At 35.4% G+C, this 136,973-nt stretch overlaps 22 protein-coding genes, 3 long non-coding RNA genes, 1 other non-coding gene and 1 pseudogene across 42 annotated transcripts in view; 14 read left to right on the top strand and 13 right to left on the bottom strand.

The window, feature by feature from the left end:
- Positions 1-573, top strand: part of LOC103845605 (protein argonaute 9) — a 6,129-nt gene extending 5,556 nt beyond the window's left edge. For all 3 annotated transcript variants that reach the window (XM_033282629.1, XM_033282630.1, XM_033282628.1), the window contains one exon: positions 1-573. This exon is cut by the window's left edge and continues 154 nt beyond it. In XM_033282629.1, the coding sequence (XP_033138520.1) occupies positions 1-28 (28 nt within the window). In that variant the 3' untranslated portion in view covers positions 29-573.
- LOC103845604 (la-related protein 1A) lies at positions 494-5,560 on the bottom strand. Of its 2 annotated transcripts, none has more exons than XM_009122471.3 (15): positions 5,176-5,560; positions 4,485-4,956; positions 4,215-4,371; positions 3,949-4,042; positions 3,761-3,832; positions 3,504-3,680; positions 3,238-3,419; positions 2,601-2,676; positions 2,413-2,517; positions 2,038-2,330; positions 1,800-1,943; positions 1,619-1,682; positions 1,386-1,531; positions 1,172-1,276; positions 494-1,028 (listed from the first exon to the last, which is right to left on the bottom strand). In XM_009122471.3, the coding sequence occupies exons 1-15, from the start codon at positions 5,407-5,409 to the stop codon at positions 884-886; spliced, it is 2,466 nt and encodes an 821-aa protein (XP_009120719.1). In that variant the 5' UTR covers positions 5,410-5,560; the 3' UTR covers positions 494-883. The 2 variants fall into 2 exon arrangements, with proteins under 2 accessions (XP_009120719.1, XP_009120720.1); XM_009122472.3 differs by having other exon boundaries at positions 3,238-3,413.
- A 1,619-nt stretch (positions 5,561-7,179) lies between these two features.
- LOC103846192 lies at positions 7,180-10,634 on the top strand. Its single transcript, XM_033282917.1, has 7 exons — positions 7,180-8,094; positions 8,203-8,772; positions 8,904-9,038; positions 9,245-9,370; positions 9,431-9,741; positions 9,853-9,934; positions 10,017-10,634. The coding sequence occupies exons 1-7, from the start codon at positions 7,180-7,182 to the stop codon at positions 10,632-10,634; spliced, it is 2,757 nt and encodes a 918-aa protein (XP_033138808.1).
- A 9,308-nt stretch (positions 10,635-19,942) lies between these two features.
- Positions 19,943-23,600, bottom strand: LOC103846190. Its single transcript, XM_033282916.1, has 7 exons — positions 22,686-23,600; positions 21,869-22,603; positions 21,698-21,772; positions 21,382-21,486; positions 20,792-21,093; positions 20,625-20,706; positions 19,943-20,557 (listed from the first exon to the last, which is right to left on the bottom strand). Exons 1-7 carry the CDS (start codon positions 23,598-23,600, stop codon positions 19,943-19,945), a joined length of 2,829 nt encoding a protein of 942 aa, XP_033138807.1.
- A 6,297-nt stretch (positions 23,601-29,897) lies between these two features.
- Positions 29,898-31,065, top strand: LOC103845603. The gene is made up of 2 exons (XR_628556.3): positions 29,898-30,247; positions 30,659-31,065. It is a non-coding gene; the product is annotated as an uncharacterized LOC103845603 (long non-coding RNA).
- A 1,811-nt stretch (positions 31,066-32,876) lies between these two features.
- On the top strand, positions 32,877-35,680 carry LOC103845602 (SNF1-related protein kinase regulatory subunit beta-1). 2 transcript variants are annotated; one of them, XM_009122469.3, is made up of 5 exons: positions 32,877-33,172; positions 34,405-34,515; positions 34,598-34,776; positions 34,875-35,037; positions 35,118-35,680. In XM_009122469.3, the coding sequence occupies exons 1-5, from the start codon at positions 32,972-32,974 to the stop codon at positions 35,430-35,432; spliced, it is 969 nt and encodes a 322-aa protein (XP_009120717.1). In that variant the 5' UTR covers positions 32,877-32,971; the 3' UTR covers positions 35,433-35,680. The 2 variants fall into 2 exon arrangements, with proteins under 2 accessions (XP_009120717.1, XP_009120718.1); XM_009122470.3 differs by lacking the exon at positions 34,405-34,515 and having other exon boundaries at positions 32,889-33,172.
- Positions 35,681-35,917: 237 nt separating this feature from the next.
- Positions 35,918-40,907, top strand: LOC103845601 (pentatricopeptide repeat-containing protein At5g21222). Of its 3 annotated transcripts, none has more exons than XM_033282623.1 (11): positions 35,918-36,231; positions 36,527-36,725; positions 36,875-36,937; positions 37,023-37,094; positions 37,224-37,358; positions 37,464-37,544; positions 37,723-37,776; positions 37,854-37,979; positions 38,051-38,140; positions 38,643-38,765; positions 39,042-40,907. In XM_033282623.1, exons 2-11 carry the CDS (start codon positions 36,552-36,554, stop codon positions 40,665-40,667), a joined length of 2,544 nt encoding a protein of 847 aa, XP_033138514.1. In that variant the 5' UTR covers positions 35,918-36,231; positions 36,527-36,551; the 3' UTR covers positions 40,668-40,907. The 3 variants fall into 3 exon arrangements, with proteins under 3 accessions (XP_033138514.1, XP_033138513.1, XP_009120716.2); XM_033282622.1 differs by having other exon boundaries at positions 37,194-37,358; XM_009122468.3 differs by having other exon boundaries at positions 35,919-36,231; positions 37,251-37,358.
- A 113-nt stretch (positions 40,908-41,020) lies between these two features.
- LOC103845600 (calmodulin) lies at positions 41,021-42,252 on the bottom strand. The gene is made up of 2 exons (XM_009122467.3): positions 42,023-42,252; positions 41,021-41,619 (listed from the first exon to the last, which is right to left on the bottom strand). Exons 1-2 carry the CDS (start codon positions 42,096-42,098, stop codon positions 41,246-41,248), a joined length of 450 nt encoding a protein of 149 aa, XP_009120715.2. The 5' UTR covers positions 42,099-42,252; the 3' UTR covers positions 41,021-41,245.
- Positions 42,253-42,685: 433 nt separating this feature from the next.
- On the top strand, positions 42,686-46,562 carry LOC103845599 (CBL-interacting serine/threonine-protein kinase 26). 2 transcript variants are annotated; one of them, XM_009122465.3, is made up of 15 exons: positions 42,686-42,937; positions 43,278-43,464; positions 43,589-43,651; positions 43,743-43,814; positions 43,927-44,034; positions 44,117-44,191; positions 44,485-44,538; positions 44,624-44,749; positions 44,836-44,925; positions 45,123-45,245; positions 45,327-45,440; positions 45,557-45,670; positions 45,955-46,011; positions 46,120-46,194; positions 46,266-46,562. In XM_009122465.3, the coding sequence occupies exons 2-15, from the start codon at positions 43,294-43,296 to the stop codon at positions 46,341-46,343; spliced, it is 1,320 nt and encodes a 439-aa protein (XP_009120713.1). In that variant the 5' UTR covers positions 42,686-42,937; positions 43,278-43,293; the 3' UTR covers positions 46,344-46,562. The 2 variants fall into 2 exon arrangements, with proteins under 2 accessions (XP_009120713.1, XP_009120712.1); XM_009122464.3 differs by having other exon boundaries at positions 44,117-44,197.
- A 109-nt stretch (positions 46,563-46,671) lies between these two features.
- On the bottom strand, positions 46,672-46,743 carry TRNAD-GUC. The gene has a single exon. It is a non-coding gene; the product is annotated as a tRNA-Asp (tRNA).
- Positions 46,744-46,827: 84 nt separating this feature from the next.
- On the top strand, positions 46,828-48,200 carry LOC103845598 (NAD(P)H-quinone oxidoreductase subunit U, chloroplastic). Its single transcript, XM_009122463.3, has 5 exons — positions 46,828-47,162; positions 47,247-47,308; positions 47,490-47,579; positions 47,670-47,810; positions 47,900-48,200. Exons 1-5 carry the CDS (start codon positions 46,859-46,861, stop codon positions 47,993-47,995), a joined length of 693 nt encoding a protein of 230 aa, XP_009120711.1. The 5' UTR covers positions 46,828-46,858; the 3' UTR covers positions 47,996-48,200.
- Positions 48,201-49,937: 1,737 nt separating this feature from the next.
- On the bottom strand, positions 49,938-53,156 carry LOC117129212. The gene is made up of 2 exons (XR_004452851.1): positions 51,078-53,156; positions 49,938-50,992 (listed from the first exon to the last, which is right to left on the bottom strand). It is a non-coding gene; the product is annotated as an uncharacterized LOC117129212 (long non-coding RNA).
- Positions 53,157-53,717: 561 nt separating this feature from the next.
- LOC117129198 lies at positions 53,718-60,071 on the bottom strand. Its single transcript, XR_004452823.1, has 2 exons — positions 58,558-60,071; positions 53,718-57,616 (listed from the first exon to the last, which is right to left on the bottom strand). It is a non-coding gene; the product is annotated as an uncharacterized LOC117129198 (long non-coding RNA).
- Positions 60,072-62,894: 2,823 nt separating this feature from the next.
- On the top strand, positions 62,895-67,223 carry CKX (cytokinin dehydrogenase 7). Its single transcript, XM_009122462.3, has 4 exons — positions 62,895-64,710; positions 64,850-65,125; positions 65,819-66,081; positions 66,732-67,223. The coding sequence occupies exons 1-4, from the start codon at positions 63,982-63,984 to the stop codon at positions 67,039-67,041; spliced, it is 1,578 nt and encodes a 525-aa protein (XP_009120710.1). The 5' UTR covers positions 62,895-63,981; the 3' UTR covers positions 67,042-67,223.
- A 241-nt stretch (positions 67,224-67,464) lies between these two features.
- Positions 67,465-79,523, top strand: LOC103845595. Its single transcript, XM_033282765.1, has one exon. It carries the CDS (start codon positions 78,947-78,949, stop codon positions 79,271-79,273), a length of 327 nt encoding a protein of 108 aa, XP_033138656.1. The 5' UTR covers positions 67,465-78,946; the 3' UTR covers positions 79,274-79,523.
- LOC103845594 (ylmG homolog protein 2, chloroplastic) lies at positions 79,341-80,820 on the bottom strand. The gene is made up of 3 exons (XM_009122460.3): positions 80,292-80,820; positions 79,976-80,178; positions 79,341-79,761 (listed from the first exon to the last, which is right to left on the bottom strand). Exons 1-3 carry the CDS (start codon positions 80,586-80,588, stop codon positions 79,524-79,526), a joined length of 738 nt encoding a protein of 245 aa, XP_009120708.1. The 5' UTR covers positions 80,589-80,820; the 3' UTR covers positions 79,341-79,523.
- A 138-nt stretch (positions 80,821-80,958) lies between these two features.
- LOC103845593 (copper-transporting ATPase PAA2, chloroplastic) lies at positions 80,959-87,154 on the top strand. Its single transcript, XM_009122459.3, has 17 exons — positions 80,959-81,762; positions 81,893-81,970; positions 82,365-82,462; positions 82,550-82,603; positions 82,729-82,815; positions 82,904-83,068; positions 83,415-83,525; positions 83,620-83,688; positions 84,104-84,213; positions 84,386-84,491; positions 84,703-84,769; positions 85,170-85,249; positions 85,386-85,840; positions 86,028-86,202; positions 86,308-86,439; positions 86,594-86,744; positions 86,878-87,154. The coding sequence occupies exons 1-17, from the start codon at positions 81,132-81,134 to the stop codon at positions 86,964-86,966; spliced, it is 2,658 nt and encodes an 885-aa protein (XP_009120707.1). The 5' UTR covers positions 80,959-81,131; the 3' UTR covers positions 86,967-87,154.
- A 511-nt stretch (positions 87,155-87,665) lies between these two features.
- On the bottom strand, positions 87,666-88,762 carry LOC103845592 (putative protein TPRXL). The gene is made up of 2 exons (XM_009122458.2): positions 88,432-88,762; positions 87,666-88,333 (listed from the first exon to the last, which is right to left on the bottom strand). The coding sequence occupies exons 1-2, from the start codon at positions 88,644-88,646 to the stop codon at positions 87,799-87,801; spliced, it is 750 nt and encodes a 249-aa protein (XP_009120706.1). The 5' UTR covers positions 88,647-88,762; the 3' UTR covers positions 87,666-87,798.
- A 238-nt stretch (positions 88,763-89,000) lies between these two features.
- On the bottom strand, positions 89,001-106,653 carry LOC103845591 (2-hydroxy-6-oxononadienedioate/2-hydroxy-6-oxononatrienedioate hydrolase 1). 7 transcript variants are annotated; one of them, XR_001956569.2, is made up of 6 exons: positions 104,016-106,158; positions 103,117-103,212; positions 102,377-102,450; positions 102,197-102,289; positions 101,511-101,578; positions 89,001-91,055 (listed from the first exon to the last, which is right to left on the bottom strand). XR_001956569.2 is itself a non-coding variant. In XM_018655294.2 (5 exons), exons 1-5 carry the CDS (start codon positions 104,652-104,654, stop codon positions 100,766-100,768), a joined length of 819 nt encoding a protein of 272 aa, XP_018510810.1. In that variant the 5' UTR covers positions 104,655-106,164; the 3' UTR covers positions 100,684-100,765. The 7 variants fall into 7 exon arrangements, 3 of the variants coding, with proteins under 3 accessions (XP_018510810.1, XP_009120703.1, XP_018510809.1); XR_004452928.1 differs by lacking the exon at positions 89,001-91,055 and adding an exon at positions 100,725-100,892; XM_018655294.2 differs by lacking the exons at positions 89,001-91,055; positions 102,197-102,289; positions 102,377-102,450 and adding an exon at positions 100,684-100,892 and having other exon boundaries at positions 104,016-104,330; positions 104,442-106,164.
- LOC108868996 (glutathione S-transferase T3-like) lies at positions 95,404-96,171 on the top strand. The gene has a single exon (XM_033282915.1). It carries the CDS (start codon positions 95,404-95,406, stop codon positions 96,169-96,171), a length of 768 nt encoding a protein of 255 aa, XP_033138806.1.
- On the top strand, positions 97,513-99,231 carry LOC117129269 (annotated as a pseudogene).
- Positions 106,654-108,246: 1,593 nt separating the features above from the next.
- On the bottom strand, positions 108,247-110,154 carry LOC103845589 (ethylene-responsive transcription factor ERF016). Its single transcript, XM_009122454.3, has one exon. The coding sequence runs from the start codon at positions 109,918-109,920 to the stop codon at positions 109,234-109,236; it is 687 nt and encodes a 228-aa protein (XP_009120702.1). The 5' UTR covers positions 109,921-110,154; the 3' UTR covers positions 108,247-109,233.
- Positions 110,155-110,303: 149 nt separating this feature from the next.
- On the top strand, positions 110,304-115,627 carry LOC103845587. Of its 2 annotated transcripts, none has more exons than XM_033282761.1 (9): positions 110,304-111,458; positions 111,560-112,192; positions 112,425-112,550; positions 112,615-112,668; positions 112,867-112,992; positions 113,090-113,424; positions 113,529-113,610; positions 113,697-115,095; positions 115,228-115,627. In XM_033282761.1, exons 1-8 carry the CDS (start codon positions 110,544-110,546, stop codon positions 114,312-114,314), a joined length of 2,889 nt encoding a protein of 962 aa, XP_033138652.1. In that variant the 5' UTR covers positions 110,304-110,543; the 3' UTR covers positions 114,315-115,095; positions 115,228-115,627. The 2 variants fall into 2 exon arrangements, with proteins under 2 accessions (XP_033138652.1, XP_009120701.1); XM_009122453.3 differs by having other exon boundaries at positions 113,054-113,424.
- A 336-nt stretch (positions 115,628-115,963) lies between these two features.
- LOC117129268 lies at positions 115,964-118,288 on the bottom strand. Its single transcript, XM_033282762.1, has 3 exons — positions 117,422-118,288; positions 116,487-117,302; positions 115,964-116,416 (listed from the first exon to the last, which is right to left on the bottom strand). Exons 1-3 carry the CDS (start codon positions 118,235-118,237, stop codon positions 116,336-116,338), a joined length of 1,713 nt encoding a protein of 570 aa, XP_033138653.1. The 5' UTR covers positions 118,238-118,288; the 3' UTR covers positions 115,964-116,335.
- A 333-nt stretch (positions 118,289-118,621) lies between these two features.
- LOC103845585 lies at positions 118,622-122,220 on the bottom strand. 2 transcript variants are annotated; one of them, XM_033282764.1, is made up of 5 exons: positions 120,551-122,218; positions 119,901-120,339; positions 119,542-119,784; positions 119,076-119,423; positions 118,622-118,891 (listed from the first exon to the last, which is right to left on the bottom strand). In XM_033282764.1, the coding sequence occupies exons 2-5, from the start codon at positions 120,337-120,339 to the stop codon at positions 118,668-118,670; spliced, it is 1,254 nt and encodes a 417-aa protein (XP_033138655.1). In that variant the 5' UTR covers positions 120,551-122,218; the 3' UTR covers positions 118,622-118,667. The 2 variants fall into 2 exon arrangements, with proteins under 2 accessions (XP_033138655.1, XP_033138654.1); XM_033282763.1 differs by having other exon boundaries at positions 119,901-122,220.
- A 2,552-nt stretch (positions 122,221-124,772) lies between these two features.
- LOC103845583 (protein WHAT'S THIS FACTOR 1 homolog, chloroplastic) lies at positions 124,773-126,559 on the top strand. Of its 2 annotated transcripts, none has more exons than XM_009122449.3 (2): positions 124,773-124,988; positions 125,120-126,559. In XM_009122449.3, the coding sequence occupies exon 2, from the start codon at positions 125,141-125,143 to the stop codon at positions 126,452-126,454; it is 1,314 nt and encodes a 437-aa protein (XP_009120697.1). In that variant the 5' UTR covers positions 124,773-124,988; positions 125,120-125,140; the 3' UTR covers positions 126,455-126,559. The 2 variants fall into 2 exon arrangements, with proteins under 2 accessions (XP_009120697.1, XP_009120698.1); XM_009122450.3 differs by having other exon boundaries at positions 124,793-124,988; positions 125,112-126,559.
- On the bottom strand, positions 126,478-129,871 carry LOC103845584 (ras guanine nucleotide exchange factor Y). Its single transcript, XM_009122451.3, has 2 exons — positions 127,260-129,871; positions 126,478-126,727 (listed from the first exon to the last, which is right to left on the bottom strand). The coding sequence occupies exons 1-2, from the start codon at positions 128,066-128,068 to the stop codon at positions 126,658-126,660; spliced, it is 879 nt and encodes a 292-aa protein (XP_009120699.1). The 5' UTR covers positions 128,069-129,871; the 3' UTR covers positions 126,478-126,657.
- Positions 129,872-136,973: the final 7,102 nt, after the last annotated feature.

The raw sequence follows: 136,973 nt of genomic DNA, 5'->3' as shown, positions 1-136,973 counted from the left end.
TGTTGCAAGCTCCATGTTCTTCTGCTAAAGGAAACGTCAAGCCCAAGGCATTTTAGTTTATTTTGGTTATGACTGACAAAACTTTTAAATGCCCTTAAGAGTCGATACCTCATCTGTGTTTTTTTTTTCATCAACCCTTTTATCTCTGATACTCTTGGCGTTGTTGGTGTATATATTTTATCTATGTTATAATCAAATCGGTATTTTCTGGACTAATTCAATTATATACAAGAAAGATGTTTGGGAACGTCTAAAACTAGTACTACTAATGTTTCAGTGAATTAAAACCATCAACAGAAAGTATTAAACTGTTCATTGTAAAACGTTAAAAATCTACAATCATACATTCATACTAAAGTGTTGACGAAAAAAAATATACTTCAGGTTTGAGCTACTTTCACGATGCATTGGAATTTACTCAAACGTATCGCTCTAAAACCAATAAAATTAGTTAACCACTTATTTGGATTCATTTTGAGATGTAGTCAACAGATGAAATAATGCAGGAGTATACTGTATACATATGCCAACAATAATAAGCTACAAGAAAACAAAATTTACAAAAACAAAAAATGTACCATAATCTCAAGTAAAACAAACATCTCTTATTGTTTCTACAGACTACAACCACCTCTCTTTTTTCTTGTTCTTTTTTTTTCAAAATTGAGCAATTAGAAAATGAAATCCCTATATGTACAAAAAAGAGATTACACCAACAAGGAAAAATATCCTTGAAAACTCAAGAGTTATGGCTTCACTTGGTTGGTCTCTTCCCCCAGAAGAAGAGATGCACAAAAATTGTAGGTCAAGGTTTAAGGATCATTTGCTTAGTGATAAGCAGTAGCCTATGATATGTCTCTGCTTTTCTGTCTCTTTCAAGTCATCAGTGAGACTTGTTTTCTTTTTGGCTGGTGGCTGAATCCTTGGCTCGGAAATCATCTAAGCTGCGGTATTCTTCCTTCAGTAGCTTCTCTAGCTCAGGGTGCTTCTTTATCGGTTCTTTTTGCCCTCGGTAATGGTGGAAAGCCCTGCACAAGAGAGGAACATGGTCTTTAGAGACACCACCAAGAATCAACCAAGCGTTTTCTATAAATTAAAACGAGTATTTAATCTTTAGAGACGTCAACAGGAATCGCATTATATTTATCTCAGAGGAGGGAAGAGCCCTTACCAATATTTCTCCAAGCCATATAGGTTTCCCTTGTGGTAGAAGTCAAGTGTTAGCTGCTCAAAGTCCTTGTAAAGGTCTTCATCGAATTGCTTCTCCAGGCCATAGCTGTAGACATTGTACAGAGCAAAATATTGGTGGCCTGAGTTTCAACTAGAAAGCTTATCCGCAGTGAAATAGACAGAAGAGAGATTCAATTCAAAGATGCAGATATTACCTATAGAACCTAAAGAGACACTCCAACCCATAGTAGTAATTGCCAGCTGCATCCTCAAGAGCAAACTTCTGGAAATCTTCATACATAGACGGAACAAACGTTTCTCTGAGGAAATACGACCAGAATCGGTACAAATGATTCATTTCCTGAAGACAGAACATCCAGGATTCAGACGCATTTCCAGAAAACAGGTTTCGGATATCTAATCGATAGGAGGTTGACATAAAATTTACCTCACTGCATCCGCAGCCCAGCTTCTTTCTTTCGTTTAAGCACCGCTTGCGATACTTCAAGTACCTATGGGCAGCATCAAAAAGGAGTGAGATTAGAAGAACTCAAGCTACAAACTTATCCTTCCAAAAGTAATGCTCCATACAATAAAGTCAGGTTGCATAACCAAATAAATATACTCACTTTTCTTGCTTAAACCCATTCTCTTCAAGCAGTTGGTGGCTCGGATGTTGAAAATGTGGAAATGATTTTGGTAAAGACCCCACAGGTGGACTGCTGCCAGAGAGAGAGTACTGTGGTGATGAACTCAATTTTGAAAGCCTGTGGCTGCGAAACGTCAGACAAACACAATTATTAAAAACATGAAAGGCAAAAAAATTAGAATGAGTTGGGAATATCATGGAACTGCTAGGATACTGACCCATGACTGTCTGGTGGTGTAGAACCAAAGAAAAATCCAATGGAGCTACTAGGCGGACTTTCAGAAACAGCCCCATGGTTCCTTGTGTTGCCGGAAAAGAACCTCCGTACATGGGCCATTTGATTTTTGTGGGTTCCCTTATTTTGCTTCCTCCTAATACTATGCTCTTCACCTCCATTCGCTGCGGAATTTTCACCTAGTTTAATGTTCAGTCCTCCGCCTTTCACTTTTCCATCTCTGCTATCTAAATGGGAATTGTTCTTCTTACGACCAGGTCGATTCTTTTTCAGCTCCTGTTTCACCACGTTGGTGTATAGATATCAGACTCCATAAAGGGTAGAATCATATGATTCTGTCGGGGAAAAAAAACCTAACCTGCTCAAAGTAGTAAAGACCGTCGTTTATAGTGGAGGCAAGCTCCTTAGGAATGTTTTTTGCTTTTGTCCCACTGATTCCAGTGCCATCACTTCTCCCACTATTCTGTCCAGCATACAACGTAATATGAATACTTAACTCCACCAAGAAAGAGTTTAAGCAAATATATAACAAGTTCCATGTAATACCTGGGTGACAATTACAAGTTTCTGAATATCATGATCATGATCATCAACAGCAATATCATCGTCTTCATCCTCAATTCTACAGAATTTCAAATTAACAAAGCGTCAACTCCAATCTGTGTTTAATTAGCACAAGACCTCATAAGCGAAGAAGTTTATGTATATTTAAAAAGAGTCAGTTTTTGGAGTTTCTCGGAAAACATTCTCAAAGGAGATGTCAATGAGTGGAATGAAATACTATGTATATGAGCGAAGATAATCTCAGTAATCGAGGCCCTAAGTGGGAACTTAGAAGATAGAATTAGATTAGTTGTTTCATGATTCTAAGTTTTTATAAGTTATAAAAGAAAAGTTTCGAAGAGTTTGTTAGGGTTTCGAAGAGTTCATCAAAGTCTCAATAAAAAGGAAACAAACCCTCGCCATAAGGTCTAAAGGGCTTTGTGGATTGCACCACACCTTAGAGACTAAGGCGTTCTAGGCTGCGCCACAAACGCCTGCGCCACAAGGCGCTTAAATAGAGCGCTCTTTAAAACACATACTCCAATACTTTATATGCAGTTTAAGGTTCATATCCAAAATGGAATAATGAAAAAAAAAGAGGGATGAAACCGATATCAAGAGTAATCAACTCGTGCACTACCTTTTGCACACGGAAAGTCCACTCCTTCTAGGGCTTTTATGCTCCAGATCTATTTCCTCATCAAGCAAGAAAGTATTTGAAAAATCGGTTGACAAGTCATCCATATTTCTTTGTTCGCTTGATGATGATTTCAGGATATCACTTCCATTAGCATCGGTTCTTGATGGCTGAGCTCCCTGTACCTTAGCACAAAAAAAAGCTATAAACTGGAACAAAATTTGGCAGTTTTACAGAATCTCTCTACTCAAAAGGAAACAAGCCTCTACCTCTGAAGAGCACGCAGTAGGCTTTGAAGTATCATTTGACTGTTTTTCAGAGTTATCTCTGCTTGTTGTACTCTCTGGGGAATCTCCGTCATTGTCTCCAACTTTTTCCTCAGAGTCTGACCTTTTAGATGCAGGAACCCACTTAGCCCACTCGTCTCGCCTGCGTATCTTCTCACCCTATAAAAGTACCAGAACTTCATGTTATGATCAATAAGATAAGTGAGAACAAAGAAACAAGGTGGTTATGGTAGTCTTACCTGCACTTCAACAGAACTAGAATATCCCAACGCATAGACAATAAACTCTACATCCATCGTCATCATCTTAACCTGTAGTTCAAGAGTAAAAACAAATAAATTAAAAGTAGCACATTAGGGTAAAACGCAGATGAAAAAAACAGACTAATGCAAAAGAAAGCAAGTCAAGCTCATGATATGAGTTTTACCCTTTTGAAGTCAGCTATAATTTTTATGGGAACCCATCCTTCTTGTTTATCCATCAAGGATATGAGGTACTTATCATTCTGAAGGTTTTCATCACTGAAAAAAGGAAGAAATACACATATGGTGAGCATGGCAAGATGAGGTGCCACCCAATTAACTAGCAAAGATGGACTCAACGCAGAGAAATATTCCAAGAAATTCCCAGAGGAGTCAGCTGAACATAAAAGCACAAAATATATATATGACTTGATGTAGAAGCAAAACTTGCCTGAAATAGTATTCAATTTGTTTTATGACTCTATCCTTCAAGTCGAGTTTTTCTGGAGACTGTCCTGGAGGACCCTGGTTAACAGGGTATGGAGCATAACGTAGAGGATAACCTCTAATAGCTCCAGGGGGTGGAACCGGCAAATAGTATACAGGCCCTGTGTCAGAACAAGGAACAAAAAACAGCAATCATGTTAAATCAAGAATAAGAAAATTGAATTCTATCAGCCAACTCTTTCCAAAACACTTTGACAAAGAATCAACATCTTACCGGGAAATCCTGAACCTGGACCAACCATGAACCCAGGAGCTTGTCCCATAAACGGAGGTCTCACGAAATTCCTCGGTCCAGCAGCGCCATGTGGCATGTTCCTGGGGCCAAACCCCCTCTGATCCTGCCAAGGCTGTCCAGGGTGGTCTCCCTGAGGAGCTGGCAAAACAGGTGGAAGAGGGGAAGCTTGAGCTTTCTTCTCATTGCCAGACTCTGCAACAGGAGCTCCGGGAACCGGGTAAGGAGGATAAGGAGCATACGGAAAATCTGGACCAGTAGCATGCGGGGGAGGCACCATTGGTGGAAAAGGAGAGGGATGATAAGGTACACCGTGCATCACGTAAGGAGGAGGGGGAGGAGGAGGACCACTTTGGTTGCTCTTCGGGCCTGGCTTTGAATGACGGCCAGATAGATTCTTGTGCGCAGGGTTGCCCTTTCCACCACCCTTAGACTTCCCTTGACCAGCTACACCCTAAACAACAAACATAGAAACTCCTCAGTGGCAAATTATATGCTACAAATCTAATTCCAAAGAGAACTCACATAAACAGCTACATGTCATAACCATCATCAGTCTAATTCGATCAAGAATCAAAGCTAAGAAGTAGCGTAATCTACCAATTCAACGCACCACTAACACTCAGTAAACACACAATCTAATGACATTAGCAGTAATAGGTTATTGACTAACCTGAGCAGGAGCTGGGATTGAGGTCGGAATGACTTTAGAAGGCGGAGCCGCCGTCGGAAGATTCTTAGGACGCGGTTGCTGCGCGTCGGCGAGGGCAGGCCACGAGTGAGCACCCATTACCGGAGCGTCGACGGTTTCCACAGGAGAAGCAGTTGTTTTCCATGGAGACTTAGTCTCGAAACCGCCGATCACTTCTCGATCATCGGCCAATGATCCCTCAGTCTCCGCCATCATCAATTGAAAGGGATCAGAAGCAGAGAAGAGATTGCAGGATCGGGAGGAGGAGAAGACGCAATGTGATTAAAAGTATGGAAAAGGAAGAGCAAGGAGAAGTGTGTGTGTATTGGTGGCGGTTTTTAAGTGCAAGCGATGAACACTTAACAAAAACCCTAGTTCTACCTTCTTCTTTTTTTAATTAATATTTATTTTTCCTTTTTTTCGGAGACATACAATTTAATTTCTCCTTTTATGAGAAGGAGACCAATTTAATTGTGTATTTAAAATCGGAAATTTTGTATATCTCGATCTTAATTTTTTGTTGGACATGAAAATTTATGGGCAATTCTCTCAAAATGTCTTAAACATTTAAAAAAAAAACAAAATAGTTTACAAGGAAAAAAAATGACCAAAACAGGTCTAATTAAGAGAAAAAATCATTTTACTCTTACTTTATAAATATTTAAATACCCATAGTTATTTAAATAAATAATTAAAAATCAAATTTTTGAATAATTCATTTTTTGTATTCAAAAGTTTTGTTTTTCAATTTTTTCTTTAGTTTTATTCAAATTTTTATTTTGAACTCCAAAAATTCTTTTTTAAACTAATTTAAAATTTTTTATTTTTTTTTAAAAAAGTCACAAATCACAAAGTTTTAGTTAACTTTTTTGGTAAAAGTTTAAGTTAACTTTGGGGGTATAAATGCATGTTTATCTTTTAAATGAGACATTCTGGTCATTTTGACCTTTGAATGACTATATTTGTAAAAAAAACATTTTTAAGATTATTTTAAGAAATTTCTCAAAATTTGTTGCGTTGTAAAAAAATTGCTTATTTTATTTATTTCTATTTAAAAGTTAATTGTTTATTGGCGAACCATGACAATTTTAAATAATTGGCGAACCATGACAATTTAGACATGAGTTCCCAATTCTCTCCTTCAGCCCCACAATCGTGGTTACCTGCTACCCGGGTTGCTCCCAAATAATTCAAGTTGTACAGAAAACGCATAATACTTGGAGAAACCGGATACATTCTTTTAAAACTATGATATTATATATTGCATCCGGAGGTAGATGTCCAAAATAAAGAGAGGAGAATTTTGATAATTAAATTTATCAAATGGGTAGGACGGATGCTAAAGGTAAAGAGTTTATTGGGCATAAAAATCTAAACAGTTCTCGGTGAACACTATTTTGCCATCTCGGATTCACAATGATTTTGCCGGACCTCCCATTTCATCTGCATTGTTAATCTGGTTCTGGGTCTTCCGTTCTGTTCACCCGGTGTTGCTACGTAAAGTGCTAATATTTTTGGATCTTGACGTTCTTTGCAACCGTAAAAACCTTCAATAATTGGAGGTAGAAGAGATGTGAGATATTTTAGAAGTTGATGTGACGGGCGCCACAGTGTTATGATATTTTGAGTAGAACCTGACACCTTTGGGTTCATATATGGGCCGAGTAATTAGCTTGTTTATTTATAAACTTTATTCTGGCCCGTTATTACAAACATAATTGGGCTTTTTGGTGTTGATTTCAATTCCTAATGTACATCGATAATAACCGGGAAACAACTGTAACCCTATTGCACCGTCTCCGAGAGTCTGAAAGACGTCCTGTCAGTTTTGACATGCACGCTTCGTCAAAAATAAAGACGGTCTGGTTTTCCAAACTTGAAATATTATTAAAATTTTTCATTAAAACTATACTACTTCACCGACCCTGTTCATTTCTCTTCTCCCCTCTGATTTTTTTTGACTAAAAGCTTAGAAACTCTGGGAAAATGGACGCTTCGCCACTACCGGGTCATCCAGAACCCATATTTGGCGACGATATGTTACCTCTACCGGAGATGATGTTTGCGGCGGGTGAAGAACCGGTTGGAGTTAGAGTTCTTACTTACCAGTCCTCCAGATCCATTAATCACATCCTTGAATCGCTGGAAGAAGATGAGATCCAGACATTAAGGATGTCCCCCTTTTGGAAGATTGTGGAGATAAGCGAGAAACCAAGTTTCTCTGGAAGATTTGCTCGATTCATGCTTTCACGGCAGCTAAAAGTGGAGAAGAAACACGAGGCTTGGTTCCGTTTTGCTGGGAAACCAATAAGGTTTTCGATTCGGGAGTTTGCAATTGTTACGGGTCTAAACTGCGGGGAATATCCAAAAAATTCCAAAAGGAATGCGAAGGTGAAGAGAAAGGCAAAACCATATTGGCCGGAGTTATTTGGCAGAAGCGATGAGCTTCGGGTAACAACAGCTTTGAAAAATCTCCGGAGAAAAACGATAACAGATAAAGAAGTGAGGATTAAGTTGGCATGTCTGGCGATCGTGTCTTCGGTCCTACTAGCTACGAACTTGAAGATGAAGATGATTAAGGAACATGCAGATACAATGGTTGACTTGGAAGAGTTCTTTTCCTTTCCATGGGGTCGCCTAGCATTTGAAATGCTTATGGGGAGTATAAAACAACGAAACGAGGTCTCGTTATCAACCGATACAATTGCTGTAAAAGGTTTTGCCTTGGCTCTGCAACTGGTTATGGTCGAGGCTGTACCAGCTCTTACCGAAGTGGTTCTGGAAAGTTACTCATCTTCTGACTCAGACAGCTCCGGCGATGGAGATGATTTCTTTCAGAAGAAGAACAGACAGAAAACACTGAGCCCCGGGCATGCGCGAGACCTAGACAAAACTAAAGATGTATGTCTCTTGTTTGCACTCCGCTGTGGTTTTACTTGGAATATAAATGTCAATTTCATTTTACAAATTATGTTTTCCCGAATAATGTTGTTTATATGGTTACTACAGGTTGTAGTAAGAAGCATAATCCCTGAGGATCCGGATAGACCCATAATCGCTGAATATCTACAATGGGAAGACGAGGTGATGGACGTGAAAGTCGATAATCTGTTAAAGCTTATAGCTGAAGGGTATTCTTTCACCGCTGAGATGTTCAAAGGAGGCGCAACAAAAGCTGACGTCCAAAGAATGCGTGAGATACAGGCTGAGGGGGGGAAGCGGAAGAGGAAGAGTATACCAGTGAAAGAAAAAGAAACGGACGAGGAGAAGCGTATCGCTTCAATTGTTTCGTCGATGCTGCAAAGTGAGTTTGAGAGAGTCGATGCAAGTGTAGCCAACGCCGTTTCCTTGTCCGATAAAACAGCAAAGGAAGTGGAAGCCTTAGAGAGAAGGATAATGGTATCCATTCAAAATGAGCTTCAAAACTTCAAAGAAGATGTCATCCGCTCTGTCATGGAAGTCCACAACAAAGCAAACGGGAGAACAGTTACGACGGGCCCCAACGTGAATAGTGCGAACAATGAAGTTCGAGAAGGTGATAACGCCGTGCCTCAACGTGACCCTTACGCGGCTGACCGAGTAAGTCCTAAAACTTATGACATCAATAACCGGAACTAAGTCTTAATAACCGGATTCTTGATAGTTAGGAAATTATATATTTCCAGTTCTATATTCTAAATCTTTGTCAATTTCTCTATCAAATATTGCAGGGAGTAGATGCGAGGACATATACAGCGGCACATGCGGCTTCGCCTATCCCTTTTGTTGTGCAGCCAAACGTCCCACGCTCGCATGATCCCCCTTTATCAGCTACTAGTGAAAACAATGGATCTACCAAAATAGCGGTAGTCGTTCTCCCATACTTTATTGATTTACCTCTTACCAAATATATGTTGTATATTAATTTTAAATTGCCTCGTTAATTTGGTGAAATCTTATCTCTTCCACAAAATGCCTATTTAAATATAGTATTTTATTAGTTTCCTTATATGGACAGTGAAAAACAATTGTTAGACTCTGATATGTGCATGCTTCTATAATTACATTTCAGTCAGGAGGCGTTCAGATTGGGAACACAGTTCATCAACCGATAAGCAGAGATATGTCTGGAGGGTCAAATCACGATATGCCCACTCGGTCGTATAATAGTCACGCTATTAACCCTCCCCCACCTGTGGTATGGTAGACTTATGTACATTTGTAGTGATGAATGCGTTTTGACGTCCTCTATTTACAGGTGGCCTCTTCATCTTGTGGTTTGAGAGAAGCGCAGAACCCCCTCCCCTCTGCGACTGGATTCGTACAAAGTATGGACACCCGGCCGGAGCATGGAGACCAAGATTCAAATGAGGAGGCACTTCTACCTCCGTCATCGCCCAAAACCAAGCGCCATAAGACTCTCCCTTCGGATGCCGTGATAGAAACCAACCCTCGGAGAGAGAATCTTACCGTTAATCAACCTGCTGCTAATCCTTTCAATGCGTACTCCGACATTGACGTAGTAATGTCTAAATATACGAAGCTCTGTCAAAAATTAAGCCAGTCATTGTAAGTTTCAGAAAATTAACCTTATTTAAAAGTACATTACAAAATTAAATTGGAAAAAACTTGATTTCTAAAACTGATTACGGTTTTATTTGTGTCCGTTTGTTATTACAGTGTTATAAACGTCGCCGGTCTGGCTGTGACGTCGACGTACTTAACAGCAATTGCAGAACTTAAGCGGTCGCTGCCAGCTAGGGTGAGTATTTGGTCACATTTTTTTTTTCCGGTACGGTCACAATTTGAAATAACTTTAATATCGAAACGTATTTTATACGTAGGTTATTGACATCTTGGTGAGGTTTGTTCGTACGACATACAAGAGGGGAGTAAATTCCAGATCAGAGAGAAACCCACTCTTCCTGGACACTAGATATGTTGCGTTGATGTGCAAACATTATGAGAAGTTCGAGAGGTCTAAAACACCAGATTCCTACAATTTCCCGAAAGATCTACTTCAGTTTCTTTGTAGTGACGACACAACGACGCCACCATTCACGCATTACTATTTCCCCTTTGATCTTGGGAACAAACAATGGATCGGTGTCTGTTTTGACTGCGCGGCTTGGAAGATTACAGTTCTAGATTGTAATGTAACGGTCGTCTCTGATTCTGAGATGGCGATTAAGCTACAACCGTTTACTCAGATGATCCCGGCACTTCTGAAACGGAACGGACGGGAACCGACGATTGCTTGTGAATTTGGGGCGGTGTTCGAAAGGCCGACAGGGATACATCAAAACAGAATCCACGCACACTCCGGGGTAACAGCAATCTTGATGATGCAGTCACATGCGATGTTTGGGATTGACGGCTGCAGGTCTATCACGCCTACTCATGTTAAAGCCGAAGCAAAACGTATTGTGGTGATGTTGTATGAATTACACCAGAAGCTTTAGGAAGTCTGGGTTTGCAAAACTAATGTCCTTATTGTATCGCTTGGGGTTTTAGATTGTCTACTTTATGTATGTTTTATTACTCTTGACTTATCTTCCTCTACTGAAACTCAGTTATGATGTTCTCATGAATGTGAGTTGTTGAAGTGAACTTCTATTTTTCGTTTTGTTACTGCGTAACCGGTAATTAAATTAACTTTATTATCCCCCTGAAAATTACGAATCGGATATCCCGTTGGCAGAAGTTAGTTAATTGGTTTCATTTCTCATAATGTAGGGAAACCAGATTATGGAAATTTAAAACATTTAAAGGGTAATGGTATATTAGTTGTGGTGTAAATATTGGTTTATGCAACCCGGTACTTATAAAAATAAAACCGGTTTTTAATCCATAAGAAAAGAAATTTCTCATGTTTAGAAAATCAGATTATTCTGGTCATGATGTTGGAAAGGTTATTAAGTCCGTTAATGTAATTATTTTTAACATCCACTGCAATGTAAATACTTTAATTCACTACATAGCCGAAATTAGATTTCCATCTAGATTCTTAAGACCTACCGTCCTGGTTAAACCAACATTATACCAATGGTTTCGTTTTAAATGTTTGATACTTGTTTTTTAAACTGGGGAAAACCAGTTAGAGGCGAATAATGTAGATACTAGATATTTGAAGTTAGGTTGTGGACGATATTTTTTTCGCATATTATTCCGTATATAAAACAGTTTGTGTCAGAACAACTGTCAAGAATGTAGGGAACATATAGGTGCCTTCGGTGTATTTAAATAATTAACAGTAAAACCGGGTTAAATCGGTAGGCAATGGCGGAAATTAGGTTAAATCTGATTATCCCATCGGCGGAAGTAAATAAATTCAAATAATTTGTAATCAAGTACGGAAACCGGAGAACTGAAATTTATACAATTGTAAGGATATTCGTAAATTAGGTGTGGGTTAAATATGGGTTTATGCACCCGGTTTTTAATCCATATGAAAAGGAAAATTCCCAGGTTAACAAAATCTTATTGTTATGGTAATGATGTGGTAAAGGTTTGTAAGTGCGTAAATGAACTTTTTTTAACATGCACTCCAATGTAAATACTTATATTCCCAACATAGCAGAAATTATATTTCCGGGTAGATTTTAACGGCCTACCGTATTTGGTTAACCGACATTATACCAATGGTTTCGTTTTTAAAAGTGTGGAACTCATATTTTAAACTGGGCTACACCGGTTTGACGCCAATAATGTAGATTGTAGATATTTGAAGTTACGTTGTCGACGCTATATTTTTCTACTATTATTACGTATTTATAACATTTTGTGTGAGAACAACTGTCCGGAATGTACGGAACGTATAGGTACCTTAGCTGTATTTAATTAAGTAACAGTAAAACCCAACCGGGTTAAATCGGTACGCCATGACACTCAATTTCATACCCGGTTACCTGATAATAATTGGGGGTGTAGATATTTCTACCCCGTCTGTGGACGGAAATGTTTTGGACTTATTAAACAATTATTTAAGACCTAAAATATAGCTACCTGTTAGGTAGGCTAGGTGTAATAATTGCGACGTCTCTATCAATATATGGATGTATATCGTTGTGAATGTATCATTGGTGCATATCCTAAATCTCTATATATAGTCCTCAACTCCACCTTCGTAGAACCCACACATCTTCACTTACTCCCAATAAAAGCGTCTTTCATTTACCTACTGTTTTGCCGAGGTTTGACAAACAAACCGACCTTGAGGGAGATAACCCTGGTAATAATTGTCATTCAATAAAATAATTTTCGTTGACTTCTATCATCAACAGTTGCTAATTTTGATAAACCCCCTCTATGTTTATGGCAGATGGGTCAACTAATCCGTGTTAGTAGTGGTGATTGGACAAAAGGACCGGATGGGATATGGCGATTCGAAGTTGCTCCATCCGAGGAGGAACATTATATATTAGCCAACAGAAACGACAAAATTTCGGGTGTAATGTCTCTAGTAAGGGAAGAGCTTGGGATTGGAAAGAACACACCTATGATTTTGTCGTACCATCTTCCACGTTCTCTACGGCCACCAGTTGGATGTACAGCTCCACCCAACTACGTACTTACTACCCAGGACCTTCGGTTCCTTTTGACTTTACAAGAGTGGACCAAGGAAGTCGAATTATGTGTGACGTTTGGAGCGCTAAATGTAGCCCATTATCAATTTCTAAGAAGAGAATCCTTCACAATTGGTGATAGAACTTTTCTAAGTGATGGAATGACAGAGGAAGACACGGTAGCGGCTATTCTTGGTGAGAAATGTAAAGGACTAACAAGTTTATATTTGGTTAAAACAAAATATTTATTGTCCAAATCGGTTGTTCTGCAGAAATGGTGGGGGAGGACGAGTTTGACTTCAGTGAACCCGGACTTGCTGAGCTGTTCAACCAGGAAAACCTCGTACTTGTCTATCGATTTTCATTAGAGATTGAAAAGGCAAGATCGATGTTCGGTGGACACAACAATGGTAGTTATGAAGGTCGTGAAAAGCCAGATGATGAGGACGTCGAGGGAAACAACATCTACGAAAGTCATGAAACACCAATGGCGACGGAGGTTCGAAAAGAACAAGGTTGGGAGTTACCTTAGTGTTTATTTCATATATGTGTTCTTATAACCAGTTATTAAATATCATAGCTGGGGTTTTTTATATATTTACCTTTCATAATGAATTGAGGCGAATCAGTAATACATGCAGATTGTCCTATATCTCCGGACGGATATCATCGAGCAGGTACTCCACATCACTCATACGTAGAGAGCGAAAGTGACGATGGCCGTCAAAACAGCGATTATGACCGTCGACAAACCGGAGGTGATGAAGATTGTAATGATTTCATCAACCTTGATTTAGAAGGTAGAAAGGAGCAAATGTTTTAATAAACGTGGACATGAAAATATACTCACCCTATAAATTGATTTACTCGTAGATGATCATATTACCCCTATAAACCAACCTCCTGTTGTTGACGTTGGAGAATCATCTACGGGTTCCACCCCAAATTCGTTTACGAATAATTACTTTCACATGCATAACGACGTTTATAATGAGAACCGTCTGGATAACGATCATCGGTGGTACCAAAGATGCAGCAGCCTCGGTACTCTTACTTACAACATATCATCCGTATATTCTTAAAGCATACATAATATAAACATACAATATCTGTTTTGTTAACATAACGACCTAGATATAATATTGAAAAGTAAATATGTTAATGATTTCTCCCCGCAGAGACTGATCCGGGTGCAGAAAGTTTTGTACTCAGAGCAACAGAAACTAATTCAATCAACATTGATCTCACGGTGGAAGAAAATTCGGTCCAACCGGAGGAATCCAATGGTGGGTAGCAGATGACATGTTGATGAAAATACTAATGTTTGCCATGATTTTGAAGATATATACTGAAGATACTAATTAAGTTAAATGGGTTACCATATCTATTACCCCTAATGGTCGTAACTACTTGTAAATGTTTAGAATAACCCTATATATATATACTAAAGTTAACTGTTACAGACGAATTTGCAGGAAATGCAAAATATACGGCGGATGAATTATATGTTGGAATGGTCTTCAAAGATAGGGAAGAGTTCAAGCAACATATGGCTTTGTACGCAATAAGGAAAAAATTCCGATTTCGAAACACTAGGTCCTCACCTACCGGAATGATCCTCAGATGCTTTTGTAGCACATGCAACTGGCGGGTGTATGCAGTGCTTCTGAGGAATACAGACATGTTTGAAGTTAGGACAGTTGAACTCCATCATTCTTGTACAGTTGACGACCGTAGTGGATACCAGTCACAAGCAACACATACGGTTATTGGAGGAATGATGAAAGCAAGGTTCGCTGGAAATGGGGGGGGTCCACGACCAAATGACATAAGACAGGCCATGGAAGGGGATCACGACGTTCACATTTCATACTGGAAAGCATGGAGGTCCAGAGAAATTGCGTTGGACCAGTCGAAGGGTTCTTGTGGAGCATCTTACAATCTTCTCCCACGGTACTTGGACAAACTTGTTATTTCAAATCCCGGAAGTATAACAGACGTCCATACCGAATATGCCGAGGGGTTTGGTACGCGTTTCAAGTACATGTTCATGGCTTTATCTGCCAGCATCGATGGATATAAACATATGAGAAAGGTTGTGATAGTGGATGGAACACACTTGCGGGGAAAGTACGCCGGGTGTTTGCTGTCTGCTTCCGCCCAAGATGGAAATTATCAAGTTTTTCCTCTGGCTGTAGCGGTTGTAGATGGAGAAAATGATAAAGCTTGGGAATGGTTTTTTCAAAAACTGACTTCCTTCATACCGGACACAACCGAGCTAGTTTTTGTTTCAGACCGACATCCATCTATATACTATGGAATCGCAAAGGTGAACTTTTAATTTACTAACACTAATACCGGTAAACGATAACAATGAAATATTAAGCGGAGCAGTTTTATATTAGGGAATATATATGTAATATAACCGGTTTTATTTTCAAAAAACGTTACTGTTGTTTTTTTACCCTTGTTAACATTCGTATGTTGCGAGAATTTATATGTAACGCGTTACAATATATCTCATCACCTCAGGTTTATCCCCATGCTCGGCACTGCGCATGCATCCTCCATCTGAAGCGAAACGTTAGAACATACTTTAAGGAAAAGCATCTTGGATACCTTGTTGGCAAAGCTGCACGTGCGTATAAACTTTCAGAGTTTTACACCAGTTTCAACGAAATAAAGAGGGTCAATGCATCTTGTGCGGAGTACCTCATTGGTATTGGTTTCGAGCACTGGGCAAGATCACATTTCGAAGGGAATCGATACAACATTATGGCAAGCAACGTTGCTGAGACATGGAATTCAGTTTTGCGTGAAGCCCGTGAATATCCCATTCTTTCTCTCATTGAATACATTCGTGCAAAACTTATGGACTGGTTTGCGACCAGACGAGAAATAGATGGCGAAGGCTCTCATTTTCTAACTCCTCGGGTTCAGGAGATCGTCACTTCAAATTTTGAAAGAAGTGGAGTGTTTGGGGTGACATGCATCCGAAACGGTGAATATGAAGTGAGAGACAAAGGGGGCGAAAGTTTCCACGTCAATCTCAACGATAAGTGTTGCACATGCCATGAATTCCAAGCGCTAATGATTCCTTGCACCCACGCCATTGCCGCTGCAACTCGTGTCAAGGTCCGAATTGATTCTTTGGTAGGGGACTGTTACAGTTTGGAAACGTACAAGACAGCTTATGCGAGCATCATATACCCGGTTGGGGAAGAAGAAAGAATTGAGATCCTTTCTAACGAAAGTACAAACGAGTTGGATGATATAAATCCGCCTTCAAGCAGGAGACCCCCTGGTAGACCCAAAAAAACCAGGATTTTATCTAGAGGGGAATATCAGGTAATTTTATGTTCATATTACTATAATTTCTACGACCCGCACTTATCGTGCAAATGGTTAAATGCAGACAAGAGGCCCTAGGAAGCGCACTGTATGCGGTAGATGCAAACGACCGGGACATAACCGGGCGACGTGCAAAATGGCTATATAAGCTCCCACTTGTTATAATAGGAAAGTTTGAGACTCGGATGATGAAGGTGTATGTAAGTGACGGGGAGGAGTGGATGTTTGATGTATAAACCATCCATGTTATGGGTTGGGGCAGGATTATGTATTAATATTCCCGAGTGTGTAATATAAATAAAATCTTCTTTCCAATATCAGGATGTGTTATGCTGAGACAGCATGAGCATTTATCGGTACATTATTTAAATCCTGATAGACTATTCCATCCATAGCTAAGAGAACCTGCAACAGCAAAATATAACCGGTTATGTGGTGGTGGAAACCTGGTTTTGTTAACAATAGAAAATACATGATGTGTATTCCGCATAAACAAATGATTGTTTACCAAATAGGAGGAAACCCAGATAGGTAAACTAAATTAGCGAAAGCGGTATGAAAATGAGGTTAAAGTTAAGAAAATATTCCATATGGAATAATAAATCACCGGTTATAAGTTAAAAGGGTGTATAGTTTACATCGATAAATCTCCTAAGGGGAGAGAATATTATGCAATACACTGTCCAAGTGAGTTCAAAACCTACGAAAATATCCAGGTACTAGAAATAGCTAACCGAAATTACTAATTCAATTACCCATGAATCTCACTTTACATTATAAAAATGTACATAACGCGTTAATATAAAGTACTATAAATGCTGTTTACTACGGATATAAATGGTACTCCTTATTAATGGGATTATTACCGGAATAAATAACATGTAATATGGATATAAAAGGTACTCACAGTCATATCTATATTCTCACTAAACACATACAATACCTAATAATATAGCGTAACACTAGGTACAAGTTAATCCCATCATACAACTGCTCTACCCGCAAAAGTAAACAAGGAAATATCGTTACATTTATGGGCGGGGAACTTTAATTCCCACTCCGGTTACATCCTATTATGGCGGTTTAACCAGTTTGATAAACCGATGAGGAAGAATAAAATATCATTATTTCCAAAAGCAGCCACGTTTATACAACGTGCCAACGTTGCTGCACCCGTAACAGTGGACACTCTTGTTACGGTGGGTATTAAGCCACGTTTTTACTTACATGAGAAGATTAACATTGAGAGTGTTTCGATAATGATGAAATATAATATATATCTAAATGTTAAATCTGTTTTGTCATGTCAGCCGGCGTAATAATGACGCCCTACTAGTAGACTGCCTGCAAGCATTAAATGTAGGGAAATTGACAGATTTTCTGGTTTTGTGTTGAACCAAAACTAATACCGGTTTGCATATCCTGTGTTTTGCTATAAATAGATGCATCCTCTTCATTGTATTACAACACATCTTTAACAATCGATACCAGAAAAAAGTTAAAGCAACCGGAGAAAAGTCTGACAATACTGTAAGTCTGTATATAGTTAGGTTTTTTTAAAAATAAAAGGGATTCTCCACCTAAGGAAAAATGGTTGAGATATAGGGTTCTTATAACAACCAGTTCTTTAGCAGCTTCTTCCCAATAAGTATAAATTCTAACTCTCGTTTTTATTCTGTAATGGCAGATGGCACGTCTAGTTCGTCTCTCAAAAGGGGAGTGGTCGAAAACGCAGCACAGTGTGTGGCGATTTGATGAAGATAATACGGTTAGGTCTCACTCCATTCTTCTCAGGCGAAATGAAGAATATGGTTCGCTAGACCTAAAAGTCCGTGGGCTCTTCAATATCCAACGAGACACTCCCCTACTAGTCACCTTCCAGCTACCGCCATGGATGGTGGAACCACATGGGGACACAACTCCACCCCACACAATTCGCACAACCCCTGACATCGACATGCTTATGAGCGTCCACGAGTGGCATACGGAGCCCAAACTGTGTATAATGTTTGGTCCCGAAGAAGTTGCAAAGTACCACTACCTATGTCGGAGTCCTTTTACAATTGGGCGCCGCAGTTTTCTTGGAGCAGGTGTAACCGAGGAACAACACCTTGCAACGATAAATGGTACGAATATGAAACAGTTATGTATTTTTTAATTTTACGGCTAAACTTGGTGAAATATATACTTAAAAATCTAAAACTTGCAGAAATAATGACTCGGGGACGCCTCCTGTGCAGCGAAGAAGTGGTGAGAGAATTTAATGACCCGGAAAAACTGATGCTTATGTATCGGTTTTCCATGGAAGCTGAGAAAGCGAGACAGTCGCTAGACCTGAATGTTGACGTCCACCCTCGAATTGTTGAACAAGTCGTCCCCACTGCGGACAATAATGTGGTCGTTACCGACCCAATACCAGTTCCAACTCAACTAAATTTGAATGGTGGGTTCACTAGGGATTCATAACACCATTAAATAGGGGAAAGTATAACAACATATTCAGCGTTTATTTTTTTTGGGTTATTTCGATATAACAAGTTTTAAAAATATAATTTATTTTACATAATATTCATGTACCCTGCAGAAGCAACTTCTCCAATTTCTGTCTTGCATAATACGTATGCAACATCACCGTACGGTGGAGTTAGGGTTGGATATGGTGGCTACGACGATGCTCGGTACTGGGAGATGAGACATGGGTATTACGAAAGCTTAATGGCATCTACTTACGCTGTGGAGCTTCAAAGGATTTATGGGGTTCCTGGGTCTGAATTTACTGGCTATCAACCTACCAATCTAAACATACAACAATCTGGCGACCAGGAAATTCCTCAGTACCAACTTCCTCTCGAAGTTTCTCCAACCGCCTCTTCCACTGAGATTAACACCAGCGGTACGGTTATTGCACAGATTAACAACTCTACACTCGGGACAGGGTACATGCATAGTGAAGGCATATCTGACGTTGGTATGTAATATTCAACTTTATAACCAGGCTACTAATTTTTCTATGAAAACCTAGACATACTATTTCTAACACATATTGTACATTTGCATCCGAATTTATATTCTGATCGCACCATTTCAGCATATTTTAAACGCAATACTTCACAGGTGAATCCTCGACAAGGGTTAAGGGTGACGATGACCTATATGTTGAAGGCCCGGGAACGACCGATGTTGCGGGAAAGGGTGGGCATATCGATGCAGCAGATTTGGTTGATGGAAAGCGGGCTGTTGAACAGGGAGGCAAGTAATGGCTAGACCTTCGGAATGCTGAAGAAAAGTGTGATGGTTTATCAATAAATATAACATCGGAATCGGAATGAAAGTTGGTCTTTGAATTTAAATCACGCGTACGGTTGTAAGATATACTAGATGGACTATCTGTAAGGGTGTAAGATTACCGCTTTTTTTTTTGGGGCCTTTGTAACAAACTAAAGCTTGTGTAATATTAGCTATGAATGTTGAAATGCAATGTAAAATATTTTGGTTTTTGTTCTGCTATAAATAACCTGTTATAATTCTTATACTAACGTCATTATGAAACCGTAACCGGATTTCCTATATACGACTATAACGACGTTATGTACAGAAATAATAACATATCTACAAGTTCTCCTCCGACACTTCAAACTTATTCAAAAAATAAACAAAGCGTACCGGTGTGAAGAATTTAACTCATAACCGGTTCAACAAAAGGTAATAGTAATAGGATTGATAAAGTCTCATTGATTAGACTAACGCTTCAATAAAATACACGACTTCATTACTGAGAAGAGAGGGTTTTAAGAAAAAAACATCCGGGTATGATAAGCAACACAAGGTTTAGAAACATACAATAATAAGTAATCCTACAGCTTCGCATGGAACTCGTACAACATAACTGAAGCTCTCTGTGCTTCTTTCGCGATAACCGAAGGAGTAATTGCAAGGCATGGGTCAATCCCAAACAGGGAATGTGTTTGAATCATTATTGCTGTGGTTATTCCAGAATCACCAGGGTTTGGGTTCTTCGCCACCCCTTCGACCCTTTCTACGACAAGGGGCGTATCACCACCCGCAACCGAAACGCGACATTGTTTCAACAGTTTTGGAAACATTTCGGCGATTGGTTGGATCTCTTTAAGAAGAGCAGTCTCGGCGGTCAAACCAGGGTTGCAATCGAAAACAAAAAGCTTTGACTCACTGAAATCCAAACATAACCCTATCCAGTGCTTTTTTCTGATGCAGAAGGGGAGGTAGAAACGCGTTGAAGGAGTGAAACACTGACAGCTATTCATAACGGCATCAATGAGACTCTTACTGAATAGTAAACCGGACTTATTGTTTTGGATCTTGAATTTATGATAGTTCCTACACAACAAAGACGCAAATCGAGTGTCCAGGAATGCTGCACTTACGTCCGTTTTACCCATTACTTGAATATCAAAGGTGGAACGGACAAGCCGCATAAGAATATCTACGACCTGCAATTTTAATTAATTCATAGAGAATCCTGAAAAATATATCATTCAATTTAAAGTATTAACTTGCCTTTCCAGGTAAGAACCGCTTTCTATCCGCTATATCCAGAATGTCTTTCTGTGTAACCGAAATTCCCCCAACGTTTATAACACTGAAATGATGTACAAATATATAAGGCATCTCCATGCTTTTCACCTAGTGTTAACTGCGTACGGAATGCGGAAAGAGGATGTTACCATGGTTTCTTAAGTAACGTGCAGAGACGAACATACTTCTCGCGAATCACTGACATCTCATAGTAGCTACCCCCACAAAGTTGTCCCTGTCGGGCCCTATTTATGATTGTACTCCCGCAGTGGTAACTAGTTAGTAAATACGGTGGAACTATCCGCATACGTTTGCTTTTCCGAGAGTTAGGTGTATCATGATGGCTCCCCACACCAACTTCGGTTGCATTCTCTACCATCGGATCTTCTTCATGAGGGGTAGAAGCGGCATTTTCCTGAGTAAGACCCAACGAGAAGGATGGTTCCCCTGACTGAAAAAGGCAAGAGCTGATGTTAAAAATCATGATACAAAATGTAACACAACGAATCATTACTACAGTAACATTGTTGATATGTATACATCTGATGTAAGGTGAGGGGGGGATGCGGGAAGGTGTGAAAAACCATGCATTCGACGGGTGCTATCTACGACGGGAACAGAGGGTGACCCATAACCGAGCAGTAGTTTTGACGTCCTCTTTGATACCTTATATTAAAATACCATATATATGATCGGTTTAGTTGCTATTAGTATTGAATTATAACAACATATTTCTTACCGGACAATACTGACGGAATCCTGAACTGCCTTGGTTGTTGGGACGAGGAACAGGGAGTCCGCGAGCATTGGTAGATGTATCATGTTCGGAGATGGGGTCCGTACCCTGCCAAATAACATAACTTCAATAGTAAAAGAATCTTATTAAAGAAGGGAAGAGGTACAGATACAAGTATATGTATCAACATGTTACAAATTTATTCGGATTATATATATCAAATCCGTGTTCCGAATTTACAACGGATATATGACAGTATGGGCATATGTACATTATGTCAATGCTTACGGTGATATCTTTACGTCGTTTTGCCAATTACCTGGTGGCAGTCAACACCTCCGGGAGCACGCGCCGCCATTGATGAATTTTCGTCCTCCGGAAGGGCGTTTGAAACCTGCGATTTTGAATACATGGAAAACAAATTAACCAGGTATATAAAACCGATACGAGATTACTTTGCTATTGCAAAATATACTTCTGATAATCTTACAGGGCAGATCTGTGGTGATCCGGGAGGGGTTGAGTAATGGCTTAGATTTTCCAACACATTGTCGATTGTGTTAGCATTCTCATCATCCCCTCCCCCATCCGGATGTTTTGAAGAACCAGCAATAGAAACATTGCCTGTTGAGGGGCTGATATGCTGACCCTCAAAACCTACGTCACCATTACCTCGGTCACCTAGTTGCTCAGGTGGTTTAGTAAAACCTGTCTTAGAGACATTGCCAGCTGAGACGCTGTTATGGTGTCCATGTGAGGCAACAGGAGCATAACCCCCTGGTAGGGATCCTAGGATTTCAGATTTCATATCTTTTATCATTTCCAAAACAGAGGCTAAGACCGAGTCCTTGTACTCCAGAGACGTCGATGCTAATTCCTTCATCGACGCAATCCCAGCAGAGACATTACCATCAATCCGTTTTATCTCTGGTTGGAGCAGTGCTTGCACAACAGATGCAAGTTTGTCAGCGCCACTGCCAACACTCTCTGTTTCTAACTGTCTTTTTTGCTTATTCGTCCGTCCATTTTTCAACGCTTCACGCATCTTCTGCACATCTGAAGTAGTAGCTCCCCCTTTGAACATATCCTTCGTAAACACAAATTTTTGACTAATAAGGTTCACAAGGTTTTCGACTTCTTTATCAAACACCTCGTCTGCCCAAATCAAAACGGATTCATCGAGTGGGCGTTGAGGATCTTGGGGGATAATACTGCTGACAACAACCTACGTAACATACCAATATTCAATTAAGCCCATGCGTTAATTAAAGCATCAACAGATGTTCAAACCAGGCAAATGACCTTACCTCAGCTTTTCTATCTACTTCCCGTGCGTGAGCCGGATTCAATGTCTTCCTCCTCGCTTTGCTGACATGGTTCTCTGTTTCCTCATCTTCACTTTCAGATTCCGACGAAGAACACGCATCTTGAACAACTTCTGTCAAAGAAGGAACAGCTTCTGCAATTACAAGCTGGAGAGCCAACGCAAAACCTTTTAACGCGATGGTATTCTGAGATAACGCTATCTCATCCCTGTTTTTTATGCTTGTCATCAGCATATCAAATGCAAGACGGCCCCATGGGTAACTCATAAAATCCTCGATGTCTACAAGAAGCTCAGCGTACTCCTTCAGCATTTTCATGTTTATATTTGTTGACAGCAACACAGAAGAGACTATAGCAAGACATGCCAATTTAATCCGGATTTCTGGATCTGTAACGGTTTTTTTCCGAAGCATCTTCACCGCCCGCGAAACTCGCAAATCTTCCATACTGCCAAAAAGCTGCGGCCAATAAGGTTTCTCGTTGATGTTCTTCTTCTTCTTCAACTGCGGTTTTTTGGGGAGTTCACCACAATTAAGTCCGGTGACGACGGCGAACTCCCGCAATGAAAACCTTATAGGATGACCGGCAAAACGAAACCACGCTTCGTGTTTTTTTGTAACCTTAAGTTGACGAGACAGTAGATATCTAGCAAATCTACCAGAAAAAGCCGGTTTTTCGCCTATCTCCAATAGTTTCCCGAAAGGTGAAGCTCTCAGATATAGGATCTCATCCTCGTTCAGCGCATTCACGATGTTGCTGATTGATCTGGACGACTGGTACGTCAGGACCCTCACGCCGACTGGTTCTTCTCCATCCGCGAACATCATCCGAGGTAACTCGACCTCTGTTGAATTTCTTATGTCTTCTGGAAAATCTACTACTCTTGTAGACACCATTACGTAAAGGGATGTAAGAGATTTGGCAGACTGAACTAACAAATAATTGTTTAGGCGGAAGAGACAATATATTGGAATTAAGAGAATTGGCAGACCTCTTTGGTTTTTAGCATTTTCAGAAGTTTCTGGTTGTTTGCATTATTGGTTCTTCCGATAAGGTTTAAACAGTCGCGTCAATCTTTCACTTTTGACGTGTCAGTCGTCGTTGTGTAGTTTTTTGTTGTGGATATGAGGACAATTTTGGTATTACCACAGTTTGCACAGTATCTTTACCAGATACCCAATTACCACTCATAACTTTACTATCTAGTGCAATTTCCCTAAATTTTTGTTGGACATGAAAATTTATGGGCAATTCTCTCAAAATGTCTTAAACATTTTAAAAAAAAACAAAATAGTTTACAAGGAAAAAAAATGACCAAAACAGGTCTAATTAAGAGAAAAAATCATTTTACTCTTACTTTATAAATATTTAAATACACATAGTTATTTAAATAAATAATTAAAAATCAAATTTTTGAATAATTCATTTTTTGTATTCAAAAGTTTTGTTTTTCAATTTTTTCTTTAGTTTTATTCAAATTTTTATTTTGAACTCCAAAAATTCTTTTTTAAACTAATTTAAAATTTTTTATTTTTTTTTTAAAAAGTCACAAATCACAAAGTTTTAGTTAACTTTTTTGGTAAAAGTTTAAGTTAACTTTGGGGGTATAAATGCATGTTTATCTTTTAAATGAGACATTCTGGTCATTTTGACCTTTGAATGACTATATTTGTAAAAAAAACATTTTTAAGATTATTTTAAGAAATTTCTCAAAATTTGTTGCGTTGTAAAAAAATTGCTTATTTTATTTATTTCTATTTAAAAGTTAATTGTTTATTGGAAAATTTTATCAAAAAAAATCACCTTTTTGCCAGGAACCCAAACATTGTAAATAATCTTTCCCACCGTGAGTTCAAAAACACTTCAAATCCCAACGTTTAGTTGCACAATCTCACATCTAATAATTTTGATGGTTGAACGTAACTAGAGATCCCATCCTTCAAAAGGAAAAAAGAAGGTCACAGTGCCTATGTATATAGACGATAATGGAACAACATTCTTCTAAGTTATTTTTTCCTCAATACATCTATCTTTATTAAAATAGATATATTGAAATCTAGAAAAATATGTTACTTTTGCAGTATATATACAAAAGATTAAACATAAACTCTGTCGTTTGTTATTAAAAAAAAATCGGCTGTTTAATTAAAGTAGAAAATTATAAATTATAAACCAAATTTTGAGAGGAATAATTAAAAGATCTTTAACATCAAGATGACCCTGGAATTCTCCTCTGCCCACTTTCCCCCTAAATCCCGTCATGCTAAATACATACTTCTTGAATTGATATGAGTCAGAAGCTTAAGATGGTGAGTGAATTATATGAACAGCATGTAACAAGACATCATCGGATTGTAAGGATGTTGTAGAAGTCTTTCCGCACAACAAATAAAGCTGAGCATGATTTTATGAACAATGCCATGTTTAAGAGATTGTCAATTAGATTCGAAATATGCTTTATAGTTCATTAAAAATGATTTGAAAATCAGTAAATTGGCCATTTAATTTAGAAGTATACTATTTTGCTAGTTAGGAGACGTTTTGAGGTCTTTATCTTGGTTTTAGTTTCACGTAGTTCTATAAAAGTATGTAACGACTTTCTGCAACAAAAAATAATATGCGAGCAGGAGACTATTTATTTTCTCATGTAAGTCATATTTATTCGGTATGATTTGTCTTCAAATATGCAGGAACGCACGCCTGCATAAAGAGTATATAAACTAGTAAATGCTGCAAATTAGAAAGAAAAAGCATGTGATAGGAGGAAAGCGTTGAACTAAACAGAAATGATTGAGAAATTCACAATGTGGGAGAAATCGAATGCAATTCATTTGGTTTTGAATTTTTGAAATCAGAATGAACTAGTTGGCAGAAATATTTAGGAAAATGATGAAGGGTTTAGATAATGAAGCCGGCAATGAATAACATAATGCTATTGAATAAGATGATAAATAAATGGGAATTTGGAAGAGTTGTTTGGAATCGTTGCAAATGATATGGGTTGAGGAAAAAAATACTAGTAATATCTTAATTCTCTCGTATAAAACAGAATCGATACTTTCTTCTCTGAAAATGACACTTCATACTGCGTCAAAAGCCAAAGTCTATGAAGTATTCATTGTTCACTTGATGAAGCAAATGAAGAAGTCTTACAACTTGAAAGTGGCTGAAAAGCAAATCGAGAAGGCAAAATGAAGTGTTTAAAAAAATAGAAAAAATAAATAAAATCGGAATATATTTTAGTTTTGTCAGCAGTGACCAATCATCCATTGTAAAAGAGAACGACTTAAAAAATTGTGCGAGGCTAACATTTGCGGCCATTGTAGGCTTTTTAAAATGCTAGTGTGTCCATAATTATTTCCCCTGAACTGAAAATAATCATGTCACAGAGATTAGTCATATTTGGGAGTTGGGACTAATAATGAGCAAGAAATTCTTGGAAATATCGTTTACCTTTCACGTTCGAAAACGGTTTTATTTGGGTTTTCAAGTTGTTTTGTTCAAGCTCAAGCTTCCCTTTGAGTCAGTATCCTACTTGAATTTGGAATTTATACCGTGATACCACCAAAAGAACTATAGCAAATAACCGAAAACAAATCTCACTGCACACCAAATCTATTATCACACACTAATAATAATAATAAGCTTCACAAAATACACATAATTTTGTTGTATATAGTAGCTCTAGCTAAAGTACAATATTAGAAATTGTTTCGTTTTTCTTTAATCTGTAGAGAACACCATGTCACCACACTATATTGATCTGCCTTAACACTTGTATTTAGAATCTTTTATAATGTTAACTCACATAACTCAGTAGTATCCCTTACTTATTAATCAAGAAGCATTTTTAAAAATAAACCTTGCTTTGGTAGATTAATAACAATTATGCTATTATTGCTGAAGTGGCGAGCTCACAGCCTTCCTCACCTAACTAAATTAATTAACCTTTAATTACTAGGATATTTACAACTAATGCCATTGGTACTACATCTATTATACATTTTTTCTTAACGTAAAAGACAATACACAGTTTAAATAAAATGACAATAAAATTTATTGGATATTACACTACCCGGTTCTAAATATAACAATTACCGGTTGATACTCCTTAACCTTTCTTAACCGGTTATTGCCAGCAAAACTTTCTATAGAATAATTCTGCTTGAGACGTTTTACACTTTAAACCCACTGAAAAACTTGACTTCTTCATCGTCTCCTACAGAATAAACAAAACGTAACTGGATCATATAAACTGGACAAATGATAAAAAATATTTTCCTGCACAACCTGATTGCTATTAACTAATTTGAGGTCCTACCTGATCTGCTAAAGAGTTTATTTCGTTCTAAAACATATTTTCACGAACAATATCAAGCAGAAGGACATTATATAGTAATTACGTTTGTAGATGATAATATATCCTTATGATCATGGCAATTAGGCCATTATATCAAGATAAACTATTAATTTATCCGTACCAAAGACACTTATTCCATTGTACAAGCATGTTGTGACGTACAAAACTCACGAATTCAACTTTGTAAGTTATTGTGTTAAAATTTTATATATTATTTTTATTTTATATGTAATATTATCAATGAATCAGATAATTTTTTAATAAATTCTAGATTATTATATTCAGTTTTAAGTTTTAGTTAACTTATAAGTTGGATATAAGGTAATAATATATATTTTTAATATTTTATATATGAATAAAAATTAGCATTTATCTTTAAATTTTGGTGTATTTGAACTTATTTATTACTGTATAAGTAATTGTTCAATAGTTTTGTTAAAAGAATTTGTCATGTAAGATACATTATATAATGTCTGCAAATATTAAATATAAACATAAGTATAGCATAGAATCGAGAGAATATTCTACTTGACATTAAAATAGCGAAGAATTTCACAAAAACTATTAAACAACGCTGCGAAGATTGGAACCATTAGAAATAGTATTCTCTTTAGAGTATTATGATCTTCAAATAGACTATTAGATGTTGTATTGCTTCTATCTTCAAAATATCATTCGAGGAGTTGAGGATATTCTTTCCGTAGTGTGAACTCTCAGACTAAACACCAGAAGGAAATCTTCTTCATCTGGAAAGCCAAATCATAATCTCAAAAAATACAATGTTACATGGTTACCAGAAATGGAAAACTAAATCAGCATAAAAGATAGCGCAGTTGATGGCATGAGAAGAAGAAGGACAAGAGAGACTAAGAAAGATCCAGAAGCTGAGGCGTTAAAAGTTAGAAGAAACCTCTGATATAGGTCCGTGATCTCACATGACTTGGCTGATCAAGATGTCCTCGATTGGGGACCTGAATATAAATAGATGGGTGACTCTCCCCTGAACATGAGTCAAGTACCCTTCATACAATGCAAGTAGTTCTAAGAACAACAATAAACAGTTCTGGGAAATCTTAAAAGTTGCAAGTATAAAATCAAACTTAACAGCTGACTTCATACTCATCCACCATGAAATTAAAAAAAAAGATAAGAAAGTTATGTTTCATTCGATATATGAGCCTTAGCTCAGGTATGATGTTCACCTTAAAGTATATTCTCTCTATGTCACTCAATTGCCAACAATGGGTGTTAGAATGCGACGTTGCTATGAAATTATGTCACATATACTGTCGGTTTTATGCTTGTCTTCAACCTGCATAATGAAAGAAAAACACTTGAAAGACAATCAGTTAAGAAACAGAGCCCGAGCTGAAGGTAATTACTAAGAACATTGAAGTGACATGTTGACACCTTTATATTTTTCTTTTTTCTTGGCATTTTCCCACATCTGAAACTGTAAGCGGCTTCAATGGCGTTTTTCCTTACCATATCATGTAAAGCTAACCTCTCTCTCTCTCTGATAATACACAAAACCAATACAAAGTAAAGCTCAAGAGGACAAATATAACCAAACGGTACTGCCTGAGGCAAATGCAGACCTTATTATGTCCCAAGTTGAGAAGGTTTGTATCGAAATAAATAGCAAAGCTTCCAAAAATATTGATGAAAGCTCGGACGACACAATCTCCCAGGATTAAAGAACGGAGACAACGATCATCTAAAGCTGCAAACTTGGTGCAATCACAACTCAGGCTCTCATGTGATCTTAAATCCTTTGAAATCTGCAAGAAAAGAACCCATTTAAGCGTATAACCAAACATGGGCTACGTGATGTTAATTGCAAGAGATACAAACAAAAACACAAGCTTGCAGCTTCAGTTAGATAATAAAGAGAAAACTGTCCATAAAAATTCATCTGGGTATCTTCAATCGTTAAATCTATCAAAACAGAGATTGAATAGCAAAGAATTGAAGAGGCAAAAAAAACCTGAGAGGAGACGATGGAGAGTTACAGATCCTGAATGATTCTAAACAGCAAAGCAGGGTAGACGTCTTCTTCTAACACCAAGAAAATTGGTGTTGAGTAAAGGAAGAATAAAAATTGGATCTTTTTCCCCACTTTCCTTCCATATCCAGACAATCCTCCGCCTCCGAAGTCGACGTCGTAGTCAACAAATCCTCTCAGATTCGCCGTCGTAGAATTGAAGACCACAGAGTAGGGCTACTTGAATGCAAGCTGGTTCATCGTTGCTGAACGAAGGAGGAGCTGAGACGACAGAGCTGGTTCATCGTTGCTGCAACACAGTAAGATCTCTGTTATTGGGCCAGTATTTGTGAAACTGATAACAAAGCCCGTATAACCCACAAGAACTAACTCGTGAATTCATTTTACTTACGCCACGTGTCACGTTTTAGAGATAGGAGAGGTGAGGTGGCTCAATGTGGAGAGTTTCTCCTCAACTTTATTAGTATAGATATAGGAGATATCGTGATGCACAATAAAACTTAAACAAAATTGGCGCTCCCGAAATTTAAGTTGCAATAATTCCAAAAATAGTGTCGTTGGTTTATATATCCTCTATATATTAATTGAGAATCATTTAAAAAATAGTAACCTTATATTTTGTAATATTTACAAATTAAGCTTACTGATGTGGCGCTTAATTAGAACACAATTTCGCTGAGGTGGCATGATCAGAATCAATTGGAAAATTAGTTAGTCCAATGTCAATTTGTTAGGGAAATTATATTAGACGTAAACTTTGTTATATGATTAACAACTTATAAACGAAGTCTAAAAAATATAATAACAAAGAAGCGTAATACGTTTCTGAGAGGCCGTTGCGGCCGCGGAGAAGGAGTGGTGTGAATCAGGGAGGCGATGTGGTGGGCAGAGAGAAGGACAGTTGAAGAAATAGAGCGGAGGAGCAGTTGGTGAAGGAGATGGAGGTGACGAGACGGAATTAATTGGGAGCCGGCGTCGCAGGTTATGACAGTGGTGGGGGTTTGAAGGAGGGACGGTGGTCGCAGGGGTTTTGACGGTATTGAGAGGTTCGAGGGCTTTGACATGTTGTTGCATGTGGGTCTAATGGAGGTGCGAGGAGTGGGAGAGGTGCGTAGAAAGGGAGAAATGGTTGGAGAAGGATTTGGGGAGAGGGAAGGAATGGGATTGCTAATCACTTGGTAAGTCTTTTTTTTCGATCTAAGAATCAAGATCTTTCATGCTTTTCAATATATGTTCAAGCTGTTGAAACGTATCTGCAGACTTACCGTCTTATGTATATGTGATGATAAATGTCTGATGCAAATTATTATTATTGGATGACAATTAGTCTTATTTTTTGTGGGTTCATTACATCTTTTATTTTTATGGTGATTTGAAATACCTGTTTGGACTACTGGCCTTAAGGAATTTGTTTTGTCTCTTAGGAAAATCACTTGATGTGCTATGATAGTTCTGATGTTTTTGTTCAGCACTAAAAGTCCAGACTTTGAGATGAGATACTTTTTTAGTTTCAGATGTTATATTTATATTTAGGCCAATATAGTGATTGCAGAGCTTCTAATCTTCCTCTGTCTTCAATTTTTCTGAAGGTCATAAATACACATCTTCTCGGTCCAGTGCTGGGATGTTTGAAAATGACTACTATAGACCATCAGCATTACTTGGAGACTGGTGATATACCAGGAGTTGCAGGGATGATAGATTCCTTTTAATATGTGGACTGGAGGTGCAGTACGTGGGAGATGAGCAACAAATCTTCTAGAGCTTTTGAGAGGCCGTGTGGTTTTAGAAATGGTCGGACCATCGGAGGTCGTTTGAGGAAAGGCCACCACCTGCTTCAGATACTAATACTACTGTGATGAACTCTTGGGAACCAGCTAGGAATGTTAAATGAAAGTATTTATATAATTAGTTACATAAAATTGAGTAATTTCATTTTATTTCTATATATTACATTTTCAAGTAACAAATATCTAAATCAAAATAATTCGAAGTATACCATGATTCATAGGATGAGTGTTCAATCTGGTAAAACCGAACCAATTAGAATCGAACCGAGCAGAAATAGAGAAAGTTATTTGGATTTGGTAAATACTGAATAATACCGAATGAATGAATAATACCGAATGAATGTCATTTTTAAGAAACTGTGATATATAGATATGGTTTGGTATATAAACCCATCAAACCGAATAAACTGATCAATTCAAATTCAATAGTATAATTATATGTAAACTATATAAGATAATTGGGAATAAATACATAATTTATTTTATTGTATGATTTTCATATTTAAAATGTTTATTTTAGTAATTTAATATTTTATTTTAAGTTCAAAGTTATGTTTCATTTTTATCTAATTAAATAAAACATAATTTTTTTACCTTTTTGTTGACAAATATATGTGCTAATGTTTAGTTATTTATAATATTATGGATTAATAATTTTTGTTATTATTTCTAACCTATAAAATATTATAATTATTAACTTAATATGCTTACTAATTATTTTAAATAGTAAAATATAAATAAGGCTATCTAAAAACCAAAATATATGTATGTTATATAAAAGCCGATATTTAATCATATAAAGTAAAATTCATAAAATATTTTAAAAGATAGATAAATTTATGTTTTTTTTGGTATAAAACTAAATAAACCGAAAACTGAGCGTATGTAAACCGAGCGTATGTAAACCGAGCCAAACGAAAGTAAATTTGAGGTAGCTATTTTTTATAAACCGAAATACCGAAAACCAAAAAAACTGAACCGAAATCAAACCGATATCCGAATTGAATACCCCCACTTAATAAATTTAAATTTTAACATGGGCCAAGCCTAACCATATATTTTTTTTAACACTGAAGTTCTTTATTAATTTAAAAGTCCAAAGAGGACAAAGTTGAGGGAGAAACAAAGAAATAAAAGCTGAAAAATACAAGTACCATTAGTACCACATCACTCTTAATAGAAGAGAAATAGAGAATGGAAGCAACTTAGAGCCCCCTGAGGACGGAGGAGGAGGGAGTTTAATCTCCTGCTTCTTGCTGAATAAGCTGATCAAGCCACAAAGGACTACCAGAACCAACATACGATTGTGAACGAGCCCATGTGACCACACTTTCTGCAATGGCTTGTGCTACACTGTTTTTCTGATCAGAGACATAGCATATAGACCATTCTTCAAAGCAGTGCAAGAGAACTAGGATTTGTTGGATCAGGGGTAAGAGGTCCATATAGTGATAAGGGTTCAAAAGGGACTGTCTCACTCTATCGAAGAAGCTTCAAATATGACTTTCTTCTGCTTCAAGCTACTCATCGCTTCTGCCTATAAACGAGAGTCGGCCTAACCATATATCTATGAACCCATTTTAATATCTATAGAACTCAACCAATTCCGCTCCATATATGAAAAATTGAGTTGTGTATCCCAGTTCAGACAGTTAGGTCTAAAAACAACATAATTCTTTGTTTTAGACTTTTGAATTTCATTTTATCCGTATAATGTCGTCCCGCGCAAGGCGCGGGTCTCTACCTAGTATGTTTAGTAAAAACTAGCGATTAATACGTTGGATTACTCATGTATCCTTTACTCAAAATACACTGTTTAGGCCTAACTATGTTGAAAGCAATTTAATTTGCAAATCTGATATGAGAATTTTTTTTTAGAAAAGAAGAAAATAAAAATAAATGGATCATTCATTATCTACTTTTGGGACGCCACGTCACACGTTTATCCATATTGGTACGGATTTTAATGATATCTCTCAGAAGAGCCCTTAAAATGGCATTCCTCGTAATTAAACCCTAACTCCAGGGTTAATAAGCTTCTCCTCTTCCTCCTCCCTCCATTTTTCTTCACGTCTGCTTCTCTCTCTCTCTCTCTCTCTCTCTTGCTTTCAGATGGGGAATGCGAACGGCAAAGAAGACGACGCCGTCTCTGGCGTGGAGGCAGATGCCACATCATCTTCAACGGCGAGATCTAACGGCGGGGATCCTTCAGTCCATAGTCGTCAACGTCGTCCTCCTTCCACAGACTCTATGAGCAGTTCTCCTCCCGGAAGCCCCGCTCGATCTCCTTCTCCTTTCCTATTCGCTCCTCAGGTTTACTTACGTTCCCTCTCTCTCTCTCTACATAGTCTGTGTTGATCGTTGAATTTGATGCTTGGTTTGGTATGATCCGCTCGAAACATTGTTGAACTATCGTTGAAGGTGAAATAGAGTTTACTCGTAGAATAAGAGAAAGCTGACTTGACTTTTTCGTATGTTTCACTCACTGAGAGGTTTATCTTCATTAGATTTGCCTAAGGATCCAAACAACTAATTTTTCCAGATATTTATGAGTGAACGAACTCATTTCGTATAGCGGAATTGCACTTGATTTGTTTTTGTATGCTGCTTCTTGAGAAAATTTTATATAACCTTGCTTTTCTAAGGCTTGGCGTGTAAAGAGTTAGGGACTGTGTGCTAGATAATCTTCTTTTTGTCATATTTGTTCTGCAATCCTAAGATAATGTATTATTATTATCCTGAGATGTTAATTCGGTTTCGTAGCTGTTTTCTTAAATATATTTTTATCCTCCAGCTACTGCTTGCCCCTGGTCACTGACACACACTCCTTGTATGATAGACTAGTTGATGTCTTTGTGTAATTTAATCTTTGCTATCATTGTGACGAGGGCAAGCATGAGATACTTGGCATTTGTTTGAGTGATAAGAAGGAATCGGACTTTACTCGGCTTAATCTTTTGGTTCTCGAGAAGTCAAAAAAAACTCTGGTAGATGAGAAGTTAGGAAGTTATTTTCCTTCGTTTTAGCAGAGGAGAGCTTAGTTTACCTTGTTGATAGGCCTTCTTTTGTTGAGTTACAACCTAGTGAATCATGCTAGAGAAACAGCTTTACAGAACCTCTTATTTGGTGTTTTGTTTATGCCATGCCTAGTGTGGAGAAGTTTATACTAATTAAATAGGATGTTAGTTCTTGTTGCTCTATGTTTCAATGCTGATTCTGTATTTTCTTGCTGCTTTATGGTCATTACTAGTTGCTGATGCTCTTGTGTTGATTTGTAACTGTGAACTGTGAAATGTGATGACCCATCGTGAGTCTTCTGTGTAGTGTTTCTTTGATTTCATTTTGATTGGGTAGACAAGTTGTTCGTTTCTGAGCCTTTGAACTGAAAACACACAGATCTTGAATTAACTTGAGAGAATTGATTGGCTTATCATGGTTTGGTAGGGACAGTAAGATATCTTTTGCTAGTAAAGGTTTGTCTATATTACAGTAATTTCTCATTCTATTGTTTGCTACGTTCATTATTCCGCTCCTTTTCTTTTCAGCTCTCATTGTTATGTCATCTTACATCTAACGCCATTGGCTCAACTATGCGTCACTTCTTCCATTGTTTAGGCTTAACATGTGTACATAATGGCTGCATTTCGTGTCAGATGGTACTACATTCGCAAATTCTTCTCGCACTTGGTTTCAAAAATCTCACCTCTCAGTTTTTGTTTGTTTGTGTGCATGTATCAGGTTCCAGTGGCTCCGTTGCAGAGGGCAAACGCCCCTCCTTCGCCTAACAAGATCCAATGGAACCAATCTCAAAGAGTTTTTGATCATCTCGAAGAGCCAGGAATCCCTATTATCATTACATGGAACCAGGGAGGTAATGATGTGGCAGTGGAAGGATCATGGGACAGTTGGAGATCAAGGTAGAAATTGATTTGTTTCTCTGGAACTTTCTCTCGAGCATTCCATAAAATAGGTATGTGTACATGCTAAACATATAGATATTTTTGAAATTCCACAGGAAGAAGCTGCAGAAATCTGGAAAAGACCACTCAATTCTCTTGGTCCTTCCATCTGGAATATACCACTACAAGGTGATCGTCGATGGTGAATGCAAACACATCCCAGATTTGCCCTTTGTATCAGACGAAATGGGGAATGTCTGTAACATTCTCGATGTTCATGTAAGTAATTTCCTCACCCTCTTGTTCATGGTAAAACTATTAGTCATTCTGCACGTGTAATACAATAGTTTATTACGCAGAACTTTGTGCCGGAAAACCCAGAAAGCATAGTGGAGTTTGAGGCGCCACCGTCACCTGATCATAGCTACGGCCAAGCCCTCCCAACCGCAGAAGATTACACAAAAGATCCACTCGCGGTGCCACCTCAGCTGCATCTAACACTTCTTGGCAAAAGTGAAGAAACAGCCGTGGCCAAAAAGCCACAGCATGTGGTGCTAAACCATGTGTTCATAGAGCAAGGATGGACTCCTCAATCCATTGTAGCTTTGGGATTAACACACAGGTTCGAGTCTAAGTACATAACTGTTGTCCTCTACAAACCCCTCACACGGTAAACTGAAATGACGAAATCAAATGCCACGTTGTCTTCTTGTTCTTCTCTCTTCATCTCTCAAAAATTGTGTGAGAACTTTGTTCATAGTGAGTGAGTGGCCCAACAGTTACCCGAGTTTTATCAACCTTCTTCTTGCCTTGTTTGGGTGGCTTTATGTACAACAAAGCTTCTCAGTTCTCATTGTAACAAAGAAAAGACTGTGAAATGCATTCCCCAATAAGACGTTATTATAAGCTTATCGGCTAGCAACCAGACACGCATATAGTTCGTGTTTCCTTTAAGAAAAAGAGACAAGAGTCGGGTTAAGGAAAATAGTTTTTTTAATCAGTAAAATAGAAAATCATTTTCTGTGACAAGAAAAATAACTAACCACCAATCAGCAAAGAAAGTGCTACTATTATAGTCGTTCACCATTAATCCACGTCATCGCATTTTGGTTTGTATCTATTGTAAATTGAGATTTTGGATAAGAGAAAGATAAAGAAAAAGAAAAAAGAGAGAGCGTGTGATAAAGTGAGCCACACGATGGAGTATGGAGGAAGAAGAAGGCATTGGCCGAGTAATTGAGACCGATCAATCAAGTTGCAGAAGCGATGAGAGTCTGTTCTCCACGCGACTCTCGAGCTTCTTTGTTCTGCATTGCCCCCACACACACCATCTCTCTTTCACACAAACACAACCGAACTCTGCTCCATTGATTTTTGAATCCTCCTGCAAAGCTTTGAGTTCTAGAAAGGCTGCATGCGATTTCAACTCTAGCTGCTTCCTTTTTATCTGGAGACACTCCAGCCAATTCGCAGGTGTGTTTCCATGTTCTGAAATGATTCGGTAAAGCTGGAGGGTTTGATCACCTGTTCACGCGTTTACCATTTGTATAAAGTGTAGATAATCTAATATTTATGATGATTTATCTTGTAATTAACTCTAGAATCTCACTTTTAGTTAATTGTATACACATATGCTTACGAGTATTGGTTAGTGGAGAATTTGGATGTCCTATAGTTGCATTTAATTTTTGTGAACTGAGAAAAGATACACTCCGAGACTGTTATGTTGGATTCTATAGAGATGACCAGATACATTTTCCTGTAACAGCTTGTGAAGATCATTGAACTCTTGAATGATGAGTGATCCAAAAGTCAAGCGTTGGGTTGGTAAATATGAGGTTGGCAAAACGATTGTCCAAGGCACTTTTGCTAAAGTGAGGTATGCTAAGGATATTGAGACAGGAGAATCCGTTGCTCTCAAAATCATTGATAAAGACAAGCTTCTCAAAACTAAGATGTCTGAACAGGTAAGCAATCACTTTCCTAATTAGCATCCCGTTTTTTTTCATGCCTCCTCTCTTGTACATTACTTGGAAGTAAAACAAGTGAGATTCACCTATAGATCCGTCCTTAATCCAGAAGTGTTATGTGCTTCATTCGAATTTGCTTTTTACAGATAAAGAAAGAAATTTGTACAATGATGCTGATAAATCATCCAAATGCAGTGCAGCTGTATGAGGTCCATCTCCACACCCCCTAGTTTTCTCTACCTGTCTCTCTTTGGAGTCGAAGCAAATCTTTTAAAAAGTTTGATATCATTCTAGGTTCTGGCGAGCAAGACGAAGATATATATTGTCCTAGAGTTCATCAGTGGTGGAAGGCTTTTTGACAAAATTGTGAGTTTTCTTTCTCCCTCCAAATGAAAGCCTGAACTTTTATACTTTGGTGTTTGTATCATGCATCAAATGGCTCATGCTCCTCCTGTATTTTCACATATGAAGATAATATTATTTTTGGTTTTTAAGCAATGCATTAAATTTAAACTTGTGAAGAAAAATGATGGACGCATGGAAGAAGAGGAAGCACGTAGATATTTCCAGCAGCTTATCAATGCAGTTCATTACTGCCATAGCAGGGGACTGTACCACAGAGACTTAAAAGTACAGTAATGTTTTCGTACCTCTTGGGACCAAGTTTGCTAGTGTTGGTTTCTTTTAAGTGCAGCTAATTGACATGCCTAAGTTTTCTTGTTTCTCTCAATGCAGCCGGAAAACTTGCTTCTTGATGCTCATGGAAATCTGAAAGTCTCTGGTTTTGGATTCAGTGCTTTGTCCCAACAAGTCATGGTAGGTAACTACTAAATTTGATTCTATTACCATCATTTTATTTGCCAGAGTTTTTCCTTGTCTTATTCTAATGAATTGTCTAAAGTTCAGTAATGATGTTTCCATTGATTATATTGATATATATAATAAGATCTGTAACACTGATTCTTAGCTTATTGGAATTACTTGGTTTTGGCAGGGGGATGCTCTTCTTCACACAGCATGCGGACCTCCAAACTATGCTGCTCCTGAGGTATGCTTAGTCATACGGCTTCTCATGCGCTTTTTGCACCATGTTTTTAAAAGTTTGCTTGTTGCTCTCGTCCCAAGGTTCTTAATGGACATGGCTACGACCAGGCAACCGCAGACTTGTGGTCCTGTGGAGTGATACTCTTTGTACTACTTGCTGGGTACTCGCCGTTCGAGGATTCTGATCTCAAGACGCTAAACAAAATGGTAAGAAGTTTTGTAATGTATTTACAGGATTCTTCCTCTACCATTATCTGTTGAACTTTTGTTGTTTTCAGATCTCATCTGCTGAATTCAGTTGTCCTTCCTGGCTGTCTTCTGGTGCTAAGAACTTGATAGTCCGAATCTTGGATCCAAATCCGATGACTGTAAGATATTTCGGTTTACCATTGCTTTCAAGATTTAGGCATCTCAACTTGCTATTTTTTCCTCTCTAAGATTATTAGGCAGGGTAGGGGTTACCGGGAATCTGTTAGAAATGTTATGCCTAAACGCTAATGGAAAACTTGAGAAATCATTCAACATGTACAGTGGCAGTTTATTATTCTGTTTCGGAAAATTTATTCGTTATGGACACTTAAAATGCCGCAAGTAATCTTGTGGACAGACTAGAACCCTTTCAATGTTTCCCTTCTTGCTGGTTCTGCCTGAAATGAGCTACTCCCTAGTAGATATATCATTATCTAAAATGTTCAGAAGTGTATGGTCCTCCTGCAATGGTTAATCCAATTATTATGTGCATCTTACTAAGCGGATTCTTGACATATGTCTTGCATGTAGAACTTGATCATTCAAAACATCTGGGGGTAAAATAACACCACTTGTCCTTGATTTCAGTGGTGGAACTAATTGACTGTGTTAACATGTCAGCGTATCACAATTCCAGAGATCTTAGACGATGCCTGGTTCAAGAAAGATTACAAGCCAGCCGTGTTTGAAGAGAAGAAAGAAGCAAATTTGTCTGATGTGGAAGCTGTTTTTAAAGATTCCGAAGTGAGTCATTCATCCATCTGATTATATGTAGAATGATTTGAGTTGAAGGGTTTAATCATCTGATCTGAACATAGTCACCTAGATTCTAGACTTGTTTTGCTAAAAATAAAAAGATTCTAGACTTGTTTATGTTTAGAAGTGCTCTTCCACTTACAGAGTGGTCCTGTTGGATTGTAGAAAATCAGATTCAAGTAATCCTAAAAATCTAGATCCAATTAGAAATGTAGATCATATTATGAAGAGAGGTTTGAGATAACGTATCCTTTTCTTTCACAGGCTGTGACAGTGCAATTGAGATCATATCCTTGTGTGATATGTTCAAGCGGTACAACTTGTGGCGATGTTCGTTCAAGGACCAAGCTGATGAACGGCTTGATAGAACGAGGGAGACCACAAGAAGCCCATTCCATTTTCAACACACTTATCGAAGAAGGCCACAAGCCAAGCATCATCACATACACCACACTCGTAACCGCCTTGACCCGCCAAAAGCATTTCCACTCTCTCCTCTCCCTCATCTCCAAAGTCGAGAAGAACGGCCTCAAACCGGACACCATCCTCTTCAACGCCATCATCAACGCCTCTTCCGAGTCCGGAAACCTCGACCAAGCGATGAAGGTCTTCGAAAAAATGAAGGAGAGTGGATGTAAACCCACAGCGAGTACGTTCAACACTCTCATCAAAGGATACGGCAAAATCGGTAAGCTGGAGGAATCGTCAAGACTCCTGGAGATGATGTTAAAGGACGAGATGCTCCAACCGAATGACAGAACATGTAACATACTCGTTCAGGCTTGGTGCAACCAGAGGAGGATTGAAGAAGCGTGGAGCATTGTGTACAAAATGCAATCTTATGGGGTGAAGCCTGATGTTGTCACGTTTAACACTTTGGCAAGAGCCTATGCGAGGATCGGTTCAACGTGCACAGCTGAGGATATGATCATACCGAGGATGTTACACAGCAAAGTTAAACCGAATGTACGTACCTGCGGCACCATTATGAACGGCTACTGTGAAGAAGGCAAGATGGAAGAAGCGTTGAGGTTTTTCTATAGAATGAAAGAACTTGGAGTTCATCCGAATCTCTTCGTTTTCAACTCTCTAGTCAAAGGCTTCCTCGCCAGCAACGACATGGAAGGAGTTGGGGAGGTGGTAAACCTGATGGAAGAGTTCGGAGTGAGACCTGACGTGGTTACATTCAGCACGCTAATGAACGCGTGGAGCTCTGTAGGAGATATGAAAAGATGCGAAGAGATCTACGGAGACATGTTGGAAGGAGGGATAGATCCTGACATACATGCGTTCAGCATCCTCGCCAAAGGGTACACTCGAGCCAGAGAGCCGGAGAAGGCAGAGCAAGTCTTGAATCAGATGAAGAAGTTCGGTGTTAGGCCAAACGTTGTGATCTACACGACGATCATAAGCGGCTGGTGCAGCGCGGGCGAGATGAAGAAAGCGATGCAGGTGTATAACAAAATGTGTGGAACGGTTGGTTTGTCTCCTAACTTGACTACTTACGAGACGCTCATGTGGGGGTTTGGGGAAGCGAAGCAGCCGTGGAAGGCGGAAGAGCTTTTGAAAGATATGGAGAAGAAGAATGTTGTTCCCACTAGGAAAACTATGCAACTCATAGCTGATGGATGGAAAGCTATTGGTGTTTCAAACAACAGTGACGGTGCCAATACGTTAGGCTCTTCTTACTCAGCTTCCTCCAAACTAAGTATCCCTAATCATATCGTTTCGACGAGAAGTCCTGTGTTCTTGAAGGGAATGCCTGAGAAACCTAAGCTGTGCATCAAGTCCCAGTTTGGTTTGAGGCGGAATGTTCTGGTGGTGTTGTGCAGAGACCAGATTAGGGAAGCTGGGAGGTTTGCAAATCCATGTAGAGTTGTTTGGCTTTAGAGATGAAGCCAAGTTCATGGGTGTGAAAAGCCAACCAAAGGTTGAGGAAGCAAAACAATACATTTTTCTGTACAACAAAACATTTTTGTACATCTTTGTTATAGTTTTTACTCCCTACAGATCCAATTCACTGTTAACTTTCTTCAACCAGCCTATCACTGGTTAATGAAAGACTGTTCTAAGCATAGATGTTCATGTTCGGGTACCCATTTGAGTTTGAGCTGAGTTTTTGGCGGTTTAGACTTCTAAGTTCGAGTCAGGTTCGATTACAAATGCTCAGGCTACTTTCAACCACCTAGACGTCTCTGGCAGCATTTTTTATAGAACAATTCGTTGAAGAGAAACAACAGAGATTAAAACCAATAAAAAGGAGAGAATATAAATTGTCAAAGGATAAGCAAAACATGAAGTTCATACTTGACATAACACTAAAGAGATAGCTTAGCGGAAGCAGACAAATAAAACAGAAAAGAAGCAAAAACATGTCCTAAAGAACACAACCAGAATCAAAGCCAATGTATCATTCTTTTAGGTTAAGGCTTTTTTTAAACAAGGGATAGTAAGACTCTCTCTCTCTTTTACTTAGCCATCATGACTTTAACGAACTCATCATAGTTGATCTGACCATCACCATCAACATCAGCTTCACGGATCATCTCATCAACTTCCTCATCGGTTAGCTTCTCCCCAAGGTTAGTCATCACATGACGAAGCTCAGCTGCAGAGATGAAACCGTTCTGGTCTTTGTCAAACACCCTGAAGGCTTCCTTGAGCTCTTCCTCTGAGTCAGTGTCCTTCATTTTCCTCGCCATCAGGTTCAGGAACTCGGGGAAATCAATGGTCCCGTTCCCGTCTGCGTCGACCTCGTTGATCATGTCTTGCAGCTCAGCTTCGGTTGGGTTTTGCCCTAGAGATCTCATCACGGTTCCGAGCTCCTTGGTAGTGATACAACCTGCAAACCACACCAAGACAAAACTCAGCAGTTAACAAATACACAACAAAGAGAGAGACTTTAACAAAGAAACTTCATTTATGTTAAAAGGAAAATGGAATATTCTGTTTTTATTCCATGTTTCCTTATGTACCACTCAAATCAATAATTGAATCTAAACACATGACGAAGATTCATGAAAAATGTGGAGAATGAGATCTCGATCATTCAATCTTACGAGATCCAGCGAGAAAGCAAACAGACAAACAAACACAAGTCATGAAACGTTGACAGGACAAAAAGCTAGATCGTTAACGAAAACAAACACGAATTGTACAGACAAATACAGATCATGAATCATCACAAAAAAATAAAAATAAAACTAAGATCGACGAGTACACGAAGATCTGTGGAGGTAACGTACCGTCACCATCCTTGTCGAAGAGGCTAAAGGCTTCCTTGAACTCTGAGATCTGGTCATCGGTGAGCTGATCCGCCATTTTCTTTCTTTCTTCTTAGCTTTTTTTTCTTTTCTTTTTGGGGGAAATCCGACAAAAGTTACGAGAGACTGATTCTTTTTCTCGGTCTTCCCTATATGCAAAGAGCTTATAAAGAGAGCACAATGTTTATTGTATTGGGCCTAATGGGCCTTTGAAATTTAATAGTAGGCCTTAGGCCTTATGATTTTTGTCTTTCACCTTTTGTCTACTACTAAATACTAATAGAACATATTTAGTAGAAGATTTTTGCAATATATAAATTTAAAATTGACATTTTAAACTAGGGCATAAAATTTGTCATGATGTCCTTAAAAAAGACAAGTAAATCAAATAATTTAGATTAATTAACTATCTTAACTAAAAATTCATATATTATGCATGTATATAAAGTAAAAATTAGGAAGAAAAAGATTGTGCACATCTAGTCAAATCTACAAAAGAACTGAATCTTTTGGCATTGCATTAATTAACTGAAGATAATTTGACCAAAAAGAAGGTGGTATTCTTTAGAGAAAAAAAGGTAAGAAAGAAATAAGAATTTCTTAGAAATGATGTATATAGGCTGTGTCCCATACGAAAATGAAAAAAAAAAGAGAGAAGTGTCATATTGTAAAAGGTCCCCACACCACGAAATGAATTAGTTTATTTTGTCTGTTAGCTTCAAAACTACAATCATCGTATCTCTCGTCCATCCCCTCCCATCTTTCACCCTCCTCCATATATTATTTTCCTTCTCCTTCTTCTGAGAATCAGCCTAGCTACCAACCTTTTGAGCTCCGGCAACTCCTTTCTCTTCACCTCCACTTGCTCTCTCTCTCTTCTCCTGCCAATTTTTGCAGGTTTGTTGCGATTCTTGATCTTCCATCTTCAGCTTTTGAATAGTTGTTATTAAGTATGGTTTGATCACTTTGTTTAGGCTTTTTAGTTTGTGTTTGAAGTGTGCATAGTCTTCTTATATATGATGCTGATGCTGATGCTGATGCTGATGCGGTGCTTACTTCAATTATATATACACATATGCATATATTCTAGGCGATCTCGTAAACTCCGAGATCTACTAACAGTTTCATATGTGTGTGGTCTAACAATATTATGCTTCTGGGGGTTTGGTTTGGACTTTTATTCTGTTGGAATCTTTTTATGGAATATTCTGTTAACATTTTCCTGGAAACAATGAAGTTGAACTCTGGGAGCAATGAATCGGCCCAAGGTACAGCGTCGTGTTGGTAAATATGAGGTTGGCAAAACCATTGGACAAGGCTCTTTTGCTAAAGTTAGGTATGCTAAGAACACCGAGACTGGTGAATCTGTGGCTCTCAAGATCCTTGATAAAGAGAAGGTTCTCAAGAACAAGATGTCTGAGCAGGTGAAACACTCAGTTTCCTCCTAATCATTGCCCTGAAGTGAATCTTGGTTTCTAAAACATAAAATTTTATAACTATAGATCCGTCTTTAATGTTGTTGCTGTTCTATGTTTGATTTTTATACAGATAAGGAGAGAAATCTCTACTATGAAGCTGATAAACCATCCTAATGTAGTTCGGCTCTATGAGGTCTCTCTCCTCTTCCCCCAAAGTATCTCTTTGCGACTCTATTTTCCCTGTAGAAAGCTAACTTATAAGGAAATAATTGAAACTGTTTCAGGTTTTGGCGAGCAAGACAAAGATTTATATTGTCCTAGAATTCGGCGTTGGTGGAGAGCTTTTTGACAAAATTGTGAGATTTCTTTATCCCTATAACTTGCATCTTATCTATATTTTGGTGTTTAGATCATGTATCAAATGTTCATGATGTTTAAGTTTTGCATCTTACGACTAAACTGGTGCAGGTACATGATGGGCGCTTGCAAGAAGATGCAGCACGTAAATATTTTCAGCAGCTTATCAATGCAGTTGATTACTGCCACAGCAGGGGAGTTTACCACCGAGACTTAAAGGTACTTACCACACATCCTTTTTTGGGTTAATCTTGAGCCCAAGTTTTTGATAATTTGTCTTTTTTTGCTTCTCTTAATGCAGCCGGAAAACTTGCTTCTAGATGCTCAAGGAAATCTCAAAGTCTCTGATTTTGGATTGAGTGCCTTGTCCAGACAAGTCAGGGTTAATTTCTTCTTCTTCTAACCATCCTTTAGTTTACCTGAACTCTCACTCATTTTTTCATTGTCCTATTCTTGTGCATATGCCTGATGTTCAGTAATGATGTATTTGAATGGTTCTTCTTACAAGTATCTAATAAGATTTGGGATAAAAATACATCGGCACTTTTTCTTTTTCTAGATTCTTGTCAAAAGTATAGCCGAAAACATCTTTTTTATCCTGAATCTTTGCATGTTCTTATATGTGTATGCAATATATTCTGATCCTTGGATTTTATTTGGTTTCGGCAGGGAGATGGTCTTCTTCACACTGCATGCGGAACTCCAAACTATGCTGCTCCTGAGGTATAGATGCTTAGTCATGCAGCTTCTCATGCTTTTTTTTCTGCACCATGTTTCTAATAGCTTTGCTTGTTGGTCCTGTCCCAAGGTTCTTAATGATCAAGGCTATGATGGGGCAACTGCAGACTTATGGTCCTGTGGAGTGATACTCTTTGTACTACTTGCTGGTTATCTTCCTTTCGATGAGTCTAATCTCATGACGCTGTATAAAAAGGTAAAGGACTTTTGTACATTATTTCAGAAAATTACATCCGTTAGCCATTTTATCTGTGATTCTTCTTTTTCATTCAATTTTTCCAGATAACAGCTGCTGAATATACTTGTCCTCCTTGGCTCTCTCCTGGTGCCAAGAAATTGATCGACCGGATCTTGGATCCAAGCCCGGTTACTGTAAGATACATTTTGTTTTCTTCTGTTAAACCCACAAAAATCTCTCTTATATAGTTGTCCATCAAAGTATTTATACATTTCCTTTTTGACTCTTTATTACTTAAGCTGTTTCTTTTGCATGTATTAAAACATCTGAGGATTATTTCTCGTCCTTGATTTCAACGGTGGTACTAATTGACTGTGTGTTAACGTGACAGCGTATCTCAATTCAAGAGATTCTGGAAGATGCGTGGTTCAAGAAAAATTACAAGCGACCCGTTTTCGAGGAGAAAGAAGAAGCAAACTTGGATGATGTGGAAGCTGTTTTCAAAGATTCAGAAGTGAGTCATATTTATGGTGAGCTGTTTTCTGTTTCGTTTCTTGAATAAATGGCCGTAACAATCTGCGTGTTTATGAAACAGGAGCATCATGTCACAGAAAAGAAAGAGGAGCAACCAACTTCAATGAATGCCTTCGAGTTGATATCGATGTCGAGAGCTCTGGATCTAGGGAACTTGTTTGAAGAAGAAGAAGAGGTGTGTCTCTCTTAAGACTAACAATGCTTAGTATGCCATAAAAAGCAGATATTTTATAACACTTTCAAGTTTTAGTCTTGTCACGTTTTTACTCAAAAGACTGTTTTAACATATAGGGGTACAAGCGAGAAACAAGATTTGCTGCAACGGGCGCTGCTAATGAATTAGTCCAGAAGATTGAAGAAGCTTCTAAGCCTCTTGGTTTCGATATTCAAAAGAAAAACTATAAGGTAAATTGATCGTGTAATAAATCTTATCAGCTATTGACATTGTCTCTCCCTTTTGTTCTAAGAATCACAAACACAAGTAGATCCAAAATCTTAAACCAAAAGCACAAAGAAAATGACTTCTCCCCCGGTATAAACTGATAAACCCTAACCTTACCAAGTAGACCTCCCTCCTTGTTGATAAAAAACCACTAATAGAAGAATGACTAATTAAAGTAGGTAGTTAAAGTCCTAGTTAGTATCTTGGTCACTTCTTCACTGAACCACTACTTTGTTTGGGTACACAGATGAGACTTGAAAACGTGAATGCGGGAAGGAAGGGAAACCTAAAAGTGGCGACTGAGGTATATTATGGAATCATTACTCTTTTGACTATACTAAATCAGTATCTGAATCTGAACTGACCTTGGATTTAAAAGGTTACCTTAATAAAGTATAATGTTTTTTTGTAGATATTTCAAGTATCACCATCTCTTCATATGGTAGAAGTCCGGAAAACTAAAGGGGATACATTAGAGTTTCATAAGGTAAATAATAATAGCATCCAATTTTCTACTATGTTTTTACATGTGTTCATCTACTACTCTTCCTTTTGCAGTTCTACAAGAAGCTGTCGACCACACTTAACGATGTGGTTTGGAAATCCGGCGAGAGCTCTGGTCTAAACAACAAATAAGAAAGAACAAAAAAAAAGACTCTGCTTCAAGTCTGTTTGGTCATTCTGTATTATCTTCTTTTCTTTCCTGTTTTTTTCATTGGACTCAATTCTTTTGAACAATTTAGAGACATGCAAGACCATGAGCTTTGACTCTGTACATACCGAAGGATGTGTCGTAAGGTGTTTGTTATATATACGAGTATGCTCTTCGACTGTAGAAAACAGAACATTCATATTGCTGGTTACTGGATGAGTAAATCAAGCAAAGATGTTGAAAATCTAGTAGTGGACAGCGTTTGAAAAACTATTTGATATTTGATAAGAAAAATAAATTAAAAGAAAAACACGCCGTTGCCGGGGATCGAACCCGGGTCACCCGCGTGACAGGCGGGAATACTTACCACTATACTACAACGACTTTGTTGATTAATCATGCTCTAGTTTTAATATATATGTAAACTATATTTATTATCCATATTGAAGAGTTTCTATGGCTGAGACACTTTCGTATTCAGTTATCAAGTAAAATTTGAATGATCGAAATCACTTTTCTGAGTGAACATTTTAGCGCCATGGCTTCCTTATCTCCGATGACTCAACCTTCCTTAGTCCACATTCCCGGCGAATCCATCCCCCACCATGTACCAAGCACGTGCTCTTTCCCGCGTAAGCTAACAATCACAAAACGGATTATCTGTTCGCCGGCGAGGAGTTCCGGTGAGACATCGACGGAGGGAGAGACCGACGGTGGATCTAGCACTGCCGTCGATGAAGCGCCGAAAGAGACTCCATCTTTGATCTCTGCTCTCAACGTCGAACGCGCTCTACGTGGCCTTCGTAATCTCTCTCTCTGTTTTTTTTTTTTTTTGAATGTTGGACGTGGAAGAAAAAACATTGATAGCGGTTTGGATTAGTATGCAGCCATTACAGATGTGGATCACTACGGTCGGCTTGGACTTCCCAGAAACTGTTCTTATGATCAGGTTTGTGTGTGTGTGTGTGTGTGTTTCTGTGTCCTAAACTTCAGAAACGTTACTTTGACTATAAAAGGATTTATTTAATTTTATTTATAAAATTAATGACTTGTCATACAAGTTTTCTTTCCTCACATTGATATTAAATATAGAATCTGATTCAATATGAAACTGTTTTTTTGGTTATCAGGTAAGAATTGGTTACCAAGATAGAGTTAAGGAGCTAATGGAACAAGGGTTAGAAGAAGAGCAACTCAAGAACAAGATGGAGCTTGTCAAAGTAAACACAAAAAAACAAACCAAACCTTTTTGAATCTTCTCATATTTTTCTCTGTGAGTGAGATTCATGGGAGTCATATATGTATTTTAGGATTCGTATACAATTTTGTCGTCCATGGAAGAGAGGAGAATGTATGATTGGAGTCTAGCCAGAAGCGAAAAAGCAGAGCGGTACATTTGGCCGTTCGAGGTTGACATCATGGAACCGTCCAGGGAAGAGCCGCCTCCTCAGGTATATGCAGTCCGCTCTCTTTTGAGATTTGAGATCGGCTTTAATATTAATATTAATATACTAATGAGCTTGGGGAGAAATGAGTACAGGAACCAGAAGATGTAGGACCAACGAGGATTCTTGGATACTTCATTGGGGCGTGGCTCGTCCTTGGTGTCGCCCTCTCTGTTGCACTCAATCGTTAGCCTCTTCTTTCACCATCTTCTTCCTTACATTAAAATTAAATCATTTCGAAATATGTATATTTAGTAGTCGTTTATATACCCAAGTGTATTATTAGTTATCTGACGAATGTTAAAGCTACGTAATTGCAATAACGTTATGTGCGTATTATTGCGGATCTTCGAATATTAGGGCTTACAATGCAATCATATGTTTATTGTTTTTAATCTATAATATAGGAGTTCCAGCTTAATCCTAATTAATAGTACTAGAGCTTTTCCCGGGCTACGCCCGGGTTTATTTTCATTAATTTTAAAATAGTATGTTAGTATATTTAAAGATATAGTATATACTGAAAACTGTGATAAATATAAATTACTAAAATAAAATTTAATTATAATGCAAACAAAAATAATTATAAAATCTATTATATTATCACAGTAGAAAAACAGGTTAAAATCTCAATCATTTTAAATTTTGATTTCGTAACTCCTCTGTTCATTATATCTTTCTGATTCGTATTGTATAATTAGTGGCTAAAAAGTTTAAGTTCTTACCAAGAAAACTAAACTTTCTAGAAGTATGCATGAAAAATAAAATGGGGTTGCTGAAATTTTCTTCTAAATTCAAAAAAGTTAGATACAATAAATATTTTATTTTGTAAATACCTTGATAATAGGTAAAAAGATAATTTCTTATTGAGTATTTTTCTGAAATTTCATAAATGTTGAAAAAATATAATAGTTTTCGAAGGTGATTGGTAAGTACTCTGAATGCTTTCCACACTTTTTCACAACTAATCTAATTTACCAATCATGCTTTAAAAAAATAATTTAAAGGTACAATTCAAAAGTTAAACTGAAAATAGATTGGCTATGAAAATCATTTTCTTAAGAACTTATATTTAGTGCTTTGAAAGTTATTGATATAAATCTATTTCAATAGATTAAGTTTACAGCTACAACATTTTTTTTTTACAAATTTACAGCTTATATTCTAAAGCAAATAATTAAGTTTACAGCTACAAAGACTAAATATCTCTACCAAATATTATTTTATTTTTGTCGTTCTCTGCTAAATAATATCTTTTAAAAATTATTCGTTTTCATGAGATTCATGTTTTTCATCATCGATTTCCAAGAACAAAGATAGAAGATATTATAGATATAGATATTAGATAACAACATATGAACTTTGTGATTAATATATAGGTTGTGATTTTGTATCCAGTCAGTTAATTATGAACTTTTTATTGAAATAATTCAAAAATTAACGCCAAAATTACATATTTATGTTATTAAATTAAAGGAATTCTAAATTTACCATAATATTTGATATATTTTCTAAATTTATTTTTAAAAATAAAAATTTGCATAAATACCTTAAATCTGTGATGAAAATAAGACTAATTTTCTTAAATCATTTATAAATGTTTAAGAATCATTTATAAAATATTTATAGAAGTGTATAAACTCAACCTCTCCTCTATATACTAAATAATAATTAATATACTGTAAATTCAAATTCTATAATATTTGTATTTGAAATAATATTAAAAACAGTATCTAAAGTATGGTATTTTAAGCAGTTGATCATTAAATTTGGATATCCTTTTCTATTGTGTTTTTCATTTTTAATTAAAATTCTTAAAATCCTTTGTATATATATCGTTTACAAATTTTGTCAGAATATTTACAAAAACTTCCTGGTTTTGTTAGCTCTAAGTTTGAAACATAATTGTTTTTCCCGTCAGCATAGAATTTGTATTATTATAAAATATTCATAATTTTGAAATATAAAAAATGAGTAACTCACATTTACGCACTAAAGATGGAAAATGTAATTTGGCCCTCTTATCTTGACATAAAAGTGATTTGTTCTTCTTCTTTTAAGTTCTAATAATATCAATGGAATAATGGAAGTAAATTTTCTTGACGGTGTTATTAGCACACTAATTTTCCTGCGTTTTTTGAATTAGTTTTTACGATATGTTATCTAATTCAAATTGGTTTTAAATTTCTATATATTATGAGATTGATGATTGTGAATCTGTGATTTTTTTCCTATGAAAATACGTATATTTGATGATAAACAATAACCAAAGTCTCATGAGAGCAATCCAAAAATTAAAACAGCACCCAAAAAGAACAGAGCCTGAGACTCATTCACGTCTTCCCACCACAAAACATAGACATCACCCCACCAACATAATCCCCTTTCCTCATATCAATACCTTTAGCAAGTTAGTCGTTCTTCTGCAAACAAACCCCTCAGCCAAGCAACCTCTCCCCTTGCAACATACGACTGCAACCTCATATCCATGGTGAAACTTCTTGCGATCAAAAAGGTGATCATATTCGATTTCCTTGATACGACCTCCAATTCCCACTCATGCATATTACTCAGCGCAGTTTTTATCTCCATAGCATACGCACGATAAGATGGCCACGCCCTCGGTCTTTTCACTGCACCCACCAAATCTGCATCTTCAGTTTCAAAAATTACTTTATTCAGCCTGTGAGATGCCATGCTCTCAATGGCCCAAATCAAAGCAAGGTGCCTTGCTTCCGCTAGGACGTAACACCAGAGAAAACTCTCCTACTGTGCAGCAACACCTCTCCTATATTTATTCCTCACAGTGGATATGTATTCATTAACTTTTATTTTCTAACCATGATTTGTCTCAGGATCTACATTTTTATGACAAACATATTACTGTATTAATGGTTACTAAAAGATAAATATTTGAGCAATAAACATAATATACCTCTAGAATATCCAGAACCAAAGTGTATATGTTTATGTTTTCTCCAGTTTTTCTTTACCATATACTCTTTATGCTCTGTCTCTTGTCACCTGAGCAGGAATATATATTTTCGTCGACCTTTAGCGAGTGAAAATATTGACAATAGATAGTGCGAATACATAACATATTTACCTTAGCGACATTACCTGTTCCACTAACAACAGGATATAGACCATCAGGTTTCTTTGAAACCACAAACTTGATTGAGGCAAACCTATGACAATTTTATTATGTACTTCTCAGAATTATAAATCTCACATATCTAAATATTTGTTTCCATCAAAATGGTAAGCAATCACCTCCGTTCCAGGCCGATACAGGCCGATCTCCGATCGAATGACGCCCTTAGCCAATCATCCGCTCTCTAACAATCTGCCACCGGACGGGACTTTTCGGTGATCGCCAATTCCGCAGTGGAGGAGATCGTCGCATCTCCGGCGTCAGCCGTTTGCAAGAAGCTAGCCTTCGACCTCATCAGATCCACACGCCTCACTCCGGATCTCTGGGACACGGTTTGCTCCGGCGTCAAAACCAATCTCAATTTCTCTGACTCCGACGTAACCGCCGCCGCCGTCTCCATCCACGCCGCTTTCCCCTCCTTCTCGAGTTAGCCATAACAAACCAATAGAGGGTTTATTCCATCGGAACAGATTCATGTCGTTTGGGTTATGATAAGCACATGAATTTTATGAGACTTAGATGTGGAGGCGAAGGAGAATCGGAAGTGGTGTAATGGGAGGAAGACGAAACGGAGAGGTCCGTATTTTGTGTGAATGAACGAATGACGTGGCAAAAAGAACCCATCCCATTGGATGATTTTCCATGCTGAGGTGGATAGGCTCAATGGAGCTCATATATCCCTTTTAATATAGTATAGATAATACGTTAAGGGATCGATATAATTGCCTGCTACATTTACGTGTTCTTGGATGAGCCGTTTCTCCCGCTAAACCTCAATGCGTACGTTGGTTAGTCCTCGGTTCATGCCATCACGTTGATGTTTGGTCAGACCCCCGGTTGGAGGAGCTGCATGTTTGAGTGGATAATTAGAATGTGAATTTGAATGCATGAGCTTGTTGTTCTTTCTGAGGGCTCGAAGAGAGAAAGGAACGAGTATCTAATCCCTCTAAGCGTCTTTCAGTAGCGAGGTGTACCATCTTCTCTTGTTGTAGTTCATCTTTCCCCCACCCCCCTCCACTGCAACATGTATTCAAATGAAAACTATGATACAAAAATAATTTATTAATGTTTTCAACAAAACAAACAAATTTGTTTAACAAACAAAAATTGATTAATACGCTAAAAACTATATTGAAATATAGAAGATATCAATATTTCAACTTCAAATGTCTTCACTTTGATATATATATACATTAAGTTAATTGGATTTGTTAAACTTCTTACCTCTGCAAATATCTCGACAGTCCCACCCGAGCTCACAATATAATATACATAATTAACAATAAGCAGTTGAGTTTTCTTCTGATGTAGGTTGAGATTCTATGAAAAAGCATCTCATGAACCAGATATCAGCATCACATTTTTCTCTTACATTAAATGATGTCCTTTTGTCATTCTGTTCATAACAAGCAAGAAAAAAAATCTTCATTATTGCAACAAAGGATTAAAAGACAAATAAAATGACACATACACAGCTTTTCAAGGCCTAAGGATTAAGACTTTAGTATTTCAACTTGTACGCATCATTTATATTTACTATATGTAGAGCATCAGATAATGCATTTTTAACATTGTCTATCATTTATTAATTTATAACATCATTTCAATATAGGCAAACATTTACAGTTGGGCGTGGAGAATTCGGCCAAAAAAAACACGAACTTTTCACGAATTGCCAAAGAAAACATGTACGCCTGACCAAAAAAATCATTTACTTTTATTGACTTTTTTAGTTTATTAATAAACTTAAGATTGATTTGCCAATTTAGCACGCCGTGAACTCACAGTTAACACAGTGTTAACCATACGTTAAATGTTGGTGTTAAGTGAAACAACATCGTTTCATCTTATTTGAAAACGACGTCGTTTTACATGATTTGAAAAAAATAATCATGTAAACCCCTGGATTCTAACTCGGGTTGATTGGTTCAAATGACAAGGTCATTTACCACTGGGCTAGTGAAACTTTCAATCTACTTACTAACATGTTTACTTTTATTTGGTACTGATTGAATATAAAAATATTCTCTAAAAACTTAAAAAGATCTTTAAAATTCCAAAAAATTGAAAAATAAGAAACTTTTTATAAAATTAATTTTGAAATTAAAATTGAAAATAAATTTTATTTTTCTTTTTAAAAAATAAAAACTCTTCCAAAATTTTCTAAAAAATTAAAACGATCTTTAAATTCCAAAAAATTGAAAAAATAAAGAAATTTTTTATAAAAATAATTTTGAAATTAAAATTGAAAATAAAATTTTATTTTTCTTTTAAAAAATAAAATTTTACTTTTCTTAAAAAAATAAAAAAAATCTTCCAAAATTTTCATAAAATTAATTTTGAATTAAAATTAAAATACTTTTTTTCTTTAAAAAATCAAAAAAAATTCCAAAATTTTCATTTTTTAAAAAAAAATCCAGATTTTTTAAAACTTATAATAAAATGCAAAAAATTAAAGTTACAACTATCAACTTTTTATGTGTGTATAATTAATTTTAACTTTTAGCAAATGTATTAAAAAAATTGATAATTTTGGAAGATTTTTTATTTTTTGAAAAGAAAAAATAAAATTTTATTTTCTATTTTAATTTCAAAATTAATTTTATAAAAAAAAAATTATTTTTTCAATTTTTTGGAATTTTAAAGATCTTTTTAAGTTTTTAGAAAATTTTGGAAGAGTTTTTATTTTTTATAAAGAAAAACAAAATATTATTTTTAATTTTAATTTCTAAATTAATTTTATAAAAATCTTCTTTATTTTTTTAATTTTTTTGGAATTTTAAAGATCTTATTAAGTTTTTAGAGAATTTTTTATATTTAATATGTACCAAATAAACGTAAACATGTTAGTAAGTACATTGAAAGTGTCAGTAGCCCAGTGATAAAATACCTTGTCATTTGACCAATCAACCTGGGTTCGAATCCAGGGGTTTACATATTTTTAATTTCAAATTATGTAAAACGACGTCGTTTCATCTCATTTGAAAACGACGTCATTTCACTTAACGCCAACAATAAACGACGTCAAATATTTCTGTTAAATTTATTGACGGCGTGCTAAATTGGCAAGTCAGCGAAAACATTGTTAATTAATTTTAAAGTCAATGAAAGTTTGGTGTTTTTTTGGTCAGCCCAAAAATTCATGTTTTTTTGGCAGAATAGGAAAGTTGTATGAAAAAATAGAAAAATCATGGAAATGGGAGAGATACAAATGAAGGATTGACAAACAAAGCAGATAAAATATTAAACCGGAGGGAGAGATAAAGTCTGGTTCTAGAAGCCAACGTCGTCGGGAATCTTGGATCGAAAGTCAATCTATATATAAATCATCAATAAAGAAAATAATTTAAGTTTTTTTTTTGACTTAGTAGTTAGTACTAGTTAATTAGTTATGTACAAATAAAAAAATCTTTGTGTAGTTTATTTTAGGAATATAGATATTATAAATTATAAATTAGCTTACACGACTGTTTTGACTTCAAAATAAACTAGTGACCAATCTTTCAATTTTTGTAAAAGAAATTAAAAGCCAACGGCTTTAGTGGTATCGCAAACATTAATAATCTATTTTGCTGTCAAGTTAACTAGTGTTTTTGTATGTGCACACGAAAAAGTTTAAAACAACCTACCATACCTGCCATTTAATGTTGCTACGCGATCCACACTTCACAATGTGGCCTAGAACTATAAAATTTTATTGTATTGTGCAAAAGCGCCGAGATTAAAATTATTCCTAGTTTTGTCGACAAGTAAACACATACCTATCAGTAGATTACATGTCATATTCAAATTTCTTTTACTACTATTATATCACAATAAGATCGTGGGATTTCTAACAAGGAGTGCATTTTATTTTGTTGTTGTTGTCGAGGAGATACATTTAACGTTCTAATCCAAAAATGAAAAGAAAATAGTAAATACATTTGACATGATCAGCTTAAGTTGAAAATGCATAACACTTTATGTATACATAATATATTGTGTATTAGTACATGCGTTCCAGTTACATTATCTAATCTATTTGAAAAATAATTATTATTTAGTCAAACATGCTTTCGCCAAATTATATTATTAAGTCAAATTTGTTAAGTACACGATGACACAAGACCTGCGTGCTCGTTAGTAAGGCGATACTGATTTTTAAGCAAGTTTTTAATCAATTCGTTTACTTTGTGCTTTTAAACTATTTTTGTGCTCTAACGCATTTTAATAAATGAGTTTTGAATAAGTATACATACATTTATCCTTTTTGTTTTGTTACGTGTGTATTAACATTAAAATAACAATTTTATCGGATTAAAATGAAACAAGTGACCGTCTTCATGACGGCAGCCTCTTTATTCCGGCTTATTGATCGAGACGTGAGGAACATCATCCTTGGAAGAAGGAAGAAGAAGTTCTTCAGAAACCTTCTATCTTTGTGGCTCACTTAATCGGAGATCTCACTTTTCACTTAAATTCATAATGCTTCTTTGTTTTTACTTTTTTTGCTTTGGAAGCATTGACTCTAGGACAACTTTTTTGTAAATCAATTTTTTTTATTTTTGGTGATATTAACTTACTTGGACCATTTCCAATGGAACACAATTTTTTCATTTATATTTTACACTAAAATAAAATAACTTTATTATAGAGTTAAATTTGTTCCAATAATTTGGAGAAAAAAAATAACATTTTTCTATATTTTACTCTATTATAAAATAACTCTATTTTCTCTATTTTAATGTAAAATATAGAGAAAATAATAGTGTTCCATTGAAAATGTATGTGGCAAAAAAATTGGTCATCAGTATTGAAGTGGGCTGTATATTTTGCGATCTTGTAATACATAGAATACAGACCAGTATACACATTCCTATTCTATCAACTGAATTTGGGGACTCGAGTGTTTCAAACCCTTTTCTATGCGTTGTCGATACTATTAGTTGGTGTACTCGATGGAGGATAAAAATAATAAAACAAATTCTAGTACTTTTGTTATTTAACAGTTATGTTGCTGATATTTCGGTGTCATCAGTGTTTATAGAAAGATTGTGGGTAATGATCAGTTTACGTAGACAATTATCACCAATGATCCACATAGTTGTTAGCGTTGAAACTTATGTCTATTGTTATCAAAACAATTTTAAATATAGACTAGTAAGGTGTTGATTGTTTTAGTAGATTTTAGTTTTTTTTTTAGATTTTGTTTTTAATTTTAGTTTTTCGTTTTTGATTTTCAGATTTTGGTTTTGGTTTTTGGTTATTCTGTATATATCTAGTTTTCTAAAAAAAATAACTGTAATTTATTTTAAAATAATAAACATATCAATCAAATATTTTAAAATACCATTAAAATAAATCAAAAGTTTCATTGTTAAAATCTGTAAATAGTTAAGACATATAACTTGTTTTCAGATTTTATTTTTGATTTTCAGATATTATTTTTCAAATTTTTCATTTTTAATATTTTTTAAAAAAATCAAAGCAATAAAACAAAATTACTAATAAATATGCAGTTTATACTTTTATCATTAAGTAATGGATTATTTTTTAATAGCATGCATTTTGATAAGTAATGGATTATAATTAAGAATAGCTCGCGGCAACCGGATGCTCGTTCCGCTCATGCCTCTTCTTCAGGTCCATCACGGCTTCGTTGCTGTCGGATCTTCGTCTTGGTCTCGACTCCTTTCATTTTTGTACTTTCTTATGCTAGACTCTCTATTTAGTTTAATTATTGCATTTCCGCTACTTGTTACTGTGTATTTTCTGTAAAAAATTAAAAATTGGTATTATATTTAGCATTTTACCAAAAAAAAAAGATATATATATATTATATATATATATATATATATTATCATGAATGGATTGATTATATAGTATGCATGTTGTTTTTAAGTTACTGTAATTTTGTCTAAATAAATATTATGCTTGTTATTTAAAAAGAAACAAAAAAATATTAACTGGTTGTTTTTAAACTTTTGTTTGTCAAAGATATATTTTACTAGAAATAGAAATCTTAAAATATGTATAAATAGTTAAAACTTAAAACAAAATTACCTTAATAAATATTTTTTTTTACCAAATTTTTTATAGTCTTCAAAATTTCCCTTAAAATTGTTTATAGTATTAAAATATGTATAAATATTTAAAAATTACCTGAATAAAATATTTTACATATAATTTCATAGTTATTAAATATTTTAATTTTCTTTATTAAATTGGTTATAGTCTTCAATTTTTTCCTTAACTGTTATGTACAGTTATGTGCAATATTCCTATGATCGTTTTGTTACATTCTCTTAGTCGTGAATGTTATACAATTATAAATCGTGGTTGGGTTAATTGTCTAGAGGAACCTTTTTGCTAATTATCGATATTAGAAACAGACAGGAAGAAAAAGAACCTGAAGTCAGTAGGATATTTACTAGGTTCTATTGGTGTTTTAAGAGATTTTAAACTACTTTATGGGACAGGATTCCGGAATTAGTTAATTTAATTCGGGCGGGATTTAGGAATTGTCCTCCTAAAATCTTTATAATTTAATATTTAGTCGGTCCTTTTTTACATCATTTTAATGTTAAGTCGGTCACAATATTTATTTTGTAACTTTTAATACCTAAGTCAGCTATATTCATATGATAAAGTAAATTTGAATGCCCCACGATTATCTATTCTATTAAAACAGCAGTGTGACCCATTGATATAAGTTATGCTAATTAATTATTTTCAATCATACTAACTGCATATAATTATATATTGTGGAACCACCAGCATAATAATCGGGCAGGCCATGTTTACTTCAGCATAATAATCGCACCATTGCATAGAACTAAATATAAACATTATATCGTGGATGTAACCACCATTTTTCTCCGATCTATACTTAAAGGTTTCTGTCATCTTCTATTTGGTACCTAATTAAATGGCCAATATCTAATTTAAATTCTGAGTATATTTGAAATGTGTATTTGATATTATTATGGAAGTACTATTTATAAAGGTATACTCTATGGGTTTTAATTAAAATAGTTTTTTTAAATTTATTTGATTAAAAATTAATATTTATTAAATGTAATTTTACATAAAGTTAATGAAGACCATATTAATCCATTTACACACACACACACACACACACACACACACACACATATATATATATATATAACATAATATGTTACAAATTATTATTTTCAAAAAACTTTTCAAAAATTTTGTTTTATTTTCGGTGCGGATTGGATTTAATATTGATTTTCAGATATAATTTTTTAAGAACCATTGAAGTATATAGGCCAGATCTAATAGAGTATGAGACTTTCATTTTTGGATCGATTCCGAATTGAGTTTTTTAAGTATGAATATTATTGATTAATTATGTTAGATAACTACTAAAAAATATAATATGTTGCACATTTTAGAAATAAAGTTAAAAAATAATTTCTGAAATGCATATGGCATAAGTGTATAATTATGTAACTTGACTATTTAATATAGTTATCAACATTTTTATTAAATTAAATTAATATTAAACACAAATATGATTACAAAAATATTATTCAAAAAAAAAATTAAAAAATATATACCCGCCCTTTCAAGGGCGGGTCATAATCTAGTTACAGTATAAATCAATAGTAAACCCACAATAATTGAAGGTTGCGATTAGAGAGACGAATGTCGTTCTATGTGTGGGTCATTTATTAACGTTTTATTTTATGCATGTGAAATAAATGAGAACATAGCATAAAATCCCCTATATATTAAAAGAGAAACATTACAACATTTAAAGTAGACACGTATCATTACCACAATGATTTTTAGAATTTCTAAAAAAATATATTGGTCCATTTAAATATATAATAAACTTTTTATTAAATTAACCATAAATTAAATATTAATGTCCTTCATTATTTCCATAAATAAAAATTGTTGAATTATCTAATGTGGCTAAAGTATATATGACATTTAATGATTTTAAATAATAAATATTTGATAAAAAATTAGTGTATTCTCTATCATTTTTTCAATTTTATCTTATTAAAATAAATTAAATAACCAAAATCATATAATAAAATTTAATTTTTTTCGTATATGTTATATTTTGAATTTTTGAAAACGACAATAAATTACAAAAACAGTTAAAAGCCTCACATTAAAATATTTGTGAACCATGATTAAACATTTTTATTATGACAAGATACAAATTACTACACAATTATATAAGTATTAAGTGTGATTTAATAAATATTAAATATATATATATATATATATTAATATTGTTTAACTTAAACTATATACCATATAAAATATATAAATATTTTAATATTTAAATTTTCTTTTAACATTTTTTGATAATAGATTTGAACAAATATTGACAACATAATATTTAAATTTTAACTTTGCATTGAATTACTTTTATAAAGTATAAATTACTTAAACTATTAAACATCACACAATGAAATTTTTTGCTATCACTGATTTAAAATTTTTGTTATAAAAAATACAAATGATCAAAAAATAATATGAGAAGAAAAATTTATTTAATAAATATCAGTATTAAAAATATACTATATATCTATGTTAATCTCATTTAAATTTAATTATATACTGTATAAAATAGAAAAAAGTGTTTGTTCGGATTAATAGAATTTATTAATGTGTTTGCATCAATTTAATAATATACGTAATAGTTACTGAAATTTTTTTATTGTTTAATATATAATTAAAATTTCATAATATGTAAAAGTTATTTATATATAATATTTATTCCGCGCAAGGCGCGGTTCTTAACCTAGTTACTCAATAAAACGCGTTATTGTTTATTACCGGAACAACACAAAATGATTACCTTTTTTTCCTAAAAGTATAAATAATGCTTTTTTTAATGCTGATTATACTTCCTAAACGTATAAATAAAGGAAAATTACATGTTTACCACTTTCATGGTACCACTTTTCATTTTTACCACTACTAAAAAGATATTTTCAAAAATACATTCTTCATTAAGTGTCAAAAGACTCTTATGCCCTTGTTATTGTATATATAATAAATCATTATTTAAATAAAAAAAAGTAAATCTTTTTTTATGTTTTCGAATTATACTTTTTCAAATTCGATTTTTTTATAATTTTTTTTTGAAACTTTTTTCCGAATTTTTTTTTTTCAAATTTCTTTTTGAAAAACGAAAATTATGTTTGAAACTATTTTTAAAATTTTTTATATATTTTTTAAGTATTTATTTATATATTTATTAGAATTCTAAATTTCACATTCCAAAAACTCTACCTCACCCCTCAACTCTAAACTCTAAGGGTATAATTATCTTTTACCCTTCATTTAAAGTGAGGGTAAAAGTGGTTAGTGTAAACATGAAAAGTGATACTATGAATGTGCTATTTGTGGCAATTTTCCTATAAATAATGCTATGTTATCTTTTTAAATTGTACTTATCTTTTGAAATTTTAAAAGGTATTCAAAAGTAACATTTTTTTTAGAACAACAGTTTAGTTATATATCTCTATTTTATTCTCTCCGTTTTTGAAAATATGATTTTTTTGGGGTCTTTTCTTTGTTCCACAAAAAAAAAATTGTGTAATACAATTAATGTTTTTTCATTTAAAATTAATTCAGTCAGGGTGTATTCACGGTAACTTGTTAGATGCTTTATGGGTGATTCATACCAACTTCATCTTATTCTTTATAGTTTTTTTTTTCTTTCTGAAGTACAAAGAAAAAAACTTAAGAAGATACCAAAAATAATGAAAAAAAAAAAAGAGAAAAACGTGAAAGCAAAAATGAAACTAGAAGAAAGAATCTTCAAAGGTGAACCGAGAGATGTCTACAGGATCAAATCATACACAACCTAAGAACTAGATTTGAACAAGCCGTAGTGAATAAGTTACATTTTGTCTTATTCTCCTCCACAACTCACGTTACTCTTCATTTTTTTGAAAAAAAATCCTTCTTCTTACCAATATAAATATATTACATGCATCATTATAATTATTTACTAACTTACCATATATTTAAAATAATTTATTAGACATTATCGTAAAATTTTGATCCACAACAAAAATAAAATAAAATATTTGTATAGATGCACATATCATATTCTAAATATGGTGGTAATACAATTGACGGTTTACAAGACAAAATAAAATTTAAAAAATATAAACTATAAAATTATCATGCTTATAAATGTTATTAAATAATTATTTAACACATGTAAAATCTAAAAATATATACTATCACTTAGGCAAAATAATTTATTTAAAAAAGTAAAAGAAAATATCTACAAAGTTATGGTTTAAATGTACACAAAATTAAGCCTATTTATAAAAATTCAAAAAAATAATCTTGATGCTAAAAATATAAATTTTATTCGTTTAACACATAAATAACTATATATTTCAAATTAATATAAATATTTTCCTTATATCTATCTATTTTATAAGATGATTACATATAATAATTAAATAACATAATCCGCTATATGTTTAGTTGACTAAAATAATTTGTAATTATTATTATTGAAATATTTTTTTCATAATATTTAGTTGACTATAATATTTTGCAATCACAGTTGTATTGCTGATTTTTACTTAAGTTTGAATTTGAAATAATATATGTAACTCAATATACTCACAATATGAGTGAATCGACTAATCTAATTTATATCAAAAGTAAAAAATGGAGACATAATATAATATTATTAATATAATATATCCAAAATCATATGTCTAATTAAAATAATATAATATTATTAATATAAATTATACATATAAATTATAAATTGTTTCAGAACCAAAATTAAATAATTATTATATATTAACTTTATAAAGATTATGTATGTGCATGAACACGAGAGAATCACCTAGTATGTTTAAATTGATAAAATTAGATTTTAAAATATTATATATAAAACTATAAAAGAACTAAAGTTTAATGTCTATGGTGCGATGAATATAGCGGTATTTAGAATGTAAATATATTGTGTTTTCTTCCTAACAGTATTTGCCTTTTTCTTCTTTTCATTTCTCTTTTCATTTCTATTTTAGTGTTCTTGCAATATCATTTGGTGTTCTTTGATATATTCTCTATTTCAGGTAATTGTGACAATCTAATGAGTTTTGGATCACATATGGTTCAAAAACGTAACAATCTTATCTATGCTTATACCCGAGAGATCTGGGCCAATCATTTGACACTTCAGAAGTATTAGTTATTAACATTTGATCTTTAAGTTAACCTTAAGAGTAATGGTATAATTAGGGCTGGTATTTTTAACCGAAGTTGCCGAAACGAACCAAAAAATTTGTTTCTCGGTTAGTTTGATTCAATTTGTTAAAAAATTGATTTTCGGTTCGGTAATTGATTAATTCGGTTTTTTATAATTAAAAAATCCAGACAATAATTTTAACCGAAATTTCAAACTGAACAAACCAAAATTTGAATCAAAATAAACAAACTAACCAAAATAACCTAACCAAACTAACCAAAATTCGAACATAATTAACCGAACTAACCGAAATTAACCAAAATTTTTTTTTTTCAATTTAAACCAAATATTTAACCAAAAACAAAAAACTTCGCTAGTTTTTTTAACCGAGTTAACTAAAAATTGAACCGAACCAAAAAAAATTGATTCATTTTGGTGAAATTTTGCCCGACCCGAACTACCGCATGCCTAGGTGTAATTATGGGGTATTTCTTGGAATGATTGTTTCATATTTCAACAATTTAGAAGCTATCATACATAGCTACACTACAGAAAATTGTATTTAGCCATATTTATTTTTGTGCTACAATTTTCTAATCACAAATAACTAGAATACAGTCAATTTTTTTTTAATATATATATATATTTTTATTTATGGCTAAATAGCTACTAATCATAATTTGTCGCTATTCAAATAGTACATGAAGTACAAATTAACACCCTCAACCTTAAACACAAATCCAAATTTATTTTATAACCAAAATATAATTATTATACTATATCCAAACTTTATAATCAAAATACTACCCATTTCAGTGATTTAAAAGAATCACAGAAACATGTTTAGCGAACAGTATACGCAAATTTATGTGAAATCATTACATGCGTTAGACTGATTATATCAGTCAGTAATAATGATTACAGACAAATCGCTAACATTTTCATCAAATTGTTTTGGCAAACAGTATCTACTCCGTATCTTGGGTGTTAAGGTTTCCTGGATTAAACAAATTTTCAGTTAAGGAAATTAGAACTTTATTTGTACCAAAGATAGGTACGCTTGAAAAAATAAAACATCTGTTGGTTTTACAAAAAGAAAAAACTGTAACGTATATAATGAAATGATTAACCTATGCCCATATGTTTCATCGGAAGAATAACAATCAGGTACATTGTTGTATCTGTGGATCTGTGTTAATCTTCAATCTAAAAATAAACATGATTTTAATGGATACATTTATTTCAACCAGTTCTCTTTGTTTGCCCTTGTTTGTTTGGCCAATTGTTGCAACTAGCTCATCGAGTTATGGTGATGGAAACTCATTTTCTTGGCTTTTATGAAAAAACAATAACTACGTCATGTATCTATAATGCCGTAAGCATACAGACCAACTTTATTACACAATAAATTTCTTAGATTTTTCTGCTTTTTTTCTTTTTGGGTACGGGACAGATTTTGAGGATCCTTTAACCATTCTTTTAAGAATCGTTGAATCTTTTTCTTTTTTTTCCTCCTTTAGTTATCTTCACATAACTCAGTGTTGACAATTTTAGGAGACGCCTTTAAATAATTAAATCCAATATCTTCGTTTAAAAAACAAAACGAATCAAAAATACATTATTAAATATATTGATTTCAACGGCCGAATGAAATTTAAAAAATCAAACAGTTAAATAAGAATAATCCTAAAGCTGAACTCAGTGGCTATTTATAGCTAAGCCACTGCTTCTCTCACCACAGACGAACAAAAAAAAGAGTTTAGTTCCAAAAGCTTCCACCTACGATAGAGTCACTCGAATAGCTAATCACACAACAACACACAAGAATGATAGCTTACATAGAGCCATACTTCTTGGACAACGAGTCCGACGCTGCCTCCGTCCTGAACGTCACCGGCAAATCTTCCGACGGTGTTTCTGAGTCACTCAACATCCAAGGGGAAATCTTATGCGGCGGCGCTGCGGCCGATATCGCCGGGAAGGACTTTGGTGGCATGAACTGTGTGAAGCCTCTTGCCGTAGTGAGACCGCTAGGACCGGAAGATATCGCCGGAGCGGTGAGAGCAGCTCTGAGTTCCGATAAACTCACGGTGGCGGCCCGTGGAAACGGCCATTCGATCAACGGCCAGTCCATGGCGGAAGGAGGGCTTGTCGTCGATATGCGGTCCACGGCGGAGAATCATTTCGAGGTTGGTTTCTTGGCCGGTGACGGTGGTGGTGGTACGGCGTTTGTCGATGTCTCGGGAGGGGCATTATGGGAAAATGTGTTGAAACGGTGCGTTTCGGAGTACGGTTTGGCGCCGAGGTCGTGGACTGATTACCTCGGGTTGACGGTAGGCGGGACGTTGTCTAATGCCGGCGTTAGTGGACAAGCGTTCCGTTACGGACCACAGACGTCAAATGTAACGGAGTTAGACGTGGTAACGGGAAATGGAGACGTCGTTACTTGCTCGGAGATGGAGAACTCGGAGCTCTTCTTCTCTGTTCTAGGTGGTCTTGGCCAATTCGGTATCATCACCAGAGCTAGGGTTTTGCTTCAGCAAGCACCAGATATGGTGATTACTTATTAAAACCCCAAAATTAAATTAATATTTTATAATTTCAAATTGATATTTATTTAAGAGAATTTGGATTTATTTTAAAAAAAAATGAATGATGAGTGATTTTTAATTTTTATATAAATGATTGTATTAGGTGAGGTGGATAAGAATAGTGTACGCCGAGTTCGACGAGTTTACTCGGGACGCTGAGTGGCTGGTGAGTCAGAAGGACGAGTCTTCGTTTGATTACGTGGAGGGATTCGTGTTCGTCAACGGAGATGACCCGGTCAACGGCTGGCCTACAGTTCCACTCCACCCAGACCAAGACTTTGACCCGACCCGACTCCCACAGTCTTCCGGGTCGGTTCTTTACTGCCTGGAGCTGGCTCTTCACTACAGAGATTCTGACTCCAACTCAAGCGTCGACAAGGTAACTTTCAAACTCTCTACATTAATTTGTTAAAGCAACCGTTCATTTTTATGATCCGACGGTGCCTGGAGCTTCGGATGTTCCAGAAACGGGCCCGTTTTATTCTCGCTTATATTGACTCGACACGTATTTAATACAGGACCGCTTTGAGTTTTCTCGACCTCCATGATTATAGCATAAGATTCAAAAATAGTGAAAGAAAAAAAGATAATATAATTTATGAATAAGGAAATATAATAGGGTGTTGAAAGGGAATTATACAGTCTCTTGTCTGACTGCATAATATGAAACTGACTATACATTGGGTAATGTATCTTCCATTTTGGATTTTCTGACAAAAAATTAAAATTAAATGTGATTTTTTCTTTCAAGTGCCCTTTTCTTCAAATCTTCACCACGTTATTACGAAAACGACCTTTGCCTTCATTTCTCATTGAAACCCATAGTTACCTTTCTAACTCAATTATTTAGGTTAGGACACACTTGTGACATGTCCATTGGTCACGCGTTAGAATTGTATTTATATATTTTATATGCTAACGTTCTCAAGTAAACAACATTGATGGTTTTGATATCAAACGGTCCCAAAAATGACTCAAAATCTAACTTCGATTTATGTGGCATGTATGTTCATCCTTGCCAAACATATGTACTGAAATACCCCTGACCTGTTTTTTTTTTCTTTTTTGAAAGAGAGTGGAGAGATTGATCGGACGGCTGAGATTTGACGACGGGTTGAGGTTCGAGGTGGATCTGCCTTACGTTGACTTTTTACTGAGAGTAAAACGGTCCGAGGAGATCGCAAAAGTGAACGGCACGTGGGAAACGCCGCACCCTTGGCTTAACCTCTTCGTGTCGAAGCGTGACATCGGAGATTTCGAACAGAAGGTCTTCAAGGAGCTTGTCAAAAATGGAGTCGGTGGGCCTATGCTGGTCTACCCACTATTGCGAAGCAGGTGAATATCACCATCTCTCTTTTATTACTAGGACCCATTTTTTATCTCTTCTTTTTTGGGTTCGACAAGGCAATCTATCTATATCTTAAAGAAGACCATTTATTACAAGATCGGTCTAGTTAAGTTACTTTTTTAATTCTCGCACGTGTTAATCAATAGTTTTAAGGTTAGTATTAATACGACGTCGTATTAGGTATTACGGTTGTGTGGGTGACGGAGTTAGATTGCAGCCGTCGTTAAGGTTAGCGTCATATTGGGAAAGAGTTGTGTCTGAAAGTTGAAATCTGTGGGGACAAAGATACGGTAATGGGACCCACTATATGCTACAGTTATTTTTATTTATTTATTTTCTTTTTTAGTTGATAATCATTTTGTACTTTACTGAGCTATGATGTATGGATCCGAGGGTAGTTTTGTCTTAAGATTTTTTACTTTATGTGGAAAACGAGATTTGCTGGTACTAACTGGTAGACGTAAGAAAATGAAATCACTCGAATGGATTACTGCAAAGAGACAAAGTGGCTGCCTAACTTTATCTTTATTGACCGATATGTCCTTTTATACTCGGCTTGATGATTTTATAATTGACTTTTTTTGTTTTATTTAGTAGTGGTATTAAGTATTAACTATGAATGATTAATTTTTATCAGGTGGGATGACCGTACTTCCGTGGTTTTACCGGAAGGAGAGATATTCTACATTGTGGCATTGCTTCGGTTCGTGCCTCCCGGTGCTAAAGCTTCATCGGTCGATAAGTTGGTGGCTCAAAATCAAGAGATTGTTCAATGGTGTGTCAAAAATGGAATAGATTTCAAACTGTATCTTCCACATTACAAGTCTCGAGAGGAGTGGATTCGTCACTTTGGAAACCAATGGTCGAGATTCGTTGATAGGAAAGCTATGTTTGATCCCATGGCTATCCTTTCACCGGGTCAAAAGGTTTTCAATAGGGCTCTTTGACCCCCTAATTTTCGTTTTTACTTCGGTATTCTTGAGTTTTGTGGGTTTAATGTAATTTTTATGTAATTCTTTTTTTCCAATTGGCCTTTGCGTCTCGTCCAATTATGGAGTTCACTTCAAAAGAAAAACGTCCTTTTTTGTTCAATATAAATTTTTCCAGACATAATTTATATTTCATTATATAACCCTATATTTAACAATTAACACCAGCTAAGTAATTGACTTGAGTCTTCCCTTTTAACCTTCCGTGAGATGATCAATAGCGAAGGCTCCTTTGAATGATATGGACATGTGGAAGTAACACATCGATGAAATTAATCGTATGAATGTATGCAAGATTTTGGACTGATGTTCCCGGTTCAATGTTGCGTCGGTTATTTCACTTGTAAACCAGCTCCAAACTTTGGCTTGGGGAAAATTTAATATATTAAAAAAAAATAGAATTTGGATTGATGATCTTTCTCTGTGTGTAAATTTTTAATTCAAACCGCGTCAGTATTGTTCTGTAGGTTATACAACTGTTTATATATATTTTTTAAAAATCGTTAGTTTATTCGTCCCGGTTAGATGGTTAATTCCAAAACTCCTTTCATATACGCTAGCAATATGTAATTTTAACCCATTCGGTTTGGCCCGTAAATTCAAGTACGTATTGAAAAATCTTTCGCCTATAAGTATTAGATTTAGTATTATTGATTTTGGACTAATGACCATTTTGTGTATGTAAATTTGGATTTAACCTGCATCAATATTATATATAGATCATATACATTAATTATATAGTTTTTTTTATATCGTTAGTAGTTAACAACTTATTCGTCTAGCACGGGAGGATTAAACCAAAACTCATTTAATATAACACTAGCAATATCTAATCTTAACCAATAAACTAAAGGGTCGATTTGGTTTAGCCCGTAGATTTTAGTCTGCAATGAAAAATATTTTACAAGGTTTATCAAGTCAAATATGCGCTAGTGCATGAAATTGTCTAAACTCTCTGGTCTTCTAACTACAGTACACTTGTAGTGTTTTGGTATTTCCACGAATATTGGTATACTTTATGGCCATGTTCGATCTTGGGTATAAAGAAGAGAGTGGATAGACATTGAAAGGATTATTTTTCACATGTTGCCCCGATAATTAATACATAAAATAGGAAAGGATTAACAAAATCAATCACCCATTATCCCTATTGGAGCAGTCCATGATATATATACTATTCTGATTATGACCTTTTTGGATAATTTCTACTTAATTATTATGTCCTTTCGAATATCCGATTTGGACCTTTCGAATAATCTATGCACTAACAGTTATAAATGTGAGTTTTTTCTTCCAAATTTTATTTAAACAATTGTGACATGTCATAGACCTTGCAGTCAACGTTCATATTCAACAAATGTTCATATTCGGGGATGTGATGGCGAACTCGATTTAAACTGCGAACACGAATTAAAATGGAAAATAATATCATACATAAAGACGTCGACCGGAAGCAAATTAGATGATGTCTATGTCAGTGCCATGTTAATATGTTATATAGAACGAAAGAAGTATTGATGGATTATATATGAAGGTGACATTGATCAATATTTAAATGAAAATAGAGAGAAAGTATTTATTTATATGATTCAAGCTCGAGACCATGACATATATTCTACTTATTGTAGTAGTTCAGTCTCGGAAGATTTACTCTGACTCGTTAACTAGTTCAAGTAATCTTTTTATTTGCTAATTTTGGAGAAAAAAAGGAAAAGATGCCTAAGTAAGACTACTAGACTCGTCTTTGGGGCATCAGATTCTTCTCTTCTTACTACAAAAGAGTCAATGGAAAAGGTTTTGAGCTTCACCAACCTTTCAACACACACACACACATATATCTACTAATAATAGCAATTCCAATTAATTCAAAAGGTTGTGAATCCACTTATGTTGAAAGTTTGTGTTTTTTGAAAAAAAAGTGTAAAGGGTTGTGTCTTTTACAAAAAAAGTTAGAAGGTTGTGTCTTTTATAACCAATTGATTCCAAAGGTTGTGAATACATTTATGTTGAAAGGTTGTGTCTTTTGTAAAAATGTTTAAAAAGTTGTGTCTTTTACAAAAAAGTTAGAAGGTTGTGTCTTTTATAAAAACTGATTGAAATGTTGTGTCTTTTGCAAAAAATGTTTAAAAGATTGTGTCTCTTACAAAAATGTTGGAAGGTTGTGTCTTTTAAAAATCTATAAATAGTCTCTGTCATGTATTTCTCAAAATATAATTTTCACTAATCAACTAATAATAAATTGATGGAAAAAAAGTTCTAAACAGTTATATGGATACAAAATTTTAGATGACATTCAAATGAATCGTTATAAGCAAAAAATATTAGGAAGATTTTTAAGTGTTTGGATAGCTTAAAATCCAAAACGAAATTAAGAAATCATTAGTCTCAATTTTCTTATATTAAATGAAAAGGTTTGTCCTTCACACATACAAATTTGTTTATATATGTTCATGTTATTGCCGTGTTCTTCTTGATATTGTTGCTATTGTAAAACAAACCAACTAGCACGTAAATAATAAGATCACATTTTAGTTTATATATGAACTAGTATTATGGCCCCTGCTATGCTTTTGGTTGTGGTAGAGAGTCACAATACAAACCAGAATGTAATAATTAATAGTTATGGGAATCGAAAACTTACCGCTCACTGAATTGTTAAAAGAAGCCGCTGTGAACCCGAGTGTCTAGATGCTATTTCGTCTTCTTTACAATTCAGCATTCGTTGGTGATTGGTCTTCACCGAATATTTTGTTTGTATATAAATTTCATGACAACTCGTAAACGTGAGATTGATTTTTATCTGGCCAAAAATACAAATTGAAAGTGATAGAAAGTAAACAAATCGAAACAATATTATTGATTAATAAGATGAAACAAAGGTATTTGATATAAGTTTTGTCAAAAAAGATATATGATATAAGTATGTAAGAAATTACGTGAAACCAATCATCTATTCTCATGTTCCTCTCGTTGCCATGCTCCATGTGGTGCCAACCATGCATAAGAAACAATTCTCATCACAACTCCAGAATCATAGATGGAATAAAAGTGGAAATTAACTCACCTGTCGTTTACCAAAAAAAGAACTATTGTGTTTTCAAGGGAGAATGTGTGTTGTTTTTGATTCACTTCCATAGTTTCAAGTTTTGCGATAGATGAATTAGTTTTTCGGTGGTTGGTTCTCAAATGTTATGGAATTTCTGTGATTGTAGAACCAAGAAAGTAATATAAAAAGATCGTGGTGTGATAGTGGATGTGTAACCGCCTATCGGTTTCTTTGTTATTATGATTTTTCTCTTTGAAAATAGTTTACGTAAACTATTTTATTGTTTTTTTTGGTTGCAGAATGAAACATCATTCTATAAAAATAATAAAACAATAAATAAAGAATTCTAAAAAACAATAGATGCATCTTTTTATGATTCAGTTAAAAACAGTTATTATTATTTTCCATTAATAAAAATAATAAAACTTCCTAATGATTCTATTAAATGATCAAATATTAATTTTTTGAAAAAATAAAGCTTTAAGCATATAAGTAAGTCTAATTATAAATTATATTGGCATACTTTAACTTTCGAAAGGTGTAAACATGATTAAAAAGTTTATATATTGTTGCATTCATTTGTGATAAGGCGCAACTGTTGGTCTCACACATTGCTCGGTAAATTTTTTTTAAAGTAATTGATATTGGTGTACTCTCTCTATATCTTAAATGTAAACTTTGTAACCGCCATAAGAGTAAAACACATTCGTATTTCAGTTATTAAAAAGTATGTGCAAAACATTATTTTTTTATCATTTAAATTATTTTTAATTATATTAATTTGTAATAAAATTAAATAAAAGTATCATCCCTAAGAACTAATTCATTTATAAATATGAAAATTGTTACTATTTTTATCTATTTTCAAAATATAATATTTATTGTAACTAAAGGTATAACTTAATAATTTGAGGGTAGAATTGTTAACATAATCCAGATGAATATCCAGCTTGCACAATATTTAATATTTATGTTACTATATTAGCTTTAAGAATAAGAGTAGAATGTGAAAGATCGATGGTGGCATACTAAAACTAATATACATATGATTATTTTTATATTAAACATACTTTATGGTTTAGTGACATTTTTCCAGTGTTGTTATTCTTTGCTATTTTAATAAAAAATATTTATTTATTAACTCCAATTGCATTGTGTGTAACATTTTTATTCTAAGATATGTTGGCAGTATGGATTACGAATCTATGTATCTTGATAAACTAAAATTAATGGAACACGTTAAAATGTAGTGTTAGAAAAATAAAACATTTGTTCTTATATATACAAACAGTTTCTAATATATAATAGGAAATCAACCAAATGTTAAGAGATGTGTCTTTTCATTTTAAAATTTTATTAGTTTTAAGAAGAAAATATTTAAGGATGCAACTTTTCAAATATTTTTATGATATGTATTTCCATCTTAAAAATACATCTTTTCATAATGAGATGTTTTGGTGATATATTGAAGCATTGTAACCATTGGTGATTATGACTTTTGGTGATGAATTATTATAATTATTAATGTCATTTAATAATAAGAATTCAACAAATGTTAAGAAATATTTTTTTTCGTTTTAAAATTTTATTTGTTTAAAAAAAAGTATCTAAGGATGCTACTTTTCAAATATTTTTATGATGTACATTTCCATCTTAAAAATACATACTTTCATAAAAAAATGTTTTGGTGATACTCTGAAGCATTGTAAATTTGTAACTATTGGTGACTACAATTTTTGGTGACGAATCGTTGTAAGTATTTATGATTATACTTTTTGGCAATGACTCACTACTTTTTTGGTGTGAACCATTGTAACCACTGCAAAATTTAATTGTCAATCCGTGCAACTTTTATCTTTTATATAAAGACTTGTATATAACAATAAATCACAACCACCAGAATAACCAAAAATAAATCACAAAATCACAAATAAAACAAGAAATAGAGAGATTTTTGTTTAAAAATCAACAAAAATCTTGGTAAACATATACATGAGAAAGTTTCATTGGTATTTGAGAAATTGTCAAAATATTTAAGGATGTACCTTTCCATTCTATAATTTGCATATTTTTTAACAAATTATCTTTTCATTCATTTTTATATTTATTGTACATACCTTTTTAAAAAATTATAGAAATTAACTATTGATATCATGGTAATCTTATTTGTTGGGTGATTTAAATTTGTATAATATTATATATATATATATATATATATATATATATATATATATATATATATATATATATATATATATATATATATATGTATGTATGTATATATATATATGTATATATGAAATTAAGCATATTAATAATTTTATCTTTTGGATTTACATTGTTTCTCTTCGGCCGGTTATCCAAACTTTCATTTAAACACAAAACAACTTATGCAAACAATTTTTTTATTCATTGCGTTTACTTATTACCAAGTGGTAATCTAAGTAAACATAAGAGCGACATCTATATATCTTCGAGCACTGATTTTTACCAATCATTATATATTGATTAAGCATAATAGGTATGATAAAAAATGGAAAAAATTGCTTTTAGACGATTTTTAAAGATCTTTGAAGAAATACATAAACATAGAGAGCTCTATTTGTTATTCTTGTATCTTAATTTAAATTTAAAATTTTTGATCGAGAAACCAATATACTTTTAGAGAATTTATATCTCAATACCACTATATCCTAAATACTATTTAAAGATCCAATAAAAGCCATTAATAATTTTTAGGTAAATCTATAATTCATGAATTTAGTTGATTTTATTTAATTATTGTGTTAATGTAATAAATGTTGGTGTTTTATAAAAATACTCAAAATTAAAGTAATATTATAAATTAAAAGATCATATCAACATAAGTTAACATATATTTATTATGATATCTAATATAACATGTTTTTTTATAAGATGAGCTCCCGTGCGATATCGCACGGGTTATTTTCCTAGTATAAACAAAAAGAAAACGTTTATATATATACATTTTCGTTTCTTTTATTAATAATCATATTGCTTTTTTTTAAATGACCATATGTTTTCGTGTGTTCCTCTTAATAGATTCTGATTCTTTGTTTTCTATCTTTTTCTTTTGGATGAAGCTCGCATGCCCATAAAGATAGCGTAAAGCTAGTTTTGAGGATATCAAAAGAAATGATTTCAATTGTAATCCTGTTTGTATGCATCAGCTAAAATGAATTTTTCTTTGTGTATACATACATATTTGAAAATAATTAGTTTTAATAAAAATTACTTCAGAATCAAACTAGGCATCGAAAGATCACGAAACTTAATTTTTTGATTATTTCCACATAGCATTTGGATCAACCTTACTTTTAATTTCACGATTCCTCAAATGTGGCGCATCTATTAGATAAAAACTATCACATATTATAGCTTATTCCATTTTAATTTGTTTTTCCTTGGACGGATCCAACTCTTGCCCCACCACTGGTGCTTATTACTTTTAAACCTTGAAATCCGAGTGTTTGTTTTGACCAAAAAGACATCTCCATATCTACTTTTGGTCTTATTATGAAAAAATATAGTTGTAATCTCACTCGTTCGCAAGTATACAAAAGCTGATAATTCATGCAAAAAAAAAAAGGTTAGACTAATTTTTTCTTAATAAAGTCTCACTCATAAAATGGAAATTCAATATCGTGAAAGAAGCCAATAATATTTATATTTTATTTTTTTGTGAGGTAGTGAAGCCTTTTCTTGATTTTATAGAGAACCACAATCTCTGTTCAACAAAGAAAGTGCCCTTTTTAAATGAAAAAAAAATTTGAAAGCTTGTCGCCTATCAATAGATAAACCTTCGCACCAAATAAACTAAAGAGAAAAAGATGTTCAAAATTTTGGGTTCCGTACCAAAATCTACTCGATTTCTCCCCTACATTATATACTACATTGCAACTTTTCCTTTCTCGTTGCTTTTCTGTTTGTCTTTCTTTCACGAAAAGATGAGAACTTAGTTTATAATGTTCGCAGCTTTAGTTATTTCAATTATAAGATGATGATTTCATTGTAAGAGGCAAAACATTATAATAAAAACGATGGGCTAAAAATTTCCCATGCAAGATCATTCGTCGTACGTTATCCGGTAAACGTGCTATGCATGCATGGACGTGTTCTTCAACTTTTAAATACTTTTTTCTGTTTATTGGGCATTACAAGCCAAATACGTTCTTACTATTTTATTGCTTCGTTTTGACTAGATCGAGGAAAGTTATTCTGTAATACGTACTTCGATAACTGATTACATAATACTATAATAGTATAATACTGTATTTACTTTTAACATGAAATTAGTTTAGTATGTCTTATGATTAGTTTAGAATTCTGCAGAATATTCTTTAGTCAAATCAGTTGGTATAAATTAATAAATAATAAATTAGCATCATTTTCTGTAAAAAAATAGAGCTAGTATTTTACTGCGATTTCTTTCGTTTTACCATTTGTAAACATGTTCAGTGAATAAAAATGAAAAATAGAATTTCTAGAGTTTTTTTTTTTTTTGGTAAAATAGAATTTCTAGAGTTCAAAGACAATATGAGGTTTTCCAATTAAAGATAGAAAGTTAAGAGAATAAATTTAGATCAATACAAAAAATAATATCAGTGGGATTTGTAACAACCACTATAATTTCAACGGGTACAACCTAACTATTATCTATTTTTGAATTTGAAATGTATGTATGGTGCACGTTTGTTTTCTAAGTTTCTTAATATGAATGCCGTGTACAAAAATGTATGTACGGTAACTCTGCAAATTGGATTATGTTAGGTGGTAATATAAAATTATAATACAACGGGGTACCGACCGGAGACTAAAATTCATATAACGGTTTACTGAAATGTATCTTTATTAATTTACTAGTTGATAAAATTTTTTTTTTGATGAAATTAACGAAACTGAAGCAATAAATTTCAGCCCGAGTAAGACTTAGTGAGCTGGGTTTATGGTATACGTTTAGTTTGACACGTGAATAGAGATGCTTTGCATGTGAATGATTTGCTTTGTAGCGAATAAATTTAATAACCAAAAGAATATCTCTGGTTCGCGATAAATAAAAGAAAGATACAACTTTTTGGTTATCAAAATGATAAAGTTTTAGTGTCCAAGAATGAAAATTGCAAAAAGAAAAAGTGGAATGCAAATTTTATAGTAAAAAGAGCAGAGTCTAACAACGATGAGAAGACAATTATCATAAAGATGCTTTCGTCATTTTGTCCTAGGACTTGCCGTTACCAGTGTGTATATGTAGGAAAACTAAATTAATTTGTATATTCATGTGATCATGTTTTTTTTTTAAATGACTCGTCTTGAAGTAAACTAATATGACGTTAATATTCTTACGCATGTCGGTATGGTTAAATGATTGTTCGCTCCAGTAATAATCTTACTCATGTCGATATATATATATATATATATATATATATATATATATATATATATATATTCGTGTGTATATAGTTATGAGTTATGACTGATTTTTTGGTTTTTGTTAGATTTACTGTTTTCTTTATTGAGTAATTAAAGAACAATTTTGAATTAGTATGGACTCATGTGATAAAAAAATAATCAAATACAACTTTTTTTGTACTTCAAATGTATGAACTCACAAAATTCAATCTACCAAAAACATACAAAACGAAATAGTATTTGTGTAATTAAAATATGTAATGGTCCACTTGAAAGCGATGTCATATAGTGTTCAATTACAGCTATTTTTATGGAGGACCAAAGGACCATTCCACATTCAATTTCGATTCACATTCTTTTCAGTTTTCATATCTCTATCTCTCTACAGCGACATCACAATGATGTGATGTGATATGCTCGACGTGGTATATATACATTACATGGACAAAAACAAACAGACGCATATCAAGTTTTATTGCAGAGTTCTAAAAAATTTCACTTATCTTTTACCCATATCGTAATCCAACAAAATTAACAGACCACTATATATGTCTTGGTTTGATAGTAGTATCTGATTAAAAGCGGATATTTGTTATGTTACAAAGTGAAATATACAAATTTACTGAAAGTAAATGAGAATCTTGCATGGGAAAATATTGGTTTTTTTTTTCTTTCACAAAACAGTCCAAACTTGGATTCGCCATCTACTTGCACTATTGTTGCCACATTGGACTTTGGATTTAAGGGATTTAACAAACATCCAATGTCCAATGACTCGGTCCCTACCTCTCAAATTCAATTTCTATTTATAAACGATACAAATAAAAAAGTTATACAAAGAATTTAGAAAAAGAATATATTTGAGGTGTGGATATCCATCCTTGACATTGTATATACAAAGAGACAAGTGAACGAATTAGATGACGTTTTGTTTATTCTGTATGCAATCCATATTACATCTGAAACCAAAGTGAAAGTAGGTAGATCCACACAGCCGGCCATAAAAATTTTAAAACCATTAAATACTCAGATAAATTATACTTCATCCGTTCCTAAAAAATCCATATTGTAAAGAAAATTTTTGTTTCAAAGAGATACATATTTTATATTTCCAATAGAATTTTTGTCAACTAATAATGAAAAATTGTGAAGTTTAAGAACATTAATTGCATTTTTAAAAAATTTATTGGTTTACAAATATAAGAAATATAAAATTACAAAAAATTATGCATTTATAGCTAAATTTTAATATGTTTTACAAAAAAGTATGAAAATTCTAAAACATGGATCTTTTAGGAACAGATGGAGTAATAGCATTTTCTGTAACTGTAAGTTATAAAACTTATGTAGACTATCACTATAAATTTAAAAGTTAAGTAAATGTTTTATTAAGCCTTGTCCAGGATTAACCCTAACTTGAGATATACCACACTGTCTCATGTCTTACCAAGTTGATCTCATAGACAAGGAAAATAAATGATCAATCTACAATGAAATCTTTCAATTTTGTTTTTGCATATAGGAAATCTACTGATGAGGAAAATGCCATGTGACTGATCATATGTTTTAATCTTTATCTATTAAGTTGACACAAATACTGGACCCGTCTGCTATGAGGTTTTTAATATACAAAAGAACTATGTATAGCAGAAAATCTCCAAAGTGAAGAAAAATGCAAATTGAATCTATTTTATTTTCCGGAAATTAGATAATTAGTACTATTTTCAATTCAAACACTCTATTTTTCTCCCAGAAAATCAGTTATACCTTTAGTAGTATGTTTTCAGGTAGTAGCAGTATAAAAATCAACCTTTTACTGGTAACTTTATTTGAAACACAAGTTCGTGGGTATACAACTATATAATGGTTTTTGGGCGAAAAAAACGAACCGAACCAAATCGAACCAACTCAACCGAACCCAAACCATGTCAAACCATTTGGTTGGTTTGGTTCGGTTTTAAACCAAACCGAAAAGAAAAATTAAAAAGTGTTTACTTAGTTAGATCAACAAAATATACTAATAATATCAAAATTTAAGATATTCAACCATTTAACCTAAACAATTAAACATAATTTTATAATTTCTTTTTAATTGAATAGAGGAGACACAACTAATAATAAACTAAAATAATATAAATTTTATACACTATCATAAATTTTTTTTATGATATTTATATTAGATTCAAAGATAACAACATAAAATTATTAGATTAAATCTTCTATATTTTTACTGTGATATTTGATTTTACGTTTAAATATGAAGAAATTACTAACAAAATTACTATTTAATGTCAATGATGATTTGTTTTATGTTATATAAAATATATTTTTGTAACCGAAGCAAAACAAAAGTAAAAACTAACTCGGTTTAGCTAAACAAACACTAACAAAACCAAACTAAACCGAATTCAACTTAAACCAAACCAAACACAAACCGAATCAAACCAAACACAAACCAAACTAAACTATTCGGTTTACTTTGGTTAGAGTTTTCTTAGACCCAACCAAACCGAATCAAATCCCGATTTAAACCGAAATGCCCAGCCATTTTGTAACGGAAAAATAAAAATTGGAATATAAATTTGCTAATGCGGGCCTTCGATACTGATGAGCCCACTTTAGCTGGATAGGCATTTGGTTTGTGAGTGTGTGTTTAAAGTACCAAACGTCTGTTGGTTTCTCCCAAGTGTTTAAAAGGAGTTGTTGTGTTTCTAACAGGTCAGTCAAGATACTACTATTTTGCTTGCCACGAATTGTAAGAGGTTACATTATTTGGACTTCTCGTCGTGTCTAAAACTCACAGAAGAAGATCTAAGACGGATCTTGAATTTCTACTCGTTACGTAGATCGCTTAAGCTATTTAGATGTACACAGGTATGACATAGTAAAGAAGCAGTTGACCAAAAAAAAAGAAGCAAAGAAGCCTGTATTAAAACTCACACTTATGCTTCTTTTTTTATGTTGAAGTCAACCTTCAGATGATCAAATGATGAGTAGACAAGTTTTGGCTATGTATGTCATTGAAGTTATGAACCATGTTTTATTGTTACACCAAATCATCTCCAGAATTCGTAATAGATTAACAGATACTACTTTATTAGAAAAAGATGGTACTAAAAGGAAGAAAAAAGGAGAAAAATGGCATATGATTCTATGGAATATTTTTTTATCAATGTGTGGCCATTAGACACAAAAAGATTCCTCTGAACAAGTGGAAAATCTCTCCTCTCCTCTCCTCCTGTGTAAATTGTTAACCGCTTTCGGACACTATCCTGCAACTTATGTAGAGATTCTCCCCCAAGAAACAAACCGTTTCCCTTCAAAAAGATAAAGACCAAGAAGTTACCAGTTTGTATCTTGATTGTTCTACTAGTTTTCTTTTTCTGCATGGAAACAGGATCATCATCCAGGTTTACTTCGTCCAGGAAGTTTCTGGCTATAAGCTTGTCGGTACTGGCCGTGCTCTCGCCTCTCTACATCGACAGCTTATCAGAGGAAGATGAAGAACCGGAAGAAGAACTCTTTGGTTTCATGTTTTCGCTACCCGTGCTCCTTCTATTCTTGGTTTTGGCCATTGCCCTGTCCCTGTATTGTGATCAGAGCTTGACCAGGTTTGATCCTAACTGGATTCACAGGCTCTGTGGTTCGTTTGGTGGGTTGCTTGTCATTCTCATCCTTCTTGTTTTCGTCTTGAAATGCAAATCCTCTGCTTAGACCCTTTACTGGAAGTTGTTAATGAAGAAAACAAAGCTTATCATTTTCCCTGAAATTTTGCAAAATCTTACAAAGAACATAACTCTTTTTCTTTAATGTTTTTAGTAACAACTCTTTTTATTCATTTTATAAAGAAAATTTACACACAAAATAAAACTCAGAATCCAGAGATGCAGATGAATAAAATTACTCGAAAAGTATATGTCACATGTTGAAGCGAAGAAAAGAGGAGTTGTTTTTTTAATAAGGTTTAAGCAGAGCTCGGTGTTTGGTTCTGGTTGCTACTCAACCTTCTCCTCCTCATCCACTTTGTCTCACAAGATGATGGAGAAGTCACTCCTTCAGCTGGTGGGAGCTCACAAGGAAGCGCCATAGCACTGCTGGTGAAGGCGTTGAGAACAAGGAAGGCCAAAATGGGAGACAAATCTAATCCTCCAAGAGGCGGTATGACTCCCCGGAATATGTTCAAGTATGGATCACATAGAGTGCTGATACAATGGTACACGCATACACATAATCAGAAACCAACAAAACTCAAATGTAAGGTTTCTAACAAATCCTTAAACCAGTCAAGAGCTGGGACAAGAAAGTAAGTTGATCCCAAAGACTACCTCCAGCATTGAAAAATAGAAGATTCATGATCTAAGATGTAAAGACTGAAACTTTTAATAGTGGCACTGAGAGCAGGAAAACACTACGGACCTGAGGGGGTTAACAATGGCAGGAGGAGCAGTGGGGAACCAGGTGAGTACTAGACGGACAACAAGTACGGTGTTGTAGATGTTGAGGAAGTTTATCAACCCGTTAGCAACCACCATTCCTGCAACTGAATCTCCAGGCAGAACCGCTGCAAACCCGTGATCCGACATGGCAAGCCTAACCCTTGTAGTGTTCCTCAAACGAATCTGATAAAATCAAACAAAAAGACTCATCCTTTGTAATAAACCAAGGCTCACAGAAACATTCCTCTACTAACCCTGATACTAAATTTCATAGATGTTGAGGAACGAGAGCTTACCTCGTCGCAAACACCGCGAAACTCGGAGGACAAGCGAACCGCTTCCTGAAACAGAGGGTTCTCAGCGGCGAGCGAGTGGAAGAAGCCTGCGAATTTCTCGGTCGCGGAGAGTAGAGAACGATGGAAGTCTTGAATCAACTTGACGGAGTCTGAAGCTGGCCGCAAACTGGGCTTGTTCGTACGCACGGAAGGTGTTTGCGTAAATGCCGAGGAGAGCGACACGAAGAAGTTCGGTATCGTTACTATCGGAGAGGATTTGGAGCTTCTCATATCTGGTTCGTTCGCAGTGACCTCCATTGCAGCGGAGCTCTGAGATTTTTTCGGACAAGGTGAAGAAGATAAAGTACAGAAAATGGATATTTCAGACAGGGGACACGTGGCGCTGTTATCATCACTGTGTCCCAGGAACACTAACCTTCTGGTTCATCCAGAGTCTTACGTATTCCAAAAGTCGACCTTTCACAACGCTGCGTTTTATCTTTCTGACTTTGGTGACACGTGACGTCAGTCTTCTCCTTCATCCAGAAGGTCGTACCCAGTCTCTAGATACTACAAGTCAACCTTTCAAAAACGCTGCGTTTTATCTTTCTGATTTTGGTGACAGCCTGGCACTACTTGTTTTGGGCCTTTAAAATAATTCCACAAACGCGGCTTAAAACTCTTATTAGTGGACGAGAAGAAAAAAAAAAGCGGTAAAACACTTGTGGTTTGGATATATATTCCAAATCCGACGTGTCAGTCTCTGACTATTCCGTTTCGGATACCGCTTAAAACGAACCCATACCACCACTGGATTTTTTCCACTATCGTAGACGATCGTTCAACTCCCGCCGGCGAAATATGGCGACCAATCTCCTCCGCCTCTCTCTTCCTCCACCGTCGAGTCTGCATTTCCGTTCCGGTAAGTTCCTCGACGCTAAATTCCCGAAGCGAATCTTTCCCAGACATCGCCGCTCTCGTATCCAACGGCACGGTTCGAAACCTAGTTTCCTGGTATCAAACTCGATCGAGATCACTACTCAATCGATCGAATCTACCATCGAATCTGTGAAATCCGTTGCGAGTGATGATAAGCCTGTTCTCCTCGACGTGAGCGGGATGATGTGTGGAGGCTGCGTCGCGCGGGTTAAATCGGTTCTGATGTCCGATGACCGAGTCGCGTCTGCTGTGGTTAATATGTTGACCGAAACCGCCGCTGTGAGGCTTAAGCCTGAGGTTGAGGAGGCGGTGGCGGATGCGGCGGAGAGCTTAGCTAAGAGATTGACGGAGAGTGGGTTTGAGGCTAAGAGGAGAGTTTCCGGGATGGGAGTGGCGGAGAATGTTAAGAAGTGGAAGGAGATGGTGAGTAAGAAGGAGGAATTGCTTGTTAAGAGCAGGAATCGTGTGGCGTTTGCGTGGACGTTGGTGGCTCTGTGTTGCGGATCTCACACTTCGCATATTCTTCATTCCGTGGGAATACACGTTGCTCATGGTACATTGTTTTGCATATTATTGTTTGCATGTTAGAGAGTTGAATACCAATGAAAATTCTCGTTATGTTAGATGCTATTTTCTGAATACAAATGGAGTTTCTGACTTTCTCTTGCACCTGGTGTTACTAGGAGGAGTCTGGGACTTGCTACACAACTCTTACGTGAAAGGTGGTTTGGCTGTTGGAGCTTTGTTGGGACCAGGACGAGGTTTGCTTTTTCTTAAATATCTTTTTCTTATTCTTTTTAGTCTAGAATGCTTACCAGCTAATGCATATACGTGAGTAATTAGTAATATTAGGGAGAGATACTAGTATATATTCTGATTGCATATTTGAGCTTCGTTGCATCAATGTTTCGAATGGTATAAGTAGTCATTCAAAGGCTATTCAGAAATCCAACTTATCGAAACGGATAAAACTCTTCTGTATTAGAATGTTCACCTTGTCATAAGAGAGAAACGATGAATTTCAGACTTTTTAGGTGAAAGTGCGGTTCCTACTATTATTTGAGAGTTGTGTAAATGCTTTAAAATGGTAGCAGTGAACTTTCTTATTTGAGGCTATTCAGAAAGCCAAATGACTGAATAGACTAAATATTGTAGAGTTGCTGTTTGATGGCATAAAGGCTTTCGGGAAAAGATCACCTAATATGAACTCGTTAGTTGGATTGGGATCTATGGCTGCATTTGCCATCAGTTTGGTGAGTTTTTTAATCCTGTGATCTAGTTCTGACTAGTGAGTATCCTAGTCTACTTAACTGCAGTTCTCTGCATTGTGAATTTTGCAGATCTCACTTGTTAATCCAGATCTAGAGTGGGATGCTTCATTTTTTGAGGAACCGGTGAGTCTCTCTATTACATCCATAAGGGACTATGATGAAAACTTCGTATTTTTTATTTCTACTGCATGGAAATACATTTTTCATTGGTAGATTTCTGATTGTAGCTCTTGTCATTTAGTATGCAGGTCATGCTGCTTGGTTTTGTGCTCCTTGGTCGTTCTTTGGAAGAAAGAGCAAAGCTTAAAGCATCTAGTGATATGAATGAACTATTGGTAAGCTGGACACTTTTCGGTTCTGCTCCCAAAATCAACTTGAAGGCTTTTTCCTTCTCTTTTAAAAATTTGAAACGTGCCTTTGCAGTCACTCATCTCCACTCAATCAAGACTTGTTATTACTTCATCAGACAATAACACAGCAGCTGATTCTGTACTTTCCTCTGATTCAATTTGCATCAATGTACCAGTTGATGAGATTCGAGTTGGAGACTCGCTTTTGGTTTTGCCTGGCGAAACGTTTCCCGTCGATGTAAGTGATAGTTATCCATGCTGCACTGTCTGATACCTTAAAATCTTAGTGTGTGTATCTGAAAGCAAAAAAAAAAGAAAATTTAGTGGGTGGTACTCTCATTTTGTAACTTAAAAGGAAATTATATTTGGATATATCAGTGTTTGGAAAAGAAAAAAAGTTTGAGATCTATCAGCTCGTTGAGATTCAGTTAAATTTCACATTCTCTTCTGCACCGTGATAATGGATATGAGTTATTATAATTCTTATTTTCTCAAAACAGCATGGTTATTATTCCTTGTGAATGGTTAGCTCTGAAAGTTCCTGCTGTCGTTTTGATCAAGTTGAATTGATTTTTTGTGCATAGGGGAATGTGCTAGCTGGAAGAAGTGTTGTGGATGAATCTATGCTGACAGGAGAGTCACTTCCCGTGTATAAAGAAGAAGGATGCTCAGTTTCAGCGGGAACAATAAACTGGGTATGTATAGGCTACTTTAACAAAAATGAGGGGGAAATATTGCTGCTTATCAGCAGGATTTTTGAAAACCAGAAATTTGCTTTACGTATTTCAGGATGGCCCTCTACGGATTGAAGCTTCTTCTACTGGCTCCAACTCAACAATTTCTAAAATCGTCAAAATGGTTAGTGTCACTGAATCTAGAGCCAGGAATCTTCATGAAAGTTACATAGTGTGAGGGTTATTTACAGTGTAAAACGTTGGATCTGTTCAAAACATCACGTGAAAAAAAATGCAGCGATCAATCTCTATAGTTTGTAGCTGACTTTCCTCGTCCAAAACAAAAGGAGGAAAGACAGCTACGAATAGAAATATCAGTCGCAACCTGCATATAGAAACCTGATTTCAGACAAGAAACTATGTAGGAAATTAAGTCAAACCCCTCGGTACCTCTGTAAGTCTTAACTTCATCCTCTCCTGTCTGGAATCAGGTTAACCTACAACATATGAATGAGCTCTATTTGTAGGATTGTTTGGATTACGAGGATGCTTTGTGAGAATTTAAAATATGAATACCTTATGAAACACTGAACTTTTAGGTTGAGGAAGCTCAAGGTAATGCAGCTCCTGTACAGAGGCTGGCAGATGCAATAGCTGGACCATTTGTCTACACTATAATGTCTTTATCTGCAGTGACGTTTGCCTTCTGGTATGGTTTTCTTTTCAAAATATCTACCGGAAATAACTTCTGAAATTCGATAAGATGCTTCCACTTGTTTTAGCAGGAATCTGTTTATTTAGTTGTAGTGTAAACGAAGCGTCATGTGTCAATTTCCTGTTCAGGATCACCAAGTGAAGACTCAGTTATTTTAATGTTTCAGGTATTACATTGGTTCACACATCTTCCCAGATGTTTTGCTCAATGATATTGCTGGACCTGATGGAGATCCTTTGGCATTAAGCCTAAAACTGGCCGTGGATGTCTTGGTGAGTGAGCCATGAAAAGTAAAGTGTATTTTTCATGTGAAGTATCAAAATATGAGTTTGTTACTGGGACTAGACGAACTTATTGAGGGATGTAAACCGATAATTGTGGAGATAATGTGAATTAGCGAGAAGGGAATGTGGGATAAATGAAGGATAGAGAGAAACTTTGGTGAAAAAACATCATATTAATTCGTTTTTTGTTATTTACCAGGTAGTTTCCTGCCCCTGTGCACTGGGCCTTGCAACACCAACCGCCATATTAATTGGCACATCTCTTGGTACGTTATCAAGCATATTGTTTTGCTTGCACTTAAAAGTCCGCAAACCTAGCCGAGAAGAGTAACCTAATTGTGTGCAAAGATTTTAAGTTATTAGGAAGATCCCAGATGATACTGAAGCTACCAATTGTTCTCTGATCTTTTTTTAACTACCCTAATAGATAAAAGATCATCAATTGGTTGTAAAAGTTCTGTTGTTGATGGTTTCTTCAGATATTATGAAAATTACTAAAAATGGCCATAGATATCTTAAAGAACCAGTTTTCTAGTTTGAGCCGTATCCACTTAAGACTGCCGTCATTGTGGTTATCATTCGTGATTATAGGGATGTCTGAACGTTATATTACTAGAAAATTTTGTAATTAAACAGTGAGAAGCTAACCTGGTGAAATCTGTCCAGGAGCGAAGCGGGGATATCTGATCAGAGGAGGAGATGTCTTAGAACGCCTGGCTTCCATAGATTGTGTTGCCTTAGATAAGGTATTGCTAAATATTTGGTGTCTCATTTGATTTTCTTCACCAATCTTTCTCTCTCGCCTATCTCTTTATTATCAAAATTGAAGATGCTAGAAAATAAGATATTTTCACTTGATCATAATTTGCATTATGTTTCCAGACAGGGACTCTTACTGAAGGAAGACCTATCGTCTCTGGTGTTGGGTCTTTAATTTACGAAGAACAAGAAGTTCTTAAACTAGCTGCTGCGGTGGAGAAGACTGCAACACACCCAATAGCAAAGGCTATTGTAAACGAGGCAGAAGCGCTGAATCTGGAAACTCCAGAAACAAGAGGCCAATTGACAGAACCAGGTTTTGGAACTCTGGCAGAAATAGATGGACGTTTGGTTGCTGTGGGTGCACTTGAATGGGTTGCCAATCGTTTCCACAAAAAGAACGACTCCTCGGACGTAGTTAAGCTGGAAAATTATTTGGATCGTAAACTATCCAGAACATCATTGACGTCTCGGTATTCAAAGACCGTTGTCTACGTGGGACGCGAAGGAGAAGGGATTATCGGTGCTATTGCAATATCTGATTGCTTGCGCAAAGATGCTGAGTTTACTGTAGCCAGGTAGTTTTCACCCTCCCTTTTTAAAAATAAACAACTGGTTTTAAACTTTTGAGAGAGTGCATGTTTTCATGAAACTAAGTAGTACTACTCCTAGTAGTTCCCTTTCAGTTCTATGAAAAAAATCGGCTTAACTGAAACAGTAATCATCGAGGGTGCCTAAAGTTTTATGTTGGTCTTCTTATTAAAGACTTCAGGAGAAAGGCATCAAAACAATTCTCTTATCAGGGGATAGGGAAGGGGCAGTGGCAACAGTGGCAAAGAATGTGGGGATTGAGAGTGAATCAACCAACTATTCTTTGTCTCCTGACAAGAAGTTCGAGGTTATATCTAATCTTCAATCCTCCGGACATCGTGTCGCTATGGTAAGATCTTCAATTGAATTGCAAGGAATCATTATCTTCAACTTGTTTCCCGTGTAAGATGGATGGTTAGGCTTACGGGGGATATTTTGGTGTGTGTTTCCTAAGGTGGGGGATGGCATAAACGATGCCCCTTCGTTGGCTCAAGCTGATGTTGGAATAGCACTAAAGATCGAGGCACAAGAAAACGCTGCATCGAATGCAGCATCAGTCATACTTGTCCGCAACAAACTCTCACATGTAAAGCTCTCCATTATTCCTTGCTATATAATCAAATTCTTAACGAGTTAACTTGCATATTCATCCACGAGACAAAGAACCAAAACCATATAAGTTTATTGCTCAAGACTCAGTGCTATATAAGGTCAAAGCTAATGTTATTTTTTTTCTGTAGGTTGTGGATGCACTGAGTCTTGCACAAGCGACAATGTCGAAAGTTTATCAGAATCTGGCATGGGCAATTGCATATAATGTCATCTCGATCCCTATAGCTGCAGGTGTCTTGCTTCCTCAGTATGATTTCGCCATGACACCTTCCTTATCCGGTAAGTGTGCTTGATTCCAGTTAAATAAATTACAAAAAAAGAAACAAAGATTCATCTCACTTCCGCTCTGTGGATTGACACAGTCCAATCATATATAGAGTATGGTTAAGTTATACTATCAATTTGCTTTCAGGTGGACTAATGGCACTGAGCTCGATCTTTGTCGTCTCAAATTCATTACTTCTCCAGCTCCATAAATCTGAAACAAGTGCAAACAGCTAGAAGGCTGGTTCCATCTGTTTTGGAGGCCAAGAAGAAACAATGAAGGGTTTTGTATGATAGAGATGATGATCAAAAAAAAATGGTATAATAGAGATGTTGAATCTTGTAATTACTTATGATCATATATACATATAATATAGAATCTTGAAATTAATATTTGATAAGATTTTATGAAACGGCTTTGTATAGACCAGCCGACCAATGACCAATTAAGTACTGTAATTTGTATTCTTCTGTGACCTATATGTTACACAAATTCCAGCATGATAGTCAACATGGCCGTTCTCACCAGCAAAAGCAAAATCCACGTTGAACAACTTCCAAATTTGGCCAGATAAGAGTGGACGCAAATGCGTCTGCGTGGAAAATGTACTCAAGAGAAGGTTGGTGTGTCAGACTCGAACCACCCCATCCTCTCCTTCTCACCAAACATAACATTATCACTTGCATATCCTTTCCTTCTCTTTTTTTTTTTGGTCGACCGGATATGCTTTCCTTCTCACCAACACTTTCATAATTTTATTGATTCCTACTTGTCCCTTTAAAGATAAATATAAAAATATTTCATATGGTTTGGCATTTAAAACTTGGATTTGGATAAGAACAAATGCGAATTTTGGATTTCCACCTATCAGATTTGAGTGCGCCAAGATTTGGGCGATAACGAATAGATGACCTTTATTTTTTTTAAACACAAAATGAAAAAGATGTGTGGATCCATTTTAAAATTTTTAAACTCGTATATACATTCACCGGACGTTACTCCAAAAAACTAAAAAAAGGTTAACTTCAAAAACATATTAAGATAATAACAAAACAACTGTTAACATTCCTACGAGTCACTGGACCCAACACCACTAGCCGTCGCCGGAAAACACCTCGGAATATCCGCCACCGAATACGATCTCCAAGCGCAAAAACCCAACGATGACGACTGAGACGACTTCAAATCACCAAAAGACTCTCGACTCTGACTAGGATACAGCGGAGGAAGCATCATCATCTGGCTACCACGTCTCTGCCTAGGAGGAGATCCCGATGTCGTCGGACTCGATGACCCCGGCGACGAATCTCCTCCCGAGGAAGAAGATCCTTCTCTCGCCATCACCCCAGCAGCAACCGCCATGGCGAGCGTCAACGCGCTCCTGCTCGAGCTCATGACGTGTTTCTTCGAGATCCCGCCACGTGGAGTCGTTTTGCTGTTCTCCCAGATCTGATGGCAGAGGAGATTCCTCCTCCGACGGCTGTAAGGATTCTCCGGCTTCGCCAAGTCTTTCATCGACGAAGAGGAAGTCAACGCCGAGGCAGCAGCTGCTAAGTTCGTGAAAGACTTTGACTTCCCGCTGTAATAGTTCGATATCCCTTTCCTACACGAAACCCACATTCACAATATCAGAAAGTTTCCAAATTTGTCAAGATTCAGACAGGAGTTTCCAAATTTAGAAGTTTTGTAAGAGATTTCTACCTAACGGGCAAGACTTCTTCTAGAGATTCCATCAGATCAAGAGGTCCTTTGTACGAAGACTCTGCTTCGTCCTCCGATGACTTTCCCTCGCCGTGAAGCTCTTCTTCGTCGTCGCTGTTCCTCCCAATGGAAGAGGAAGCCGAGGAAGAAGAGAGAGACTCGGAAGAAGACTGATCATCGGTGAAATTAAACATATAAGATTCAACTCTATCCATCGCAATGACTTTGCATAAAACCTTGAAACTTCTTTAAACTATTCTCAAAACTCACAATACAGATAGATAGGAAATGAAAGAGGAGAGAAGATGAGATCTTTATATATACTAGGTGCTCTGGTGGTTTTCTTATAAAACTTTAAATAATAAAAACAAAAAGCAATAATTATTATTTATCACGTTGTCATTAATTGTTTAAAATTTTTAAAGTTAGCAAGGAAAAGAAGAGGATAAGTTAAGTATTTGAGGGAAAGGACAGAGAGGGGCCAGAAGTAACTGTTGGCTTAACCTTATCCTCATCCACGCATACTGCATGCACTTCTCACCTTCTTTTCTTTATTTCCAATTTAGTTCTCCAACTTCTCTTATTCACATATTGCCACCCCAAGTTCTTTGATAAAAAAATATTATTCAATAACAATTTGGTAGAGTAGATTGATTTATGTTGTAAAATTATATTTAATTAAAAATATTATTTTATATTTCTTTTACAAATAATTTTGTGTTTTTTTTCTTCAGAAACTAAATTTGCTTTTAAAAGAAAAAACTTGTTTATTGTTTTTGTGAATTTTGTACGTAAAGTTTGAATTTGTCTCTAGATTTTTTTCAACTTGTTAATCAAAATATTTTATTTTATTTAAAATTGTTAGATATTTACGGCAATAATATACCATTTTTTATAAAAGAAAACTATTTGTAGATATTCCAGAAGTTGAAGGACTATTAGCAAAATTAGCCTCGTAAAATCAACATTGTTATCTTATACTCCATTAGTATTTTTTTAATTCGTGGAAGATAGAGCCATGAAACTTCAACACGTGGCGTTTTGTTGACCGTTCCCGCTGGATAGGCACTGAGATGAATGTGACGTGTCGATGACGAGATGGGTCATCTTTTGTTGTCTGAAAAACGGTGAGGCTTATCCACATATGAAGGAAGAACCACAAAATCGATTAAAGCCGACAGTCTTTCCTCTTCCGCTTGATTTTATTCATTTTTATTAATATTAATTTATTTTAAAATAATTATTAATATTTTCCTTGGAGAAACAGGAATTGCCGAATAGGATGCTTTCAAAGTTACCACTTTTAGAAGATTTTATGTTTATCTTCTTCTAGATTCCTTCATTATTACATGTCTAAATTTTCAAGATTTTGTCATTAGTACTTTATAGGTAGAACGCCATTTCTCATAAGTAATATACTTATCGTGATAATTAAAAAAATAAATATAAAGATTTCAACAACATTTTTGAATTATACAAAATAAATACGAACAGTAGTACAAATTTGAAAAAACTCAAAAAAATTCAATCCAAATGTATGAAGAATGGTCCACCCTGAAATTTTAGAAAGCATAGCTAATTTAGTTAAGATTTTAATAAGTAATCTTTTTTACAAATTTAAAAATTTATATTTATGTAATACTCTAATTCGGAGGCCGAATATTTCATTTGTATTGGTACGAAGTTAATTATTCATTTAATGTTATTATTTTGGTTTTAATTTGCTTCTTGTCTCCCCTTAGCTTTTCTTCTTTTGCCTCTTCTGGCATCGATTGTTTAATTTTCGGTTTTAAAATACCGAAAATATGTGAAAGTTCTTTTAGTTTAGTGGTTTGATTAAAAATTCATTAAATTTATTAATGATTCTACACCAACAAGTTCATATTTCTATTTCTGGAAAAAACGATTTATCAAACAATTATGCAAGTTATAGAGGAAAAATTTATAAGTGATCTTTAACATGGTGCAAGTAAATTCGTAGGACGGCTCAGGTGATGCAGTTAGGTGTAAATCCTTATAAAACATATAGTATTATCGGTTGTCGAATCGTCTATGTAATATTTCTCATAATTGTAATATCATAATGAATCAATATTAAAAAGAAAACACCGAAAATGCAACACTATGTAAAAGTGAAATTTTAAAAAACAACTAGCTAGTCTTGGAATATAATTAATTATTACCTTCATGGTGCGTATAATTTCGTTTGATATGGAATAATTAAACGTCTAAACAGTAACACAATATACATGTTTGACACGTATAAATACAGGTAATTTGGCAAACACAAAAGAAAGAAGACTAGTAAGGGTGGGTTGCGTAAAACATTCGAATTCAATCAAAACCGCGTATCAACATAGGATCTCATCAGGATCATTGTCATGGGTCCTGCTTTAGCCCTCTCCTATAGACCCACTCTCATTACACTTTTCTCTTTTCAATTAATATTTCAATTTGAATCTAACGTGTCCGAACCACTTAAACCCTACTCGATGTTGTTGCCCCCCCCCCCCCCCCCCCCCACCCACCCATTGAGTGATCCGTCCGATCATGTGGCGTTGCTTAATCCCTTCTTCCCATCTGCTCCAGGTCGCCATTTATGTTATCCATAATCCACTTCGTAGCTATTTTCATTTAAATACCTAAATTAGTTGAGGCAAGTTTGATCCTTTGGTTGCTTGTCTTTACACAACCAACTTTTCTTTTAATCAAAAGCAACAGCTTGAGAAAGAAGCTCTTCTATTGGTCATCGAGTTTGTTTTAACTCTGGTTTTGCCTCCTAATTCGTCCCTTATTTCTTACGTCTAACACATTTTCGTTTACCAATATTGCCGTAGCCCATATCTAATTAAGAAATATATATATTTTGGGGGAGCGTATCTGTGAAAGGAGAAAAAAACTAATGTCCCCGTGACTTCTCGTAAATCAATTTCTACCATCTGTTGCTAGATAGAAAGCCTTCTAACAATTTATGTTCCGTCCTAACCACGGCCGGTTTAATGTGATTAGAGCTTTAGAGAAGCCATTACGAAAATGGTAAATTCTAGATCCCTTTATAAAATACTACTTTCATATTTTTGGATTCTTATATTTAAATAACCTATAAAATACATATCCGCTTGGATCGAGCTAGATCTTCACTAGCTGCCTAACTGATTCAAACTACTCAGGTCTTGGGCGGCTCTGGTCGTATGATTTACTCAATATTAGGTTCTAGAAATACTCTTTACCAGATAACGTATGCTCACCAAATAATTAGTTAGGCACTTTGATAATCACATGGTACTAACTGAAAAGACTTTTGCCGCCGCCATTTTTCAATATCCCATGAAGAGTTTGTTGATATCTTTGAAGTAAAGTTCTGGCCAGACAAAAGGGAGGAACTACAGAAGGTTAAGAAGACCCAAACTAGCTAAAGTAAGCTCGTTAATAGTGATCTGTCGTATTCTTTTTGATCACATGGGTTTCATAGCTACAAAAACTATACAAGAAGTAAAGAGATGGATGCTAGTGGACTATTTTCAATCGGTAGTACGTACTTTTATCTTTTGTAACCATTATGGAAGAGTAAATTGAGAATGTACAGAAGATACTTAGAGTATATTTTAAGATTGCGACGTAGTCGTCATAGTCGTTGTAGTATATTGTTGATGTTTTTCTGGTCGTCAAAACTTTACAATAGGTTTCCAAAAATACCCGTGCCGGTGTTGTGTAGAACTGAAGAGTTAAGACCATGCGCATCAGGGGCTTTAGACGGGTTCACGGGCCCGAGTTCTAAGGCCGGAGTGATTAAAAAACAATAAAAAATGGGTTTGTATCGATGAAACGGGCCTTACGGTTGATCCGCTATGAAGCGGATTTAGCCACGCGTCATTTCCTGGTTGGACGAAACAAACCGCGTAGAGGGGGAGGAAAGACGGGTTTCCCCGTGTCTCTTCTCATTTTCTCTTCTCGAAACAAAAGCTAGGGTTTGTTGTGTGAGAGGCGATAATACGAGCGACGCGGAGTCTTGCCGATTTTCTCGTTCAAATCGACGACGGAGAGTCTTCTCCACGACATCTGGTGAGTATCGAGTAGATCGACGGTTTAATTTCGTTGAATTTGGTCGAAATCGTTTAGTGAGATTTGATATCAATTTGGGGTTTTCGAGTTTCGGATGTAAATCGATAACTGGGTTTCGATTAATTGATGTAAATCGACATGCGCGTTTAATTTAGGGTTTGTTTGTGTGACATTTCAAATCGATTGAGGGGTTTGGAGTTAGGGTTCTCAATTGATTCGTTGATTCGTTTTATAGTTCTAATTCCTCAAGAGGGCTCGATATAGGGGTCGGTTTAGTATATTGTTTCGATTATAATGTTCTAATATATTCGGTTTCTTTCACAGATGGATCCCGCGGATGAGAGAAGCCATTCAAAGAGACAAAAGGAGTATTTTGACATGCTACAATATACTTGTGATTCAGAATATGGGATTCCTAGAAGGTGTTCCTGTGGTGGGAGAATCATCGACGAGGTTCGAGCCAAGGAGGAGTACGACACTCTTCCTGGGAAGAGGTTCTTCACGTGCGTCAACTACGAGGTAATGTGTGTTTGAATGTCCTAAATTTGTTTTTACATTGAATATATTTCTTGAAAAACCACCTCTGATATTTGTTTTGTTCCAAACAAGGCTGATGGGTTTCACTACCGTCAGCCTTGGGTGTTTGGTGTCCAGGAGCTGATGTTAGGAGTTTCAAGGCTCCTAATCAAATGTTGTAATATAAAGGATGTCAAACTAGTTCTAAGTGATTCTAAAGCAAAGGAAATGCAAGACCATGCTTAATCTAAGTGCTACCAAGTTGTGAGATGATTTTTGACTAGATTACTATCTAAATGCGAACAAAGGACAAAGCTTTCTTTCTTATGATGAAACAAGAGGACTCATTGGGCTAGGCATTTGATCTTGGGTGATGTAGATCGAATCTAGAAGTGGCAAGCTATCAATCAAACACTTTCTTTATGCCTAGACACTAAGCTAAACAAACTCTATCTCTAGATGAATGTTCTTTTGGTAAAGCAACTCAAGCATCTAATCTCTTAGGTTGAATGTTACTAAATCAAACATGGAGATCAAGTCTAATAGCAATCTTAACTCCTTTAACAACTAATCTCTTAGGTAAAGCAAGCTAAAAGCATTGAAGAGGTGGTTCAGGCATTTCAACATACACCTTGTGGGCAGAAAATGCCTATGAATCTATTTTAGTGTGATCATGACTAAAATAGCATTGAGAACCCTCATCAAGCAAGGAAATAAGTAGATCTAACACTAAACATCCTAGATCTTCTCTAATCACCCTTTATCACCCTAGCCCATGAATCCAAAGATGACTACTCACTACTCTCCATGATAAGCCCAAGAATCAAAGATGATTTGGTGCTAATCATGCTTAGTGATCAAGATAATCAAGCAATCACAAGAGAAAAATGATCAAGATAGGATCTTTCACCTAAAAGTTCTTTTGTGATTAGATAGAAAACAAGATAAGATCCTACAATTAGGTCTGAAGGACCTTTATAGTAACTTAAAGTCGAACCTGGTTTAACCCAACAAACCTGGGTTAACCAAAACACAAATTGGTAATTATCTGGTCAAACCCGGAAAATGTTGACTTTCTTGACTTGCAGCGGCCACGTGAAACCGCTCCGCCTAGCCGCTGGGACACTCGCAGCGGCTTCCTTGCTTCGTCATCACACCGCTGCGACAAGTACGTACGCGGCAGGGAACGGGGTATTTTCCCAGCGGTCTCGTCACACCGCTGCGTCAGGCCGCTCCCACACTTGGTCTCCATTTCTTGAGTCTTCATCTCTCGCGCGTCTCCAGCGGCTTCGGTACACCGCTGCGACAAGTACGAACGCGGCAGGGGATGATCTATTTTCACAGCGGCTTCGGTTAACCGCTGCGTTAGGCCGCTCTCACACTTGGTCTCCGTTTCTCAACGCTTGCAGCGGATTCTTGAGGGGCTAAAGGCCGCTGGGACGTCACAAGGCCGCTGGGACAGTTTACCTCTGCGTCTCTTCTCCGAGAATCACCAATTTTGCCTCCAAATCATCTCTAGATACTCCAAAGTCACCATGTGAAATCTCCATCACCTGATAAGGACATATGTAATGCAATGCAACCTAAACATATCTAAATGCTATCCTAAATGATCAACATGTGCAAAAATGAATGGTTAAAACAATGCAAATTGAGAAGATATCAGGAGCAGATGGAACGCTTACTCAAGCGTCTTGAGGAGGCAGAGGAGGTGATGAAGTGGGTGCCGAGTCTCAAAAACAATATTCAGACTCTGGAGGTGAGTAAATGAGTTTGTATATCGTCTCCTATTTTGCTGAAATTTTTGTAATGACTTATTACCTGACTATCACAATTTAATTATTGTTTCTATGTGCAGGCCGAGGCAAAAGGGCTGAGTGACCAGGTTGATCGACTAACTGGGGAGGTTTACAACCTGACGGTGCAAGTTTCTGTGCTGGAGAAGCTCTGCTTCGATTATAACAAGCAAAGGTAAACACTCAGTCTTAACTGAACTAGAACATAACTGAAAGTAGATGTTGGTTACTTCGTAGGTAGAAGTGAATTAGGATTGTATTAGGTTGAGTAGAGCATTAAATGTTTAAAAATGTTTCTGTTAAAAACTTTTATAATTTTTAATAACTTTTCAAACTCTTAACTAGGTAGAGTACAACTCGTACTTGATGTTTAAAAACTTATCGAAAATTTTTAAAGTGATTTGATGGGTAATGAATGGTAACTGTGAATAAGTTGTTGTGTAATTAAGTTAAGTAGTTGTGTAATTTACTGCAGTAGTTGTTGTCTAATAAAGCAATGCGAAACTAGTTTAAAACATAGGCATTTCACTTCTAAAAACACAAACAATCAAACCTTAAAAATCACACAAACCTCTTAACAACAAACCTAAATCACACAATGGACCCTTTTCCCCTAAACTCTCACGGGTTTGTTAACTTGTTAGCTTCGCAGAGCAGTCCTACAATAGACGTAGACTCTGCTGAGGCACCTGTTAGCTCTCCCGGGTTAGTTAAACCAGCGGAAAGGAGAAAGTGGACCACAAAAGAAGATCTTGTGTTGATTAGTGCTTGGTTGAACACCAGCAAAGATCAGATAGTTAGTAATGAGCAGAAGTTAGGCGCTTTTTGGAAGAGAATTGAGGCGTACTTCAATGCTAGTCCTCAGCTCATTGGCGCCCTTCCTAGAGAGTGGGGTCAATGTAAGCAGAGGTGGGGAAGGGTGAATGCGGAGGTTTGTAGGTTTGTGGGTTCCCATGAGGCCGCTCTGAAGCAGCAAGCTAGTGGGCAAAGTGAAAATGATGTCATGAAGGCGGCTCATGACATCTATTTCAATGATTATAATGTCAAGTTTGCGCTTGAACATTGCTGGAGGGAACTTCGGTTTGATCAGAAGTGGAAGTCACACTCTCAGCCGAAGGAGAAAAAGAAGGAATCTGGTGCGGAGCCGGTGGCTGAGGAGGCAGAGGTTAGGCCTCCAGCCATTAAGGCTTGCAAAGCGGGGAAACGCAAGAAGCCAGACGATGTAGCTTATGATCAAATACATAGCATCCTAGCTAATAAAAACACCATTTCCAGACAAAAGATCCTTGATCGTCTGCTAGTAAAGGACACACTTTCCCCTAGTGAAGAAGCTCTCAAGGAGAAACTCATCTCTGAAATGCTTTGACGTCTCATGTGTAGGAACTTGTTTGAATATGATTGATTTTGAATGTGTTGTTTGAATGTGTTGATTGAATGTGTTGTCTAATTGTTTTGATTACATTTCGAATGTGTTCATTGAACTTGTGTTTTCTTTTGCAGGTACCGGGTGGGAAAGCGTCTTGAAGTCACGGGTGTTGTAGGTGAAGGAATCTCTTGTCTTTTCTCTGTTTGAAGCCACGGGTATGATGTCAGTTTTTAATCACGGGTAGAAAGTGTAGCCTTTTGTTTCATGCTACATCTTTCATGTACTATGTCAGTTTTTAATCTCTTGTCTTATATGTCATTTCGATTCACGGATCATGTTTGTTGTAATGTTGCTGTTGATTCACGGATGGTTGTGTAGCCTTAATCTATGTGTAAACTTAAACTCTCTCCCTTTATATAAATGTATTGTCTTTGGTTATTGTACAGAACAAGGCAAACTTGAACTCTCTCCCTTGACAAACTTCTCTTCTATTCTATTCTTTCTCTTCGTTCTCTTCTTTATGTCTCTCCATACTCTCTTCTGTAACAACACACTTCCACAAACTTCTATCTGATCGTGGTGCTCTCCACAACTCAACAAGCTTCAAACTACAACAACTACTCAACTTGAACAACCTTCACAACCTCAACCAGAGGTGGACCCAGAGAAATATTTTGTATGGGGCACATACTGAAACAAATATATAGATTAGGGGTTTTAACTAAATTTGTGTTGAGTTAATTGAGCAAAAACAAAAATGAATGTGGGGAAAGTGCCACATCCATCAACCGCCTGCGTCCGCCCCTGACCTCAACAAGCTTCACAACTCAACTTGCTTCAAACCACAACAACCTTCAAACACTCAACAACAAACTCAAGGTAAGTGAACATAATTGAATAATGATAAAAAAAAAGATTAGGAAAAATATGATAGAATGAATATAATTGAATAATGAAAAAAAAAAGATTAGGAAAAATATGATAGAATTAATAAAATTGAATAATGAAAAAAAAATGATTAGGAAAAATATGATAGAATTAATAAAATTGAATAATGAAAAAAAAATGATTAGGAAAAATATGATAGAAGTAATATAATTGAATAATGAAAAAAAAGATTAGGAAAAATATGATTGAATAATGAAAAAAAAAAGTGATGAAGTTGATTAATATTATTGAATAATGAAAAAAAAATAAGATTAGGAAAAATATGATAGAATTAATATAATTGAATAATGAAAAAAAAAAGATTAGGAAAAATATGATTGAATAATGAAAAAAAAAAGTGATGAAGTTGATTAATATTATTGAATAATGGAAAAAAAATAAGATTAGGAAAAATATGATAGAATTAATATAATTGAATAATGGAAATAAAAAGATTAGGAAAAAATGATAGAATTAATAAAATTGAATAATGAAAAAAAAATGATTAGGAAAAATATGATAGAATTAATATAATTGAATAATGAAAAAAAAGATTAGGAAAAATATGATTGAATAATGAAAAAAAAGTGATGAAGTTGATTAATATAATTGAATAATGAAAAAAAAAGGAAAAAAATGATAGAATTAATAAAATTGAATAATGAAAAATATTATAAAAAATATGAACACATCCCCTTTTCTGATTTTAGGAAAAAATTTCACTAATGTCTTCCTCATCAAGTGATGAAGTTGATGAAGCTTTAGAAGAAATGGTCGACCAAGTAGTTGATAATTTCATCGACTCAATGATAGATGCTCACCCCAACAAGCAGAAAAGACGGGCTTATATTGAAAGACATCGTGAACAAGGACACAATCAGCTATGGAACGATTATTTCCAAGAAAATCCTACATACCCACCGCAAATGTTTAGGAGGCGTTTTCGAATGAACAAGCCATTGTTCCTCCACATTGTCGAACGTGTAAGTAATGAAGTTCCATACTTTCAGCAAAGACGAAATGCTTGCGGAAGGTATGGGCTATCTGCACTTCAAAAGTGTACGGCAGCTATACGTATGCTGGCATATGGTCAATCAGGAGATACATATGACGAGTATCTCCGACTTGCTGACAGTACTTCACGTTTATGTTTGGAAAATTTCACTAATGTAATTATAAAATTGTTTGGAGATGAGTATCTACGCAGCCCTACAGCTGAGGATCTTCAACGATTGCTCGATGTTGGAGAGGTACGCGGTTTTCCAGGGATGATAGGCAGCATCGATTGTATGCATTGGGAGTGGAAAAACTGCCCAACCGCTTGGAAAGGTCAGTAAACACGTGGTACGGGAAAGCCAACAATTGTCTTAGAAGCTGTGGCATCACAAGATCTTTGGATATGGCACGCATTTTTCGGATTACCAGGTACCCTCAATGATATCAATGTTCTTGATCGGTCACCGGTTTTCGATGACATCGTACAAGGTCGAGCACCAAAAGTTAAGTTCAAGGTCAACAACCACACTTATCGTATGGCCTACTATCTTACTGACGGAATTTATCCAAACTGGTCAACATTTATCCAATCCATCCCACTTCCTCAAGGTCCTAAAGCCGAGAAATTTGCAAAAAAGCAAGAATCCGCCAGAAAAGATGTCGAACGGGCTTTTGGAGTATTACAATCAAGGTTTGCAATTGTTAAAAACCCAGCTCTACTATGGGACAAGGAAAAGATAGGAAAGATAATGAGAACTTGTGTCATATTGCACAATATGATAGTGGAGAACGAACAACACGGATACGCTCAAATTGACACATCTGAGTTCGAGTCAGGAGAGTCAAGTAGAAGTTCGAGGGTGACAAGGAGGGATAGTATTCATGTCGATATGTTAGGCATGCGCAGAGAAGTTCGAGATCCAGCGAAACATGCTCGTCTTAAAGCTGATTTAATAGAAAATATATGGCAAAAGTTTGGTGATGATGATGAATAAGCTTTGTATGTTATTGAATTTCTTGTTTTATGTATTCTACTCTTTATGTATTGAATAAAATGTTTAAAAATATTTATAATATATTTTAATGTATTATTTTATTCATGTTTTCTCAATAATTAGAAATTTGAAAAAAAAAATAATTATTATGAATAATAAATATTATTATTTTATTTCTATGAACTTTTTCTTTAGGTTCACTAATGCAGAAAACAAGAGATTCAGGTTCTTAATTATTCATGGACCCACATAAAAAATATTAAAAAATATTTGTGAACCCCAAGGAGGGTTCACTAATGCTCATGGTCTAAAAAGCTAAGGTTTGGGAGAGTTGATGAGTTCTTCTTTTTATAATTTTGAGAACTGAAAATAAAATTTACATTATCTAACGGAAGTGTAGTTTAGAAGACATGCGTTTGATTTACACACTTACGAAGATGTTGGATTTGCTTTAAAATTCTAATGAATTCACGATCTTCTGGGCCATGCATGGTCGCATGGAATAATTTAGTAGAGCGGAACATCAATAAATAATCATCTCTTATATATCTCGATATATTGTTCAGAGGCTATATAGTTATCTAGTCTTATTGAATATTTCACATGGAATATAGTAAAAGATTTCTCAAAAGTATTTGACTGTCACAAATACTTTCTAATAAACTAGGGTTGGCCCGCCCTACGGGCGGGATATTAGTTAATTTGATATTCACTAAATGCTCGAGTTGAAATTTGTTTTAAGATTCAAGAATTTGGTTATCTGTTATGTCTTACTTATTAGTATGCGGTGGTATAGTTGTTTTTCGATTATTCTTGCTTTGGTATTGTATCAAATTAACTAATTGTCCAATTCTTAATTATATATGTACAAATGTGGATTTGTGATAAAGTTTGATGACAATACTGTTTTTTTTAATTCTTATTCATAGCGGAGTGTGCATGTGTCAGAAAGAGGCCTATAACAACTTTTATGTTTTTGTGTATGGATTTTAAATATATATTATTTTGTATAATGCATACTTGCTCTACAATATTTGCTTGTAGACTAAAAAAAATATTTTCTATATTAATATTTAGTCTAGAATATAACATACACATATGTATTGACTATATATAGAAGTTGAGTGTTATTTTAAAATGACATATGTATAGAGATTTTTCAACCTTTATTTCACTGGCACAAAATATTTATAACTCTAAATACCTTCTTTTAAAAACAAAACAAATAAAAGCGTGTACAACAAATGTATTTTGATATATATTATATGCATCAAGTTATAAAGGTTGGAAACATTGCAAAACTGTTTGGAACAAAGTTTTTAACTTCACGATCTTCATCTTGACGTCAGTTCAGTGTCGGCCCTGGCCACAAGCAGAAGAAGCATAGGCTTCCAGCTGATACGATAATAAGTATTTTCGCGGCGACATATTTATAAAGTGACTTTAGCCTAGTGGTTCTAAGAGAAATTACCAGTGCTAGAAGTGCTGGGTTCAATTACCCTTAACTGCATTCATTTATTTTGGCCCTAAATATAAAATGAGACACGTATCACTCTCAGAACGCATAATTTGATGATGTGGCTTCACGGGAGAGAGGCGAACATTTCTTTATATATATAGATGTTGACAAAATGAGGAATATATCATAATTTATTAGTTTAATATGGATGTTACAATTATGGTGAAGAAGAGGAAGGTAACAGGAAAGACATGACAATGCCATTGAATTCTTTGGACTTTTCCGTTTGGTGTATGTGTGATGTCTTTGGTATCACTCTCAGCTTCGCCTTCTTCCCCAACATCCTGGTAAATATACATAGTTAAATTACTTACTTTTTTTTCTAAACCTTTATACTTACTATCAAATAAACACACATTTCCACCTGCTTGATTCGTTTATAAGGATATTTTCATATGTATTCCATAATTTACTCCAAAAATAGAGTATGAACAAAAAAAACTAAAAATATTCTATTTATGGAATAATTTTTTTTATTTTTTCTTCATACTTTATTTTCCACTTTATTTTTGGAGTAAATTATGGAGTGAGGATGGAGATGCTCAAATGACATATTTTAGTATTAATTAATTTACATCATAGATATTGGTTATCCAGTGGTGTGTTTTATGTTCTATATATTTTGAAAGCTTATAGTGTCGCCACTAAACCTCAACATCCTGGAACCATTTAAAAAACCATTATGACTCGAGCGAGAATTCTAATTGGAGAAAGAAATTAAACGGAACCAGGCAATGAACAGTGAACACCCAAAGCTCTATGCTATTGAGATATAGTGAAACCATATGTGTTGAGAGAATTAAGAGCCATGCATTTTCAAATGGATTAAGATATTAGATAATTTTATAAAATGCACTTATTTCTTGCATTGATTAAGATATTAACAATTTATAAAGACTTACTCTCTGAGGTCATGGGCCATTATCAGAGGGAAAACCTGATCTTTCTCCCCCCATATCAGCATTACATCCTGCATGATTCATGCTTATTTATCACTTAGGTATATAGACATTTAGTTTAAATCAATTAAATGGATTAAGATATGAGATAAGTATTTTATGTATATATGTCACTTATTTCTTGCCACTTGTAATCATGTAATAACATAAACTAATTTGTTGTAATCACTTAGTTTAGAGACAAATACAATGATAAAACAAAACTACTCTAGTTTTACCATTATTCTACTCATTAGAGCATATCAAATATAAAACTCCATTTTTTTCTTCAAAATAGAGTAAATGAGAAAATAAAGTAAAATTGATACAACTCAACTCTATATCTCACTACATAATGGAACAATGAACAAAAAAAATAGATTACGCTATCTATGGAGTAAACTCCATTATAGAGTAAAATATTAAATGAAGTTGGATTGAAACATTTTTTATTCCATATTTTATTTTATTCCATTTTAGAAGAGTGGCTTAACAATCTTCGAGAAATCCTTGAAAAATCTCCTATAGAACCCTAATGTCCTAAGAAGCTTCGAATACCCTTTTGCATATTTTGAATGTTTATAGGCAGTAGGGTAAGGAAAGGATCATAAATCTATGATAATTTCCGAGTTGCAAAATCCAAATACAACCTGACTTGAATCCTTATTGGACTACTTCATATGCCTTCCGCACACAGGACAGAGGAATTCACTCCGAGAAATTTCTACTGGGGCGGGTGCTATCTGAGAACAATTAGCCGATTTAGATTTGCGAATTATTATAGAAAATTCGTTGGTAGAATGGAAACAATTAGGAGAAGAAGGTCCCACCCCGGTGAACTCGCGCGGTTCCGACGTGCCCAGAGGCCAGAGGCGAAATCCGTTCACAGTCTCAGGTCATCCCACTACACACCATCAAGCAACCACTACTGAAGCTATCAACTCAATTCTCTCGTTCGAATGGGGAAATAGATAAAAGAAACGAAACTCTATAAAATATCATAAGAGAAGAAGATTTTCATTCCAGCTTAAATAAGTAAGATTTGACTCTTTAAAAAATTCTGATCAACAACTAGAGTAGAAAATAAAATGGAATTGGAGATGTTCTTATGGTTACGAGACATTGTAGGTTTATTGCAGCCTCGACTATTGCAAGCCTTGTAAAATGTTAATACGCAGACGCTTTAATTAAAGGTCACATTGTTATTTTTGATATAAAATATATTTGATTTATTAAAATCTTTACTGGAAATGTAAATGCCAAATTCAAAAAATTAAAATTCCGTTTGCATTTAGTGGTTAAATTGAACACTAGCAAGACATATTGATACTAATTTAAAGTTTTAGGGTCTACGTACGTGCTACTAATAAGATAATTATCATACAACTATCCAATCAAATATTGCACCATAGGGATCTCCTTTTGTTTTAATGAAAAACTGTAGTTACTTATATAGTTTTTCAAAAACAAAGAAGTATAATTAACTAAATGTCAGAAACCAAGTAACGGAGTTATATATTAACGTTGGGATAGTTTAAAAATGGTGATACTGTGATAGCGATTAGCAAACCTGTTGAATCGGTGAAACGTTTGTTTTGTCGTCCCTCCCAATACTGAGCCCCTCCAGAAGTTCTGTCTTTTCCCCTCTCTTCTCCGAATACATTTTCTGTGTGTTTCCCCATTTTTGAATATTATTATATATTAATCATGCAAGCCAAATTCAGGTTTCAATAGCGATATACATATTTTTAACTTTATATAAAAAGTGAGAAATATTTACTTAGTCCTTTTTTGGGAACTACGTGTTATACAAGCTTTTAGTAAAATATCACCAAATGAAAGTGACAAGCTCTGTTGTTTTCTTGCAGCATCTCCAACCATGGGTTCTTGAAGAATATTTAGAGCTTCTAAGAGCCCTTCTACATACCTAAATGACAAGTATTTCATTTCTAGTGGTTTATACTTTTTAATAAAATAAATTTTAATCACATAACTAAATAATATTAAAATACTTTTATTATATTACTGAGAAAACATCTTTTAAGTAATTTTACCGTTAAAGTTACTCTTATATCAATCACTTATTTCAAAAATAAACTAGTGAAGTGCATCTTTATGCTCCAGTATTTTCTTTTCGTTTGTATAATTAGTTAATTCAAATTTTAAAGAAGTGTGCGGACAATATTTTTTCCTGAAAGAATTAACGTGGTTCTATATTTTGCATGCAAAACTGATTTTTAATAACAAACTTGGATGATCACTGTGAATCCTTTTAACGGCAATATAATGTTTAGCGTTTCACAAGTATCCATTAGTAAAAAGTAACGTCCGTTCGGATGTATTACTTATATGCTTATATATGCAGGTTTCCGATTATTTTTTTTGAAACTTCGTTATAAGATTGAGGTTTTAACTTATAAGATTGTTTACGGGATTTTTCACAACAAAAGAAGTAAGATATCAAAATACCTGGCAAAAGTCGTTCAAGACAAAATCTGGGACATAATCTAGTTTCCTAGAAGATATCATCCCAGATAATCTCCGGAGATCCGCCGCCGAGGAAGGAAGCATCACCTCCACGATGCCATGACACTTGGCCCTCGCGATAAACGCCTCGTTGTCACTTCTCCGCAAATTAACCCCGGAGCTAGCAAGAACCACTTTCTCCACTTTCCCCGGCATCATTTTCGCCATGTTATACGCCACAAATCCACCGTAGCTCGTCCCGACAACACTATATCTCTCGACACCGAGCTTCTCCATCAGCCTCCCCATGCACGAAGCCTGAAACATCTCCGACCGGTTTTCGTCGGAGCGAAAGGAGGTCGTGGTGGAGCCGCCGAAGAAGACGAGGTCTGGAATGTAGAGACGGAAGTAGATAGAGAGTTTCTTTACCTGTCTGTTCCATTGCCATACAGCGGAAGGGCCAAAACCGTGGAGAAGGAGGAGAGACGGCTTCTGTTTGTTTTCAGACGTTGCTGGACCCCAGTATTGTATGGTGGTTTCGGAGTCGATGGAAAGGGTTTGTAGAGAGAGACCAGAGGAGGAGAATATCCGGCGAAGTATTGCCTCAACGAACTTTGCGATGCTCAGAAATGACGGAGCCATTTGTTTTTGTACAATAAGAAAGCTTTTATTAACTAATTATAGATAGGAGATGATGATTAATAGTATGAAACTATTGTTTACATGATTGCATGTATTAATTGCAGGCTGACTTTTTGTTAATTCTAGTTTCCTTGTTAGGTTAATTGTTATGTTCTATTAACTTCTAATTATTTTTGGATATAGTTTAGTTTAAAATTCTTCAGAGCTAAAGAATCTGAGTTATTTAACTGCCGGTCTTGCTTTTAATAGTCCATTTGTTTTCAAGGTTTTGTATAATTTATTTGTGATTTTGTTCTGATTTGTTTTTTTTTATTGCCTGTAGTTTTTGTGGATCTGATTCAGCCAAACTCCGAAATAGGTTGTTTCTTTATGGCTCACTGTCATGTATCTCAGTCTTGGTTCGTCCGAAACGTGCAAAAGGAAAAAAACCCAAATCTCAGCCCATATGCTATCATATATAAGTGAAAAGATTTGTTTCACATCTGAGAGTGGATAAAGTTGTTACAACGTCCAGATTCAAATTGAGAGAGACGATCAAAATCAGAGAACTAGAGAGAAGAAGACTTAGCTTAAGATCGTGAGGGTGAAGCTCGACAGAGTTGCAGAGGCGGTATACGGTCAGATCGAACCATTTCGGCAGTGACTTTTCGACTTCACAAAGGAAATGATAAGCTCGTTAAGTTCTCGTGTAATCTCTCTATTTTAGAAGAATCACCATTGTTGTGATCTTGTAACTTCGATCGGATTTTTGATAGTGGAGCTATTGAGGGATGCCTACTCCTTCCCCGGTGAGTAGATCAGCGAACACCGGATGAACAAATTGTCTTGTGTTGCTCTCTTGTTTTCATTTAGTCACTCGATCGAACCTAAAACCACTAACAATCGAAATCAATCATTTAATCCAAGCAAGATAAAACCTAATATGGATCAATCTAAAACTCTACAGTTTTGTAAGCAACTAATAATAACTAAGTAACAAACATTGTTTTCTGAAATTTTGGTTCATATGGACTAGAAACAGATGGTTCTAAGTTGCAAAAAAAAAAAAAAAACAGATGGTTCTCACGTGATAAGTTATAAAACAGCACATTAACTATCACCTACGTGCTTGTTTTCATTTAATGGAAAAACAGTAAATTACGGACGAACCACTTTTCTAGTTAGAAATGCCAACAAGAATTTAATTAGCAAAGAGGGCCCTTAAGCTCTTGGACTGACTATTAATTAAGTAGGCCCGCCGAAACTATTGGAACTCAATCTTGAGTCCAGCAGTGTTAGAGTCAATAATTTGATTCATGATGGTCCACACAATATTTTTGATCGAGTGAAGACTATATATCCAGTCGATCTTGAATGTCATCCCATACACAGTCTTGGATTGTGGATCCTGCATAGTTTGCTACACGCTAAAAATCAGCGTCAATAGAATCCGAATAAAAGTGATCTGCATGGTGGATGGGAATTCAAGGGGCTGGTCGGTTCACGGTGGAGGTAGAGACTAAGACCACCTCCATCGGCGCTTCTTAAATGGAGGTTCCAAACAAAAGAGAAAAAAAATAAATGAAAAAGGAAAATAAAACACAGAACCGGTGTTTAAACTGGGATTTTTAGGATTGTTAGGAACCCTAACGTGTCACATTCTTATTTGACGGCTCATTTATGTCTCTCTCTCTCCTTCGAAATCCCATTTTTTCTATTCCTCCTCCAAGCTCGATCTCTCCATCTTCTATGTCGATTCCAATAAGCTCTACTTTATTTCAACAGTGAAAGATTGGTAACTCTTCAAGCTAATAAAATCTTTCATTATCCTCTCCGTCGAATCTAATGACCATGGAAGCTCTCTCAACATCATCACACCTCTCTAATTTGCCCCAGTCTTCGTGTTGGTCCTGTAATCCGTGAATCCACAATCTGAGAATCAGCAACGGATCAAGCCACGGAGGGCTTCGTATGCAAGCTCTCTTACACAACGACACGCCAAGTGAAGGTAAATCTTTTAGATTCTCATGGAAAGTTCAATTTTTTTTTTTGTTGTGGGTGGGATTATTTGTATTGGGGGTACCCTTAAAGATGCTTAGATTGGTGTACAGATTAATTTGAAGTAGATCATTTCCAGTGGCATATAGCTTCTTCTTATTGTTGCTGTGAAGGAAAAAGATTGAGACTTGTTCTCATAGTAGTGTAATCGATGTGCAGACATGAGGTTGTAGGCTTTACAACCAGATAAGATCGCTGTTGATGGTGGTGAGCAGAACGTCAAGGTACTTTATCTCAAATCCCTCTCACTTGCTTTAGATTCTCCAAACATTCTTGTCCTTTGGTAAATTGAAGTAGGTTCTTACTTGATGGGAACTCTTTGACATGTTCGATAATGTGAAGAACACTCTCTTTAGGATGCTTGATGGAAACTCCTCGAGGGAGATGATGTGATGAATGTGCAGATATGCTATAAGAAGAGGACTTCAATCATCAAAGTGTTTTTGACTCGCATGGTTACCACAATGGCGGATGAAAGAGACGAGTCTCAGAGCATTGAGCCCACGGGTAACAATGATCTTGTGGTAAGTAGTATGTAGAGAGAACAACAATATGATATGTAATAAGTGAAAGTAATCATTAAAACCTTATGCTAGTTGATGTATGACTTGTTTTGATCAAATGGAATCAGTTTGTTAAGAAATTTTTAAGAACTTCAAAGAGAGGTTCTCCCATTGGACCATGAAAAAATTAATAACACTAACAAGGGTTCTAAACTTTTCAAATCACAAAATCAACTATTAAATTATTCATTAGAACCCATTATGGGTTCTAACCAATGGACTTGCTCTAAGGTCGAATAATTAAACAATATCACTCAACCCTGAATGAATACTCAGTTAAAAAAAAAACCCTGAATGAATACGAATGCACAGACAATAGAAAGGATCAAAGGAGCGTAGGTTCGTGAATAAAAAAAGAAAAGTAGCTAGCATGCTAGTTTACGTGGAAATGAGATGCTCAGATGGATGAGCTTCACAGCTTTGTTACTAAGTTTTAAACATATTTTAGCAGATTTTAGAAGAATAAACATGCATGCCACTACCAATATGATCACTAAATATAACCTACTGATTTATAATAACGCCATTGTTGTATACCAGCTGAGTTCAAACTCGCATGTTTCATGTTGTCTAAAAAACATTTCACTAGCAATGTAAAAGAAAAGTAAAGCAAACTATATATGATTTTGTGAGCTATTTGTCATTCAAATTAGAGCTCGACAAAGAATCTGTAAATTTCATTCTAAAAAAGTCAGTAAAATTTTATTTGATTATTTATTCTCATTGATTTGAACAAAAAAATCAGAATATCAGTTACTCTACAAAACAAAACAAATATTATTATACAATATCCGTAAGAAACAAAACAAATCAAAATATTAATATTTTCAAGAGTGGATATCTAATATGATATGTTATATCATATATGCGTCTATATATATATACATATATTAAAATAAATTATTTATATGAATTATATAATGGTTATATTTTATGTAAGTTAAACAATAATTTATTTATTAAATTGACTGCTTTAGTTATTAGAGTTTTTAAAAGTAAGTAACTTTTTATTTTTTTTGTAGATATTAATATTTCATATTATCTTTGGATTTTTATTATTTATTTTAATTTTTTTAATATTATACTGATCGAATCGAATATTAAATAAAAAAAAATTCAGATATCAGGACACCGAATATTTTATAAGCTATGGATCAGATCGATGGGATAAATGACTATTCGAAATAAACGAATCACGAATATCTCCAATTCGGGTATTCGATTTGTTCCCACCACTTATTAAAATATGTTTTGATCCCAACTCAACGCAGTGTAGCCAATCTCTGTGTACTAGAGGCTCACGGTCTCCTATCTAAGGATTTTTGTTGGTAAACAAACGTAAAACTCACGTTTTAAATTTATATAACTCTACGGTTGCTATTTTCGTCCTTTCAATGTCACTTGTCATAATAATAAACAATAACAATAACATGAACAACAAAGACATGGAAACATTCGATCTTAGCACGGGTATTGATATCAGGTTTATGATCTCTTTAAATCCGAAGTCGATCATATTTGTGAATGCTCGACAAAGTGTAAGTTATATGTTTTCTAATAGCACTCTATTTATTAGTTTTGAAACTAGTTGACAGCTATTAGTTTATTATTACATACAAATTTATAACGAAATATATTATAAAACACTAGTTCCCAACAAAACATGAACACTTATAGAAAAAATACACATATGGAATCGTATGTATAAACTTTGTAAACCATACATGACCAAACAATAGGGGTCAAGATTGGCTTGTTACAAATAAATCAAACCAATCCTGGAAAGAAAACTCAAGTGGAAGTAATGTGCAATGTAATACAGAGCACATAGACACAAACCAAAAAACATGTGAAATAAATGGATTTCGAAAATAATAAATAAAATAAAAAGATGAGCCACAAGAGGCTAGTACCTTAATGATTCACCTTGAGTAATGATGGAATATTTTGGTCCAAGATCACTGATAAAAAGAAGGATCTCAGAAATTCCAAAGGTTAATGTTGTAATGAGAGTAATCATCTTCAACAACAGATGCTCCATCGTAGTAAAAATCAGATGAGAGCTCATGTTGTGTCGACGGGAAATACAAGTTGGTCGAATCAACGTCCATGAAATAAGTACCTAACTCTTCCGAAGTTGTAGGAACCATAAGATTCTCTTCCCACATAAACGGCCAATACGGTGTCGTATCGTTACTATTGGTATTGCTATTGCTATTGCAATTACCCACGTGGTTGTTACTATCTCCCCCAACTTGTCCTAACGTCGGCCCACCACTACCACCACTACTTTCCCCACGTGCCGAATTTCCAACTCCTTCCTCCGTCCTATCGCCATGTGGCGAGGGTGGCTGTTCTTGCTGTTGTTGTTGTTGAGGTGGTGGTAACGGTTCCTCGCAGGCGAAGCGGTTAGCTACCACCTGAATCTGCTGCGGCGTCAGAGAACGTCCGCCGGGTATCTCCGGAGGATTATCCGGGAAGTTAAAACGTGCACCGGGGCCGCGGAGGCAGTAAAGAGCCGCGTCGAAAGCACGCGCCGCCTTCTCAGCGGAGTCGAAGGAGCCGAGCCAGATTCTCTCGCGGCTGTTGGGGAGACGAATCTCGGCCACCCATTTGCCCCACTTCCTCTTCCTTACACCTGTGTACTTGGGCAATGGTGCTTCCATATCTTACCAAATGCACAAGTGTACTGTGTGTAATACAGTTTTAGTTAATTAGGGTTTTGGTTCATGTACTTTTTGGAGTTGACAATATAGTGAGAGTGGCGGCTTGTTAGTGTATTTATATGTGTGTGTGATAAGTAGAGTACGAGAATTATAGCAGAGAAGCTCTCGTGTTGTATGCGCGTTGACGAAGATGATTATGTGGAAACACGGATTAAGAAGCGGTCATGTTTATTATTTGCCACACGTTCCGTAACTCTTCGTTTTTACAAGCATGTGCTTACTTTTTTGAGTAATTGCACTGGATGACTATCATATGCCAGTTATTTAGGTAAGTAGACATTTCCACTTTTGAATGAACCGGGAAAATAAAAATACCATTGCTATCCCTATTGCTGCATATCGGTCAGTTAGAATGACATGTTGTCGGTTTAGTCAAGCACGCTTCTGTTCGTAATAATGTTCTCAGTTACATTTACAAAGCCTTTACAAAACCCAAAAAATAACTAAATTTAATATTTAATTTTCAAATATCTTCTCCCAACTTCTACGAAACCCTCAAACATTTTCATAACCTCCGTAAGACCGTTCATTTTTCTCCAAAACCTCTGCAGTTTTTTTCAGAAATGGTCTCATGTCGCCTCGTCGATCTTCCAGAAGATGATGTTACAGATGCAGTGCCTCCCATACCGGATATGATGTTTGCCGCCGGTGAAGAACCGGTTGGAGTTAGGGTTCTTACATATCAATCCTCCAGGGCAATTAATCACATTCTTAATTCCCTCGAAGAAGACGAGATTCAGACACTACGCAAGTCTCCCTTTGGCAAGATTGTTGACATCGCCGAGAAACCCGGCTTTTCTGGAAGATTTACTAGGTACATCTTATCTAGACAATTAAAAGTGGAGAAAAAACACGAAGCCTGGTTCCGGTTTGCTGGTAAACCGATTAGGTTTTCTCTTCGAGAGTTCGCCATTGTAACCGGTCTCAACTGCGGTGAATATCCTAAAAGCTCTGTCGTAAGGTCGAAGAAGAACAAAAACGTCAAACCCTATTGGCCAGAGTTATTTGGCAAATCGGAGGATCTTCGCGTTTCAACAGCCTTGAAAATGCTTAGAAGAAAAACGGTTACCGAGAAAGAAGTACGGATTAAGCTTGCATGTCTTGCAATTGTGTCTTCTGTTCTACTCGCTACGAATCTGAAGATGAAGATGATTAAAGAACATGCAGAGGCCATGGTAGATCTTGAGGAGTTCTATTCGTTTCCCTGGGGGCGACTTGCGTTTGAAATGCTTATTGGGAGTATTAAGCAGAGGGATGAGGTATCCCTATCGCAGAATACTATAGCAGTTAAAGGATTTGCATTGGCACTCCAGCTGGTTATGATAGAGGCTGTACCGGATCTAACCGCAGTTGTTTTGGAAACCTGCTCATCTTCTGAATCCGATAGCTGTGATGACGATGATGATTTCACCCACAAGAAGACCAAAAAGAAGACATTAAGCCCTGGTCATGCACGTGAAATAGACAAAAAGACTAATGTATGTCTCCTCTCATCGGTCCTTGACATTAATATAGATACATGCTTTATATTTCAGCTGCGAACTGATGCTACTGTTTATTTCTTATATGATTCCTCCAGGTTATAGTGAGAAGCATAATCCCAGAAGACCCGGATCGGCCCTTAATTCCGGCCAATCTTGTTTGGGCTGACGAGGTCTTAGACGTCAAAGTTGAGAATCTTCTGAAACTAATAGCGCAGAGTCACCCCTTTACTGCTGAGATGTTCAAAGGTGGTGCTACTAAACTGGATGTTGAAAGAATGCGTGAGCTAGGGAGAGCTGGGGGAAAGCAGAAGAGGAAAACGAAAACTCAGACTAACACAGAGACAGTCGAGGATAAGCGTATTGCAGCCATTGTTCTGTCTATGCTCAAACCTGAGGTTGAAAGAGTTGAAGCGAATGTGGCCAAAGCTGTTTCTATGGCTGAAGATACTGCGACAAAATTTGCCTCCTTTGACACCACTGTCATGGTTTCAATTCAAAATCTGCTTAACAACTTCAAAGACGAAGTCATCCGCTCTGTAATGCAGATACACAACAGTGCTAATGCCCCAACACAACCGACACAGCCCGACGTTGACACTACTAACCATGTGCAACGTAAGGTAGATATCGTCCACCCCCACCCTGACCCAAACGATGACATTATTGCTCAAGTTATTGGGAGTCTCAGTCAATACTCCACGCCCCCACGGAATGCATCAGTTTGTCCAGTTAGTTTTCAAACAAACTTGTTCAATACGTCCATTCACTTTCTACCTGTTGCATTAGTAATGAGTATACGTATATCCGGTTATTATGCTCTCAAAACGGTGATGTATTTGGTTGGACTTTTAAAAAACCGGATATACTTAAGTGCACGTATATTCAATGCAAAACCCACGTGAGAATTATAAAAATTTCTCTCCCTCTTTTTTTGATAATCTTCCTTCCCTTTTGTTGCAGGGCTCAGATGGGAGGACTTGTCCTGCTGCTTCACGGTTGCCTTTCGTTTTGCAAACGCAAAATTCTCCCGGCCAAGACACCACTTTATCCGCCAATAGTCACACAAAGGAAGCAACCAAAGAATCGGTATGATTCATGCATTCAATTCTCCATTTAAAGATAAGTTAATTTACCATATAAATATGTACAGGAGGTTGTTCGTAATTTGGATGCCCATCCTTCTCAAGCTTCCGTTTTATCTCATGTAAGATGTCTTAATCTATCTATAATTAACCGGATATCAAATGGCCATACACACATCACACTGTTAACGGGAATCAATTATTATAGTTGGTAGTCGAATTACATGCTTTGCCTTATACATTCCATATTTTGTTCATTATGGTTAGTATTGAACATGTATTTTGTTATCCTATATCCATTCCCTACCTCACCATTGCAGGGCCAAACCGGAGAGATTTTTCACGAGACTTCCCTGCAGCCTGTTGGGTGTCAGACAGATGGGCAATATCTCGATCGGCCCACTGTATCAGTCACTGGTCAGACCAATAATGCTTCCAAAACTGCGGTAAGTTATATTACTCTGTATTTCCTGTTAAGTTATTTACCTAATAACTCGATACATATAGGATGGAGGGCTGAGTTTCGGCATCCGCAATATTCAGGAACCATCTTTCTCTCTTGGGCTGACGCAACCAGAGAACCCACCTCTGTCTGGGCCGGCATGCGATCTAATATTTGACACTGTCGCTGACCATGGCGATGAACATGTTGATGAACACACCAATGACGGTCCATCCCCTAACCCATTCGCTCCTCTCTTATGCCGGAAAAGCAAGCGCCCTAAGATTGTTCCAGCTGGTCTTGTGAAAGACTACCACTGTGGAGCTGATATACTAAGCCGTGCTCGTGCTGCCCAACCCCCTTTTTGTGATTACTCCGACCCTGCTGTGGTTATGTCCAAATTCTCTAATCTCGCGGACAAGATAAGCACCCCATTGTAAGTTACCCCTGTAACAACATTTTTAAGTCTTATATTATTTGTTTAAAAAAACCGGATAACATATACTGATGTTGGCTATTTATGTTGTCCAATACTAATAGTGTTATCAATATTGCCGGCCTGGCGGTCACTTCGAAGGACATCACAGGAATTGTTGAGCTCACCCGTTCATTGCCAGCTAGGGTATACTTGACATTCAGAGTTATTGGATTATCCTTACGGAATCAAAGCTGCATATAAAATTAATTGTTTTTGGATCTCTTAATCAGGTTGTTGACATATTGGTGCGCTTTGTTCGCGCCACATGCAACATGCAGCAACATTCGAGCCTTGGGCGGATTCCAGAGTTTCTTGACAGCAGATATGTTGCATTGTTGTTCAAGCATTTTCCAAAGTTCAGCCGTTCGAAAACTCCTGATGCATATCCTTTCCCGAAAGGACTTTTTGAGCTTCTTCGAAAGGACAACCCAACGGGAGCAGCAGTGACCCATTACTACTTTCCATTTGATTTAGGCAATAAACAGTGGGTAGGTGTATGTTTTGACTGCACCGCATGGAAGCTAACTGTCCTTGATTGCAATATATCGATCCGCTCCGACTCTGAAATAGCTACACAGCTGCGCCCTTTTGCGGAGATGATCCCCTCTCTTCTGAAGCGTACCGGGCGGATTTCGAACACTACTGCTTATCATGGGGTGGTGATAGAAAGACCCAAAGTCGTTGCTCAAAACACCAACCCATCACACTCTGCCCTAACCTCAATCTTGCTCATGCAGACCCATGCAATATTTGGCCTTGAATCGTGCAGGTGTATCACTCCTACTCTTCTCACGGAAGAAGCTCACCGTGTTGCTGTGATGTTGTATGAACTACACGAGAAGCTGTAGAAGGACTTGGCATAACCGAGACCTCTGACTCTTGTCTCATTTGTTACTTTGGGTACTATCTATGCTCTGCTTCTCTGCTGGTTATTTGTATCGTTCACTTATCCATACATTGTTCTGAATATTTTTAGACTTTCCATGTTGACTTTCAAACATCGTTTCTTTCATTGCACTATCTATAAAAACTGATATGATGACTATCCGGCTTTGTGCATAAAATATCTGGATATCCTAATACCGCTTTTCAATTTTATGAAGGAAGATTTCATGTTTTCCTTTTCAACACTCGTACCTACCCAAGTCGTTGGGTAAACAAGAATTAATATTTTCTTATTTAATACACATACCTACCCCATTTATGTGTGTTACCATTTAATTCCCATATCTCCCAACCAACTTGTAACCAATTTTTCCTTCTACGGTTTCAGTCACAATTTGCCCTTTCCCACATCCGAAAAATTAACCTAAGGCCAAGCATTACTGACCGCACATGGTCTTTCAGATATATGTTCCTCCTATGGCATCACATAGCTACCATATTAATGCTCCATAAATGACACCACAATACACAAGTATCCCTACGCATACACATGAATAATGTATGTTATCTTTATAACTTCTTCTATCTATAAATACATACGTTCCCTCAAATGTTATCTCTACACCAAGGAGTTGCACATCTTCTTCGTAAGGAGAAGATGTATTTTATCGGCAATTTTCTTGTAACTGTCACCCATGCTTGTATTTTTTTGGAGTCACCAACACTGTTCGTTGATCTGATAAGGTAATACAAGTGCTTATCAATTTTTGTTTTATATCATTGACTTATCCTCCATTTATTTAAATAGCGAAATTTACGATTATGATACATTCTGAACATATTTTCGAACACTAATTTCTCGGTAACCGTTTATAGGAACCATGCGGATCACACTGAAACTGTGTTGAAGAGAAGTGTTTTCTTTTGTCTTCGGTAGCGCACTGGCTTGGCCATAATTTTTTGTGACTAAAACCTGATACTTCCGTTCTTTATCTTTATAGTCGATGGCATTGTGTCAACGGGAGCACGTATTTCTATCAATTCCAGATTTTTCTCTATGTATAAGCATAGCGAAAACTTTGGCATTGGTAGTAATGCGTGTTCCCGCTTTCACAATCTCAACGATTTAATTGGTAAACGGTAGCCTTACATGTATTATTTTATATTTATCACTCTGTAAATGAACACAAATTTGTGACGTTACCAACAAATCTTTACAAAATTTCTGTGGCACTGGATGATGTAATTATATTTTTAAACAGAACTTTTGTTACTAGTTCTTGGCATTTCAAATCTTTCAAATGTAATACGCAATATTAGACTTCGAAGCATTATGCAACATTTTAGTAAACATTGTCATATTGTAAGTTACATTGGAAATGATATTACCGGATATCAAAATTGACCGGTCACTTTAACATTGTAACCGGTTAACTATTACAGTTTCAAATACTGTTTTCAAGCTTTTCTCCTATACTATCTCAGATACGGATGTTCATATTAAAGCGTTAATAAACATATCGTTCCCTTATTATTATTAGGTTTTCTCACTATGTATCTTTCCAATGTAATAGGATTCAGATCTAAATCTTGCTTTCGTTTTTTTTTTTTAAAATATAAAGCTTCTTATGTTAGAAGTCTATAACTTATATAAACATAGAAATTTCGTTGGTAGAAAAATAACAACATAACCGGATATTCGTTTTTCACTGTCAACATTGTTTGCAACCGGATAGAGACGACCAATAAAGCAACAAACTTCATAATATAACATTTAATACAAACAAAGATGGGGATTTTTTATTTTAGTTTCATTCTATATACAACCTCGGGCATTAACTTACCCACTCCTCAACCCTTAACTGGTTAATATTATACATTAAGAACTTCTTATTCAATCTGCCCAGTAACAGACCCACCTCCTCATGCATACACCTTCATCATCCGAGGTACTCAAATCCCCACCAAACATCACTTGTCTTTGTTATATCGGCATTTTGCAAGTAGCTCGGTTGTGACCTAAGCCCTTGCATCTACCACACTTAGTGTTTCTCTTTCCTCCGCCCTGAACAACCCAATTGCTCTGATTTAGCTTAATATGTACGATATAACAACAACATATATAAACCTCGTACCTCATATTCCCCACGAGATTGTATCCTGCTTTTTCTGGGCCGTCCGGGGGGCCTTCTGGTTGTTGGAGGATGGATTTTGACGACGTTGTCTGAAGCGTCGCTTGCCAGGGTCTCCACATTCTCAATTTCGACAACCGGATTTATGGGGATAGAGTAAGCTTCCCTGTAGTAAGCCAAACTATAATATTCACAAGCCAAAGTTTCTACCGGGACCTTGTACCTTGTCGCTGCAGCGATAGCGTGTGTGCATGGAATCATAAGCGTTTGAAACTCGTAGCATGTGCATGTTTTAGTGTTAAGACTGACATGATACATATCTCCATCTCTTTCCTTAACCTCATACTCTCCGGTCTCGACCAAGCTGACACTAAACCCTCCACTGTTTTCAAAATTAGCCGTCATTATCTCCACGACCCGAGGTGTTAATATGCTGCTTCCTGTTGCCTTTATCTGTCTTCTTAATGAAAACCAGTGCATCAGCTTTGATCTTATGTACTCCACCAGCGACAAAATAGGAAATTCTCTAGCTTCACGGAGAACTGAGTTCCACGTCTCCGCAACGTTACTTGTCATAACGTTGTAGCGGTCCCCTGTGAAATGCGACCTTGCCCAGTGCTCGAACCCAATTCCAATTAGGTAGTCAGCACACGCTGCATTTACCCTTTTTATCTCGGTGAATGTCTTGTAGAACTCCGAAAGACGGTAAGCCCGTGCTGCTTTCCCAACGAGATATCCAAGGTGCTTGTCTTTGAAGTGTGTCCGGATATTCCTCTTTAGGTGGAGGATACAAGCGCAATGCTTTCCAAGAGGATAAACCTGAATACGATCCAAAATGTCTGTATCAGTTAACAACAAAGTTTGTACTTAAGCCGATTTGTATATATAACCGGTTATATACGTAAACCTTCGTATTTCTAGGTTATTGCGGGTATTACCTTTGCAATTGCGTAGTAAATTGAAGGATGTCTATCAGAAACAAAGACAACCTCCTCCTCGTTAGGAATAAACTGTGTAAGGTTTTTTAAAAACCATTCCCAAGCTTTGTCGTTCTCACCATCCACCACTGCTACCGCTATGGGAAACACTTGATAATTACCATCTTGAGCTGATGCTGTCAATAAACATCCGGCATATTTACCTCTCAAATGCGTACCATCCACAATCACCACCTTCCTCATTGACTTGTATCCTTCTACGCAGGCAGACAAAGCAAGGAACAAGTATTTGAATTTGTGGCCTATCCCTTCAGCGTACTCTGTATGCATTGCTGTGATTGTGCCCGGATTTGAATGGATCAGCTTCTCAAGATAACCAGGAAGGAGGTTGTACGATGCGCCACAAGTTCCTTTGGCATAATCCAAAGCAAACTCACGCGACCTCCAAGCTTTCCAATAGGAAATGTTGACGTCATGGTTACCCCGCATGGCCTGCATGATCTCATTAGGTCTCGGGCCTGCTCCTCGTCCAGCAAACTGTGCTTTCATTATGCCGCCTATAACAGTGTGCGTTGCTTGTGTCTGGTATCCGGATCTGTCATCAACCGAGCAGGTATGCCTGAGTTCCACTGTGCGTATCTCATATAGTTGCGTGTTCTTGAGAAGTGCTGCATATACTCGCCAGTTGCACGTCCTGCTGAAACACCTAAGCACCATTCCCTCTGGACATGATCGGCTATTCCTAAACCTAAACTTGTTCTTAATGGCATACATTGCCATATGCTGCTTGAATTCTTCTCTATTCTTAAACACCATCCCGGCAAATAAGACGTTTGGTTCAGGATTAAGGTTTGAGTCCTTACGGTTTCCTACAATGTGATTGAGTTGAAGAACCGTTAGGAATTATTGAGTTCTTAAAAAATCATAATTTATCAAACTGAGTCAAAATATATAGATGCAAATATTTAACATTATATATACAGATGCAAATATTATTCTACATATTTGTTTCTACAAACGACTTTGTTCTTATAAAATTGTAATTTAAAAAACCGAGTCAAAATATTTAGATGCAAATATTTCACATTATATATATTGCTTCCATAATTATACATTCTAAGTTCCGCTGGTTTAAAGCCAGATTACATATTACTTCCAAAAAATTTACGCCCCCGCCGATTAACCACAACAAACAAACATAACCAAATATTTCACACAAAAAGTTAACGACCCTAGTTCATTTTCTTTAGGGCAAAGGTTCAAACCCACCATTCCCTCCGGCGATTTCAGAGCTTGTATCTTCGATGTCGATGCGAGAAGTGTCATCTTCAACAACGTTGATGACGGGCACCTCGTAAACCATATTTTCGGGCTCAGCCCGACCATATGCAGGTAAAGGGTCCTCGTCGATTATATGCACGTTTGGCATTTCGTTTGTTTCCCACACACCACACTCCCTTGGTGCCAGACCTACAAACAAATGGAAAAGGACTCGGTTGTGTCATCTATGTTTATTATAAATATCGGGATATTTCTTTATATAACCGTTATTACGGAATAAAGCCGGTAATACATACTATTTGCTAACTAGTATATATTGTTAACAATACATGTTCTTCCAACTATTTACAACCATACTCTTATGCCACAATACCTGCATTTTTGTTAACCGCTGCATCAGATGAAGAGCCTGTTGAAGATCCTTCAATATCAACAATATATGTGGGTCTCGCCGGTGGAGATGCCACCGAAATATTAAGACCTTCGCCGACGCTGTTAACATTGACATTTGCACGGACATTCATACCACTTGAGCTTGGCAAAACGTAACCTTCACCTAGCATGTTTTCCCAGAACCCAGGACCAACTCCAACCTCTCCCCAATTAGGTATATAGGTCTGATGCTCTCTAGGGAACCCATCATCTGCGGATGCCTGACGAAATATACTAGGAGATGGGTTAAGGGGACCCACTGGAGATCCAATCCTAGCGGTCTCTAACCCTGTTCGCACATAGTTTGCAGTTATTAAGTATTCAACTTTATAATACATCCGGTTATAGTGCAGTGCTTATTATACTATTTTATCCGGATATAACACATTTAGCATAGCTCTACATACCTTCCATTTCATTACTACGCCCTATATGCTGCTGCGCATTTCCACGTCTTCCCACCTCCGGGACAACCCCATCATCACTCATACTCATATCAACTACCACTTCCTCCGGTGGTGGGTGTGCATTCAAATCGAGGCTTCTACGGGCCTTTTCAACCTCAAAAGATACTCGATATAAGATGACCATCTCATCCTCCCTGAATATCTCTCGCATAACAGTCTCGCTGCATACGAAAGGATCCCTCCCTATAAGTCCTGTATACATATTATAAGCATTAGATTTGCATGTATGCCTAAGTAATTAAATTGACTATTATATAAACATAGGGGCCTTCGTCATTTTTATATAAACCCCAACTAACCATTGATAGCCGCCAGGTGCTGCTCCTCGCTTACTCCGTGGCCTAGGTAAGACCTCTGTCCGAACCTGAAAGGAGTCCTGCAGAGGAAACCATATCTTGCGACGGCTTCTGCACCGTACGTGACACACAGATTGACTTCACTTGTCCACTCATGGACACTCATCATCATTTCAACGTCACCAGAACATACAATGTTCAATGGAGCGGCTCTAGGGCCGTCAGGCATGAGCATCCATGGCGGAAGCTGATAAGTCAGTAACAACGGCGTATGTGGGGTAAGCATAAATTCCTCGCGTACTAGGCCGATCAAGGAATTTATTGGTTCGTTTTGCTTGACAAGAACGTACTGTTCCATATCTCCAGGATCACCGTCGAACCTCCAAAACCCTTCCTCAGATTTTGACCACTCACCTCGTAAAACACGAACAAGACGACCCATCTGCATAAACGTATAGAGTAAGTACATTTAACAAATCAGGAAACCCACATACTAATATATAACATCAAAGAATCGAACATTAAATATAGTAGTATATCGTACGGTCCTATAATGTTTAATTCGTATAGCTTTGTAAAGATGACCTAATATTGTGGTCCCGTTTATAACAAGAAAGGAAATCTACGATTTTGTATATAAAACCAGAATTTACCTTTTTGGGTGGTCCCTGTAAGACTTGAGCTTCTGGCTTTCTTTTCGACTTGATCTTCCTTTTCACTTTGGAGCCGGAGTATTTGTTTTTTAGTTGTGATAAATCTTATAGAGGAAGCATGTATTTATAGCGAATTCTCCTCCACATAACCGGAGATACTTACACATATATGTAGAAGGTGAATCCAGATAATATCTTCAGCATTTAATGCGAGCAGGCTAGCTAGTCGTAGTGCTCATCATTTTCTGACAACCTATATACTAATTATATTCCATTTTAAATTTGAAAATCACATCATTATCTCTTCCTAACTATGTTAATTTCCAGTTATGATTTAACTTCTCATTATACAAATCTCTTTCCATTTTAACTTAAGGACTTCATATTTTATGAAGGTAATATACCTGACCCACTTCATATAAACGATTCCCATTTTATATAAATTATTAGTCCCCCATTTGATAATCGCTCAATCCGGTTTAAGCTTAATCTGAATTTGCTTTTATAATGCAGGTCTATTCTCAATATGTTGCACGTGTCGCAACTGCGGTGATATCTATTAAAAATTTGTTCGGTTCTCATTGCTTATACTCTTTATGATTTATATAACATCTCTTCCCTTTAACTCACACATTCACCAATTCCAATTTCCACAACAAATTCAATAGAGATATGTCTTCCAGCCATAGCTCATCGGCGACCAATCGTACGGCTTTACCGAAGGAAGGCCCTTTTTGTCACTGCAGAAGGCGGACATCGTTGACTAAGGCGTGGACCGACGACAACCCTGGCAGATACTTTTATCGCTGCAAAGCTCATGGGTTTTTGGTTTGGGCTGATATAGATGACCCTTATGGATGGCAACACCGGAGTTTATTAGAAGCTCGTGATGAAATACGTCTCCTCAGATCTGAAATCAGCAGTCTACAAACTACTATTACAAACCACACAAGCCACCCCCAACATACGGATGTAGAAATCGTGTCAAACACACTCCATCCTGAAGTGGTCAAACCTCATATTCATTGTGACCACGGCGATTCCCTCCTACGGTATTTTATTTTTATGACTTGTTTCTTCGTGCTCGTTATTGCTGTAATCGTTACCAGCCTAAAACATTAGTTTTATAAAAATCTTTGGAGTTCAATTATATTATCCTAACTGTGGCACTGCAATGTAATATGAGAAAATTTATGTTACTGGTAGAACGTTTGAAACCGGTTAGAAAATTATAAATACAGATGTAATAAATCATTATCGAATAAATATTCCGATTAGATGTCTTTGCAAACTAATTAATTTCGGTCAACTTGTATTATGCCACAAAAGTTTATGTACTTAACACCACAAGATGAAACAAAATATCTCGATTCTTCATGGCCACATACGTTGATTTTTTTACCACCACAAATTTTAAACAAATTTTACACCATAAGAATGTGGCAAAAGTCAACTTCGTTCAGTCTGACACATCTTCCCTGTCACTTGATGTTGCGACACTTCTCTGTTTCACTCTGCACCTACTAACCCTATATTGCTCATGTAATACGGAGGACATAACCGACTTTACCACAACTCCGACGACACGGTTCGCCAATTAATAAAAAATATGCATAAGTACCTAATTTCCAACGTTTCCATGTATATTGGGTTATTTAGGCCTACTTTTTTTCTTCTTCTAGATTATTAGGCTTTAATTCAATATAGTATAATTTTGGCAGGAGATGAGAGCATGTTAAGATTAGACTATGAATATATGTAGTTTTAAAATGAATTTATAGTGTTTGTTTTTGACATTCCTTTTTTTTTGCTTATAGGATTTGAGTTTTTCAGTTTTTTTTCCTAAATATTGTACAGATAACAAAAGAAAATAGAAAAAAAAAATTCTAAGAACGTTGACAAAAAAACAAAATCAAAATTTCAAAAAAAACATAGATGGAAAAGAACTTTCTGGTTAATGAGGAACCAATTTTATGAGAAACTAAAAAACAAAAAGTCTTCAATACCTTAATTAGCTCTTTTGCTGCTATATTATTCGAACTCATTGTCATGAAAACTTATACAAGGAAGTTGTTGACTGTAAGTAATTTTTTTTTAACTCCTAAGTAATCTATGTTACAAATGTATATTTTTGTTTTCTACTTAATTTACTTTCTTTCTTCACTTTAGTTTTGAACTGTTTTCTGGTTTTGTCTCTGGATATCCCTTTATATACATTTTTGTGTTAAAACTACAATACCATGCTGAGATATCTGAAGCATATGATCTCCAGGGAGGCAACCACCGTATTTGCTTAGATTTCTGGTTTTGGTGGGTTTAAAATTTATATCAACAAGTGTGGTTAAAACACCCAAATATAATATACACTAGACATGTACTAATTTACTAATTATATATCAACTACTTTTTGAAATGAATTTTACGAGCATTGGCGATTTTTAAAACGGACATAGCTTCTGTGTTAGTAGGATTTGACTAAGATGAATAATTTATAACAGTGTAGAGATCCTAAACCACTGTGGTACCGTGCTAGCTAGTATAATCTGTAACCCTCTTTTAAATTTCCCTTGCGTACCGCAAAGCAAAAAAGAAGTGAAAGACATGAAAATTTTAAATGGATATTGGTACATTTAGAATCATTTTTGCCATATATAAAGTACTGTAATTCACCATGTATAATAGATAGACATGTGTTTGGTCAACATCCTATCATATTATTTTGTCACGTTTCCTGAAAGCTACACTTGTGAAGGAATTTGAGTTCTTCCCCTTTTCTGCGCTGTCTATATATGAAAAATACAAATACTTAGTTTATGCTAGTTGGCTATGTTTGTTCGTTTGATAGAAGGAACCAAAATAGGGGTTCTTGATTTCCTTTCTTTACAAAAGTAATCAATTGTTTTAGTCCCTATTGCTTTAATTATTAGCTAGTTTGTATTTTATCTATTAAATATACTTGGGACAATATTTCGATTTTTGAAATAGCTATTCTCGTGGGAATGTTTTTTTTTGGGTAAAATCGTGGCAATACTTTCAATATATAGACTGTAAATTAATAGATTTACTTTAAAAAAATCGGCAGTGTTTCTCTCTTTTAAAAGAATTTTAATTTTACCACAAATTTTATATCATTTTTTCAAATTTACTTTTAAATGATAATCATTTTTATGAATACCTTAAGTTGTGATAAAAAAAATTAAACTATCTTTCTTAAATTATTTATAATTGCTTAATAATAATTTATAAAATACTACAGAAGATTATAAACTTAAATTCACCCGATAAATACTAAAGTTTAAACATAATCACTAAACTCTAAATCAGAGTCGGTCCTGGATAAAACCAAATGAAACATTCGGCTCAAGCTTCCTAATTTTTTTAAAAAATTATATAGACATATGTTTTCAAATTTGTAAAAACAATTATTGAAATCTTTACTAAATCTCTTACTGTTCCCTAAAATCTTAGGACTGGCCATATCTAGTCTTAAATCCAAATGTTAAAGCATTTTTGATTGATAATATTTTTGAAAAGTGATTACCAACATAAGGTATTTCAAGCAATTTATTTTTTTTCTTCTCTTTTGCATTTTTTTTCTTCAAAGTATTAGCATATGTTAAAATATATACACAGAACAAGATTAATTGAGATAAAAGGGCCAACACAGGATTCAAATTATAGTATACTCGTTATCAAAACAAATTCAGGTCCGATTGTTAAATCTTCTTCCCTAGTCCAAAGAAATTACAAGCTTATCTATAATTTCTTACAATAAAAAAACAACTTAATGTACTGTAGGGTTTCTAAAGTCAATAATAAACACTCATTTTTGCATATTATTTTATTTTTATTTTAGATGAGACATTTTGAAACTGTAAACTTCATTCTCGAAATATTAAGATTGTCTTTTCTGAAATATCGTTTTTGATGATAAACTAGAAAAGACCAATAAAGTAATTATCGAAGTGAAAAAAATACAAAGAATAATTCGTTTTCACGGTTGATCGTGTCAACCAACGGTGAATGACATTGGCGAGCAACACCAAACGGGTGGATACAGAATGATGGCCGTTTTGTTGGTTCTTACAAAAATATCTCTCGGACATGACATTGCTCAAATTAAAAGACATCAAGACAAACAATTCGAAACCACGAGTCTCTACAAACATGATTAAAGCGTATTAAAAACAATGATTTAAAACATTAAGACAAACAGCTCACGAGCCACGTGTCGAACTCAAGCTGGTAATCTTAAACTTTGTAGAAACAGAAAAGAAAACCCACAAGAGAACTAAATGGGCTTTATTAAGCCCATATACGAAACAACAAGAAGACGACACACACCTTTTGTTCTCGTCGCCGCCGGACCTCCGTCGCATGGCTTTCTCCTCGCCGCCTCACCTTCAAACTCTATTATTTCACCGCCGTATAGTCTAAGGTATTGTTTATATCTCAGTTTACACATTTTCTCTATCACATGGAATCTGAAAGTAATCGTAATCATCGATCCATTTATATAAAAAAAACTGAGCTTTCGTTGCAATCCAAACTTCTTCAATAGCTGTTCAGGTGTTCAAAGCTGAGGTTTTGATGGGAAGCTTGCCACGTAGGACGCTGCGATTCTACGGGAATGCCCACAAGGTGTTTGCGATAATGCCTGAGAGAAGCTTTTTATCTGGAGAGTGCCCTTTCGGGCGGGTATGGGTGAGGTTAATGACGAGCAGCAAGCGTGTTCAAGATAGGAGCAGGGAGAAGCGAGTCCGCGAGCTCGAAGTAGCGACTGAGAAATGGAAGATAGCTAACAAAGTGATGTTCTTGATGGAGCTGTTGAAGAGTGAGCCAGAGATGATCATGAAGGTCAGGTTGTTGGAGCAGTACAGGCGTCAGATCAATTTGCCTAAGCCGCATAAGATCAGCGATTTCATCAGAAAGTCTCCAAAGTTGTTTGAACTGTACAAGGATGAGAGGGGAGTGTTGTGGTGTGGGATGACGAAGGAAGGGGAAGAGTTGTTGGAGGAGCATGATGGGTTGGTTGAGGAGAATGGTGACAAGGCTGCGGAGCATGTGACTAGGTGTTTGATGATGTCTGTTGATAAGAAGCTTCGGTTGGATAAGATTGCTCATTTCCGGAGAGATTTTGGGTTGCCTCTTGACTTCAGGGTGAACTGGGTAAACAAGTTTCCTGAGTTATTTAAAGTTGTGAAGGTTGAGGATGGAGAGGAATATCTAGAGCTTGTTTCATGGAATCCAGCTTGGGCTATAACAGAGTTGGAGAAGAAGACCCTAGGCTTAACTGAGGAAAGCGATCACAAGCCAGGTTTGCTTTCACTGCCTTTCCCTATGAAGTTTCCCCCGTCATACAAGAAAATGTACCGGTACAGAGGGAAGATTGAACATTTTCAGAAGCGAACTTACTTGTCTCCTTATGCCGATGCACGTGGACTCGAAGCTGGTTCAAAGGAATTCGATAAACGGGCAATCGCAGTTATGCACGAGCTGCTTAGTTTTACGCTGGAGAAGAGATTGGTGACGGATCATCTGACGCATTTCAGGAGAGAGTTTGTGATGCCGCAGAAGCTGATGAGGATATTCTTGAAGCATTGTGGTATCTTCTATGTCTCTGAGAGAGGGAAGAGGTTCAGTGTGTTCTTGACAGAAGCTTACGAAGGCCCCGAGCTGATTGAGAAGTGCCCTTTGATACTTTGGAAAGAGAAGTTGCTGAGGTTTACAGGTTACAGAGGGAGGAAGAGAGATATTCAAACTTATAGTGATACTTTGGAAATGGAAGAGAAAGAATTGCTCTATAGTAGTAGTTCAGGAGATGACGATGATGATGATATGATGTCGGATGATGATGATGAGATGGACATTGGTGAAGTGAATGATGCATATGAAGAGAATTAGCTAATCTATAAAACATTTTTCAGTAAGAGAAGTTTAATTTCATTCATTTGTGACTTTTGCCAAACCGAACATTTCTCTCCGCAGGCATGTTGTTATTCTTAAATTCTTACGTCTCCAAACCAAAAAAAAAATTAGAAAGAAAACAAATAAATAAGAAAAGAACCAAAGAGTTGATTCAACATGTCTGAAAAAAAACACAGTAATCAATCTTTGTGGCTCAGCCAGGCAAGCCAATCGTCTCCATCCATGCCTTCAATTTCTTTAATCTCCATACTGTAAAATAAATACAATACATTCAAATCTTAGGTTAGATAGATAGATAACAGGTTACCACAAAATTCTTAAATTAAATATATGAAGAACACTGAAAGAAATAAATTACATAACAAGCAACCTATAATAAGTTACCAAAATCTAATTTTTCATTTTTTTTTGGTTATTTGGCAAATAAGCCCTATAATAATTGCATGCAATGATATAACACAACAATATATAATCTTCGGACACTAATATAATCATTGGACCAAAAAGAAACAAAAGGGACAGCTTGAGATCATGCAATAAACTGATGTGGATCCTTTTCATTCCACAAGTTTCACTCCTATTCTTCATATTTTTCTAATCAATTAGTCCCATTTAATTATATCACAAAAATATTTTATAGAAATATTTTTTTCTGCTTTCTGTGTTCTGCCGCAACTCAACACTGAAGTTTATACAGAACCACCGCTACTTTTTGTCCGCCGGTGATTCCGGTGGAACAACACCGATCAAAATGTTTTAAGTTTAAAAGAAAATAATTTACCAGGACAATGGAGGATTGCGAGGGGAGGAGTAATGAGTAGAGAGATTATAAGGATGAAACAATTCTTCATCCGTAGGATTCAACCAAGAAGGAAACTCCATGACGTCATTGAACTTTGGGAAGACGTCATCTTCGACTGTCTGCGACTTCATCATCTCCGTCTCCACCGTCTTCATCATGAGCTCTGACCACCAAGCTGACGTCTCCACGTTGTTTTCCGTTTCCATCAGCTGCTTCGGCGGTTGTTGAGGAGCTGTGGCGGAGAAGGTGGAAAGGGGAGGTGAAGGGGTGGAGTAGATATGTGGATTCGTTATTGCTGAGGATGATGATGATGAGCTTGAAGAAGACGAGGATGATGATGAAGACGATGACGTGGTTTGGATGAAGTCATTGAAGTCGTGGAAATTTAGGTTTAACCCTAGAGGTTGGTTAGGGAGGAGTGAATTGAGTTGTGGATTCAACCAAGAAAATGGATCTGGAGGAGGTGGTGGTGGCGGTGGCGAAAACAGTTTCTGCGGCGGATGAGACGGTGGAGGCGGTGGAATCTTGGCGGCGTGTCTCATGGAAGCGCGATGGTGTTTTAAGGCGGTGACGATTTCACGGCGAGCTTCGGCCATATTAAGGAGACGTTCTTGGTAAGGACGGCTTGTGTGGAGTCGTCTTCTCACTTGTTTCTTATGCGTCTGCGTTTTGCCGCCCTTGGTGCCATCTGTGGTTGTGGTCATGGTGGTGGAAGGAGGACGTTGTGGCTTCACTGATTGGATGTAAGTAGCAGAGACGCGTGCTTCTTGCTTGTGTGATCTGACCATCCAAAATAGTTATGATTTTTTTCACTGAGGAGAGATACTACTAATATTAGTAGGTCATGCTTCTTCTCTTAGATTATATTTTTCTCTTTCTTTCTCAAAGGTTTGTTTGAGTAGTTGTGGTTGTTGATGATGAGATCAGACGAATGACTCCGGGAAGAAAACAGATATAGGAGAGGTGGTGAAGGAAAAGCAAAGGCTCGTGGGTGGTGATATAAATACTCTGCTCTAGCCCAATATTGTAGACAACTCTTTATCTTTTTTTTTTGTTATTTCTTTTATTCTTTTAGTTTTTGCATGTGTGTTTTTCCTTCCTATTTTGGCAAAAATAAAATTTCATTAAACTTTGCCGTAAATGGTTTTGTTTGGATGGTTGGCACTTGGCAGTAATTGACCAATGTGTCCACCAACTCAACAAAACTGATTGAAAAATTGGGGGTTCTTTTTGTTGTGTAAGCAACTTTCAAGTGCATGTTTTAGTTTAGGGAAACAATTCTAAAATTGTTGAATATCATTTTTGATATATAATTTTAATAATATTAAGAAGATGACTTCGAACAAAACAAAAAGGGTTTTATAGTGACAAAAGATTTTGTTTTTGCTGATTCTAAATGGACAAGGAAATTAGGGTTATGTAACAATTTGGAGGTTTGAGAATCTCTTAAAAGAAAGAAGGAGGGTATTTTGGGAACTAAACGGAAGAGAATCCATATGACACTAGTCCTCTGTTAAAAGCCTTTGTCTGAAAGTACAGTGGGGCCCCATCTACATGAAGATAAACAAATGCTCGTTTAAATACTGCTGCTCTTTAATCTACTCATATGCTGCGAATGATCTACCGCTCTCTTTTGACATAGTCTATTTAGTGACAAGAAGTAATCAGGTAACTTTTTCAGTTACTCAAATACTTTCAAACTAGCTCGAGGACAGTAATAAAAGATAAAAGGTAGCCAATTGTCTGAACCCTTTTATTATTGCATGTAGAATTCGAGTTGTAGTAATAGGTATTATTTCACAAAAGTCTGAGATTATGACATCATCAGACTGAGAGAAGCGGAGGTATGGTGAAAATGTGTCTGCATGCAACAGTGGGGATGCATACGCAGACAGTCCAAATTCGAGGCTTCTTTCAAATTCAATTATATATCCCTCTTCTCTCTTCCCTTTCATTGTCAAGAAACTCAACACTTTGATAAAATACGGCCAATTTCCAATTCTAGTTTCACACACTTAACTATTCAAGTGGTAAAAATCTAGTATTCAGCTATATATACTAATATACATATTGGTTAAAAAATGCCAATCTCTTGTTGATGAGTATTAAAATTCGTTTTTTATTTCTCAATTCTAGAAGAGTCTGTCTTACTCTAAACTAGGTTTACTAGCTCGTTACAAAGTTTATGTGTACACTGAGTAAATCATAACCGTGTAGTGAATTAATTCATCTTTGCATTTCAGCATTAATACATATGGTTGAAAAGTAAGTATATGTATATATACATATGGGCCACCGATGAAGTAAAATGAAAAGAATTGCGGCCGAAGAAATAAGTGTGGATCTTCTTCTACAATATTGCTATAAATATTTATATTGCTAAAAGGACCGAGTGACAGAGGTGTGGCAAGTGTTAACCACTTAGTTGATGTAATATCTTAGATAATAACATACTAGGATAAGGTCCGCGCCTTGCACGGAATAAACATTTCTAATAATCTATTGATCACAAAATTTTCAGAGTGGGAATCTTCAAATTTCTAATAATTTATAGACGTTTTGAAAAATTCAAAATATAACATATAAGAAAAAATATAAATGTTTTTATTATATATTTAATGTGATTTTTAAATATCTTTTAATAATATAAAATTAAAAAAAAGAACTAAGATACAAAAATTGTTATTAAATATTTATTATTCATATTAGGTAATTTCGTAGCTTTTATTTAAGGAAATTGCAAAATATTTTTTGGTACGTTATTTATCAATTCGATAGTTAGTTTAATAAAAAGTGTAATATAAATTAAGATGGACCAACCTATTTTTCTAAGAATAGTATATTTTGTATAGTTATTTATTAAATAAAAATTTATAATCATACGGTTCTATGATCATTCATATCGTTTTATAACAAAATATTTAAATCATCGATAACAAAATTTTCAATCTGAAATCTTTAATAAGTTTATAATTTATAAATGTTCTTGAAAATTCATTGAAAGTTTTGATATTAAAATATTTATGTAATCTTATGGTATATAGTGTTTAATCTATATATATATATTTTTTATTATTAAATGATATTTTTTACTCATATGGTTTTAAAATCATGTGTATCTTCTTATAATAAAAATGTTAAACCATTGATCATTAATTTTTAACATAATAATTTTAATAGTTTAGTCATTTATTGTCGTTTTTAAAAATTCAAAATATAACATATACGAAAAAATCTAAATTTTATTTTTATAGCTAATTTGATTGTTTAATTTATTTTAATAATATAAAATTAAACAAAAAATGATGGAGGAGATATAAATTGTTATCAAATCTTTATGATTAAAATCATTAATTGTCATATATATATATTAGTCATTTATGGTAATTCCGTAGGTTTTATTTAGGAAAGAAAATATCATATCATATCATTATATCATATAGTTTGACTAACTTATGTATCTAACAACATATAAAAATCGAATGTGGACCTACTTATTTTTCAATTGAATGTAATTGACTACCTAATTGAGTGCCACCTATGCATTGGTGCTTCTTTTAATTAATACAAAATTGAGGTTACAACTTTTCAAATGTTTCTCAATTAATATATAGGGGATTCGAATTTGATTCGGTTACTTAAAAACTAAATACTTAAAATACTAAAATTTTAGATAATTTCTCCCGGTAAGCAGATCAGGTATGTATGAGACAATACTCAAAATCTAAATACTTAAAATACTAAAATTTTAGATCATTTCCCCGGTAAGCAGATCAGGTATGTATGAGACAAAGAAAGAGTCAACGGTATTGGACTATTGGTAATATTGGAACAAAGAAAGAATCAACGGTAGACCAAAGAGAAAAAGAGTGTATAGTAGTTTGGTAAACACGTAAACTTAAGAGTCAATAATTACTGCTTTCGATGTGGGTGTTGAATTTTTTTTTTTCCATCCATATTTTATTTTATTAAACGGACCAAGCCCAAACACCAAAAAAAATCATATAGCAAGACCCAACCCTTAAAAATCTAAACCATCGGACCAAACGGAAGATAAAAATACAAACGGCCTCAGGCCCAAACAACAAAGTCAGACAAACCGACACGAAAACACGTCAATAAAAACCCGTGTTGCATTTAACGACAGTTTAAAACAAGTATCAGCCCAAAACACCAAGGCAAGACACGCGTCACACAACCAGACACCGCCACCGAACGCGACCCAAACGCGAGGCTAACGTCGACGAAAACGGAAAACAACCACGAGCTTCGCCAGAACACGCCGGGATCAGAACGACGACACCAAATTCACCCCAGACCTTAACTAGAATCACTGCAACCACCTCCAACGACTGTATTGGAAGGTTATTGGGAACAACTTCTTCAATCGTACGCTAGAAAGATCAATCAAAACAAGATCGAGATCTCATCCATTCTGAGGTCCACAAACACCACAAACCCAACACATACCTCGATTACTCCCGAGGGGACCCAACTTCAACAACCCAAACATCCGATCTCCACCGCAGGCGAATGAAACGGCTCGAGACATAATGCAACGACACCATCAGAGCTTCATCGCCACAAACCGCCGGATAGTTCCGCCAAAGGGAGCGCGAACCACCAGAAACAAAGCCGGCTACTCTCTGTCGAGGGGACCACCGTGTATCAGAACCGGTAATCTCTGTTCAGAGAGGAATCACCATGATTTTCAAACTCTCAAAATCTCAGAGAAAAAAGAGAGAGAAAGTCTACCATTCCTTAGTTTCCGTTGAATATAAGAACACTTCCGTTAGAAATTCTATCTATTAGAGTTTTTAAAGTGCATATTTGTATATATATATATGTAACTATAGAGTCCACTACTTTAGATTGGGTTCTTTACAAAAATAGTGAACTTCATAATTACATACGTGTATATAATATATACATATAAAAATATACATTTTAAAAATTCCGATGGATAAAATCCCTATTGCAAGTGCTCTTGACCTCTTCCTCTCCCGAGTCTCATCTATTCATTTAATTAATTTAATATTGCCCCTACAATTATAGACCATTGATCTTGCGGTAACTAGTTAATTAGATCGTAGAACTGTAGTTTTTAGTAAAAAGCGAATTTTAAGTTGTAATCTGAAAGATTAAAAGAAACTTGTAATTGGAAATATATATAGCTATTGAACTAAATTTGACCTTAAGAAATATATTGCTTTCCGAAGAAAACAAATGGATCTAACCATCATTTATAATATTTCACTTCTAGTATTTTATACATTTAAAAACATATACCGGCGTAAGAATATTAAGAGTTCAACGTGCATGAATTATATAGCACGTGGATATCTACAATCTGCAACTACAATATCTTCTTCACATTCAACTACATCGTCTTGCCCCAGTACATGACTTTTGAGTTTTTTTTTATTGATAAGTTTTCTTTCATTTTTTTAAAATTTCTTCCTTCTCAAAGTACGTTTACAAAACAGCTCAGCTGGGAGAATGAAAGAAGAAAGAAGTGAAAGATAAAATGATACAAGAAAATAAAGCCCATGTTAAGCGGGAAAATATAGGATTAGGAAATGACATTTATCTCTGGAAATGCTCAAACCATAGTGAAAGGTAAGTATTTTTTGGTGGTCTCGTGAAATTTGGTGCTGCAGTAGGATGCTTGACTAGTCCTTCCCTGTCCAAACCGAGAAGCGTTGCTCGAATGTGTAGCTGGATTTCCTTGATAATCAGATGTGGTGACTTTTGAGTTTTGGTGAAAAGTGAAACTTGTTTATTTTCCACATATGGTAATAATATTATATTGTGATACTTTTTTTCTAACAATTATATTGGTGATACATTTTATTAGATATATATGAAATTTAACATATATTATGTACAAAATATCTCGAGTCAATCATGGAAGAAGAATATTGTCATCTGACACTCGTAACAGATTGAGTTACTTTGAGATCAACTCAATAGCAACCGAAAGTAGAGGTGAGATCTTGAGTTTTCTTCATCCATAGTTCGTTCGTAATCATCATCTTCGGTAATACTCTCTTAGTCTCTTGTAGTCCTCCCCACCAACCAAAGGCCACATTATCAATATAATCTACCCCGCCCCCCTAAAAAAATTGATCTTCTAGCTAATAAGAATTTATCCTTATATAATTGTGGTGGTTCTCTGAACTATATGCATGCATATGCGCTTCAACGTTTATCATTTAGTTGCCAACTTTGGACCACCCAACGTCATTCGTATTTATTAACTTTTTGTTTATAGATCACTGTAAGTAAATATATTTTTTTTACATTTATAGAAATGTTATTTTACGTCCATAAGAGAATTACATACTTTGTTTACAGAGAAATTCCATATGATTTTTTTTTAGTTTATTTTCACAAAAAAACCTCTAATAAAGAAAATAACTAATATAGATTGGGCAATTCTCTCAAATAGACATTTTTAAGTTTTTGTCACAAAAAATAGCATTCAAGAAAGAAAATGACTAAAATAACCTTTTTTTTTATTTTGAAATTTTAATATTTATTTTATATTTTTTAAAAGTTGAAACCCTATCACCAAAGCTCCACCCTTTAACTTTAAATCCTACGTCTAGATTAGTTAACCTTAAGGTAAAAATACATTTTTATCTTTTAATAAAACTTATTTTGATCATTTTCTTCATTAAAAGCTATTTTTGTGACAAAAACTTAAATATGGCTATTCTAGGGAATTTCTCGTATAGAGTTTATTAAAGAACTTCTAATCCTAGACTTTGGAAATTTTACAAATAGAAAATAAATATTAAAATTTTAAAATATTTTTTTTTTAAAAACAGTTTTAAAAAGCATTAAATTTCAAAAAAATATAAAAAGTTTGAATTTAAAAACATATAATTCAAAATTATAACTTTTATTATTATTTATATATCTATAAAGCAAGAAGTAGAAATTTTATTTATCTTTTTAATAAAACTGTTTTGGTCATTTTTTTCCGTGTATACTCTTTTTATAACAAAAACTAAAAAAAGCTATCCAGGAAAATTTCCCTTGTTTATATCATTTTTAATTGGGAGTAGTTCATGTACATGACTGTTACTTTTATCTTTATTCGTATGTGACCGTATATATGTGCAAAACTTTATGCTATTTATAGTAAACGAACTAATAGAAGTCCACAATCGTAAGTTGGTAAATAGGTTACTTTAGAAAAATGACAATTCCATGAGCATTTTAAAGAAAAATCTTAGTGAGCTATGAGAAGCCAAACGGGTGTATGGCCTTGCCATTGGACCTCGATCAATCTCGTAGTCCGTAGTAAAAGTCGGTGCGTGTTGTTTTAGGGTGCGACTGGTTCTCCATTGTTGTTTCCAAGTTGTAATGAAATATATATAGTTCGTCTTACTAATATACTTCAGCAAGAAATTTAATCATTTTGGAGTACACCAAAGAAGGTTTTATGGTTGGTGTTTCACCTTTTCTCAATGTGGTTTATAACTATACTGCGTACGGGGAAAAATACTTATTTTTATATCAAATTATCATAGAAATTTAACATGTATTGCTATTACATTTTTGAGTTAAAAATATACCAACTCCATACAGATTATCGCCTCCTATTACCGCGTGTCAAGAGATATTGAAGAGTGTTCATATATATATATGTACATAAAGTCATAAATTGTGAATATATAATATATCTAGAAAATTATAACAATTTACAAAATAAGCTAAAATACCTCTATAAAATATTACCTTAATCTCAGTCTACACAGCACCACCGATATGCCATCTTCACGTTTTTTCTCTCCATCTTCACGTTCTTAATAGGAAAGATGAGCACCATTTCTTTTGTACTATATCCATAATATACGAAACAATTTATCCCAGAAAACTCAATAACGCTGAAACTTTGCATAGTTAACTAAAAGAAAAGTGATAAAATATTTACTTTGTATTTCCATTTCAGATTTTTAAAATCTATATGCCCAGTCTCGTTGTCCCTTAGTCTTCCTATGAATAATCTATTAAAACAACTTGAAGCTGAACAAAAAGAATATGAGAGTATTGCTTTAAGAAGAAACACCGAACTTGGACATAATGAAGTCATAAGCTATATAGTTATTGTTCCAACACTCAAAACCCAAAAGATTACGAAGAAACAAACGACATAGAATAAGAGAGAAGGATAGAAGACAGAGAAGAAATAAGTTATAGATGAAACAGTTTGAAATTGTGCCATGACATAAGGTGTTCATTAGAAAAAAATTAGGAATTTAAGATTTTACAGTTTTAAGAAATTAGAGATCGTGGTTAGTGGAGCTCTTTTTTGATTGGAGACATTTCTTTTTTCAGTTGGTTTATTTGCGATAGTTTTTAATTTTGGGCTTATTTACCAAATAACCAAAAAAAAATGAAAATTAAATTTTGGAAGAGAGAGTAGAGAGAGATAGGAAGAGAAAGTAGGAGAGAGGGGGAAATTTTGGTTAGTTAGTATATATAAGTATTTTTCATGTATATAGGGTGCAATTTTCCTTTAATCTTTATGTTGATAATTAATTAACTTTTTTATTTGTAAAACAATAACATGTGGTAAAATCTTATTGTGACTTGTGTTTTAGTATATAAAATATTTTATAATCGGTTTCGAAAACATGTATGAAGATTTTCATAACACAAAGTCTGAAATATATTATGGGTTTTTTCTGTTTTTTTCTTTGGTCCCCAATTACTAATACACTATGTTTTCAAAATATCTTGCCGTGGGATACTTTAAAAGGACGAAGGATACCCCGCTAAAAGAACACACAAAAAAGAAGAAGATAAAATGCAGATAAAGACGAGAGATGTGAATAAGTGGATAAAGATGCAAATGATTTTGGTTTTAATTTTGTTGAGAGGCCACCAATTCATCCAATCATAGCCTCTTCTAATGGATTCCGTTCACACCAATGCCCAAGCAAATATAATTATTTTGGTTGTCACAATCTGGATTTGCATTTAAACATCTAAAGAAACTTCAAATTTGCTAAACACAATCAGCGTGCATTTGTATGTACTTGCCAACTTAACTTGCTATGCAAGTACAAAAACAAAATCCTTAGAAGTTAGACACCACCTTCTACTAATCTATTTAATATGAAAGTATGATATCATATCGACCGTTCCTTCTTCCCTGAATCAAGCTTATTAGGAATTCATAATTTAATTCGAGAATGACATTTGATGAACGTCAAATTGATATTGTATATAGGACCATTCGTTTTAATGTCGCAACAGTTCCGTCAAAATCTATGAACTGTCCGTTCATTGTATTTGTTGGGGTCTATGAGAGCGTCACATATATATGGAACATAACAACTTACATGCTCCTTTGGTTTCATTGATGAGGTCATACGGGTTTTTAGGGTGGTTTTTAGCGGAATATAAGAATTCATTATAAGAATTTCCCATTAATTATGCTCTTAGTTTTATGGTGAAACTTTGTTCGCAAGAATTTTTTTACCCAAAAAAATAACATATTCTTCAGAATATATTTTTTTGTTATCTCGATATTTGTTGTAGAAAAAAATTTAACTCGTAAAATCTGATCCTAAAAATACATATTATTTAAACATATGTTGACATACCTTGACAAATGGATAAACATGATTTCCAATCTATATGTTTGATTGTATGCTTAATTGAAGAACTTTATTC

This window comes from Brassica rapa, chromosome A10 (assembly GCF_000309985.2).
Source record: "Brassica rapa cultivar Chiifu-401-42 chromosome A10, CAAS_Brap_v3.01, whole genome shotgun sequence".
In the NCBI taxonomy this organism is placed as follows: Eukaryota; Viridiplantae; Streptophyta; class Magnoliopsida; order Brassicales; family Brassicaceae; genus Brassica; species Brassica rapa.
Note: the sequence above shows the minus strand (reverse complement) of the source record. Positions and strands in the feature narration are given on the sequence as shown.

Bases quoted from the DNA above. Each gene is read 5' to 3' on its own strand.
- LOC103845591 (XM_009122455.3), bottom strand. From the start codon at position 104,654: ATGGCTCCGTCATTTCTGAGCATCGCAAAGTTCGTTGAGGCAATACTT. The intron at 103,213-104,015 runs GTATTTTGATAT...GGAAACACACAG, and splicing joins TCTTGAACGACTTTTGCCAG to AAAATGTATTCGGAGAAGAG. The intron at 101,579-103,116 runs GTTTGCTAATCG...TGAATCATGCAG, and splicing joins ACGTTTCACCGATTCAACAG to GATGTAATGCTGATATGGGG.
- LOC103845599 (XM_009122464.3), top strand. From the start codon at position 43,294: ATGAATCGGCCCAAGGTACAGCGTCGTGTTGGTAAATATGAGGTTGGC. The intron at 44,750-44,835 runs GTAAAGGACTTT...CAATTTTTCCAG, and splicing joins TCATGACGCTGTATAAAAAG to ATAACAGCTGCTGAATATAC. The intron at 46,012-46,119 runs GTATATTATGGA...GTTTTTTTGTAG, and splicing joins ACCTAAAAGTGGCGACTGAG to ATATTTCAAGTATCACCATC.
- LOC103845600 (XM_009122467.3), bottom strand. From the start codon at position 42,098: ATGGCGGATCAGCTCACCGATGACCAGATCTCAGAGTTCAAGGAAGCC. The intron at 41,620-42,022 runs GTACGTTACCTC...TGTGGTTTGCAG, and splicing joins CTTCGACAAGGATGGTGACG to GTTGTATCACTACCAAGGAG.
- LOC103845593 (XM_009122459.3), top strand. From the start codon at position 81,132: ATGGCGACCAATCTCCTCCGCCTCTCTCTTCCTCCACCGTCGAGTCTG. The intron at 82,463-82,549 runs GTGAGTTTTTTA...TGAATTTTGCAG, and splicing joins CTGCATTTGCCATCAGTTTG to ATCTCACTTGTTAATCCAGA. The intron at 86,745-86,877 runs GTAAGTGTGCTT...ATTTGCTTTCAG, and splicing joins CATGACACCTTCCTTATCCG to GTGGACTAATGGCACTGAGC.
- LOC103845601 (XM_033282622.1), top strand. From the start codon at position 36,552: ATGATGAGTGATCCAAAAGTCAAGCGTTGGGTTGGTAAATATGAGGTT. The intron at 36,938-37,022 runs GTCCATCTCCAC...ATATCATTCTAG, and splicing joins ATGCAGTGCAGCTGTATGAG to GTTCTGGCGAGCAAGACGAA. The intron at 37,095-37,193 runs GTGAGTTTTCTT...GTATTTTCACAT, and splicing joins GAAGGCTTTTTGACAAAATT to ATGAAGATAATATTATTTTT.
- CKX (XM_009122462.3), top strand. From the start codon at position 63,982: ATGATAGCTTACATAGAGCCATACTTCTTGGACAACGAGTCCGACGCT. The intron at 64,711-64,849 runs GTGATTACTTAT...TGATTGTATTAG, and splicing joins TTCAGCAAGCACCAGATATG to GTGAGGTGGATAAGAATAGT. The intron at 65,126-65,818 runs GTAACTTTCAAA...CTTTTTTGAAAG, and splicing joins CCAACTCAAGCGTCGACAAG to AGAGTGGAGAGATTGATCGG.
- LOC103845595 (XM_033282765.1), top strand. From the start codon at position 78,947: ATGGAAACAGGATCATCATCCAGGTTTACTTCGTCCAGGAAGTTTCTG.
- LOC103845604 (XM_009122471.3), bottom strand. From the start codon at position 5,409: ATGATGGCGGAGACTGAGGGATCATTGGCCGATGATCGAGAAGTGATC. The intron at 3,681-3,760 runs GTAAGACTACCA...GTACTTTTATAG, and splicing joins CTAGTTCTGTTGAAGTGCAG to GGTGAGAAGATACGCAGGCG. The intron at 2,677-3,237 runs GTAGTGCACGAG...GAAATTCTGTAG, and splicing joins GGACTTTCCGTGTGCAAAAG to AATTGAGGATGAAGACGATG.
- LOC103845594 (XM_009122460.3), bottom strand. From the start codon at position 80,588: ATGGAGGTCACTGCGAACGAACCAGATATGAGAAGCTCCAAATCCTCT. The intron at 80,179-80,291 runs GTAAGCTCTCGT...TGATTTTATCAG, and splicing joins TTCGCGGTGTTTGCGACGAG to ATTCGTTTGAGGAACACTAC. The intron at 79,762-79,975 runs GTCCGTAGTGTT...CCATTGTATCAG, and splicing joins GCCATTGTTAACCCCCTCAG to CACTCTATGTGATCCATACT.
- LOC103845589 (XM_009122454.3), bottom strand. From the start codon at position 109,920: ATGGAAGCACCATTGCCCAAGTACACAGGTGTAAGGAAGAGGAAGTGG.
- LOC103845583 (XM_009122449.3), top strand. From the start codon at position 125,141: ATGGGAAGCTTGCCACGTAGGACGCTGCGATTCTACGGGAATGCCCAC.
- LOC103845587 (XM_009122453.3), top strand. From the start codon at position 110,544: ATGGTCTCATGTCGCCTCGTCGATCTTCCAGAAGATGATGTTACAGAT. The intron at 112,669-112,866 runs GTAAGATGTCTT...TCACCATTGCAG, and splicing joins AAGCTTCCGTTTTATCTCAT to GGCCAAACCGGAGAGATTTT. The intron at 113,425-113,528 runs GTAAGTTACCCC...CAATACTAATAG, and splicing joins GACAAGATAAGCACCCCATT to TGTTATCAATATTGCCGGCC.
- LOC103845602 (XM_009122469.3), top strand. From the start codon at position 32,972: ATGGGGAATGCGAACGGCAAAGAAGACGACGCCGTCTCTGGCGTGGAG. The intron at 34,777-34,874 runs GTAGAAATTGAT...GAAATTCCACAG, and splicing joins TGGGACAGTTGGAGATCAAG to GAAGAAGCTGCAGAAATCTG. The intron at 35,038-35,117 runs GTAAGTAATTTC...TTTATTACGCAG, and splicing joins GTAACATTCTCGATGTTCAT to AACTTTGTGCCGGAAAACCC.
- LOC103846190 (XM_033282916.1), bottom strand. From the start codon at position 23,600: ATGGTGTCTACAAGAGTAGTAGATTTTCCAGAAGACATAAGAAATTCA. The intron at 20,707-20,791 runs GTAACATCCTCT...ACATCATTTCAG, and splicing joins ACGTTACTTAAGAAACCATG to TGTTATAAACGTTGGGGGAA. The intron at 20,558-20,624 runs GCAAGTTAATAC...TTAAAATTGCAG, and splicing joins AGCGGTTCTTACCTGGAAAG to GTCGTAGATATTCTTATGCG.
- LOC103845592 (XM_009122458.2), bottom strand. From the start codon at position 88,646: ATGGATAGAGTTGAATCTTATATGTTTAATTTCACCGATGATCAGTCT. The intron at 88,334-88,431 runs GTAGAAATCTCT...GGTTTCGTGTAG, and splicing joins GAAGAAGTCTTGCCCGTTAG to GAAAGGGATATCGAACTATT.
- LOC108868996 (XM_033282915.1), top strand. From the start codon at position 95,404: ATGGACCCTTTTCCCCTAAACTCTCACGGGTTTGTTAACTTGTTAGCT.
- LOC103846192 (XM_033282917.1), top strand. From the start codon at position 7,180: ATGGACGCTTCGCCACTACCGGGTCATCCAGAACCCATATTTGGCGAC. The intron at 8,095-8,202 runs GTATGTCTCTTG...TGGTTACTACAG, and splicing joins ACCTAGACAAAACTAAAGAT to GTTGTAGTAAGAAGCATAAT. The intron at 9,371-9,430 runs GTATGGTAGACT...CTCTATTTACAG, and splicing joins TTAACCCTCCCCCACCTGTG to GTGGCCTCTTCATCTTGTGG.
- LOC117129268 (XM_033282762.1), bottom strand. From the start codon at position 118,237: ATGGTGTTTAAGAATAGAGAAGAATTCAAGCAGCATATGGCAATGTAT. The intron at 117,303-117,421 runs GTAATACCCGCA...GATCGTATTCAG, and splicing joins TTTACTACGCAATTGCAAAG to GTTTATCCTCTTGGAAAGCA. The intron at 116,417-116,486 runs GTACGAGGTTTA...TGGGTTGTTCAG, and splicing joins AATCTCGTGGGGAATATGAG to GGCGGAGGAAAGAGAAACAC.
- LOC103845584 (XM_009122451.3), bottom strand. From the start codon at position 128,068: ATGGTCAGATCACACAAGCAAGAAGCACGCGTCTCTGCTACTTACATC. The intron at 126,728-127,259 runs GTAAATTATTTT...TTTATTTTACAG, and splicing joins CGCAATCCTCCATTGTCCTG to TATGGAGATTAAAGAAATTG.
- LOC103845585 (XM_033282763.1), bottom strand. From the start codon at position 120,366: ATGTACTTACTCTATACGTTTATGCAGATGGGTCGTCTTGTTCGTGTT. The intron at 119,785-119,900 runs GTTAGTTGGGGT...CAGGACTTATAG, and splicing joins GCACCTGGCGGCTATCAATG to GGAGGGATCCTTTCGTATGC. The intron at 119,424-119,541 runs GTATGTAGAGCT...ATGTGCGAACAG, and splicing joins GCGTAGTAATGAAATGGAAG to GGTTAGAGACCGCTAGGATT.
- LOC103845598 (XM_009122463.3), top strand. From the start codon at position 46,859: ATGATCGAAATCACTTTTCTGAGTGAACATTTTAGCGCCATGGCTTCC. The intron at 47,163-47,246 runs GTAATCTCTCTC...ATTAGTATGCAG, and splicing joins ACGCGCTCTACGTGGCCTTC to CCATTACAGATGTGGATCAC. The intron at 47,811-47,899 runs GTATATGCAGTC...AAATGAGTACAG, and splicing joins GGGAAGAGCCGCCTCCTCAG to GAACCAGAAGATGTAGGACC.